This window comes from Theobroma cacao, chromosome 5, assembly GCF_053813885.1.
Source record: "Theobroma cacao isolate CCN51 chromosome 5, ASM5381388v1, whole genome shotgun sequence".
In the NCBI taxonomy this organism is placed as follows: Eukaryota; Viridiplantae; Streptophyta; class Magnoliopsida; order Malvales; family Malvaceae; genus Theobroma; species Theobroma cacao.
The window spans coordinates 31,119,784-31,263,962 of record NC_142643.1 but is presented as its reverse complement, the minus strand read 5'-3'; the positions used below and the strand labels follow the sequence as shown (position 1 = coordinate 31,263,962).

Below are 144,179 nucleotides of genomic sequence, written 5' to 3'. Positions count from 1 at the left end.
ATGCTGTGCAAGAGATCAGCGCAAAAGTACCCCTGTGGATAGATGTCCAGGAGCATTCCGAAGCAAGTACGCTTAACTGGATCATACTCCCCCCTCTGTTGGAGAGTCGTTGTGATGTAATGTAGCTACGGCCACTTACAGTGGGTGTTAATTACGACGTTGAACGCCCACTTCTCCCTCGACATGATCAGTAAACTGTCAAGATCCTCATACTGTCTACGTTGGATCTGTAAAACATGGCACACATGCACCAACGAGTTAAGCAGTCATGTGCAACAAGGTACACTGAAGACATAAATAAGGAATAAATGTTATGACACGCCATGCATAACAAGTAAAATGTTGTGACACGTCATGCATAACAAGTTAAACGTTATGACACGCCATGCATATCAAGTAAAATGCTGTCACAAGCCATGCATAACAAGTAAAATTCTGTGACACGCCATGCAGATCAAGTAAATGCTGTCACACGCCATGCATATCAAGTAAAATGCTGTCACACGCTGTGCATATCAAGTAAAATGCTGTCACACGCCAATAACTAACTATAATAACAATGGCATCACACGGTAAGCACCAAAAACCCCTAAAACCACTACGGCTTAACCACAACAACCATCAAACCAGTAAAAAAACACAGTCTAAACATTTGCAAAACAAAACAAAAAACCCGAACATATCAAACAAATCTAGGAAAAAATCAAAAAAATTAACAAACACAAGAATGTTGCGAATTTGAGACTCACTGACCTTTTCATTCATGGTCGACGTTTTTGCTAGTGCTATGGTTTCGTTCTGCTTGAAAAGAGCCTTCTCGAACACTCCAGTACTGACGGGAATGAGAAATGAATCACACAGATGTTACGAATTCTGAATAATAACTGTTTAAAATGAAAAATGGCCTTATAATATTCTTATTTATTCTAAAAAAGGGAAATTAATTTAGTGGAAGTCCAAACAATTACCATGTTAACTGCCCGTTTTTTTTTCCTCTCTCTATTTCAAACCATGTTGTGTCAGTTGCTCAAGTACTGCTGTGTCACACACTCTAAACCATGACCATGGCATGTCATCTTTTCAAGCAATGTCGTGTCACACACTCTAAACATGACCATGGTGTGTCACCAACTATGAACTCTAGCGTGTCACAGCTTCCCTCCATGGCATGTCACCAACTCTGAACTCTAGTGTGTCACAGATTCCCTCCATGGCGTCTCACCAACTTTGAACGTTGGCGTGTCACAGATTCCCTTCATGGCGTGTCACCAACTCTTAACTCTGGTGCCTCACAGATTCTCTCAATGGCGTCTCACCAACTCTAAGCGGTATCGTGGCACACATTCCCAATATGACGTTTCATAAACTCTAAACCCTGCCCTACGACAGCCATCTAACATATGGCCTGCTATAGCAGGACCATTTTTTGCTTTGGATTCACATCTTTCTCCTTTCAATTCACCACTATATCAAGGATTTCTGGTTTCACATCATTAGCCAAGCTTTCCATTCATGACGACCGGTTCCTCGTTCGATTTAATATCTCTCTTCTCCTATTATCTGAATGCCATGTCCTAAATCTCTGAAAACCCATCTCATGCAATATTATTTTATTTTGCACAACCAATCTTTGCATATTTATTTTTTTTCTCCAATTTTCCGCCTGTTTGAGAGTGCACGTTAACAAAGACAGCTCATTAAGGGTATTTTTGTCTTAAAATCTTTTCTGGTGGCTAAAAATAGTTAAAATTATCTCGAGAGTTGTTTACAAAAACACATTACTTATAAAAACTAAAAAAAAAATCTCCAAAATTTAAAACAGCATCCTCGTGTTAGTGGCAATCACTAATCTTTTATTCAAATTTATAATTATATATTAAAAGAAGCTTGAGGGACTCTTTGCTTGACCCTTGACATTTTATACATGGGACACAACATCTATGAGTTGAGGGCCTTTTTGGATGTGAATGTAGTTTGGGGGATAGTTTCGTCTCTTCCCCATCCCTACCTTCCATAAAAGTACTGCTACTTTTTTTCAATCGTTTTCTATTTCTTTTATTGTTTCTTTTCCCCTTCACCATTCTCAGTTTTTTTTCCTCGGCTTCCACCCGTATGCTGCCGGAAATATCTACTCTTCCTTTCGTGTCTCTTTCTTTTCTCGTCTTTTTCTCTCTCTTCTCGGTTTCTTTTTTCTCATGTTTGTTTTTGCTTTTTGTTTTCTACATGTTGCATTTATGCTTTCACGATCGACTATACATTATTTGGATTTTTTTCCGTTCTCATTTTTAGGGGTTTGGTTGTTTGATCATGCTTTCGCTTTGGTTTTTTTTCTTTGGTATTCTTCATGGCTTTTTTTTTTTTTTTTAATTTTGTTTTCGAGTGTTGTTGTGTTTATATCTTCATTCACTTTGCTGTTTGCTTTTGAAAAGTTGTTAACTAAGGTGCAGAGTAGTCTTTTAAGTTACAGTTTTTTCTTAAAAAAATGCTTAGTAAAAACAAGAAAAATAGAGATAGAATATTGAAGGATGAAGAACAACAACTTTCCATTAAGCTAGCCACTACATATGTACAGAATGTGGTAGTTTACAAAGAATTTAAATAACTATAAAAAAAAACTGCATATAAAGACACAGGGAAGTCACACCTCTAAGGTAGTTTGCTGTCCTTTAAACTAGCAACTGACCACTAAGCCACAACAGACCATACACTGATAACAAAAACATAGATGAAATAAACATAATAAAGAAGGAAGAGATTCACGATCAGCACTGAGTTTTCTCTTCCAAATTAAAATAACTTCATCAGATGCAAACTTTGTATTGAAAACTAAAACCTAAACTCTACACACCTCCTTAGGTTCGGCTTCCAATACTCCAAGCTTTGATCTTAGCATTTCAAACTTGTCCTTTCCCAGACTCTTTGTCAAAAAGTCGGTAACTTGAGCATTAGAGTTGCAGTGTTCAACAGCGATTTCACCATTTTTAATAGCCTTTCTTATAGCATGAAACTTTACTCGTATATGCTTCGTTCTACCATGTTGGACTGGGTTTTTCACTATGGCAATAGTAGACTGATTGTCAATCCATAAAGTCTTGATTGAACTTTAAATCAATAAGCATTTTCTAAGCAAAGAGCTTGGTTTGTTGCTGAAGCTACTGCAACATATTCGGCTTCAGTAGAGGATTGCGCCACGATGTCCTGTTTTCTTGAGTTCCATGTGAACATGGCGTTGCCAAATGAAAAACAAAGTCCACTGGTGCTTCGGGAATCATCAAAGCTTCTGGCCCAGTTACTATCACAGAACCCAAAGAGCTCATTCCCTTCGAATTTGTTGAACTTGAGACCATAATCCAATGTACCTTTTATATACCTCAAAATACGTTTAGTAGCAGTTAGATGATTTAAGACAGGTCTTTGCATAAACCTGGACATTAAACTTGCTGCGAACATAATGTCTAGTCTAGTAGCTGAGAGATATAAAAGACACCCAATCAAACTTCTATAATTTGTTTCATCAGTTTGATCACCTCCATCATCCTTGCTGTGTTTATTTCCAGTAGCCAAAGGCGTAGCAGTAGCCTTGCAAGACTCCATTCCAAACATCTTCAGTATGTCCTTTGCATATTTATTCTGATGCAAAACAATATAATCTGAGTTTTGTTGAACTTGAAGTCCTAGGAATTTAGACATTTCCCCAAGTCACTCATTTCAAATTCAGATTGCATCCTGTTTTTAAAATCATTTATGAAAGCACCACCCAGTCTAGTGATTAGAAGATCATTAATATAAAGTGAAACAATCAATTGAACTGTTCATTGAAGCTTTTAACATACAAAGTAGGTTCGTTCTCACTGTAATTGAACTTTTTGCTTCGCAAATAGCCATCAATCTTCTCATACCATACCCTTGGTGCTTGCTTGAGGCCATAAAGAGCCTTCACTAACCTGCAAACCTTGTTTTCATTTCCCTTTCCAACAAAACCTTCAGGCTGTTCTACATAAATGTCTTTTGTTATAATGCCATTTAGGAAGGCTAACTTTGTTAGTATAAGCCCTTCAAGCCAATCTGTGATTGTATGGGAACTGCAATTTTGAGATATTCATGTATGACATTTTGTTATTCATAATAATATTGAGGTAGTTCTTTATCCATAAGTTTGTAATTTAATTACTTTTTGTACTTATGTAGATAAAGCCCATGAAACTATATATGCATTGCAAAGGAATTGTATTGAGATACAATTATGAAATCCTTATGCATTAAAGCATTGTTCCTAAAAGTTCCTGATCATTGTATTATTGAGATAGGGTATTAATAATACTCAAAGATTGGCACATGTTATTTTCCTTACTTATGAAGTAAGCAATCGTTTTCATAGGTTGAAGTATAGAGATACTTGGAACTAGCATGTGGGTGCTTGCCATGGGATAGCGAGTTCACTGAACATGACCCACCATGAGAAGTGCATTTGGTATTTCACTCAAGTGTCTATGCAATACTTCTCATGTGTTAGTTGTGTAACTACTCCCTAAACTTGAGACATCAGGTTGTTTTGTATGTGGAGTACTATGCTTTGATTTCATCCTTATGGGTGCCTAATCAAGGATGCCAAAACAAGATGTTTTTTAGTACAGTATGAAACATTATGAAGGCAAATGAGTGGTCAAGATAGGAACCATCATCCCAAGTGATTTAAGGGGAAATATCTCATTAGTTCTTGGTTGATATTAGCTTAATCAAATCATTGGCCAAGGTGATTAGGAGATTATGAAATGAGTTTTATAAGTCTCCAAAAAGCTAATGATCTAACTGTAAGAACAAATATGGAGATCAATAAGAGTAGGCACTGTACCAAGCTCTTATCATCTTCGGGATATATGATGAGGGAATGAATTGCATTGAAAAACTGTACACTGAAAGGTTGTCAAAGAATCCTTTGACTCTCCTAACAATTGGGTGGCCATGATGCATTGCTAAATGCCAATCATGGTCTATGAAATTAAATTAGTTAATTTAAAATTGAATATGATTCATTTAAATTAATTAATTAATAATATTATAATTCAATTCCATTGCCAACATGTTAGAAACCTAAGGGATCACACGCAAAGGTTACAATTTGGATTAAATTGAGAGTGCGATTATTTAAGTTAGACTTAAATCAAATTCTAGATTTTAACTAGTAAGGACCTAATTAAAAGAGTTTAATTAGGTATTGGTTAAATATTATAATTATTATAATATTAAAGACTTATTTTGCAAATTTCAATAAGTTAAACCTAGATGTAAATATCACATTATAGCCACTCTTTTTTAAGGAAAAAAAAAAGGGATTTTCTCTTGAGTGTTGCCACTCTTGAGAAGTTTATTTTTCTTTTGAAAACTTCTCCCTTGATTCTTTGCTAGAAATCAAAGAAGAAAAGAGGACAAATCATTGTCCACTTGCCAGCACAAGCCCGTGGCATAAAGCTCTCTCCTTGAGAAGGATTTGTTGCAATCGTGTGTGCATCATTGGAGGCCAAGCGATTGAGTGGCTGAGATTTTTTCACACAAAAGGTGTTCAGGTTTTGTCACCAAAAGGAATCCATTTGATTACGATATCATTTGGAAAGGTAAAACTTTTTTTTTTATTTTATGTGGTGCTTAACTTTGCAATAAACAACCAAGGTGATCCAAAGGTAGGAGGCATGGTTTTTATTTTATTTCAATTTTTTTATTCCGCTGCATTGATGCTCTAATCATGCCGTTCGTAGCAGTGGTATCAGAGCCTCCCTTGGCTCGTTTTAATGCAAAGGTATGTCTTATTATTGTTTAATTTCAGTTCTGATTGGATGTGAGGTATTTGGAAGAGAGCAAGTAAGTGTTAAATTTCGATTATGTTTTAAAGTAGTTTATCACATATTCGAGTTTTGATTTTTAATACTTATTTGTTTTAGCAACTAATCTTATTTAAGTGTATCAATTTTTCAGAACAATATGTGCATGAGATGCACAAAAGAGTTTGGCAAGAAAAGGATTTGAATTTATGGGAAACAAGATGCAGTTTGGTGATAGAATTCGATTCTGTCTAGATTTGCATATGGTTTGATTTTTAGTTTTTAACAAGGTTTTAAAAGCCTCCAAAAATTCTGAAAAATTTTGGAAGTAATTTGCATTGAAATTGTTTCAATATGATTAATTACCAACTGAAAATGGTGAAGGAAAGGCTGTGAAATCATGGCTTAAACCATTACTGCCAGCAGTAGTTTTAGGTCATGATTTTGTTGAGAAAGTCATCTTCAAATAGTCCTAAAATTGTACAATTGTTGTACCTTTTTGGATAAATTATGAAGTTTGAATATGTTCAAAAGATGCCTAGAAAGATCACTTAAATTAAGGGATTTAATCCTTTGATTTATGCCATCATAATGCCACATATGCAACCCAAAAACTGCAGCTATGTACAAGATACATAGGCTGCTTTTTTTTTGGGGTTTTGATAAGATAAATCAAGTCCAAAAATTATGAAATTTTAATATGGAAAGTTCCATATGTTAGCTGACCATGGTTAAAATTTGGGAATTAAATTCCCTGATTTGATGCCGCATCAAGCCACAAAACTGTGACTGGTACACTGCTGCCAGAATTTTGAAAAGTCATGGTTTTCTGGATTTTAGTGTCCATATTTGCAGCCTAAAATGGTGCAATTAAAAACTCTGATTTACTAAACAATATCTTATGGAAAAGTTCCAGAAAGATAAATTTTGATATATTTAAATTAGGGAATTTGATTTCTTAAAATAAGGATATCAAGATTTAATTAATCACATCCATAAATTTAGGAATTTCATTCCTATAAATATTGGAGTGTGATAAATATGGATAAGATAAATATCATGAATTAATTTCCCTCTTTTAAGAAGTGAAATTCGAATAGGACACTTAAATATAATTAAAGATAATGTTGTCTTAAATATTATATTTAAATTATCTAATGAGATTAGATAATTGAAGACACATAATCTTTAATTTAAAAGGATTTGTAAAAGTTACTTAAAATGTTTAAAGATTACAAATTAAAAAGATTTTAATTTGTAATAATATTTTAATTCTAATCCTAATGAGATTAAGAATGGATAATATTACTAATACTGGTAAAGACTTTCCATATATGGAAAACTGTTTCCATACATGGAATTAAAAAATGAACTCGAAATTAGTTGTACACTAATTTCGAATGCCTCATATGATTAACAATTAGAATAAGACATAGTTTTAATTTTATGTTCATGTGGATGGATGAATGTGGATGATTATGGACTAGGCCCAATATGATTGTGAATGTATGGTTAAATTGTATCATGGTATTTATTTATTAAATAGGGTCTACGCACCCTTCCTTTCTCTTGATTTTCAGGGATTGTAAAATTCTTTCCTCACCTAACTCCCCTTGGATGTACCACGAGGTTTCTTTACTAAAATGTAATTAGTTACATATAAGTGCAGAATTATGATTAGTTTAGGAGTTATTTTACAATTCGAAGATGAAGACTTAAAGGCGCCATGAAAATACAAGGAAGAAGATTACAATATGTTGTACGTTATCCCTTAGATTTGACTAAGCTAATTTTCTTCGATGGCTCAAGAAAATTAGTATAGATAAAGTCCATAATCATCCAAAGTAGTATGCATGAGATAGATTTATTTATGCAATTAATAAATGCTATGCATGCAAATATGAGACCTTAACTAAGTTAAAAATAAGAAAATCCCTCAGTAAATATTGAGTCACATGCCATGCATGATTAAGTTGCCTTCCACCATATAACAAGATAACCTGACTACTCTTTTAATCGGAGACTTGTTGAGCACACTCAAGTTCACACTTTTACCCAAGTATGTTTGAGCTATTGGTGGGTCTTACTCAACTAGTTTCATAAAATTCGGATGCTTGGAAACTTGATTATTATGGAAACTAGAGGCAATGGCTAGGCGAAAAATATATGATATGTTTAGGCAATGTGTTGTCATCTAGTTGATCTAGGAGTTGTATAGAGATGCAATTGGTAAGCTCAGTTACCTACTTAATCCAGCTATCATGGCTTGTTGAGCACACTCAAGGTCATGATTAGAATGGATAAGGATCCTAGCCCACTAAGAGAATCCTTGTAGAGATCTCTTGAGGTGAGATGGAGGGTCATCATCTTGAAAAAAATAGTGGGAGTAATCAATTTAAGATTTACTATCTCATTTGAATTGATTATAATACATGATCACTCATAAACGTTCTTTAAATGTCTAAGTTGTTAGAATGTGAATACACATTACTTTGCGCGGCATACTTGATGTCACCATGAAATTCAGGCCAAAATATTTGGACTGGTATATCAAGTTGAGAAATGTTCTCAAATATCTATTTAGAATAGATGTCATTAAGGAAGATATCCTTGCCTTCTTGACAAGGTCAAAGAATGAGAAACTTGTAGAAGTTTCACCTTTGACTATGTATATGATTGAAGTAAATCTGTCTACTATTGATCCGTCATCATGGGTATTAGATACTGGATGTGGGTCACACTTATGTAATGACATAAAGGTGTTGGAAAAGAGTAAAAGATTAACGAAGGGAGAGGTGGTCCTAAGAGTAGAAAATAGAGCAAAGGTTGCTGCATCAACTGTGGGGACAGTTACCATACCTTTACCTTCTGGGTTGATCTTGGAATTAAGAGACTGCTACTATGTTCCTTCCATATCTCGAAATATCATATATGTGTCATACTTGGCATTATATGATGATATTGAATTTTGCATTAAAGGCAATTGTTGTTCTTTCTCGAATGGAGAGATGCATTATGGTGCAGGGACACATTCAACGGTCTCTATATTCTTGATCCCAAGAGACCCATACTCAATATAAAGGTCAAGAAAGCAAAGAAAGATGATCCAAAACTATCCTACATCTGGCATTGTAGGCTTGGACACATCAATGAGACTCGCTTAACCAAGTTACACAAATAAGGTTATATCGATCCATTTAATTATGAATCTTATGGAACATGTGAATGTTGTCTCCTTGGTAAGATGACCAAGTCACCTTTCACCAAGAAGGGTGAACGAGCTGAGGTGTTACTAGGACTTGTACATTTGGATGTATGTGGTCTTATGAATACTAGTGCTAGATGAGGATACTCCTACTTCATCACCTTCACAGATGACCATTCTTGCTATGGTTATGTATTTTTGATGAAATATAAATCTGAATCCTTTGACAAGTTCAAAGAATACACAGCAAAGGTTGAGAAACAAATTGGGAAGAGTATTCTCACTCTTAGATCTGATCGAGGAAGAGAATATCTTAGCCAAGAGTTTCAGGATTATTTGAAAGAGAATGGGATTCTCGCACAATGGACTCCTCTAGGGACTTCACAGCACAATGGGGTGTCTGAGAGAAGGAATCGAACATTATTAGACATGGTTCGATCCATGATGAGTCGTGTAAATCTTCCTATATCTTTCTGGGGATATGCCCTAGAAACTGCTGCTCGCATATTGAACCAGGTTTTTACCAAATCAGTTGATAAGACATCATATGAGATATGAGGTGGAAAAAGGCCTAACTTGTCTTATGCTAGGATTTGGGGATGTACTGCTTATGTGAAGCGTAGAATGTCTGATAAGCTAGAAGCAAGATCAAACAAATGTAAATTTGTGGGATATCCTAAAGAAACACACGGATATTATTTTTATAATCTCATTGAGCAAAAGGTGTTTGTCTCAAGGCATGCCACTTTCCTTGAGAAAGAGTTCTTAAATGAAAGGGTTAGTGGGAGTAAAGTTGTACTTGAAGAAGTTCGAGACCCACAAATTGACATTCCATTGGAACTTGAGCTTGAAATTGTGACATCTGATGTACAACCACAATCTCAAGAGGCACAACCACTCAAAAGGTCCAGTAGAATACATCAAGCTCCAAAAAAATATGGATTTCTCTTGGAAAGGACGCATTGCCCATAAATGATGAGCCTACAACCTATGAGGAGGCGATGTTGGACATCAATTCTGAGAAATGGTTGAAAGCCATGAAATCTGAAATGGATGCCATGGATACCAACCAAGTATGGACTTTGGTGGATCCACTTGAAGGAATAAAACCCATTGGGTGCAAGTGGGTCTTTAAGAGACAGACCAATGTAGATGGCAAGGTGAAAACCTTTAAAGCTAGACTGGTAGCAAAAGGTTATAAACAAAGACAAGGTATTAACTTTGAAGAAACCTTTTCACCAGTTGCTATGATTAAATCCATTAAGATTTTGCTTGCAATTGCTGCATACCATGATTATGAAATATGGAAAATGGATGTAAAAACTGCATTCCTTAATGGAAACTTGCGAGAGGAAGTGTACATGACACAACTTGAAGGTTTTATATCCAATGCTAATGCTAATAAGGTGTGCAAGCTTCAAAAGTCCATTTATGGACGTAAGCAAGCTTATCGGTGTTGGAACATCCATTTTGATGAAGCTGTAAATGGGTTTGACTTCATCAAAAATGAGGATGAACCATGTGTCTATAAAAAGGTTAGTGGGAGTGCCATAAACTTTCCTAGTGTTATATGTTGATGACATATTGCTCATAGGAAATGATATACCATTGCTGCAATTTACAAAGATTTGGCTGTCCAAACAATTATCCATGAAGGATTTGGGAGAAGCAACTTACATTCTAGGAATAAAGATCTATAGATATAGATCTAAAAGGTTACTAGGTCTTTCCCAATCCACATACATAGACAAGGTGCTAAAGAGTTTTAGCATAATGAAGTCCAAGAAGGGACACTTGCCTATGTCGCAATGTCAAGCCCTGCTCTATTATATACTTGTCATGTCATTCATGTACTTGATAGCATATCTACATACTGGGATGCCTCAAAGAATCGTTAAAAGTCGGTATTGTACCTAATGGTACAATTAAGTTGATTAAAACCTCGAACTAGGCCAAATAAAGATTTTACGATGTATTTGAGAGTTATTAAATCTTGGAATGTCTTAATATGGTGATTCGGAGTTCGAGGTTTAATTTGGAGTTAAATTAGGAATTTTCATAACATAGAGGTAAAATGGTCATTTTGCCACCCAAGGGCAAAATTGGAATGTTGGATGATATTTTGACTAAATTTGATTAATTAGAGCATTATTTGAATTTGAGAAGTGAAAAATTTCAATTTTGACATTTTTTCAAACATAGGGGAAAAACGGTCAATTTAAGTGTCCATGAGGGTGAAATTGGAAATTTTGGAATTTTACACCACCACGACACTTGTCAAAACCCTGAATTTCACCCATTATTTTTTTAAGTGAGAGATTATATGTGGTGGGAATGAAATGCTTAATCATTAAGTTTTTAAACATGGACCAATTAAAAGGTGACAAGTGTCAAGCTTTAATATTATTTTAATTGCCTATATAAACTCACTTAAAACCCTCACATTCACACTCTTATTGCCGGCCAAGCAAGGTAACAAAGAGAAAAAGAGAAGAAAAAACCCTAGGAAGGAAAAATCCAAGAGAAATTGTTGGATTTCAAGGAATCAACCAAGTAAAGGTAAGATTTTTTAATTTTAGCTTGTGATCTACCTTTCCCATGCATTTTTTTTTCATTCTCCATGGCTGAAATTCAAGTTTTCAAGAGGGAACCTTTGCTGGTGAAATCTAGAGAGAGAAGTTTTGGTGATGAATTTTGCTAGATTTCATGATATCTTAGTGTTTTTAGATGTTTGATAATGTTTGGCATGAAAAACAAGCAAGAAAATCACATGCCCTTCAATAACCCTCTTTGGCCGAATATATTAGGTGACATGTTGATGATGGATTTTGTTGTATTTCATGTTATTTAGCTCGTAATTGATGATTTATTGTATCGAATATCGAAATCAGAATGAATTTCGGTTACGGTGAATTAAGTCACAATTAAGCTCATTGAGGTACTTTGGTGTATTTGGAATATTGGAAGTGTAATGAAGATATTTAGAGTTGAATTGGATGTTTTGGCTAATTAAATAAGGCATAGTGCGAGTTAGGTTGAATGCCAATTCAGTCCGATCATAATTGAACCAACGTAGAACACCGTCTTTAAGTGATTATTCGAACAATTCTCATTCAATGTCATGCATTCATATAGAGCCTGAAATAGATTTATAATAGTTTAGCACAAATATATTGAATTACGTGTTGTGTATTATGTGTAGGTGATGAGCCCTCTGATAAGGGTAAAGATATTGTGCCCGAGGACCAAGAGTAGAGTACTCCCAACTCCTGCTATTGTGAGTAATCAGATGTTCATCTTAATTATCTAAAGTGGTTTATACTTGTTTTAAGATTTTAAAGAATAAGGCACTTAATTTGTAAATTATTATGTTTTACATTTTAAATGTTGGTTAAATGAATGAGATTTATAAATTATTCTAAAACTAAATGTTGATTTTCGAAATAAAGTAAGTAGAGACTATACATTCGTATTATATATATATACATGATTTGAATTGATGGCTTATGAAATTGTGGTTACATGAATGGCTGAAATTGTGGTTTTATGAATTATATAAATTATTTTGTCTTACATTGACATGTTGTATAGTACTATATTAGCCATGTTATGCTGCTAAAATTTTATTGATTTGGTGGGTTATGTATTTAGCTTACTGCAGTGGGCGGGTTTTCGTGGACCAGCCTATTAGAGGGGCACGGTAAACCTCGTTATATTTTACCTTAGTATGAGAGGCGCGAAAGGTATCTCTTAAGGTAAGTTTAGAGTTCACTTCACACCGAACCACCACGTGAGGATGAAACTCAGCCAACACCAAGGAATGACTATATTTTAAAAGTAAAAACATGTTTTATGGGTATATGTCGTTTTAACATCCTTGGCGAACTCGGTTGGATGCCCGGGCCAAGGTGTCACCGAGTATGAGTTTTGGCACAAGCCAAGTTTTTAAGAGAATCATAAGCTTTGTTGATTATTTTGATGAAATGTATTGTTTTATAGGAATTGAAATGAGTTTTGAATGTTATGAACTATATTATGATGGGATGATTTAACTGTCTCTATTTACTTGGTTTTAGATGTTATAGATGACTTTTGCTTACTCACTGGGTTTGTAAAAGCTCACCCGTTCTTTTTATCCATTTCAGGCTTAGGACAGTCTGTAGACAGCCGATTTTGTCGAGGATTGCTTTTGGATTTGCATATTTAGATATCGAATGCCTACAGTCTTGTATATTTACGGTTATTTTCGGGTCCACATGTCATTGTAGAATATTTTGTATATCTGGCTGCTTGTGCCACTGTATGTATGAATTTATTTTGCTTTTACGCTACAAAAATTATTTATGCAAAGTTCTATAAATATTGTTTTATAAAAAAATAAAATATTTTATTTAATATTTTTATTTAATTTGAATAGCTATAATTTTACTTTAAATTGATGAATTAGACAACAAAACTTATTTCTAGACATGAAATGGATGTTTATTACTCGTATATCATATTTTTACCAGGGTTTGAAAATTTTGGGTAAAATGACCAAAATACCCTTGTGTAGTAGAAATTACTTTATAATTGTTTTTTATTTGAAATTAGTCTATATTTCTTTAAAACATGGTATTTAATAGCTGTTGCTCACAGGAGAGAAGTAAAACTAATGCAAAAGCCTTGTGAGGTTTCGGTTGGCATTTCAGGTAATGAATGCCAATCGAGACATTGCGGCGGTTATCATGGGCTCGATGGAAATTTCGAGTCGTGACAATGAAGTTGGTATCAGAGCTTTTGATTTTAAAGTTATTTTAAAAAAGCTACAGTGTCAATGTGGCCCCAAGTTAGATTAGATTGAGTTGAATTCATAAAATTGCATATAAAACCTAAAGTTGTCTAAACTCGTTCTGTTTCTTTTTATAGATCATTATGCCTCCTCGACGTGGACGCCCACCTCTCTCTAGATCAGTCGGGAGGGGAAGAGGTCGATCTTAACATCGTTAGCCAGATCCTATAGAGGGGGAATCGACTACCCCTACTTTTCGGGCATTACCTACTGCTGAACAGACTGAGACTCCTCCACCTCCTCCACTATTTACTGGTATTCCTGGTATTCCCGCTATGCCTCTTGAGGTAGTTCAGGCATTGGCAGCTTTTCTCACTACTATTATTGGCCAGGCTCAAGTTGGTCAAGTTCCTCCTGTTGTTCCTCCGGCCACTCCTTCAGTGCCACCCCCACCCCCACCTCCTGTTCCACCACAAGTGTCTGATGTCTCCATTTCTAAGAAACTTAAGGATGCTAGGCAGCTAGGTTGCATTTCTTTTACGGGTGATCTGGACGTAACCGCAGCTAAGGACTAGATCATTCAGGTATCAGAGATACTTAACGATATGAGACTAGAGGATGATATGAAATTGATAGTGGCCATTAGATTGCTTGAGAAGAGGGCCTGTACTTGATGGAACTCAGTGAAGTCTCATTTTACTACTCCTTCAACCTGGTTAGATTTTTTACGAGAGTTCAACGGTCAGTATTATACTCATTTTCATCAAAAGGAAAAGAAAAGGGAATTCTTGAGTCTAAAACAAGGGAGTTTGACAATAGAGGAATATGAGGCTCGTTTTAACGAGCTAATGTCTTATGTGCCCGATCTGGTGAAGACTGAGAAGGATCAAGCTAATTACTTTGAGGAAGGGCTCCGAAATGAAATCAAAGACCGTATGACAGTAACAGGTAAGGGGTCGTATAAAGAGGTTGTGTAGATGGCTCTACGGGCTGAGAAGCTCGTGACTGAAAATATGAGGATTCAAGTCGAGTTTGTTAAAAGGAGAAATTTGAATATATCTTTCAGCCAGCCCCTGAAAAAGGGCAAGGATTCATCTATTTCAAGGAGTTCTACCACTGCCTCCGTAGCATCTACTTGACCCTCATCTCAACAGCAACAGCAAAAGTCTCCTAGATTCAGTAGATCAGTGACGAGTGCTCCTGGGAAGAGTTTTGGGAGTTTTGACAAATACCAAAATTGTGAGAGATTTCATACCGAGCCGTGTAGGGAGCCCATGCGGTGTTTTCAGTGTGGTCAGCAGGGCCACATGAGGAGTGCTTGCCCGCAGTTAGGACGAGCTACTGCAGCAGCTTTATCTCCCCAAGCTCGCACCGATATTCAAAAGAGAGATTCTTCTAGGTCACAATCGAGACAGGGTGTAGCGATACGGTCCGGTGTGGGGAGTAATACCCTGGCATATCCACCTTCCAGACAGCAAACTCATACTCCAACGAGAGTTTTTACTATGACAGAGGAAGAGGCACCAGTCTGACCTAGTGCAGTGATAGGTACTATGTTTGTATTTGGTAAAGATGCTTATGTCTTAATCGATTCTAGTTCAGATAGATCTTATGTAAGCACGACATTTGCATCCTTTTCTTATAGAAACCTGTCACCTTTAGAGGAGAAAATTGTAGTTCATACCCCTCTAGGAGAACAGTTGATTAGAAACACCTGTTATAGAGATTGTGGGGGTAAGGAAGAATTCAAAGTTGACTTAATTCCTTTAGAGATTCACGATTTTGATTTGATATTAGGTATGGACTGGTTGACTACACATTGGGAAAAAGTGGATTGTTTCAAGAAGAAAGTTGTACTTCAAAATTCTGAGGGAGTAAAGGTTGTATTTGTAGGGGAACGTCGAGTATTACCATCTTGTGTAATCTCAACTATCAAAGCTTTGAAGCTGGTGCAGAAAGGGTATCCGGCTTATCTAGCACATGTAATTGATACCTCAAAGGGGGAACCTAAGTTAGAGGATGTCCTAGTAGTAAATGAGTTCCCTAATGTGTTTTTAGATAAATTACCGGGACGACCTTTTGATCAAGAGTTTGAATTCACTATTGATTTACTTCCGGGTACTGCACCTATTTCCATTCCTCCGTATTGGATGGCTCTGGCGGAGTTAAAGGAGTTGAAAGTTCAGCTGCAAGAATTGGTAGATAAGGGTTTTATTCGCCCTAGTACTTCTCCCTGGGGTGCACCAGTCCTATTTGTAAAAAGAAAGATGGCACTCTTCAGCTATGTATTGATTACCGTCAATTAAACGGAGTGACCATCAAGAATAAATATCCTCTACCACGGATTGATTATCTTTTTGATCAGCTACAGAGTGCTACAGTGTTTTTCTAAGATTAATCTAAGGTCTGGCTATTATCAGTTAAAGATCAAGAAGCAGGATGTACCCAAGACTACTTTCAAGACTCGTTACAGGCATTACGAGTTTCTGGTTATGCCTTTTGGTCTGACTAATGTCTCGGCAGCTATTATGGAACTCATGAATAGGGTGTTCCACCCATACTTGGATAAGTTCGTGATAGTGTTCATAGATGATATTCTGGTGTATTCGAAGGATAATGATGAACATGCTGCCCATTTGCGCATTGTACTGCAAACTTTGCGCGAGAAACAACTCTATGCCAAGTTTTCAAAATGTGAGTTTTGGTTGAAAGAAGTGGTTTTCTTGGGACATGTTGTGTTTGGAGCTGGAATTTATATCGATCCCAAGAAGATAGAGGCCATCATACAGTGGGAGCAACCGAAAATGGTAACAGAAATTCAGAGTTTTCTTAGTTGAGTCGGTTACTATAGGAGGTTCGTTCAAGGGTTCTCATTGATAGCTGCTCCTCTAACTCGTCTAACTCGTAAAGGAGTCAAATTTGAGTGGACCGATGTCTGCGAGAGTCGATTTCAGAAGCTGAAGAACCGGTTGACCTCCGCTCCAGTTTTGACACTTCCTGTTAGTGGGAAAAAAATTTTGGTGTACAGTGATGCCTCTAAATTGGGATTAGGGTGGGTGTTAATGCAGGATGAGAAAGTAGTAGCTTATGCTTCTCGGTAGCTGAAAAAGCATGAGATAAATTACCCTACCCACGATTTGGAGTTGGCAGCAGTAGTCTTTGCATTGAAAATCTAGAGGCATTACTTATACGGTGAGCGTTGTCGGATTTTTACTGACCACAAAAGCTTGAAATATTTGCTCACCCAAAAAGAACTAAACCTGAGACAAAGATGCTGGTTAGAGTTGATTAAGGATTACGACTTAGTGATTGATTATCATCCAGGGAAGGCAAACGTTGTAGCAGATGCCTTGAGTTGTAAATCCTCATCTTCATTAGCATCACTTCAGAATTCTTATTTTTTGATACTACTTGAGATGAAATCTCTAGGGATCCAATTGAGTAATGACGAGGATGGAACCTTATTTGCTAGCTTTGTTATGAGACCTTCATTATTGAACCAAATTAGAGAATTACAGAAGTCTGATGATGAGTTGAAACGGGAAGTACAAAAGTTACGAGATGGAGAAACTAGTGAGTTCAGACTTGGTGATGATGGTATTTTGATGCTTGGGAATCTGGTTTGTGTCCCTAAAGATGATCAGTTGAGACAGGCTATTTTGGAGGAAGCTCATTCTTCCGCCTATGCTTTACATCCAGGAAGCACCAAAATGTACAGAACTATCAAGGAAAGTTACTGGTGGCAGGGTATGAAACGAGACATAGCAAAGTTTGTAGCAAAATGTTTCACATGCCAACAAATTAAGGTGGAACATCAGAAACCATCGAGTACTCTTCAACCTCTACCTATCCCTGAATGGAAGTGAGAGCACGTAACTATGGACTTTGTATTGGGTTTACCGCGAACACAAAGTGGGAAGGATGCTATTTGGGTGGTTGTGGATAGATTGACTAAGTCCACCCATTTCTTGGCTATACATAGCACGTTTTCCATTGAGAAACTGGCTAAACTTTATATAGATGAGATAGTGAGATTACATGGAGTCCCAGTTTCTATCATGTCAGATCAAGACTCCCGGTTCACTTATCAATTTTGGCAAAAATTCTAAAAGGCTCTCAGAACTAATTTGAGGTTTAACACTGCCTTTCATCCACAGACAGATGGTCAGTCTGAAAGGACCATTCAGAGTTTGGAGGATATGCTACAAGCTTGTGTCATTGACTTTACTGGGAGTTGGGATAGACACTTGTCGTTGGTGGAGTTCGCGTATAAAAATAGTTTTCAGTCTAGTATTGGGATGGCACCATACGAGACTCTATATGGGAGAAAGTGCCGAACTCCACTCTGTTGGGATGAAGTGGGTGAGAGAAAATTATTTAATGTAGAATTGATTGATTTGACTAATGACAAGATCAAGGTTATCCGAAAGCGATTAAAGATAGCTCAAGACAGGCAGAAAAGTTACTCGGATAGACGGAGAAAAGATTTGGAATTTGAAGTTGATGATAGAGTTTTTCTTAAGGTCTCTCCTTGGAAAGGTAATGATTTAAATACTTTGAGGTATTAAGTCTTATTTGATTATATTATTGTGATAAATTATGGTATCTTGTTGGATAATGAAAGGTGTGATCTGGTTCGCAAAGTGAAGAAAGCTCAATCTGAGATAGATTGGACCCTTTCATATTATTGAAAAGATTGGGCCAGTGGCATATAGACTAGAATTACCCTCGAAGTTGGATCAAATTCACAATGTCTTTCACATCTCGATGGTGAAGAAGTATGTACTTGATCCCTCCCATATCCTCGAGGCACCTTCGATTGAGTTGCAAGAAGATTTGAAGTTTGAGGTGCAACCTGTACGTAATTTAGACCGAAAGGATCGAGTGTTGAGGAATAAGAACATTCCAATGGTTAAGGTGTGGTGGAAAAATGCTCAGATGGAGGAGATGATGTGGGAAGTTGAGCACCAGATGAGAAACCAATACCTGTATCTTTTCTCCGAATCCGGTAAGTGAAATTTTAAGGTCAAAATTTTATTTTAAAGGGGGTAGTGCTGTCAAGCCCTCCTCTACTATATACTTGTCATGTGATTCATGTACTTGATAGCATATCTACATACTGAGATGCCTCGGAGAATCGTTAAAAGTCAGTATTGTACCTAGTGGTACAATTAAGTTGATTAAAGCCTCAAACTAGGCCAAATAAAGATTTTATGATGTATTTGAGAGTTATTGAATCTTAGAATGTCTTAATATGGTGATTTGGAGTTCGAGGATTAGTTTGGAGTCAAATTAGGAATTTTCATAACGTAAGGGCAAAATGGTCATTTTGCCACCCAAGGGTAAAATTGGAATGTTGGATGATATTTTGACTAAATTTGATTAATTAGAGCATTATTGGAATTTGAGAAGTGAAAAATTTCAATTTCGACATTTTTTCGAACATAGGGGAAAAACGGTCATTTTAAGTGTCCATGAGGGCGAAATTGGAAATTTTGAAATTTTACACCACCATGACACTTGTCAAACCCCTGAATTTCACTCATTATTTTTTTAAGTGAGAGATTATATGTGATGGGAATGAAATGCTTAATCATTAAGTTTTTAAACATGGACCAATTAAAAGGTGACAAGTGTCAAGCTTTAATATTATTTTAATTGCCTATATAAACTCACTTAACACCCTCATATTCACACTCTTATGGGCGGCCAAGCAAGGGAGCAAAGAGAAAAAGAGAAGAACAAACCCTAGGAAGGAAAAATCCAAGAGAAATTGTTGGATTTCAAGGAATCAAGCAAGTAAAGGTAAGATTTTTTAATTTTAACTTGTGATCTACCATTCCCATGCATTCTTTTTTATTCTCCATGGCTGAAATTTAAGTTTTTAAGAGGGAATCTTTGCTGGCGAAATCTAGATAGAGAAGTTTTGGTGATGAATTTTGCTAGATTTCATGATATCTTAGTGTTTTTAGATGTTTGATGATGTTTGGCATGAAAAACAAGCAAGAAAATCACATGCCCTTCAATAACCCTCTTTGGCGGAATTTATTAGGTGACATGTTGATGATGGATTTTGTTGTATTTCATGTTATTTAGCTCGTAATTGATGATTTATGGTATCGGATATCGAAATCGGAATGAATTTCGGTTACGGTGAATTAAGTCACAATTAAGCTCATCGAGGTACTTTGGTGTATTTGGAATATTGAAAGTGTAATGAAGATATTTGGAGTTGAATTGGATGTTTTGGCCAATTAAATAAGGCATAGTGCGAGTTAGGTCGAATGCCAATTCAATCCGATCATAATTGAACCCATGTAGAACACCGTCTTTAAGTGATTATTCGGACAATTCTCATTCAATGTCATGCATTCATATAGAGCCTGAAATAGTTTTATAACAGTTTGGCACAAATATATTGAATTACGTGTTGTGTATTATGTATAGGTGGTGAGCCCTCTGATAAGGGTAAAGATATTGTGCCCGAGGACAAAGAATAAGAGTACTCCAAACTCCTGCTATTGTGAGTAATCAGTTGTTGATCTTAATTATCTAAAGTGGTTTATACTTGTTTTAAGATTTTAAAGAATAAGGCACTTAATTTGCAAATTATTATGTTTTACATTTTAAATGTTGGTTAAATGAATGAGATTTATAAATTATTCTGAAACTAAATGTTGATTTTCGAAATAGAGTAAGTGGAGGCTATACATTCGTATTATATATATATACATTATTTGAATTGATGGCTTATGATATTGTGGTAGCATGAATGGCTGAAATTGTGGTAGCATGAATGGCTGAAATTGTTTTGTCTTACATTGACATGTTGGATAGTACTATATTAGCCATGTTATGCTGCTGAAATTTTATTGATTTGGTGGGTTATGTATTTAGCTTACTGCAGTGGGCGGGTTTTTGTGGACCAGCCTATTAGAGGGGCGCGGAGGGTATCTCCTAAGGTAAGTTTAGAGTTCACTTCACGCCGAACCACCACATGGGGATGAAACTCAGCCAACGTCAAGGAATGACTATATTTTAAAAGTAAAAACATGTTTTATGGGTATATGTCGTTTTAACATCCTTGGCGGACTCGCTTGGATGCTTGGGCCAAGGTGTCACCGAGTATGAGTTTTGGCACAAGCTATGTTTTTAAGAGAATCATAAGCCTTGTTGATTATTTTGATGAAATGTAATTGTTCTATAGGAATTGAAATGAGTTTTGAATGTTATGAACTATATTATGATGGGATGATTTAACTGTCTCCATTTACTCGGCTTTAGATGTTATAGATGAATTTTACTTACTCACTAGATTTGTAAAAACTCACCTCTTCTTTTTATCCATTTCAGGCTCAGGATAGTTTGTAGACAACCGATTTTGTCGATGATTGCTTTTGGATTTGCATCATTAGAAATCGAAGGTCTACAGTCTTGTATATTTGCAGTTATTTTGCGGTCCATATGTCATTGTAGAATATTTTGTATACCTGGCTGCGTGTGCCACTGTATGTATAAATTTATATTGCTTTTACGCTATAAAAATTATTTATGCAAAGTTCTATAAATGTTGTTTTATAAAAAAAATAGAATATTTTATTTAATATTTTTATTTAATTTGAATAGCTATAATTTCACTTTAAATTGATGAATTAGACAACGAAACTTATTTTTAGACATGAAATGGATGTTTACTCGTATATCATATTTTTACCAGGGTTCAAAAATTTTAGGTAAAATTACCAAAATACCCCTGTGTAGTAGAAATTACTTTTTGATTGTTTTTTATTTGAAATTAGTCTATATTTCTTTAAAACATGGTATTTAATAACTGTTGCTCACAGGGGAGAAGTAAAACTGTTGCGAAAGCCTTGCGAGGTTTCGGTTAGCATTTCGGGTAATGAATGTCAATCGAGACATCGCGGCTGTTGTCCTAGGCTTGATGGAAATTTCGGGTTGTGACACGCTAGGCATCTATCTCTCCAAGGACATGTGTCCAAAGAATCAAGAAGAGAGAGATCGCATGGCTAATATCCCTTATGCTTTAGCAATAGGATTTATCATGTATGCGATGCTTTGCACTAGACCAGATGTATCTTATGCTCTAAGTGTCACAAGTAGATACCAAGCTAATCCTGGTGAAAGTCATTGGATAGCTGTGAAAAACATCTTGAAGTAGTTACGAAGAACTAAGGATGTATTTCTAGTTTATGGAGGAAGTGAATTCGAAGTTAGGGGTTATACGGATGCAAGTTTTCAAACTGACAAAGATGATAGCAAGTCACAAAGTGGATATGTGTTCACACTCAATAGAGGTGCAGTGAATTGGAAGAGTTCCAAACAAGAGACGACTGTGAATTCTACAACTAAGGTCGAATACATCTCTGCGTCTAAGGCAGCGAAAGAGGCAGTTTGAATTAAGAAGTTCATTACTGAACAAGATGTGGTTCCTAACATTATTGATCTAATACCTTTGTATTGTGATAACAATGGAGCCATTGCACAAGTAAAGGAACCAATGTCTTATCAGAAATCCAAACATGTATTATGGCGTTACCATGTGATCAGGGAGATCATTGGAAGAGAAGACATTTGTATAGAGCGTATACCCACTGAGGATAATATTGTTGATTTTTTCACTAAAGCACTGTCCTAGTAGAAGCATAATTGTCATGTTGAGAACATTGGTATTGGATACATAGGCGATTAGCTTTAGGGCTAGTGGGAGATTATTAGTATAAGCTCTTCAAGCCAATCTGTGGTTGTATGGGAACTGCAATTTTGAGATATTCATGTACGACATTTTGTTATTCATAATAACATTGAGGTAGTTCTTTATCCATAAGTTTGTAATTTAATCATTTTTTGTACTTATGTAGATAAAGCCCATGGAACGATATATACCTTGCAAAGGAATTGTATTGGGATATAATTATGAGATCCTTATGCATTAAAACATTATTCCTAAAAGTTCCTGATCATTGTATTATTGAGATAGAGCATCAATAATGCTCAAAGATTTGTACATGTTATGTTCCTTACTTGTGAAGTAAGCAATCGTTTTCATAGGTTGAAGTATAGAGATACTTGGAACTAGCATGTGGGTGCTTGTAATGGGATAGCAAGTTCAGTGAACATGACCCGCCATGCGAAGTGCACTTGGTATTTCACTCAAGTGTCTATGCAATACTTCTCATGTGTCAGTTGTGTAGCTACACCCTAGACTTGAGACACCAGGTTGTTTTGTATATGGAGTACTATGCTTTGATTTTATCCTTATGGGTGCCTAGTTAAGGATGCCAAAACAGGATGTTTTTTAGTATAGTATGAAACATATGAAGGCAAATGAGTGGTCAAGATAGGAATCATCACCCCAAGTGATTCAAGGGAAAATATTTCATTAGTTCTTGGTTGATATTAGCTTAATCAAATCCTTGGCCAAGGTCATTAGGAGATTATGAAATGAGTTTTATAAGTCTCCAAAAAGCTAATGATCTAACTGTAAGAACAAATATGGAGATCAATAAGAGTAGGCATTGCACCAAGCTCTTATCATCTTCGGGATATATGATGAGGGAATGAATTGCACTGAAAAATTGTACACTAAAAGGTTGTCAAAGAATCCTTTGACTCTCCTAACAATTGAGTGGCCATGATGCATTGCTAGATGCCAATCATGGTCCATGGAATTGAATTAGTTAATTTAAAATTGAATATGATTTATTTAAATTAATTAATTAATAATATTATAATTCAATTCCATTGCCAACATGTTAGGAACCTAATGGGTCACCCACAAAGGTTGCAATTTGGATTAAATTGAGATTGTGATGATTTATGTTAAACTTAAATCAAATTCTAGGTTTTAACTAGTAAGGACCTAATTAAAAGAGTTTAATTAGGTATTGGTTAAATATTATAATTGTTATAATATTAAGGACTTATTTTGCAAATTTCAATAAGTTAAACCTAGATATAAATATCACATTATAGCCACTCTTTTTTAAAAAAAAAAAAAAAGATTTTCTCTTGAGTGCTGCCACTCTTGAAAAGTTTATTTTTCTTTTGAAAACTTCCCCTTTGATTCTTTGCTGGAAATCAAAGAAGAAAAAAGGACAAATCGTTGTCCATTTACTAGCACAAGCCCATGGCATAAAGCTCTCTCCGTGAAAAGGATCCGTTGCAATTGTGTGTGCATCATTGGAGGCCAAGCCATTGAGTGGCTGAGATTCTTTCACATAAAAGGTGTTCACGTTTTGTCATCAAAAGGAATCCATTTGATTACGATATCATTTGGAAAGGTAAAACTTTTTTTTGATTTTATGTGGTGCTTAACTTTGCATTAAACAACCAAGGTGATCCAAAGGTATGAGGCATGGTTTTTATTTTATTTTAATTTTTTTATTCTGCTGCGTTGATGCTCTAATCATGTCGTTCGTAGCAAACTTTACATCAAGATGCCATACTTTCCACCCTTCCTTGGCTGCTAAAGCTACCAGAATCCTTATAGTGTCCTGTCTTGCAACAGAAGCGAAGGTTTCAAAATTATCAACACCATGAACTTGTGAGAAACATTTCACTACAAGTCTTGCCTTTAACTTGTTCACTGTGCCATCAGAATTTAACTTTGTTCTGAACACCTATTTGGCTCCAATTACTTTATGATTTTTTAGTCTATCAATGAGAAGCCATGTTTCATTTTTTTTAACATGTTCATCTCTTCTTCCATAGCATGTTTCCTCCTTTCATCTGTTTCAGCCTTAGCAAAAGTATTTGGATCAATTATGGCAATGCAACATCTATCATATATATCTTGCAGTGTATGTGTCCCACGAACAGGAACATCATCAACCATTTCCTCAGGATTTAAACTTGATTCACTTTTTGGCACTTTCGAGTTGGCTATGACATTTTGATTTTCTAAAGTTTCAGCTTCTTATTTTTTCCAATTCTAGCACAAGTTTTCATCAAACTTTATGTTCGTGCTGATAATCGCCTTCTTGTTTTTGATATCATATAAACGATATTCTTTAGATGAGTCACTATAGCCAATATGGATCGTAATAGTGGACTTACCATCAAGCTTGGTTCTTTCTTCTTTTGGAACTTAGGCATAAGCAATACCATCATCATTGATGGTTTTTTATCAAACCAGGCTTCATGTGGTGTCTTTGAGTCTAAAGCTTTTGTCGGCACAATATTGAGCAACTGAATTGCAACATTTGTTGCCTCGACCCAAACAAACTTAGGTACATGATGCCCAAACAGAAGACACCGAGTCATCTCCATGAGAATGTGATTCTTTCTCTCACTTACCCCATTTTGTTGAGGGGTATATGACATAGTAAGCTGCTGTTCCATTCCATGGAGAGCTAAAAATCTCTTGAACTCCTTTGAGTTGTATTCCATTCCATTATCAGATCTCAAGGCCTTAATTTTATTCTCTAATTGATTCTACACATAAGCCATAAATCTCACAAAATAGTTAAACACATCATCTTTGCTTATAAAAAATATATCTAGCAGTAGTGACTAAAGTCATCAATAAAAAGGATATAAAACTTGCTCCCATTCATAGATGGAGTTTTTACTGGACCTCTAACATCAGCATGTACTAGTTGAAGGCATTTAACAGCTTTTGACAAACTTTGTTATGGGAAGGGTAGCTTGCTCTGTTTTCCATGGGGGTATGTCTCATATATCTCTTCAAATTCAGATGGCAAAGGAAGATCATTAACAAGTCCCATAGAGGCCATAAATTTCAAAGACTTATAGTTAACATGACCAAGTCTTTTGTGCCATAATTTGGCATCAGATAACACACAAGAAAAAGCTTGATTCTTGACATCTTTCCACCTCAAAGGAAAATACCTGTTTCTCATGCCTACTGTCAATAATTCTTTTCTAGAAGAATAAAAAATTGTGCAAGCCTTGTCTTTAAAGACTAAAATGTAACTTTCCTTAGTTAATTGGTCTATACTCAATAAATTTTGACTAATCTCAAGCATAAAATGAACATTAGGAATTGATTTGATACCTGATTCGATTTCAACTTCCACGGTACCCGAGCCTTAAATTTGAAGAAGATCTCCATTACTAATTTCAATAGTAAACTTGTAGCTTTTATTCAAGGAAATAAACTGGTTGTCATCTCTTGTCATATGGTTTGAGCAAGTGCTGTCAATGAGCCAAACTCCTTTTTTTGCTGAGCAATCGGGTTTTCTCATCATGAACAAGACTTCTTCAACAATTTCTTGTTCTTCCGCCACCACAGCTTTTTTCTCTCCTCTTGCACTTTTGTTCTTACACACTTTTTCCACATGTCCTTGTTGATGGCAGGACTTGCACCTCACATTCGGTCGATTCCAGTAAAATTTTTTTGTATGATTTCTCTTTTTGCGATATGAACAAAGAGGAAATTGAGTTTTCTGCTTCCTTTATCTTTTATCGACATACTTCTTCTCTTTTTCTTTGTTTTCACCATCAAACTTCTTTGAACTATTGTTGCTATTTCTTTTGTCTCTAGTTCGAGCCATCAAAGCTTCCTCGACATGGTCTTCATTTCTCAAAGCTATCTTCTACTTCTGAGCTTGTAATGCATTGACTAACTCAGTCAAAGACATTGTTGACATGTCCTTTAAGTCTTCCAAAGAAGAGATTTTTGCTTCAAACTTCTCTGGTAGACTCACAAGGACTTTGTTGACAATTCTTCTTTCAAGTAAATCTTCATCGAGGAGTCTCAGTTGATTTACAACCTTCAAGACCTTATTAGAATAACCGTTTACGGTTTCCTCATTATTCATTTTCAAAACTTCAAACTCTCTCAAGAGGTTTAGTACCTACATTTGTCGAGTTCTATCATTGCAATGGAACTTTTCTTTAAGCTTGACTCATGCTTCCTTAGTTGTCTCACAAGCCATTATATGGGTGAATATAGAATCTGAAATTGCCGAGTGTAGACAAGATAATGCCTTGTATTTTTTAACAACTTCTTCATTATGTTGCTTGATTAATGCAACAATGGGATCTCTCCTTAACTCTGGTGGCTCATTTCCGATATCTACAACCTTTCACAAATCCAAAGCTCTTAAGTAAGTTTTCATCTTAACACTCCATATGGGAAAGTTTTCTTCAGTGAAAATAGGTGGTGAAGGTGCATTAAAACTGGAAGAGCTCATCTAGTGTTTTTCTAGTTTTAGAAGTTTTTTAAGGCTAGAAGAAAAAACAAGAAAGTTTCACAGATCCTTTAAGATCTTCAAGTGCTTTGATACCATGAAAAGTTTTTAACTGAGGTGCAAAATAGTCTTTTAAGTTACAACTTTTCCTTAAAAAAATGCTTAGTTAAAGCAAGAAAAATAGAGATAGAATATTGAAGGAAGAAGGACAACAACTTTTTATTAAGCTAGCCACTATATATGTACAGAATGTGGCAGTGTACAAAGAAGTTAAATAACCATAAAAACAACTGCATATAAAGACATAGGAAAGTCACACCTTTAAGGTAGTTTGCTATCCCTTAAAGTAGCAATTGACCACTAAGCCACAACATGACAATACACTAATAACAGAAAAATAGATAAAATAAACATAATAAAGAAGGGGTGCTACGATGCTACCTAAGTGGCGCTCCAGTGCCGCACAACCAAAAATTTTATAAGGTAGGGCTTGTGGAGAGTTGTGGTGCCCCAAGGGTGGCATTACGGGCCCATTACCCTATATATTCCCTCTTTTCCCAATTTTACAACCATAGGCAGCATTTTTCACTCTTTCACTATCGCACTTGAAAATTTTCACTCCTTTTTTACTTACCCACCACAATATCACTTCAAAACACCAATTTCCTTGCATCAAACTTTGAGTTTTGAAAATAGATTTTAGAGCATTTTTACTTTCTTACAAGCATCTAAGTGTAGGAACCTGCGGTAAGTGCTCTACTTTCTTTCTCTAACTATTGTGATGATTTGTTTTTGTGTTTTGAATATGTGTTTTGCTTTAAATTGATGGGTATATACTAGATTTGATAGTATAATGTATGAATTTCATCAATTTTTAAGTTTTGTGCTTAGATTAGAATTTTTGAATAATGGGTATACTAAATAAATCTAATTTTCTACACTTAAAATTTAAATTGGATGTATGCAGAAATGAGTGTTACTTTTATTATTGTGGAGTTGAATAATTAGTTAGGATAAATTATTTTGTATATATGGATCATTTAATTGTAATGTATACTAACTAGTTACAGTCGAAAATGGGTTGCTTGTTGTGTGGGCATTCAGACAATCATCATGGCACCAAAGTAAAGGAAACGTGTTAGTGGAAGTGGAATAGCCTTAATTGCAGTAAATTTATTTCAACCAAAGCTAAGAAGCACCACACATAGTCCCTAATGCAAAAAGTTTTAATTCCAAAATGTAGTATCGATGTCCGAACAAGACTCTATCTTGGCATCTACAACATTATTGATGCAAGGCAATGAGAGAAATTTTGCACCCAACCAAAGGTAGCAATAATACTTGTTGTTCGGGAATTCTATGCCAACACAACTGAGCATGAAAATAAGAGAGCATTCGTTGAAAAACATCAGGTACCGTTTAATGCTCATACTATTAATCAATTTTACAATACACTTGACATTGAGAATGACGAATATGACCAATTCGTGAACGGTGACATCAATTTGGATGAAGTTCTAAGGTCCCTTAGCATTTTGGGTACTGAATGGCAAGTGCACAAGGGTGTTGTAATTTCATTCAAAGCTAATGCCATGGACAACGACTACAAGGTGTGGTATCATTTCGTGGCCATGAAGTTACTTCTTGTTAAATACTTGAGCGATGTAACCAAGGATCGAGCGATCCTCTTGTATGCAATTGTGACCAAAAAATTTATTGACATTGGGCAATTAATCTTCAAGAACATTATCATGTCAGCTCGTTCACCACCTAACGGATTGTGGTATCCATCCTTGATAACTGCCTTGTGTTGTCAAGCTAGAGTTGTTTGGTCACCCAATGAAGAGCTGCCACATCCGAAGATTCCATATGGTGGTGGAATCATCCATAGGTTTCACATGTGTGAGAAAACTGCTATTGGGGAAGTTCATTGGCTGCACCTCAACCACAGCGACATACCTAGAATCTCTCCATGTCTCAATGAATGGATTGGCTTGAGCGCCGCGTGGACCACCAAATTGGGTGTTTCAAAGCCACTGAAGACATGATGCAAGCATATGTCGAGCATGTCAGCATCGACATGGCTACTTTCACCACGCTGCCTAAAGATCCCACCTTGGATGGTAATAATGATGCTGCGAAGGAGAAGGATGATGATTGACTTCATCCGTAATTTTAGGGGAGTCTTTTTTTCTTTACTTTCAGTAACATTGAGGACAATGTTGACTTTAAGTTTGAGGGAGGGATTTAAACTTTTTATCTTTTTATGCTTTATTATTTTTAGTATCTAGCATATTTATTTTCTTCACATGTTAGGTTAGGAATGCATGAAAAATGAATGTAGAGTAAATGCACCATGAAATTAACTTGCCTATCCAATAATGAAACCTAGTTGTCTTGCTATTCTTGTCACTTTTAGTAAGCGTGAATAGAGTTGAAGTATTATGTTGAATTCTTATGTGTAACGAAATTTTAGGATGAAATTTACATAATTGAGTACTTCATCTCTTATATTGAGTTATTATGTGCATTTAGAGAATGATTATGTGAATGTGAATTCTTAAACTATGCTTAGAGTTTTATAATTTGTTTAATCCTTCCTTGACGTGAAATCTTAGGAGACACTTAACTAGGAAATAATTTAGGCTATCGTTGGATTGATTTGGCCTTTTGAGCTAACCCAATTAGATATTATCCCTAGTGTACCCCTTTGAGCTAAGAAATTTTTCAGTTTCTTTGTCAGCCATAAACAAGTAAGCTTAGCCTTTAAATAATTTTTCAATTATGCACCCCTTATTCCTAAGCATATACATTGTTTTAAGAAATATATATTCCATTTTTTTATGAAAAGGTAAAAAAAAAATATTTCAAAATTTGTGGTGAAGCATTCATCCCACTATTATTGAAAGAAACAAGTTTTGGGGTAGGAATTGAGAATAAAAAAAATATTGTTGATGAATGAAAAGTGAAATGAAAGGAGAAGGTGTACTTGGTAAAGAAAGAAAAATAAGGCTAAATATGTCCTAGAACAATTATGTGCTTATTGTGATTTGAGCTATAGAATATCCTATATCCTACCTTGACCCTAGTTGTACAATACAAGCCAAATAAAGTCCTAGGGATCCATGTTAAGTGTGAGCTTACATTAGTGGAGAGAGAGGTGAAAAGCAAACTTATGAAATTCTAAGTTTGTTTAAGGTTTGCATTAGCATACACTTATCTAAAGTGCATGATATTCATTACAAGAGATTACACACACACACACGAAATTTCATTTGAAAAATGAGCTTAAATTTGAATGAAATGTAAACTTAAACAATATTTATGCTTTGCTTGAGTTAGGAAAACAAGACAACTGATGAGGAAATTAAGGATGATCAGTGAATTGGTGTGATCTCTCAGTTGATGTTTTCAACCATACTATTTCATTTTCTTTATTTTACTTTTGCTCGAGGACTAGCAAAATGTTAAGTTTAGGGGTGTGATAACTTTATTATATAGAGTTATTTAGCTATATTTTGGAATGATAAACTAGCTAAGTCCTTGTGTTTTGAGTCAATTTTAGATAGTTTTTAGGTTTTTAGTTAATTAGCTCAAAGCATGTTGATTTACTTTAATTCTAGTAATTTTAGTTCAAATTCTTGTTGAAAGTCTCAATTTAAGTCAATGCTGATTTGGTCTTTAATATTGTAGGTTCACATATGCTTAAAGTTAAATGTTGGTGAACAAGGCAATGGAGACTAAGTACAGATTTCTGCTAAACATATTGCAGTGATTCAAACATAACCTGAGCTACAAAGATCCAATCAATATGATTCTTGGACCATTGAAAAGCTGAGAGATAGACCTACAACTTTCATGTCTACCATTTCACACAGATCAGCCTCGAGGCAGGAGAAAATCATGTTGAAAGATGAGGCACTGCAGCAGTTCTGCACCAAGGCAGCATAAGTGGCAACATCGCGGTCTTATAGATCTCAAGGCCACAATGCCAAGGGTGCATCATGGCAATCATACAAAAACCCAAGAGTTCAGCACCACAGCTCCTAATGAGGAGCGTCGTGGCACCAGTTGGAAAACATGCAAAAAAATATACAAGTCAAGAACACTGCGATGCCCTTGGAGCAAGGCTGCAGCACTCTGACATGGATTATTACTGTACAGCCAATCAGGAAATGAGTTTTTAAGGTTTTTTGGAGCCTATAAATAGGTATTTTCAACAGCTAAGAGAAGGGGGTTCAAGGAGGCATTGAACGACAATTTTTGAGAGAAAAGAAAAGGTTCCCCAACGAGAGAAACGAAAAGAATTCGAAGGAATCAAGGATCAAGAATCAAAATAGGCTTTGATATTTCTTTACTCTTCATTTCTTTCTTGTTATTTTGCTATAGAAATCACCTTTTCTCTTGATTTAATTATGGTTGTTGTAAAAACGATGATGAACTAATTTTGTTTCCTAGGGTTATGGTTATTTCAAGATGTAGTTTGAATAGTTGATTTTTCCTTGCTTGATAAGAATGGAAATTGCATGGTTTATTCAATTATGCACTTGTTGCCTTTCACTGCTTAATTACTAGTTGAAATGTATTGGCTCTCTAAATGAAACTCAACAGAGGGAGTTTAGAATAGACCATTATTTTGAATAACCATTGTTTGATTCACTTCGGAATTAGGTGATAGGTTCGTGTTTAGGATAGATATATACCTAAATACCTTAGGCAACCATATTAGAACATGAATGTAATAAACTTTTTCTAATTAATTTGCATAGACATATGGGATTAATTTGAAAAGTTATGTGTATTCCATAACATGGATTCTAAAATAGCCATGTATTCCATTAATCTAAGTTAAAGAGAATGATTTAATTCAGATGAAGTTTTGAAAAACATTGTAATCCTATGTTTTGGGTAAATATTTCTTTTAGTGAGATTTTGTTCTTCATTAATTATTTTTAGTTTAATTCATCACTTGAAATCGCGTACTTGGATAAGATTACCTTCTTATAGATTTAAGATTTAGTAAGAATAGGTACAAAAATCTCTATAGAAAACGGTACTCGATTTACCTTTATACTACTTGTACGGTCACGTGCACATGAGTGTATTAATCAACCAATAGCCATGAATTTAAAACCAATAAAGAAACCAGTAAACACATTCAACCGATTAATAAAAACATGAAATTAAAAAAATTGGAGAGTCCAGAGAGATGAGGACTATCTAATAAATAATAATAATGATAAAAATAATTATGGTTAAAAGTTGCCATTGAAAAAACTTAACGTAAAATTGTAAGAATTGACGTAAAAACTCATAAAAGTGGAATAAGCAAATTTAAAATCCAAACATAAATATGTGAGTTAATATAACATGTAAATTAAGTAAAAAAAATCTAATTTTTGTAGAAAACAAACATTTAAATTTATATTCTCGGGCTCGAAGTATTTAACGATTTATAAATTTTAATTTAAAAATAAATAATAATAAGGATAAAAATAATTATTGTTAAAAGTTGTTATTGAAAAGTCTTGACGTAAAGTTATAGAAATTGAAGTAAAAACTCATAAAGGTGAAACAAAGATATTTAAAATTTTAACATAAATGTGTGAGAATTAACGTAATAAGTTAATTAAGTCACAAAAATTTAATTTTAATAAAAAAATATTTAAATTTATATTCTTGGGGTAAAAATATTTAATGATTTACAAATTTTAATTTAAAAATAAATAATAATACGGATAAAAATAATTATAGTTAAAAACTGCTATTGAAAAGTCTTGATGTAAAGTTGTAAGAATTGATATAAAAACTCATAAAGGTGGAATAATCATATTTAAAATTTTAACGTAAATGTTTGAGAGTTAACGTATCATGTTAATTAAGTAAAAAAATTTTAATTTTAATGAAAAATAAACATTTAAATTTATATTCTTGGGCTAAAAGTATTTATCGATTTACAAATTTTAATTTTAAAATAAATACTAATAAAGATAAAATTAATTATAGTTAAAAGTTGCTATTGAAAAACCTTGACAGAAAACTATAAAATTTAACGTAAAATCTTATAACGATGGAATAAGCAAATTTAAAATGCTAACATAAATGTATGAGAGTTGATGTAATAGGTCAATTAAGTCACAAAACTCTAATTTTTGTGAAAACTAAACATTTAAATTGATATTCTTGGGTTAAAAGTATTTAACAATTACAAACTTTAATTTTAAAATAAATAATAACAAGAATAAAAATAATTATAATTAAAAATTACTATTAAAAAGCTTTAACATAAAATTGTAAGAATTGACGTAAAAACTTATAAAAGTAAAACAAATATATTTAAAATCTTAATGTAAATGTATGAGAGTTAACGTAATATGTCAAAAAAGTCTAATTTTAATGAAAAACCAATATTTAAATTTATATTCTTGAGCTAAAGGTATTTAACCTTTTATAAATTTTAATTTAAAAATAAATAATAATTATCGTTAAAAATTGTCATTAAAAAGCTTTGACATAAAACTGTAAAAATTGACATAAAAACTCATAAAGATGGAACAAGTATTATCAAAACATTGACATGAATGTGTGAGATTTAATATAATAAGTCCTAATAATAATTTTAATTGAATCAAATTAGTAAGATATAATGTTAATATTGCAAAAAAAAAAAATATTCTTATATTTTAAGGTAAAAAAATAAATAAAAATTAAAATTAAAAGCATTTAAAATAATATAAATAAAAATTACTTACCTTGTTAACATAAAATGATTAAATTTAAAAATTATTTATGTTTTTAACTTGTTAAATCTAATTTTTTAAAATTATATTAATTGATGTTGTAGCATTAGATTTATTTATTGTAGTGGTCACTGTTTCGTAAGTAGGCTTTCATGTCACTCCACTCTATAACTTACAGGAGGTTGAATCCTTCCTTTCCAGCCTTAAATTCTCATTTTAATCTGTAATCTTCAAGCTGCAAGCTTCATTTCATCTTAATGTTAATTCTCATTTTAGTAAATCACACCAACATTCCTTAAAAATTTTTAAAAGAAAAGAGGAAATTGGAATGAACGAACCCAGGAGACAAAAATCATACAAACATTAAACATTTTCTAATTAAAAACAACTGAAAAGAATGAACAATAGTTTTATCAGATCAGAACAGAAAATACAAGGTGCAAGACGGAGCATGGACAAAACAAAACAAAACAAGGACAACAACCGGCAATAATAAGTTAAATCAAAGCAAAACAACAGAAAACCCACGGGAAAAAACACGAAAGCACAAAAGTGGAGAACAACAAAAGCCAAAACGAAGGAGGCTACAGATAAAACCAATATGAAAATGACATAAAGAAACAAGGATAATTCTAGAAGCGTGGGCGGCGGAAAGACGGGAAACCCGCAAAGAAAAAATCTTAGAAAGGCCAAAACACCCTTGCATCATTCTTAAAAACCCAAAAAAGCCCTTATTGAAAAGCATAAACAAAAACCAGGAGACAAAAACGCCCTCACCATTTACTCAAATACCAAACATCTCCCCCATCAAAATTCCTAGCCGACCCAAAAAGACACATATACCCCTAATATTTAATAGAAAACCAAAAATGCCCCTGACACTGCTCTAACAGTCCTCATAACCACAATGAGAAACCATCCAAACCCCTTATAACTCTAGGAAATGCCAGTTACATCCGGAACAGGTGTCAATCAAAGGCCTACCTCGCACAGTTTTTACATGCGGTTGTAGATTGTTGATTACTAGAGTACTTCTCACTTGTTGCGCTGAGACACCGTTATTTTGTGGATATTATTCGAAATATTTTATGAAAGTTTATCATTATTTTGCATAGAAGTTTAATCATCCGTTTGATGTTATTAGAAGAATATAGTTAAACAAATTGTTAACTTATTAACTTTAATTATGGAGTTAATGTTATTAGAATAGCACAATTAACTAAACTATTAACATTAAAGTATATATCGATGATTAGGAAGAGTGTAATATTCAATCCGTATAGTAAATGATATAGCATGCTATCAATTATGGAGAAAAAAAAAAGAGGTAACGTATCCTCTATTGAAAAACTTGTGAGCATCATGAATAAAGCAACAGAACAATATCATGAAATAATTTGACAAAACAAAAATATAATGAACTATTTTTCACAATTGAAAAGTGTTAAATAAATCAAACAATATAAAAATAAGATAAAAGTATCAGAACAAACCCAATTTATATCCAATAAACAACTACAAAGACCAGTTTCAACTAGAAAACTTGCAAAAGAAAGAGAAATAGAAAAAAATAATTATTAATTTCAATAATGACACTCAAATATTAAATAACTTGAGAAGCACAAATTAAATATACCTTGAGAAGGACAAATCACTTAAAAATCAAATTAGTAAGATATAATGTTAATATTGCAAAAGAAAAAATATTCTTATATTTTAAGGTAAGAAAATAAATAAAATTAAAATTAAAAGCATTTAAAATAATATAAATAAAAATTACTTACCTTGTTAACATAAAATGATTAAATTTAAAAATTATTTATGTTTTTAACTTGTTAAATCTAAATTTTTATTATTTTTTTAAAATTATATTAATTGATGTTGTAGCATTAGATTTATTTATTGTAGTGGTCACTGTTTCGTAAGTAGGTGTCTTTCATGTCACTCCACTCTATAACTTGCATCATTCTTAAAAACCCAAAAAAGCCCTTTTTGAAAAGCATAAACAAAAACCAGGAGACAAAAACGCCCTCACCATTTACTCCAATTCCAAACATCTCCCCTCCATTAAAATTCCCAGCCTACTCAAAAAGACATATATACCCCTAATATTTAATAGAAAACCAAAAATGCCCCTGCCAATGCCCTGACAGTCCTTATAACCAAAATAAAAAAACCATCCAAAACCCCTTATAACTATGGGAAATGCCAATTACATCCGGAACAGGTGTCCATCAAAGACCTACCTCGTACAGTGTTTATATGTAGTTATAGATTGTAGATTGCTAGAGTACTTCTCACTCGTTGCGCTGAGATATCGTTATTTTGTGGATATTATTCGAAATATTTTATGAAAGTTTATCATTATTTGTAATAGAAGTTTAATCATCTGTTTGATGTTATTAGAAGAAATAATTAAACAAATTGTTAACTTATTAACTTTAATATGAAGTTGATGTTATTAGAATAGCACAATTAACTAAATTATTAACATTAAAGTATATATTGACGATTAGGAAGAGTGTAATATTCAATTGTGTATGGTAAATGATATAGTATGCTATCAACTATGAAAAAAAAAAAGGTAAAGTATGCTATATTGAAAAACTTGTGAGCATCATGAATAAAGCAACAGAACAATATCTTGAAGTAATTTGACAAAACCTAATATAATGAACTATTTTTCACAATTGAAAAGTGTTAAATAAATCAAACAATATAAAAATAAGATAAAAGTATCAGAACAAACCCAATTTATATCCAATAAACAACTACAAAGACCAATTTCAACTAGAAAACTTGCAAAAGAAAGAGAAATAGAAAAAAATAATTATTAATTTCAATAATGACACTCAAATATTAAATAACTTGAGAAGGACAAATCAATTAAAAATCTAACTTTTATCAAGAATAAATACCAAAAATTAAACACACTCCAACAAACCAAAACACGAACTAAGCAAGCCCTCCAAATATGAATAATGCAAAGCATCCCTTAAAAACCAACGCACAATAATGCCAATGACAAGAGCTAGGAAAGAAAAAACAAAGCAATAGAATAAATACAAAAAAATTAAACAAACTCTAGCAAACCCAAACATGAATAAAAGAGATAAAAGCACAAATACTCCAAGCAACACTAAGGAGCAAGAAAAGAAAAAAAAGAATTAAAAATGTACTCACCCAAAAAAATGAAGAAAAATAAGCACTATGCAACAACAATGTGCCAAAGTGAAATCTATAATATAGCTTAAAAAAACCAAATAAAAAGAGAAAACATGATTGAAAGCTACAGAAAAGCCAAAAGAAAGAGAGAGGAAAAGCAACGATTGGAAGAAAGAAAGAGAGAAAGACAAAAGAGGAAAAAAGAAAGGGAAAAAAAAGTTTGTGAACAGCCAAATTAAGAGAGAAAACAGGATCGAAAGGAAATGAGAAGTTTCTGGACAGCCAAATGAAGAGAGAAAACAGGATCGAAACCTGCAGAGAGAGAGAAAGGAAGAAGAAAAAATGAAAAGTAAACGAGAAGTTTCTAGACAGACAAATTAAGGGAAAAGACCACAAAGCCCTCGGTAGAATACAAAACTACAAAAAAGCCTTTCAACTTTTAACCCAGCTCCCTTCCTTCTCATTTGAGTGCCATGTGTCACTCAATTAAAGCTACCAGATGTCAACCAATTACTCACATTCGAATTGAGTTTTACTATATAGTATAGATGAGAATACGTTAACTACTTTCCATGTCGGCATCATCACTACAATATCTCCTTGAAAATCCATTTTTTTGCTTGGACTTGAGTCTGTTGAACCATTTTTATTAATAGACAAGGTTCATTTTTAAAATTTTTATTAAAACTATGAACTAGTTAAAACGTGTTAACAACATGTAATCATTTGTCAAACCAGAAATGTATATATAGAGTTTCCCTTTGTTTGGAGAATAATTTATTAAATAGTTTTTTATTTTGAAATATGACAAAATTGTTTTTGAATTAAGTTTTTATGTATAAAAATTTTTTTTTTTAATTTTATTTCAAATATGTAGCATTATCATCTTTTTTATATATTGACATATTTTGAGTTTAACTTAAAAAATATAGAGAAAATATAACTTTTTTTTTCTACTTTGAAGGAACTAAAACTTTTAAGAAAATATAAAAATTATACTTTTGTATAAATTTTACAATAATGAATATTTTTGATATATCTATATCTCTATATTAAAAAAAGTCCATACAGATCTCCCTGAGGCCGACAAGTGATGGCCTCTTTGTATGACACGTGGTGTTTCCAAGGAGTTTCTTGCCTTGGGTTTGGTTAGGTTTTGGCTTAAGGCCCACATAAGATTTCTTCCTTCCTAGCCTATTTGTTTGACATGTGGCGTTTTCAGCCTTAGGTTTGGTTGGATTTTGGCTTAAGGCACACATAAGGTTTTTTCCTTCTCACGTCATTCCTTTTTTTCTATCCGTGATTCTTTTATCCTTCCACAATGACACGAGAGTTTTTGGTTTATGGGGATTTGAGCTCAATGGTTCTGGTTTGTGCGGTCAGTAGGCGTGGCTTACCTGAATTCAATGTCGTGTTCTGATCCTTTTGGCCTTGTCTTCTCATGTCAATCATGGGTCTTCAGTTGTCCTTGTTGGTGGTGCTTTGGGTTTTAGAAGTTTATTTGGCAGTTTTCACTCTTTTGTTTTCTTCTTCCTTCTATTTGCATTTTTTTTCCTTTTTTATCTGTGCTTTAATGTGTTCCTGTGTTTAACTCTTCAATTTTGCCTTTTGGGTTCAACAGTGTTTGTCTCCTTTGGGTTGTTTCAGATTTCCTGCATTTCCTTTGTTTCTGACCTTGCTTTGTAATTAGTTATAGGTTTTATTTCTTTGTTCGTTTCTCTATTTATGCTTGCGAAAATTTACTATTTTTATTCTTTATTGTGTACCTGTTTGTTTTCTCATGTTCTTGAGGTTGTTCTTTATTAATTTTTTTGTTACTGTTTATGGTTTTAATTTCTAATTTGGCTTTGCCTAATCCTCTGTGGGGAAATTGGATTGCACACAAGTTCAAAGAATTTACATAAACATGTTTTAAGTTAGGTTTGTGCTACTTGTGATTCTTATGCTTTTTATGTACAAATTTTGGACTTGAATTTGCTGCTTGACTGTGTACAAGAAATGCCAATTTTTTTTATGTACTTAAAATTGCTGTGTCTGTTTTCTGATGTGAAAATATTATCCTCAAGTGAAAACTAAATATGCGATTGTTTATAAAAGGAGCTTATACATGTACTGATTGTCTTATGTCTGTTTCTTTTTTGTAGTACTTATCATAAATGATTTATTTGTTTCTATGATTTATGGGTTTCGATATTCATTTGTTTTTCATTCTTTTGTTTTGCTGGGGATTGTGCTTCAATTTGTGTGTTAGCGCTTATAACAATCATAAGTAATTTCTTTTATAGTTTTTTTTAACGTTATATATCATGAATGAGGAAATTGTGGTTTACATGTTTTAGGGATCTTTAGATTAAACTATATAGCTGTTGCAACTTATTTCTTATTTCCCTTACTTGAAATTATAATTTTGATTGAGGCTGTTATCACCTTTCAATGCTACATTGTTCTAATATTTTACTCAATTCCCTTCCTTTGGAAAACTGTGAGATTTTTTTTTGCTCTATGAAAAAACCGTGAGATTTAACATAAACCAATAAAAATCTACATCGATAGCTTTACACTTAGAATTTAATAAAGTATCCTATAGATATGTCCAGCTTAATGGTCAGTGAAATGTTGTGAAACCATGAGAATTCAGGTTTGTGGGACATCACTAGTGCCCATTGATGTTTGCTATTAAATTATGGAAGATTAGGCACACTATGATTCTTTTTTGGGTTTACTAATCTGAGTAGGAAGTAGGAACCAAGCCAAGATGTGAGCCCATTTGATGATCAGAACTGGTACAAGTCAATATCGTTTGGCTTAATAAGTGATAAGTGAGTCATCTAATTGAGACTTTTAGTCCTAAGAATACGGTTTGATGACTAAGTAAGGCCAAACATTGATAATTTTATCCTTGTCCCTTGTCTTTTTCGTTGACACTTAAAATTTATCTTTTCCTTCCGTCTCCAAAGGATATGTTTTATTCAGTTAATCTAAATTTTATAAGTAGAGGAAAAAAATCCGGAGAGAAAGAAAAAGTGAAGGAATGGGCAATTCACATAATATCCATCTCCACCCACCGTCCTCATTAATAAATAAATTTAAGTACTATATTGTAGCCAGCATCAGGGATTGCAATTTATTCTAATTATTGTTTGAAAAATACAATGTTTTATTTATTGCCATCTAATAATCCTTTTGAGTTGAGAAAGGGAAGTCAACACTTTTCGATGCTTTACCTAAAGAAGGGGTTGTGGCTTCTTGGAAAGAATCAAGTTACAACATAACTTTTTCATAAATTTATGACATGAATCCATTAAGAATGTGCTGTTTATTCTTGCCGATGGATAGGCAATTTGTGTTAATGTTCGAGCATGCACTGAGAAAGAATTTTGTTGATGCTTTAGTCTACAACTCTATACATGTCCTCTTTCTTTTAGATCCCCAAGTTTACACCTCTTACAGGGGATTTCGTTTTTCAATCCTTGATTTCTTTTGTTTGTTTGTTTATTGGGACCTGACTTTGTCTTTTGTTAGACCTTTGAGAATGCTAGGGTGATATATTTTGCTGTAAACAGTCAATGTACAGACCATCATTATAATGGTTACGTTATAGTGGTTCAGTCTCACTCCCATTAATAATGTTACTATCTCAATTTATTAGTAAATGCCTTTCCTTTAACAATACGCTACTGTACCATTTTTCTTTCTCTATTTTTTAAATAATACTAATATCAATCTCAACTTCATTCCTTTTCTCATGAACTATTTACTAAACCTAACTAAACATTTAATATTTTTTACATGCAAAGGATCTTCCAAGACAACCCACACATCAAAGAACGCCCTTCCTGAAAGTGTTTTTCTGGTGACCCTTGATGACGAGAAATTCTGGAATTTTACCCACAACGAGGACTTGCACGCCTTATATTTTGTCTCCAGGCAACTTAACAAATTAAACAATCTTATGTCAACTTTTGTACATGAACAATGATGGCCTAGGCTACTTATATTTTTTTGTCTACAGGCAATTTGACAATTTCAACCATCTGATGTTAACTTTTGTATATAACAATTGCCTCTACCATCACAGATATCTATCAAATGCATAACAACATATAGTCATCTTAATTTTGTTCAAGGATTGTATGGGATTATCAATATGTTTGAAATCAGCTTGCCAATTCCAATTATTTGATGTTAGCTTTTGTATATAACAATTGCCTTTACCATCACAGATATCTATAAATGCATACTAGCAAACAGTAATCTTAATTTTGTTCAAGAACTATATGGGATTATCAACATGTATGAAATACTCTATAACTTAATACTCAAACCATCAACAATATTTAGTAATATATTTTATTATAAGCATTTTGCTCAAAATATTTTATTGGACCCGAATGCAAAGCACGGGGTCAACTCTGTCTTAATAATAAAAATATACTCAAAGTATTTCAAAAAAAGATAATAATATACTCAAATAGCATTTGAAATGGCTTATTTTTTTACTTTTCAATATCACTTTTTTTTTAGATATTTTAACTCTTGGTAGCATTTGTTAATGATAATACACCCAAAAATTGCAAATTACAACTTTTCAAAATAATTCCTAACAACACTTTTCTCGAATCTAATTTTTTTTTTTTGAATGCAACAATATTGCCAATCAAAAATCAATGCATAATTAAAATCTATAATCCAACTCTTACCTTGTGAAAAAGAAAATGGCATGTTCATCTATAATTTTACATGCTCTTTAATGTTTTCTAATATTGTTTTACATAATTCTCAGTATTAATATTATATATTATCAGTATAGATTCTTACGTTTCATGTTCATCTATAATTTTACATGCTCTTTAATATTTTCCAATATTGTTTTGCATAATTCTCAGTATTAATATTATATATTATCAATATAGATTCTTACATTTTGTGCTGCAAATACTTTTGAGTATATATATATATATAAAGGACCTTTTTTTTAACTTTAAAAGATAAGGCGTTTTTTTTTTTGTTATAATTGAAGGAATGAGGATTTGAACCTTATTTTTTAGGCAAGGGGATCATGTACGAACTAATGAACCAAATGTTTGGGTGCAACTTTAAAAGATAAGGTGCTTTCAAAAATAACTTTTTTTTTAATTTTAACTGTTTTTAGTTGAAAGAAAAGATTTTTACACAAAATTACCCTTAATGAAACCTCCTCATATTCAAGTGCACATGTTAAAAAAAATATTATTACATTGCCATGTTGGGAAAAAAAAAGTTACACATAATTTTTTTTTATGATTATAGTAAATGTAACAAATAAATAACCCAAAAGGTACTTATCCAAGTTAGAGGATTTTGGATAATATCTTTTTATCCAAATCCATTTCATCACAACAGTAATCTTGACGTTGAATAAGTTTTCAATACATCTTCATTTCATTTCAAATTCTTTTTTGATTTTAAACTTTATCTCTATCATGAAGGTATTTAACTCTAAGAGTTTATGTCCTAGTGAAATACAAAGAGAGAGAACAAGTTGCACGCTATATTTAAAAAATGCTGTTATTATATGCCATGTTCAAAAAAATATTATTACAGTTGAGAAAAAGTTGCTACACATTTTAACTTCAAGAGTTTATATTGTAGTGAAATAAAAAGGAGTAAGTTACACGCCACGTTTAATAAATGTTGTTATTACACGCGATGATAAAAAAAAAATATTACACACTTTAGCAGAAGATGTTACAAATCAAAACTTCAATAACAAATATTACGCACCAAGGTCAAAGCTTTAGCACCAAATATTATATGCCAAGGCCAAAACTTTAACACCAAATGTTACACGCCAAAGCTAAAGCTTTAACACCAAATATTACACACCAAAGCTTCCTTCTTCCTATTGATGTTACAAGCCAAAACATGAATTACTTTATTACACGTCAAGGCATATTCTACCATACTTGAATCATTGAAAAACTCAACACCAATAAACCCAAGAACCTGTTGTTACCATGCCATACTTTTTGATTTGTAAATCGACGATGTTATGACAAGATGGTGAGAGATAAACAGAGAGAGGGTTTTGTGAATATAAATCAATAAATCGAAAAATATATTGTTACCTTCGGTCTATAAATCGATCACGATATGACGAGATGACAAGAGATAAATAAAAAAATATGGTGATGGTGGTAAAATTAAAAAGAGTTGGATGACAAAAGGGAAAAATGAAGTGCACAACAAGCGAATAGCAAGAGAAAAAATTGAGAACATTTAATTTGTCTGAAATAATTTTAAAAGTATTTTCGTCATCTCATGATTAAAATTTATAAAAACAATTAATTTTATGTTAAAAGTTATTTTTAAATTTACGAGGATGATCATTTCTCATAATTTTCATAATTTTCTTTATATATAAATTAGTGATTATAGTTTGTTATCTTGTTTTGGATTATGAATGCTACTTGAGCTATTATTAACATTCCTATTATATATTAGCACTTGAAATTCTAAGATCCATTACCTATCCGACTCCTGCAAACATCCAAATTCTCAAGGGTTAGAAGGAAGAAAGAAAATATGTTTTTTATTTTTACACATGAACTACCTTATATATATATATATATATATGAAAACATCCATCTTTTGGATCAAGAAACAATCGAAAAACTCAAAAACCCAAAATATAATTATATCTACTTTGGATTAGTACAAGTAGAAGCCAAACCGCTTAACAAAGATAGACTGGATACTTCCATTCTTATAGCCCTAAGAGATAAAAGGCACTTTCATTTTAATGATTCCTTGTTAGGAACAGTAGAAACGAGCCTCTGCCAAGGATTAGTACATTTTAATTGTTTTCTAAATTTTATGGTGTCATTAAAAGATAGGAATATCTTAAATTCCTTGACACTCCAAATTCAAACACATAATTATAAAATGACGCCAAGGTCCGAACCATTAACCTTGGTATATAGATTGTATTACAAAGCTATGTATTCTATTATCAATACTAAGGCTTTAATTCACAGCCCAAGAGGAGAAACTCTCTTAATCTAGACAGATATGTCACGACCTAGAACTCCCATCGAGCCTGTCACGACCCGAAACCTCTCTCGGGCCCATGACAACCGCCGCGATGTCCCGATTGACACTCATTACCCGGAATGCCAACCGAAACCCCGCAAGGCTTACATATCAGTTTCTTTCCTTTCCTGTGGGCAATCGTTGTTAAACATTCCATTTAAAACAATTACCGGTCGTTTCCGGCTCAAATAAATCCAAAGAAATTTTTTTAAAAGGATTTATAAACAAATATCACTATTCAAAATATTGATTAAAATATAACATTTTTATATAAAACAATATTTATAGAAACACGTGTAAGAAATCTTTTGTAATGTGTAAGTAAAATAAATTCATACATACAAAAATTTACTAAGTTATAATGTACAATAATGGTTACAATGACAAGTGGCTCAAAATACACCCAGTGCTGGTGCTAGAAACTTACTGTCTGTGTGGTAGAGATGTCAACTGGAATCCTCGACAAAATAGGGTATCTACAAGTTAGCACAGACCTGAAATGTTTGGAAATGAGGTGGGTGAGATTTTGCAATCTCAATGAGTAGACAGACATTATCATAAATATCTAAAGGCGAGTAAAATGGTGGCAAGTTTAAACAACAGATTACGAACCATTTCATAATGTTTTTAATTTATTTCTTAAACCATAAAATATTTGTAATTTACCAAAACAGTTGTTAAGGCTTATGTTTTTTATTAAAAACAAAGCTCAAGCCAAAACTAATCATCGGGGATACCTTGGCCGAGGCATCTAACTGAGTCTGCCAAGGTTGTTATAACATTTACATGTGAAACACATTTTTATTTTTAAAACAAGTCGTTCCTTGGCGTTGGACGAGTTACACATTTACGTGGGGGTTCGACGTGAAGTGAGCTCTAATACTACCCTTGGAGTTACCTTTCTCGTCTCTACAACCGGAGTAACTATATAACCGGGTTTACCGTGCCCCTTTAATAGGCAGTCCACGGAAACCCATCACTGCAGTGACTAACCCACCAATTTTAATTAAATTTCGACAGTATAACGTGACTTTTATTTATTTACCTAGCCTGCATAGTAAAAATAGCTTACATAAATTTCCCAATACACTTACAAAATATAGCCACATATACTCATATCTCATAAGCCATTCATAGGAAAATATATAATTTTCAAGACAGTTAACAACCTCCAATTACTCAATTTCATAATCAACCTAATATATCTTTATTTGTCACATTTATTTATAAAACATCAAAAATCTCGTTTTAATCTCGTTTTCATTTCATAAAATACATAAAGAGCATTTAAAAATAAACTCTAGATAATTTACAATAATGATAAGTTTACTCACCGTTTGTACAAACTAAAAGCTTTCTAGGTGCCCCGATAACTACTCGTCGGGTACGATTTCTTACCTTTACCGAAAGGCTCTCCTCCTAGACACATTGCAAAAATTTACTCAATTCCATCACATTAATGCTAAATCACTATATATTTGACTTAAATCCTATACTAATGCATGGTATGAAATGCAATAGCCAAAAATGGCTTAAACGTGGTATTAACCTATTTTTAGCACTTTACCCGATAAATTGCTAACGCGCTCCATTTTAGCTGTAAATTGTCCCATTTTCTCTCCAACATTTCTAACCATTAAATATCAGCCAATAACCTTTTAAAATCACCAAAATCAGCTCACTTTCCTCTTTGGAAAAGTCGGCCAAAAAATGGGACATTAACTTGGTAAAATTTCTACTTTGTTTTTCTATCACATTTAACCATTTTTCTTCATTTTCTCTTCATTTCCCATAGAATAAAAATCAATTCATCATCATTGTACATCATTGAACATTCAGCCAAGAGTGGGTATTGTGGAAATTTCATGCTTTCTTGCCCAATTTAATTTCTATACACATTTAACTAACTAAAACTACCAATTTAACTAAAAATCAAAACCTAAAAATTTCAAATTCCTCCCCCATGAATTTCGTCCAGCCCTTGATATCACTTTTTGATCTCTCTCCTCAAGCATGCTAAATGGAAACAAAGGCATAAGAAAGGTAGAAATCAAACCAAAGTCGAAAAATCTTACCATTAGACGCGTAAACGAACGAAATTCACGATTTCCCCTTTGAATTTTTCTAGTTTCCCTTTGTTTTCTCTCTTTTCTTCCTTTCCTCTCTATTTCCTCTCTTGTTCTCCCTTATAGCCGGCCATCACTTAAAATGGGGTTTAAATGGGCTGACTTTTCATTAAAATAATATTAAATCATTAAAAAAAATGCCATGTGTCACTTTCCCATTGGTCCGTTTTTAAAATTTCATCCATTTGTTTCCAAATTTTCACCATACACTTGTCCCACATATCCATAGCGTAGATAAAATTCTCAGACTTATCCAAAGTCTTGGTGGAATAATTTTTGAAATTTGCACTTTTGCCCCAATAAAAGTCAAAAATTACATTTTTGCCTTAAAAACTGAAAATTGCCCATAGACATATTTGTCATCCCTTATACTCATACCATTCTCCAATTTGTCAAATGTGATCTAAATTCTCTCAAAATCTCAAATTTTGTCCGCGGGTGGAAAAATTACGATTTTGCCCCTAAACATCAAAATTTTCAATTTTTCCCAAATGAACCCTCGAACTCTGAACAATCATTTTTAGTCATTCCTTGACTATAAAATGTTAAATTTGATCCTACGATTCCTATTTGAACTAGTTCGAGGTTAAATCAATTCAAGTGTACTGTTAGGTACAATACCGGGTTTCGTCTATTATTAGGGACTTTCCTAGCATAATAACATGCTACTCAGTGCATGTATGTTATGACATGTATTTATAAGGTCGGGTTTTACAGAGCCCGTGACAACCGCCGCGACATCCCAATAGACATTCATTACCCGAAATGTTAATTGAAACCTCGCAAGGCTTAACATCAATTTTTCTCGCTTACCCCGTGAGTATTAGTTGCTAAAATTATGTTTCGAGAGATTATAAACTATTCCCAATTCAAAACAATAGAAAAATAATTTTTTTCTCATAGGGGCATTTTGGTCATTGTTCCTCAAAAAACTCAAAATTCGCTAAAAATGTAGTAAGCAAGTACAAAACACATTATTCATAATCAAAAATGAGTTTTAAAGTCTAAAATTTTCATTTAAAATGAAATTGTGATTATTTGGATATAATAAGAAAATAAAAGAAATATTAAGTAAAATATTCTATTTTCTTATAAAACAATATTTATAGAGTTATACGTAAATAATTTTTGTAGTGTAAAAGCTAAATAAATTCATACATACTGTAACACAGTAAGTCAGAGTATTTAATTTAATTTACAATAACAAGTGGGCTCCCGAATAACCAAAAGTAAAGAGGACTGTGAACCTATAGTTTGAAGGAATGCAAATCCAAGGGTAGTCCTCGATGAACTCAGCTATCTACAGCCTAATCTGAACCTAAAATGGGTGGAAATGAGAGTGGTGAGATTTTATAATTCCAGTGAGTAAACAAACATCATATGAAATATCTAAAGTCGAGTAAAAGGAGACAATTAAAATATTTCATCTCAACATGTATTTCATAACATAAATATTCAATATGGCTTATGAGTATCTTAAAAGCTTGGCTCCTGCCAAAATCATTCTCAGGGATACCTTAGCCGAGGCATCTAACCGAGTCCACCAAGACAGTTAAAAAGTTCGTATACACGTAAACATATTTTTAATTTGAAAAACAAAGCCATTCCTTGGTGTTAGCGGAGTTCATCATCATGAGGTGGTTCGACGTGACGTGAACTCTGTCCATACCTCAGGAGATACCCTACGCGCCTCTCTAACCGAGGTACATATATATATATATATATATATCCAGATTTCGTGCCCTTCTAATGAGCTGGTCCAATCCACCTACTGTAGCAAGCTAAACCCACCATACAATAAAATTTTGACAACATGACAGGGCTAATATTTTATTACCCAGCTTGTAAGTGTAAAATAAAACAATTCATACAGTTCACAAAAATACAACCCAGCCAGTCATGCCAACACATTAACATAAGCCATCAATTCAAATCATAAATTTACAACATATCAGTGGTCTCCAATTACTTTATTTTCAAAATCGTTATTTCGTTTCAAGACAATTTATAAAATCTTTTAATTTAAACACATTTTCGTTTGCAAAACTTAAAATTAGCCATTTAACTCATTTTCATAAAATTTCACCAAAATTGAGTTAAAATATACTTTAGATAATTAAAATGATGATAAGGTTACTCACTATTTCGAGAGTCGAATTTCTAGAGTACTCTGACTACCAATCCTCAAGTACAATTTTCTTGCCTTTATCGGAGGATTCACCACCTAGACATAGTATAAAATCAAGAAACTTACTACATTGGTATTAAATCAAAATTAAACTAATTTAGACTACTAATGCATGATATGGAATGCAATGTCCGAATAGCCGTCTAAATACGGTATTCGACCTAATTCGCACTATTCTAGGTGTAATTGGCTAAAACCTCTAATTTAACTCCAAATCGATTTCTTTCACTTTTTACACTCCAATTATACTTAAAATACCTCAATGACTGTGAATATGATTCAATTTATCAGTCCGAACCATAAATCGAAAATGTCTATACATTAGGTAAAAATTTGAATTTTCACGCCAAAATTTCCCATTAAATTTCTAGCCTCACCAATCATTAAATGCCACCAAAATATCATGAAATATCATCAATTTCAGCCTCAATATCCTCCCTAGAAAATTTGGCCTCTTGTGGGTTTATGAAGAACAAAGTGATTTCTTACTAGATTTTCATACTTTCCATTACTAAACAACCAAAAACACTTAATTGACTTGAAATCTAGCAAAATCAATGCTCAAAACCTCTCCTCTCAAATTCGGCCAGCATGGGTTCATCATGAAAACTTGAGTTCTAAGCATGGAAAATGAAAAAGAAAGCATGGGTAGTGTAAATCACAAGATAAAATCACAAAATTTTACCTTTATTAGCTTAATCCCTTGAAATCCCACACTTTTTCTTCAATTTTCCCACCTAGGTTTTGTTCTTTCTTTGTTCTTCTTCACTTCATGCTTTGGCCGGCCATAATGAAGAAAATAGGCTGATTTTAAAGCTAAAAAAATAAATGGATATTAACTTGACACATGTTACCATCCCATTGGTCCATTTTTTAAACTTAACAATTAAGCAATCTCTCTCCACCACTTAAATTTCCTTCAATTATCCATGATAATATTGGATAAAATCCAGGTGCTGGACAAGTGTCGGGTGTGTAAAATTACAATTTTTCCCCTAGGTGGTAAAATTATAATTTTTCCCCTAGGTGGCAAAATTATCATTTTACCCCTATGTTTCGAAAAATATCGGGATTACAATTTTTTTTCACTTCTCAATCTAAAATCATACTCCAATACTCAAATCATACTCCAATAAGTCAAATGGGGCCAAAACAATCTTTTCTAAAAATTTTCATTTTGTCCCCGAGTGACAAATGATCATTTTGCCCCTAGAGAGTGAAAATTTCGGTTTGACTCTAAATTGATCCTCAAACTCTGAATTACCATTTTGAGTCATCCTTGGACTGTGAAGCTCTTAATTTCACCTTAAAATTCCTATTTGATCTAGTTCGAAGCTTAGTTCAACTTAGTTATACTATTAAGTACACTACCGGCTTTTAACGATTTTCAGAGCTTTCCTAGCATGCAAACATGCTATCATCATATGTATGTTATGACAAGTATTTTATAAGGTCAGACTTTACAGATATGTTTAGATTCCAAATAATTATACCTAGAAGCATCCAATGGCATGAAGTACAACTTCCAAATAGATGGAAACTCGAAGGAACCATGAGTTTCTCTTAGATTAGAAGGTCTCATTCTTAATGGAGTAGTCCTTATTCTTGTATTTTTATGTGAATATTGAACTTCTGCTAAAGGAGGGTGCTAAGATTTAATTTCCTTTCTGGTTGTTTACCATTTGGTTATATTTTTTGTGGTATTTACTGATTTTAAATAGTATTCTTCAAACCATTCGAAGAATTTTATTAAATTTTATGTTTGCTCATAAAATTTTAATATTCTTGCAAAATTTCTTCCTTTCCATTTTTGTAAATGTTGAAACAATTTTCTCTTTTTTGCTTGTTTTTGTTGGAATAGAAATGTTTTCTACACCATTCTTTATTAATTATAAATTTGTTTTCGAATGCAAATATTTCAAAATTTTCTATTTCATTTGTATTTATATTTGGGTTGTTAGTCATTGAATATGTTGGGGACATATTAGGAGAGTTGGTTGGACTAATTTATTGCTTATTGTATATGAGTTGAGTATGTTTGAGGAATTATCCATTCCCTATAAGTTTGTCCTAATGGTAGAAGGTATTGAAGAAACAGAAGCTATAGCAGTTTTAAAGTCTGTTCCATGAGTGAACAAGTTTTCTCCTTAAATGTTTAAGCTTTTTATAGAGGCTGTGCTATGTCCTAAATTAAAAAACTATCTTGGGGGCATTCTTGGTGGTCTGTTAAAGACAAGTTCTACAGATCCATCTCTATATTCTGCTACATGATTTATTTTAGTAATTTGGATGGTAACAAGAGTCGTGGCTCTTTTGAGTTTCCATCTATTTGGTATCAGAGACAAGTGACCTTGGTATAAAAGCCAAGTGACCGAAAAAAATGTATTGGTCCTCGGGTGACTTTGGTATCAGAGCCAGTTGGAGAAAAAGTACTTCTTTACAAACATTGCGTCATTTTATAACACTGATATTTATTTTTTAAGTTTTGGTTTTAATTGTTTTATTTGTACTATATCAATTTCTGTTGAGACTTAAAAGATAAGAGTCTAAGTGCATGTTTGGCCTAGCTTTTTTTCAGTTTATCTATCTCTTAAAAGCAAAAGTCAAGCCAAACATAATCTTTTGAGAAGTTCTTAAAAAAAAAAGTAGCTTTTTCTTTTAAGAACAAAATTTTTAAAAAAAGAGCTTAAAAAAAAGCTCCAATAAGGAGTTTTTTTTTTCTCTTCTTTTAAAAATACAAGAAAATCTTTATTTTTATTCCAAAAATATCCTCATTTGTTAAAAATAATTACAATATTACCTTCTCAAAAAAATAAATACCTTCTATGATAATTTTAACAAAAATTATAACTTATAAAAAAGAACTTATAAAAAAAAATTTACCAAACAACTTTAGCTTAATTTTAAAAGCTATTATTTTTTATAAGAGCTTTATAATAGCTTTTAAGTTAAAAAAAGCCAAGCCAAACAGGCTCTAAGCCATGGGTTAGGCATTAAAGACAACTCTCTTTTTTTTAGGCAGAAAAAGATATTATCTCAAAAGTAGTAGAAACCTTTTTTGGTAAGAAAATAATTTCATAGTTATAAAATGCTCCACTTTTTAAGAACTACCTCTTGTTCCAGCTCAGAATCTAACTAAGCCCAATCTGCTAATGAAGAAAATGTTCATTATGAAAATATTATTCAAGAAATTGATAACTAAAAAATCCCTAGAGTTTCTCAAAATCAAATATATAAATCCTCAACTTTTTCATGCTTAACATCAAATTCTTTCTGTGGATATCTGATCAAAACTAAAGAAAAAGGGATACCCATCCAAAACCAATATGAAAACATCCATATTTTGGATTAAGAAACAATTGAAAAACTCAAAAACAAAAAATATAATTATATCCACTTTGGATTAGTACAAGTAGGAGCCAAACTGCTTACCAAAGAAAACTGGATACTTCCATTCTCATAACCCTAAGAGATAAAAGACACCTTCATTTTAATAATTCCTTGTTAGGAACAGTAGAACGAGCCTCTGACGATAAGGGTGAGCAAATATCAATCGACCCGAATAACCAAACCGAATTGAAATGAGTTTGATTTTTTTGGTTCGGCTAGTTTGATTTTTTGATTAGTTCGGTAAGGATAGTTCGGTTAGTACAATTATTTCGTTTCGATTTCAATTAGAAAAATTTCTAACCGAACTAATCGAACTCAAATAAGGGTATTTTGGAGATTTTTCTTAAAAAATTCCTAAACCTAAATACCCAATCTCAGTTCCCCTTTGGCCCTCTTTGGTTTCTACCGATTGCTGTCCCATGATTCCCATCTCCACTCTAGCCCTTTTTGATTTTTGCTTCTGCAGACTGTCGTCCCATCTCCACTCTCGCTATTTCTAGTTTCTGTCAACTGTCGTCCCGTCTCCACTCTCGCCTTTTGTGGTTTCTGTCGACTGTTGTCTCGTCTTCCCTCTCCACTCTCCACCCTCTTCTCTTCCTCTTCTCTCATCTTTAGCAAGTCCAAGTTGCTTTGCTGCCACCCTTGATCCTTCACCTTTTTGGGCCTTCCCACATCAAGTAATTGGTAAGTTTTTTTGGGTTTCTACGAATATTGTTCACTTAATTTAAGCTAGATATGGGCTTCGATTATCTTCTACTTTCGATTTTAAAAGCCACTTGTATTGGAAAATGTTTAGGTTCTAGAATTACTGTATCTGTAAGTAAAATCACAACAATCTTATGATTCCTTATTGATATTTAGGTCACAAATACAACACCTTTTTATTTTTTATTTTTTTCAACTTTTAATTTTCTTTGTATATTTTTCTGTGTTGTGTTTCATTTAGTTTCTCTATTTGTTTTGTTTGCTGTGATTGTTTTAATTGAATTTAATTTCATTTGGTTGAGTTTCGGAAATGTTTTCAAATATATTAATTTTGAAAAGCAGAAGACAAGCATGAAGCGTTTCTTGTATCAAAGATATTGATGACACAATGTCAAACATGGATCCTTGTAAACTATCATAATTCCTTACCTTTTCAAAAAGCCTTGCATTTTCAGCAACTAGGACTTTCGCCTGAGTTTTGGCCAAAAACTAAGACAGTTATCAGCAATCAGGTAGTCGCTCTTTGAAAGGCAAAGAAGAATCAGTTTCATTAGTTTATTTCTTCCATGGCCCCATCAAATAAGCTTTTCCTTTTTTGACATTGCAATTCTTTATGTATAGTTTTGACACTTATCTTTTTGTTAGAAGCTCTTGGAATCAATAATCAGCATGAAAATCTCTAACTATGTTGAGGTTTGAATATATTATTGAAAATGCTCAAGGCTTACCTTTTCCTTTAATTGCTCTATCTGTTCCTTGAAAACTTGTGCTTGAAAAGTAGACAAGGATTAAGCATGTTAGATTTTCATTCTATAATATGTCGAGAAAACTCAGATATAAATTGTTTCCATAGTTAACCTTTCTTGCTTTGATGCTGCTTACGCTCCTTTCCAACTGTTGTTCAATCTGCCGTAGTGTCTAATGTCAATTTGGCAAAAGTCCCTAGATCAGAACTAAAGAAAACGAAAGAAAAGTAAAGCAGAGTTGATATTTTACAATTTGGGATTGAGATATAGTTGTTAATTGGACAAGGTTGTGACATTCATTTGTTTAAAATTTTTGTGACATTTAGAAGAGAAGATGGCGGTGCTGTTGGAGCATATATTGGTGTTTTGGATCTTGTCAACAAAAAAAACGAATTGGGCCTACTGTTTTTACTTCTGAAATGAGTGCTTCTGGTGTTAATGTCAATAATGTGCCTGTTGCTGAAAATCCAACCCAAGCACCTGCCATTACACTTCCCTTTGTTGCACCACCCTTGTCTCTTGCATCTTTCCTTCCATCTGAACCCCCCTCTACTTCACAGTCTCTAGCTGGTTTAGTGTCTCTCACCTTTATTTCTGCTAGTATGTACTTTCTAGGGCCTGGTTTAAGAGTACAACTTATTTGTTGAAGACTATTTATTGTTGTTTTTATCTAGTTAAATATTATTAATGATTTGTTGTTATTTACTCAAGACTATTTATTGTAGTTTTTCTCTATGTTTGTAATTATTTATTGTTGTTTATATCATATAAATTATATGAGTATTCATTTTATTTATTATAATTTTTTAGGGTCATTTTTAATATATTTGTAATATTGATTTATTTTAAAAAAATACAACATAATGCAAACCAAAAAAAAATTTATTAAGTTCGGTTTTTGGAAACCGAATCGAACTAACCAAATTAGTGCGGTTTCGGTTAATTTGGTTAGTTATATTGTTCGGTTCGATTTCTGTTATTTTTATATAAGAGTTTGGTTAGTTCGGTTATTGGATATCTAATAATCAAACTAACCATTTGCACAGCCCTATCTGGCGAGGACCAATACATTTTAATTGTTTTTCAAATTTTATGGTGTCATTAAAAGATAGGAATATTTTAAATTCCTTGACACTCCAAATTCAAACACATAATTATAAAATGATGCTAGGGTCCGAACCATTAACTTTAGTATATAGATTGTATTATAAAGCTATGTATTCTGTTATCAATACTAAGGCTTTAATTCGCAGCCCAAGAGGAGAAACTCTCCTAATCCAGACAAATATGTCTAGATCCCATACAACCATGCCCAAAACCATCCAATGGCATGAAGTACAACTTCCAAATAGATGAAAACTCGAAGGAGCCATGAGTTTCTCCTAGATCTGAAGGTCTCATTCTTAATGGAGTAGCCCTTATTCTCATATTTTTATGTGAATATTGAACTTCTGCTAAAGGAGGGTGTTGAGATTCAATTTCCTTCTGGTTATTTGTCATTTGGTTATATTTTTTTGTGGTATTTATTGATTTTTGTGAATATTGCTAGGGTTTTTGTAAATCCCATGGTTTAAAATGTCACCCTTTAAAGGCTTTTCTTATTGAAATATTGAGAGATTTTTCATAAAATCCTTTTTCTATTAGCAAGATATTTTCAATAGACTTTACAAAAATCCCAGCAATATTCACAAAAATCAATAAATATCACAAAAAATATAACCAAATGACAAACAACCAGAGGGAAAATTGAATCTCAGCACCCTCCTTCAGTAGAAGTTCAATATGCACATAAAAATATGAGAATAAGGGCTACTCCATTAAGAATGAGACCTTCAGATCTAGGAGAAACTCGTGGCTTCTTTGAGTTTCCATTTATTTGGAAGTTGTACTTCATGCCCTTGGATGGTTCTAAGTATGGTTGTATGGGATCTAGACATATTTGTCTGGATTAGGAGAGTTTCTTCTCTTGGGATGTGAATTAAAGTCTTAGTATTGAATAACAGAATACATAGCTTTGTAATATAATCTATATACCAAGATTAATGGTTTGGACCTTGGCATCATTTTATAATTATGTGTTTGAATTTGGAGTGTCAAGGAATTTAAAATATTCCTATCTTTTAATGATATCATAAAATTTGAAAAACAATTAAAATGTACTGGTCCTCGGCAGAGGCTCGTTTCTATTGTTCTTAAGAAGGAATCATTAAAATGAAGGTGTCTTTTATCTCTTAGGGCTATGAGAATGGAAGTATCCTGTCCTTCTTTTGTAAGCGGTTTGGCTCCTACTTGTACTAATCCACAGTGGATATAATTATATTTTTTGTTTGTGAGTTTTTCAATTGTTTTTTGATCCAAAAGATAGATGTTTTCATATTGATTTTAGATGGGATCTCTTTTTCTTTAATTTTGATCAGATATCCACAAAAAGAATTTAGATGTAAAGCATGAAAAGTTGAGAATTTATATATTTGATTTTGAGGAACTCTTGGAATTTCCCAGTTATCAATTTTTTGAATAATATTTTCATAATAAATATTTTCTTCATTAACAGATTGGGCTTGGTTAGATACCGAGCTGGAACAAGAGGTAGTTCTTAAAAAGGGAGAATTTTATAACTATGAAATTATTTTACTACCAAAAACTGTTTCTACTACTTTTGAGACAATATATTTTTCTGCCTGTAGGAAGGAGAGTTGTTTTTAATGCCTAAGCCATGGCTTAGACTGTTATCCTTTAGGTCTCAGCAGAAATTGATATAGTACAAATGAAGCAATTAAAACCAAAACTAAGAAAATAAATATCAGTATTATAAAACGATGCAATGTTTGTAAAGTACCTTTTCTCTAACTGACTCTGATACCAAAGTCACCCGAGGATCACCGAAAAAAATAAAAAAATAATGGAAGAGAGATGTTGAAAATCTTTTCAACTTTTTATTGATACCGGAGATAATTTTACAAGAGAGAATTCTGCTGATTCCTAACTCTGCCGTATCCATCACATTTTAAGCCTTTTATAGGCAGCCTATTACATTGCATTTTCATTTGCATTTCATTTACATGCTCATTTCATTTAAATTTCATTGCTCGGATTCCATTTGCAGAGGATGTCTCACATTTTTCTTCTTTTTTTTGCATTATTGGAAGACTGATTAGTACCATCTTGTCTTCTTTTCTTCTGATTTTTGAGTCATCATGCAGATTTCTTTTATATATATATATATATATATATATATATAGAACGTCAGGAACAAGCTATGGAATTCATGCACAGCTAGCATACCCCGGTAAAAAGTAGTCACATCCTCGTGCATTTGGACTCTATGGAAATTGCTATCTCAAAAGTAATGGGGCGTTAGGACAGCTATTTTCCAATTGTCGCATCCTAAAACTGCTTTGCTGACAGAATAATAACTATGATTTGAAGCACAATAACCACTTGAAAAACTGAAGATATGCGCATACGAAATTTGAACTGGATGAGAAATGGCTGCAAGTAGCAAGCCATGACCGTTTTATAATTGTTTCCCACCAAATAAATGTTGACAAGATTTTGAAAACTAAACTAACCTGAATTTACAACTTTAAAACACAGTTTAACTATACAACTGCTATATCACTGGGGGCTGAATGCTTTTGCGTGGAGAGGCAAGGGCTCAAAACCAAACATTGATAATCTACCTTTGATTACCAAGGTTTGTCCCTCCTCACCCTGACCTCCCGCAGGTATCAAAGCATCCATAATACCCTCAACACATCCCCTTTTGGTTGATATGTACAGGGTGGGGCTGCAATAATGCTCTCAGTGAACATACAATTAAATCTTTATCTTATGCTGACTGCAACGTCACCTGCTCTGCAGCTGTACTCTGATAATCTGCACAAGCCTCAGGGGTATCTTCTTCACTAGGTGGAACCAGCTGCCAGAACAGTGGTAAGTACTTGTCCCACTCCTTCAGAATCTTAGAGCCTTTGGTGCTCCCAGTTTTTTCCTTTACCATAAAGATTCACCAAGTAAAAACATTGTTTGAGAAATTAAATAAAGTGAATGCAGTTGTTAAGGTGATTTGAGATTCTGGAATTATTAGACATCAGAGATTTAGAATTCAGGGAACTTTTGAAAGAGTTAAAACCACAATGTATCAGTAAGAAATAGTAAAGGCAAGATTAATGAAACTAGAGTTTTAAAGTTAATCACAATCTTCACTCCATGAGAGACTATTGATTATAATTCTAACCAACATTATTAGACATTAACATCTTAAAATTGATTCACTTAGACAAAATAAATAATATCAAATGGGATTTTCATCTTACAGCAGTGGCAGGGGATTGACATACAATTTACAAAATTATAAAAAAAGACAAAGGCATGTTATTGATTTACATCCTAGCTTTTTTAGGACTATATTTTAGTTTGTGGAGAACATTGAGGAAAATAAAATTTGAAAGGAACTTTGAAACATAATGTTCTTTTGTGTCTAAGTTCCTTTTAAATTTTATTTTCCTTAATATTTTCCACGAACTAATATAAAGTCTTCCAAAAGCTAGGAAGTACATTGATAACAAGAATGCACACACACAAGCACATGCACACGTGCACACACACACACACACACACACAAGCACGCACGCATATAGAGACCCAACCACTTCATCCTTTTTTATTCACACTTACTTTGATTTACACAGAGATCATGGAAAAAGTTTCAACTTTTTTGTATTTTAATAATTTTACATTTTTTTTATAATATAGACTGTTTAATGCCTAAATGTAAAAAAGAAAAGAAAAAGAAAAACAATCATGAAAAAATAAATTTCAAATAAAGAAATAGCACAGGTTTTAGGTGTTCAGAAATGAAAAGAGAAAAGTATATTTAGACATCCCAAAAAAGAAAAGATATATGAAAAAAATATGCATTGGAAGAAGTATGTAAATATATATACATAATACATATATATAAATCACCAAAATCATGTAAAAGTAAATGTAGTTTATAAAAAGGCATTAAAATAACTTGCTTGTTAACTATTACATAACAAATAAAGATTAACATAAGATATTATTAAAAAACTATAATTTAGAGAGACTCAGCATGGTTTCATTATTTTATTCATTTTGGGAGAGTATAAACACTTCATTAAATAAAAAAGGTTCCTAAATTTTTAACATCATTTTATACTAAAGGATTAAATTTCTGAGGGAGCCAGATTGCTTCATATAAATTTTGGAGAGCCTAAACTAAATAGATATACGAGAAAACTAAAAATTAGGTGGGCCATGGTTTTAATGTGGCTCTGCCACTGGTTTGCAAGTAGTAGCTCTTAAGCTGAGAAAAATGTGAGAAGTCATGTATTTATGTGCTGTGTTCATTCATGGTGATTGTTGGATAATGCTAGGTGAACTTACAACATGGGCCTCAATAAGGCTCATAAGCTGCATCTGTCCCACAGGGGCAGTTAATCTTTGGATCTTCACAATTTCCTTATTTACCTGATCAAACATTTACAAATTTGTAAGCATGTGGATTTGAAGAAATATTGATGATGATAAGAGAGAAGAAGCAATAGAAGCAGCAACAACAACTGATGTCATAAAATTATAAACAAAAATGGCTAAATAATTATGGAAAATTAATATTGAAGCTTTAGATGCAACATGAATTTGTAAAGGAGAAAAGGGGGAATGGGTTGCAAAAGCATGAATGCAATAAATGTAATCATGTACGAAAAATCCTCTTAAACAAAGAGAACAAAGGAGAGAGAGAGGGGGAAACAAAAAAGGAAAAATTCAAAGTTTTTTTTTTTTTTAAACCCTAATGTAGAGTACCAACACTTAAAGGTGTTGGAAGCCAAATGGTAATAGTGTTATATATTTTGGATAAATAACAAAAAAACACCTAGTGGTTTGAGGCAAAATAAATTTGTCCTTGAAATTTAAAATCTAACAATTAACTACATACTTTTCAAAAAAGAAAAAACAATAAACTACACTGTGTATTTTTTTTTGTTAGAATTTTCTTGACGTTTAGAATAAAATAACTAGAATATCCCTTATTCCATTAAATTAAAATTAATTAATAATAAATTAAATATTAAAAAACTTGAAAATTGTTGAAAATAAAGTTATAGATATTAAGTAAAAATAACCAAAAAAATACAGGAATTTTCTGTAATTTTAAACTTCATGGATAAATTTATTCTATCTCCAACCACAGGCAATTTTCTGTAATTTTCCCATATAATTTTCACATAGGTAGTGAACCCAGCAGAAGAACCAGAACAAAAGTATTAATATCCATTGACATGCATCTTATACCACTTAAGTGCTTGGCTTGCATACAAATGAAGCAAGTTAGCAGCAAAAATGCTGTGATAAGTGCATGCAAGAATTTCATAAGCAGATTGGAAATGTAAAACAGGCCTTCATAGCAAAACCTGTGCATCTAGTGCTTTGGCTAAGGATTGCAAGCCTCAAAATTAGGGGCAGAAATTAATGTTTGAAAAGTTTTTTTTTTTTTTTTATTGTCTTTTGGCCAGAGGAAGGTTGGGATAAGAAATTGGATAGTATTACAAAGCTTAGCATCAAAGAAAAAAAAAATACAAAAGTAATAATAAGGTGAACTGAAGCAGAGAGGGGATTAAAATCCAATGAGAAGCATTAAAATATTATGTCATTAAACACAAAATTTGGCGTATGTTTTATATGGCAAAATTCTGTCTGAGGGCCAGATCAAGAAAATAAGGCACACAACTGATGACATGAATTTGTTAAAAATCATTTCCTATAGCAGCAGAAAGGCCTCATCACAAATTTAAGCACATAGCATTTCCAGAAATTATGTTCAAGGATGCAAGACCATTAAACAAGACATTTTCAATTGTATAATACAAATAAGAAGCCATGAATAAGAGGAAGATAGGCCTGTTGCTGCACAAACCTTGGGGATGAGAGTATCATCCTCATCAAGTATGTATGCTAAGCCTCCAGTCATTCCAGCAGCAACATTTCTACCCACTCTGTCAAAAAAAATACCAATATTCAAATGAAGTTGCTTCATGATAACCAAAACAAAAATTTAAATAAATATCCAGTACTCACTTTCCAAGTACCACTACACAACCACCAGTCATGTATTCACAGCAATGGTCACCAGTGCCTTCAACCACTGCTTGAGCAAGTGAGTTTCTCACAGCAAAGCGCTCTCCAGCCTTCCCTCTAACAAAGATTTGACCACCTGTTGCCCCATACAAACATGTATTTCCCACTATAGTTGCATCTTCAGGGCAAAACCCGGTATTCTCAACGGGAGTTACTACCAACTCACCTCCAGCCATACCCTTGTAACATTTATAGAGCTCAGTCAGATTCTATGATGAAATAATGAGGAGTTCAATCATTGCTTGAAGGCTCAGCTTAAATATATATTTTTTTTAAATTTCAACTTAACTTGAAAGTGGGCCAACAATGTTAAAAAATCACTTTAGTTAAATAAAAATGACTCCATAGGATAGTTTTGAAAATTCATATTTGGAAAAGGAAACTTATTGGTGCTCAGTTTATGTGTTCAGATTGTTTCATAAATAGTTCAGACCATAGTGGCCTACTGCAGAGTCAATAAAAAGATCAACTGAATCACAACAATGCAAAATTTTGCACTAACCAACTTCAAAATTTTGGATAATAAAAGCAGCTTTTACAAAGCCTTAAAATGATCGAACAGAGCATGCAGATAACAGTTCAGTCAAAATACCTTTCCCACATAATCATTAGCTTCTCCAATAACCCGAATATTCATTCCGGGAGTCAGGAAGCAAGCAAACGATTGCCCAGCACTACCAGTGAATCTATGGACAATAAAAAAGACCTTTTAGCTTGCATGAATAAAGAGATGTGCCTAAAGAACCAACATCAACTGTTAAGAAGTCAGATCTCACGTTATATTAAGCTGCCCTGCAAAGCCAGTGTCACCATATTTCTTTGCAATCACACCTGCTATACGACCACAAACAGAACGGTCCACATTGTATATCTTTATAGTTTTATGCACCTCTTTCTCATTTTCAATTGCATCTGGTATCTGGAAAGAATTAAAGAAATCCTCTTAATTGCTGGCTATTAGTAGCAACTCATACTATAGATATTGCAGAATAAATTTAATTCAATTAACAGTTTTATTAACCTAATTTAAAGATTAAACCTACCTATTTTCTTTGTTACCTTATTTTGTAGTTTTGTGTTTCTATCAACCAATCTAGTCCCTCTAAAGAATCCAATCTAAAACAATTGGCAATAGGTGGAGAGGCCCCAACATGAATATAAACCAACATCGGATAATAGCACTTAACACTCCCCATTACATGTAGGCCAGCACTTGGACAAACAAATAAGGGGCAGGAAACAACAAGAACAATAAGCAACAACAAACTTGGCTCTAATACCATGTTAGCTCCAATATAAAACTAATTAGCACTAGGTGGAGAGGCCCAACTCAAATATATAGCCAAAGCAAACCAAAACTTAACCGATGTGGGAAAATACCACTTAATATATGCTACTGGGTAAATTCAATCAAAAGATTATCTTTTTCCAAGTTAAAACTGAAAGCCCTTTCTAAACTCCTAACCTTTTTAATGAAAGATGGGAGATGTTGATATTCTACCATCTATACATCTTATGTCAACTTGTACCTGGACTTGGTAGTTTTTCTTATTCAGATATATTAACAGAAACAGCCACAAAGTCCTTGACAGTAGAAATTTTCTACAGTACCTAAGATAAAGTAGCACTCAAATTTCCAACATCATGATCAAATCTATAGTTGACAGATTTTGTGTATCAAACTTTGTGACTGTAACTCCGAACTTAATGACATACTTCACTTGAAAATTCTCCTGGAGTCTTGAAAATTCTCCTGGAGTCTTGAAGTTCCGAATTTTCTAGTTGCCTAGGAAGCACAAACATGGACATGGGATACAGGTACAAGTACGACACAATATGGACATGGTGACAAGAAAGTTTCTAAAAGATTAGGATATAGACACACAGGACACGACAATAAAAAAACAATCTAAATATATAAAAATACATTGTAATTAATTTTAGTTAAGCACACAGTAAAAGGTCTTAGAATAAATAAAATCAATATACATATGTATATTATTTGTCCTAACAAGTTATTAAGGTAAATTTATGTTCTTGAAAAATATCTTTGCAAATAGGCTTAATAGTCTTCAAGTTTGGGCTTTAAAGCTGTTAAAAAGGAATGCTATGAGCCAATAAGCTTAGAAATCATTAGGCCAATCTGAGCTATATGCAGTATGAAGATTAACGAGTTACTTTTTATTGGTTACTCAAGTACCACTGTTCTCTTGCTAAGCCACTGACTTATCCAGTTGCCCTTCTCTTTTCCAACCCTTCCTCTATCCCACTCCCCTCCCTATCTCTCTCAACCCATTCACCGGAGTATGTTGGGCCGGAATGCCTCCATTCCAATCCCATCCTTTATGATCTCTGGGCCTTCCCGCTATGAGATATTCCCAGTGCAGAAGCATATTCATGCAGAATACTCTTCCACTTTTTTACCCTCACCAGTCGCTGCTTGATTGGCATGGAGGAGAATCTCAAAGTATGGGGCAAATAATCAAGCGCTTGAACTTTGTCTCCCGGGATCCACCACAGATTAGGTTTGAGAGCAGTGTGATGGGTTTGTTGGTGAATGGAAGCCCCCCCTATCAAGAAAGAAAGAAACGGCTCTTCCCACAGCAGAGTTTCTTTCTCTTGTTTATACCAAGTCATGAATCTTGTATTCTTTTTTCTTTACAGTTTTACAGTGAAAGAAGTTGGAAAGAGGTTGTTAATAATAAATTCCCAAGAGAAATAGCTAAAAGCTACCAGCCACTATCAGTTTCCTCTCTCTTTTCTTCTCTGATAAGGCTCAAAACAAAATCATCTTTAGAGAAAAGAGGCATGGACATTAAGACACCCAAGCCAACCTTACTTATTTTCTACTATTTCCCTTTGTAATCTCAATTTTTCTTACACCTTTTTTGTCAAGGTAGTGCCACCTCCATTGTTGCTTCATTGGAGGTGGTGTTATCAAACCCCCCCCCCCCCCCCCCCCCCCACCCCGGCCGTTTTTGCTTTTTTTTTTTTTTCCTGTATTGAATTCTGGTATCAATCAGTGTCTGAATAACAATTTATTAATTTTCAAAACATTTTCCATATCCAGCCATGTTGGATAAGTATCATGGTGTATTGGAAGCTTGACAGCATCCAACACAGACAGTGACACAAACATGCAGACCGGGGGGGGGGGGGGGGGGGGGGGTGGAAATGAGGTCTATCCATGCTTCATAGCCAACAAGTTGAAACAACTGGAGAAGCAAAACTTTCAAAATCAAGTTAAAAGGGTTTTAAGATCATTTGAAATAGAAGGATTTTAAGTCAATCTGAATACTCATAATGATGAACCTCTAAGTAATATATACTACTCAGCATAATTCATTTTTAATTAGTCATGCAATTGTTACCTCAGGATCAGCAAGTAAAATATCATCCAGAACAGGACCATTTGAGTGAACCTCCTGATTCCTGATTGCAGTACTGCTCCATTTTGGTAATTCAACACTCTAGGAAACAAAGACAGTACTCATGTTGAGTGCAAATTAAAAAATAGCATGTTCACCACAAAAACACTTATGTGAGGGAAGAAAGGTAATGATTCAATACATACCGACAAGATATAATCCATATCAAGATGCTGAGTTTTCACTAGTGAGATATCTCGTGGTTTTAATAAATCTGTTCGTCCAATTATATCATCCAACTTTTCATAACCCATTTGTGCTAACATGCCACGCACCTAACCGGAATAAAATTTGTTCTATTAGAGAGGGAAGAAGTCTAATAGAAGAATGCAGTGAAGCAAAAGTGAACATGATATTCCAATATGAAGTCTATAATGGGAAAAAATGCAAAGCCAAACTGGATGGATTATGGATTACCTCCTCTGCAACATATAAAAAGAAATTGACAAGGTCACCAGGCACACCAGGAAACCGTGCACGAAGTTCTTCTCGCTAAAATTAAATTAAAAAAATATATTATAACAAAAGGTATGGAATAATATATTACAGAAGAGAACAGGCAATCATAGCATCACATAAGGAAAAGGGTTTCCTAGGACCTGACTGGCAACACCAACTGGGCAATTATTTGTGTGGCAAATGCGAGCCATAACACATCCAGTGGCAATCATTGCCAAAGAACCAAATCCATACTCATCAGCACCCATTGCTGCAGCCATTAGAACATCAACTCCACTTTTTAAACCACCATCAACCCTAAGAATTACCCTTTCTCTTAGTCCATTTTCAATGAGAGTCTGTAAAAGATCAGCAATTTGAAATTTATCAGATAGCATCTACAATGTCTTATCAAATGAAAAATGCATGAACTATTTTGGTAGGATAAATAAATACCTGGTGGGTCTCTGTGAGTCCAAGCTCCCAAGGACCACCAGCATGTTTAATGGAACTTATGGGGCTGGCTCCAGTACCACCATCATGCCCAGATATCTGCAAAAGCATATCAGAGTTGTTATTTGACTTCTGATGAATTCCTAAGAGCTATATCCAAAAACAGCTCTTTTAGATTTTGCTTTCCCCTTATTATGTTTATGCATAAACTCAATGATATAAGATCTGTAAATTCATAGTTAAAAGGAGTACCTCAAGAAAATAGTAGCATTAGAACATCTAAGATACAAAAAATCTAGACAATGAACAGATATCCAAACACTCTATATCATGATTACACAAAGCAGATACAAGCCTTGCAAGGGTTCCTAGCCTCACTGGTTTCACTCCTTAAGAAGGTTAACAGTCCATTGCTGCAAGATTTCTCTCATTTGGTCATAAAGGAAATATTTGAGAACCATGATCAACTTAAATAACTGTTATCTAGATGTAATCAATTTCATGGGTCCCACTTTGTGACAGAATAGATATTTCAGCAGTTTAATCTTCTCCAGCATGCAGATTTTTCTTCTTTTTTTTTTTTTTTTTTTTCATAATTGGGGGAAGGGGGATTCAAACCCTGCTATTTAGGCAGGGAGATCGTGCACCAACCAATGAGCCAAATGCTTAGGTGCTTTTAAGAAAACCAGATGATGACTAGGAGACCATTAGACCAACCAGTTTGTGACTCTTGAAATTTAAATTTCTTTTAAGAGTCTATTAAACTCTATTCTGACTATGAAAGCAGCAAGTGTCAATTAATGAGCTTGTAAGATTGAGATTTAAAAGGGATATGAATGAAACCTACGATTGTGATCACAGGTACTAAGCTTTGTATAGACTGTGAATATCATCAGTTTCATCTAGAACTTTCAAAATTGAAGTTTTTTAAACATTGCTGTTTCCTTTTAATCACTATTTCAAGTTCTAAACTTTAAGCGTGATACAAAAATGCCAAAATCATACCTAAATCATAGAGCTTACGTTATAAAATTCAGTCTTTTTAAGTGCTTCCAAAAGTTAGATTATTTGTTAGATTTAATTCTAGTTATTAGATTTGCATTTAGTTTCTATTTTCTTGTTGTTTTAGGCACACTTACAGTGTTTTCATTTGATCATCTAAATCTGCATAATTCATTTTAAATCCTTTTCAGACGTTTATGCAATATATGATCTATTTTGACAAAATCTAACATTTTGAATGAACTTGAGATCCAAGCATGAGATTTTGAAATGCTATGAGCTCTTTCTTCAACTATTGTCACTTATTTGAATTTAAGAAAACAATATATGACTTTTAACCTCTTCCATACACCAGTTAACCCTATTTATCATGTCTGTTTAAACTTTAACAGATAGAAATTTGAATTGATCTGACTTTCAGTAGGCATTAGACTTGTTCAATCATTCAGCAGGAGGTTGAGCCCCTCTTGCTCACTGATGTGAGAAGATATATGGACCTAAACTAGTTGGCAGAGCCCCATTGTGGCAGGTTTGCCTATTTTTCACAAGAGTCTAAACTTCATTGAAGTGATTCAAGGGGGAATTACAATTGCAGGACTATTATATAACATGTCTGAGGATTTAAATAGCATGAGAATAATATTTCAAATTGCTCATTCAGGTTACATGAATGCAAAATGCCCTGTTCTCTATGTTGAACATGTCTCGAAGTGAATCTACAAAATTTACATTTGTTACCAAGCATTTTTAATATCTGAGGCATCAATTTAATAGTTATCCTTAAATATTTTAATATCATCTTTAATAGACCTTTTCTCTACACTTACTCTTGTCAGTCAAAAAAAACCCCAATTTTGCCTCTCGTTCTTTCTTTTGTCCATATTGTTAACTAGGATTAGATCACTCACGAAGTATTGCACCTTATTAAGAGGATAGTTGGCATGCTCTATGGAGGTTTTTGTGGAGTTGTTTTCTGGAAGATTTTATAGATCCAAGCTTGGCATTCTGAAATTGTTCTTGGATATTTGAGTAGATCCTCATCTAAAAAACTTAGTTTTGTTCTAAACCAGTCTAAAGAAAATGTAGTTTTGTGCACCTAACTAGGCTATACTGGTTGGACAATATATCTTTCACTTGGGTTTGTTTAGCACAAGTTATGATTTTCTTTCTTTGAAACAAATTTGAGTTCCTCTATCACTATACAGCCTTATAGTTATACTGATTCTAAATTTTGAGTCTCAGAAATGATTGGAACATTTTACCTAAATTTGGTCATTTTATAACTTATGAATCTTAGATAGTTAAGTACAATGTTCATGAGCAAAGATATGGCTTTAATATTCTTTTGGGGCATGATATTACACTAAAGGTAGTATTATTTGTTCCTACTACACACAGAGGACTCCAACAACTGTCCATTGCACTCTGGTATCATTACCCATGGCTTTTTGGAAATGAAAATAAAGGCAGCAAATATGCTGCTTGTGATTTTTTATACCATTTGCCTAGTGTCAAAGCTAACAATCTTAGATCAACCAATGTCTAGCACTTCAAGAAACTTTTCATCCAAGCTTCTTCATTGAACAGTCCATGACAAACAGCTTTAGCACCATACATCTACTTTTACCTTTTTTGAAAAACATATGAAAGTTGAAACTAACCACAAAATTAAATGAAATTTTTAGTCTATTAAAAAAGCATGTTAGAGATTTTAATATTTATTGGACATATGATCTCTGGTTTTTCCTTGGATTTTATTGGAGATGTAATCTTTCGGTTAAAGGTTTGGCTTCATTATTAACGCCTTTTATGATTCCTACTACATCCTTGGCAATCTTAGAGGCTTTGTTGACTGGTATAACCATGAATGAAACAAAACTATCTTCCCACAATTGTCCTGGTGATGAAATAATCTTTTAGATCAACCAATATGAAACACCTTTAGAACCTTTTCTACTCAATCCTCTTCCCTAAACAGCCCATTGGCCAACAGCTTTAGCACCATATATTTACTTTTACCTTTTTGGGAATGCATATGAAAGTAGAAACTAACCACAAAATTAAATGTAAGTTTTTTTTTCTATTAAAAGGCATGTTGGAGATGTAATTTTTATTTGACAAGTAATCTTCAGGTTTTCCCTCGATTTTTATTATAGATGTAATCCTTGGTTAAAGGTTCAGCTTTATTACTTACGTGTTTTATGTTTCCCACTACATTTTTCGCAATCTTAGATGGTTAGTTGGCTGGTCTTACCATAAAAGAAACAAAACTAACTTCCCACAATTGTCTTGGGGAGGAAATAATCTTTTAGCTCCTAGATCGAGACCTAAAAGGCAACAACCATATAAAAGTTAGAATGTATGAGGAATTCTAAACAAAACACAGTTCATTCCAACAATAGGGGCCATGGTGATCCTAAGGACAGACACATGTTTGCCTTTCCATATATCCATAACACTAGAAACAGATACTTGTAATCTTCATATAGAGGTGCTGAGTTAGCAGATTGCAATTCATGATAGTTCAAACTTCAAAGCTCAGTAAGGTGGTTAAATCCATACATCTCAAGCAACATAGTTTTTGATGATGAATAGGTGAGCCAATATACTCTAATAATAGAAGAATGCATAACTGTTCTGAGCACAATTGTCAAGGCACAACCATTGTTGGTAAATAGTCTTCAGAAAAAGGTTTATTAAGAGCGTTATGCAATTGAACAAATCAGGAAAAACATAATAACAATAACATTCAAGGGAAGACAAGGATATAAAACATAAGTAACATGACACAGCTAAGAGCTCAAGATGCTGGCAATAAATTGTGATCATTTACCTGTATGATATCAGCATTACCCTTTGCAACCCCAGAAGCAACTGTTCCAATTCCAGCTTCTGCCACTAGCTTTACAGACACCTTAGCCTTAGGGTTGACCTATATTAGGTAGATATAAGATACCATTCTTATCAGTACTCTGTGGATACTGCTTTTTGCAAGACTATAAACAGATTACAATGATAATTTGGCAGCTGAACTAAGAAAATGTGTAATTAGTTCCCTGAAATTTTAAAATGTTTAGCAGTTTAGTCCAATCATTAACCTAACCTGCCTATGTTGCATTAAATTTGGTTTTCAACATTTCATAATTGGTTTCTGAGGAAACTGAAACTTGAAAACTTCTGCAAACTTAAAATCAGTTTTGGTAAACCATTGGTTTTCAAGCTCATTATTTATAAATGTTGAATGAGCTTGAAGACCGATTATTGATTTATCAAAACCAGTTGAGTTTCTAGAAGCTTTCCTCAAGTTTCAATTGCTCGGAAAACCAAACATAAGATGTTCTAAACCTATTTTGATGCCACACAAGCAGGTTGGTGTAACAGTGTTAATGGTTAAACTTGATACATGTTTTGAAAGTTCAGGGGTTTAATTACACATTTTTTTTAGTTCGGGTACCAAATTGTACAATTTGGTATAGTTCAAGGACTGTATGTGTAATTATCTTTGGATTAAATATGAAGCAATTGATTACCTGATGCAGGTCAAAGATCAATTGAGCAAGATCCTCAATAGAATAAATGTCATGGTGTGGAGGTGGAGATATAAGTGGAACACCTGGTTTAGAATTTCTTAACCTTGCAATGTATGCACTAACTTTTTTCCCAGGCAACTGACCTCCTTCACCAGGCTTTGCACCTTGTGCAATTTTGATTTCCAGCTGATCAGCATTGGCCAAGAATGTTGGAGTAACACCAAAACGACCAGAAGCAACCTGAAGAAGAAGTAATGCATGAGAAGTAAAGAAACAATCTGCATGACCTTGATACATACCAAAAGCACAGACTACTCCAGGCAGATCAGAAAACTGTCAGGTTTATCTATAAACTTCCCATCTAATCAAAATATTTAAGGGCCATCATGCACTATCCTACATGCTTATGCAGTCTTGACTTTAGCAGTTGGTGCCTTAGTGACAGATTGCCCCAAAATTGTGTTCATTTCCTTTTCTTAAATTTTCATTGAGAAATATATAAATTTACCAAGAATGTGACCAAAAGTAAAAGAGATTCATGTATTGAAGTCATTGTATTGTTTCTTTTAAAAAAAGATATTGTACTTTTTAGGCTATAAATTTGTAAAAGCAATTCTTATTTGTATCGATTGTGACAATAACAAAGTCTTCCACAGAGTACATAATGTTGCATTTGAAACCACAAGGTAGCTAAGTGAAATTGCAGTTATGTGGCTAATGCATAATTATCCAGATATATCATTAACATTTGGCATAAATAGCAACAGGTGTATTGTTTCGTTATCAGTGCCTTAAAGAAAACCACATGAGGCTTAAATGACAAATTACAGAATCATATGAAAATGTTAATAAGCAAAGTTCTGTTCGATGACCTGTTTAATAGCACTTGTAGCAGTATCACCATTTTGAAGACCTTTAAGATGTGGCAGTGTGGGAGAATACCCGTCATCAACATCTGTAAGTGGGCTCCAGCGAATCGGATCCTTGGAGAAAATAAAAAAAACAAATATTAGTTTCTTCTCTTTTTTACAAATGTTTGGTGGGTTAATGGAGGGGAGGAAACAGTCAATCTCCTAAGGATAAGAAGACCTGAACCAAACCTATCACTGCTTTCTACCACTTCAGCGAAGCCACAAGAGACATTTTGAAATTATTGTGCAAAATGATAAGTTTCAAGATTATTCTGGTCTATAATTTGCTTGCAAAATGAGTACCTAATAAACAGTAAGTAGAACTTAGCACTTCTTACATAATAGAATTATGCCTTTGGCCATTAGCTCATGAAGCACTTGCTATTTCAGAAGAAAAGGTTGGTGCCATGTGTAATTGCATGGGAAGTCAGAAACAGTATGATATATATGCGGTCCTGGATTACCTCACCACCTTCTCCTGAATTAGACTTTCCACCTAATCTGTTCATAGCAATGGCTATTGCTTCATGAGTTTCCCTTGAAATAGCTCCAAGTGACATTCCACCAGTGCAAAATCTTTGAACAATGGATAAGGCAGGTTCAACTTTTCCAACAGGAATTGGTGCACGATCACTTTTGAATTCAAGAAGATCGCGAATAACCTGCAGTTAAAATAATAGGACCAAAAATATCTCATCTAATTCTATGATGCTACTTGTTGTATTGAAACAACAAAAAAGAAATAACATATGTATTGACTAACATTGACAGGACGGTTGGCCAAGTGCTGCTGATAAATTGAATATGCACTTTCACTCTTCTGGCGAACAGCTTTATGAAGTAGTTTTGACATCTCAGGGTTGTTTCCATGATACTCCCCTTTTAACAATTAAAATAATAATAATAATGAAAATGTAGAAGTTACAAAAAAATGAAATAGAATACAGTCAATAAACCATCGAGATTGAGAATATTGTTAAAATCAAGGAATAACTAGCAGAAATTCAGACTAAGATGATATTACCTCCTTTAGGCTAATTTGCATGAATTACAACTAAATCCAGCACATTGTTCACTTATTTCCACAGAAAGTTCTTAGCACCACAATAGAAAGAGATACTAAATTAACCACACGAATACAATCATGTATGTCTCATGAGTGCCCATTAATATATATATATATATATATATATATAAGTGATACCTCCAGGTCTGAATTGTATAAATCCAAAATTTTCCAATCTTTTTGCTGTATCTTCAGAGAAAGCCTTCACCCAGAAAGACAAAGTCTCCCTTGCCAACTGTAAACAATAGGATTTGCCAAAAATGACATCAATGGAGACAGCAGTAAACGGCATAATAACACCTTAACCAACAAAATGAGATTAAAATGGCTGAAGAATGCAAGAACTTAAACAAATTAAGTATGCCACCTGATGTAGAGATAGAGGGAAACAAAATGAAAAAAATCACAAGAAACTCAAATGATTTGAAGAGAATTTTCAAAACCAAGGGAATTCAAAATCTCAATGCCTCAATATTTTCAATCAAAAGTTACCTAGAACGGGAAGAACCTAGGTACTTGTACAGTTCCCCATAAACCCTACAGCTTGGTAAATAAGCAATCATAATAAAAATAGCAGAAAATGCCATTAACTATATAAGAATTGCGTGTGAGCCCATAAAATATAACAAAATTAATCTCAAAATAATTTAATCATTTAATCTGCATCATCCTTCTAAGCATCAATGTCAAAGTACAATAGTGACTGGTTTTCTTATTTGACAAATGAAAAGCCAAGCAATAAAGGGCACCAATGGGGTGCCAACTTCTCTTCAGACTGGTAATAGTTAAGAGCATTGATATTGACCAACAGATTTGGTAACTTACTAAATGATATGGCTAGAAGTTACAATTAAGTTAGTCCAGTGTAATCTCATAGCTAAACCTTGGCTGCATCCTTATGCTTTTAAGTTTTCAGTGCAAGAAAAAGCTACAAACCACTTTCTTAAATCAGCAGTTCTTTTTGAAATAAGATACACCTCAAACCTATCACTATCCATAAAAGTTCACGACAAGCCATGAAACTTTTAGTTGAACGAAGAAAGGACCCATTTAAAATCAATTTCCATGAAAAGTTGACAACAAGTGCAGAAAAGACACCAAATGTTCTAATCCAATCACTGAATCCATCAATTTAGTTTAATCTGCATTGAGCTGAATCCTGTAGTAAGAAGTCTCACCACTAAAACTAGTTCAACTATTAGTAGGAAACAGTAATGTGAGATCTTTCTGGTGACTGTCATCCACCTGGCTGTCAGTCTTCCGAAGGCTACAGGCAAGTCTTCCAAAGTCAAGCAGGTATCCAATGATGAATACGTATCTCTGTGATATTGTTCAGAAATTAATGACAAGGGTCATTACAATTAGTCTAAAAGCCTCTGAAGTTCACTATAAAACCAGTTTTTGTGCAATGTAATCTCAGGTTTATCAGACCCAAAACATGTATTAAGTTCTGATGCTGATGCATTTTCAATAACTTTTGTGCTTGAAGAAAAAAAAGAGCTCGTTTTTCTGTAAAAAAAAAAATTCCTATTTAAATAAAAAAAATCATGGATGACTACATGACTTGGAGATACCTCTGCTTTACAGATGTTGAGGTCCTAAGTTCGTGTCTGGGCATTAGGGTGGGATGGGAAAGGAATGTGAAGCCTTATCCAGCTATATTACTTTATGATATATTGGAAGATTAAAATGCACTCTCTCTACTCAGAATTTATTGGGGTTTCTTGAAGTTGCCATATTGTGCCTGCGAGTAAGCAATTTATAGTGACGCACAGAAGCAATTTACTTAAGTATAATCCAATATTGGATGCAAGGGCCCTGACTTTCTTGCAGGGAATCAATAATGAGATTTTTTCCAACAATCATCCTTGATCCCAAACACAAGAATTCTTGGCAGATTTTACAGCAAGAGTTTGAAAGTGATATGAAGGTAGTAATCTCCAGAAGAGAGTTTGATGAAGTTGTAAAATTTCAAATCAGTGGAAGAATATTTTTTCTTTCAAAACTTCTTCAAGTCAATCAAATGAGAATTTATAGTTAAAGTACTGCAAATAAGCAGATTATTTGAAAATCCATGCTTATCTTAGTAGAAAAGTCTGATCATATAGTTGTAATTGAGAAGAACAAAAGCCTCAACAAGGTATCCCTTGAACAATAGGTGACCTCCTTGAAATCTTATGAACAAAGAACATTGAGCATATTGTTGAACTGCGGGTCAGCGTTTTGCAAACAAAACTGACAGGAAGTTTTCTCAGATTTTTTAGGAGAAACTATTCAAATATCAAATGAATGGTGCACCATTAAAAGGAAAGATAAGGACTGCAATTCAAAGCAAAACAAAGTTGAATGAATTATGGTTTCTGACTCTAATTCTTCAAAAAAAAAAAAAACAAAATAAATAAATAAAGCATAAAATATTCCATGAAAATCACAATTTTGGAATTATAAGAAAGTTAAAAATTTTAAGAAATCCCAATTAAAAAAAGACAACAAACAATCTAGTGATGGAGAAATTTTGCCTAATTACCAACAATGAATGATCTGTTATTACTTATTAGCTTAATTTTTCATATAATAAAATTCAATATAAACAGCATTAGAATCATAAATAATTTTGGACATCAAGCTGATCTTGAACATACAATGATGAAGAAGCTACGATGAAAACCCTTTATGCTTGTTTGTTGAAAAAGAGAAGTGTTATATAGTGTTTTGGCGAGCAGACGAAGTAGTTATTTGACCGGAAATTGCAACCTGTTTGTGATGTCGAACAATTATGCCTGTACAGAGTACCTTTGAAAAAAGTGAAGGGAAAAGAAGTCATCATTTTTGATGTATACAAAAGCATATTTACTCATGCATCTGTTAATGTTCCTAACCTAATCAAAAACTTTCTTAATGTTGGACAGCTGATGAACAGAGGCTATTCCTTGAGTTTTTGCAAACAAACCCCATTAGGACAGGAAGAATGTTGTCATAGAATAAAAAATGGCAATTTCTATGCAACTCCATAAATCACAGAAAATGCTAGAAACCTCAACTTGTAAAGAAAGATCAGCATATCTCTGAGTCCAAACCCAAGAGGTTAACAAAGCAATCTGTTTCAAGAAAAGACAATAAAACTAATGTCTATGTATACTACAGAATAGCAAATTTGATCTGCATCTTGCAAAGAAAAGTTCCAGTGTCCTGGTGATGTGTCTAACTCATTTTCAAAAGTGATAGTGACTGGTGAAGAAGTCTGTTAGGTAGTATGGAAACTTGTTTGTGGCATGTAAGCTAAGGTTCAAAGACCCAAAATATTTATTGAGATAGTGAAGCAAAATGCAGCAACTTTTGTCTTTTGACGCGTAATCTACCACTTCAAATTCCAGTGAACAATCTTTGATAGCAATAATATCAAGAATCCTCTTTCCACAAAAGAACTCTTGCATCTCAAATGACAAAGTCACATCCATAGTTTTATTAAAATCGTATGATACATAATATGTATCGTATGATTCAATTGATGTATCGTATGATTCAATTGATTCTATAACTAAATGAATTGAATCATTGTAAAATTCATATATGAAGGTGAATTGTTCGATTCACTATCCAATTGATGTGAATTGCCCAATTCATCTGATTCAGTGCAATTCACTTTTGCTGGTCTGTTCCAGATTGAAGCGGGCTTTTGTATTACCCCATTTATATTTTGAAAATTTTCTTTTGAGTTGAACAGTTGTCATGATCTTCCCCCTTTCCTTCTTTTACAGAATCTATTCTTCTTATTTTATTTGTTCTGAAACCCAAAGGAGAAGAAATTCAGCAGGTTTCTATAAAACCCATGTTGCTGAATAAAACTAGAGAACTCCAATTCAATCCTCCATGTTTCTGGCCAGAAAAAGAATTCAGTCTTCGACATGGGTGTTTGCATAATTGCCCTTGACGCTCTATTTCATGTTTTGATTTTTTAAGTTTTAAAGTTGAGTTTCTTTTTTTTATCTAAAATAATGTATACAGCTCTGTCAATTTATATACAATTATAAATGCAGCCCTATACTTGTACAATACAATACAGTATAGATTATATAATCCGTTTACAATTTATGCCACTTAATCACTAAATACTATTAATAGATATAACATTTTTTTGTATTTTGTTTATTTTGCGCGTGTAAATGTTCATTATATTAACCTTAAAATTTTTACCGCATTTTACAATATCATTCTATTCTCAATCTCAAATCTACAACATAAGATAATGATTCATAATAGGAATCTTGATTTGACAATCCATTATTTCTACCACACTGCACTAGTTGAATTTTTCTGACACAATCACCTCCAACCAAGGTATTTTCCTGTAAGGCCTAATTGCATTACACATGAGAAACACAATTATCAATATAAAACCACAACATTGACAGTGTCATCTTAGCATTGTCTTGAATGAGTTCTAAGGAAAAATAACAAAAGACATTGTAGAATCACAAATTTTCTGATCACAGGAACTATTCAATTTAAAGAGCAAGTTGTCTTTCTAACCTCATCAAAAGTTAATCCACCAATCTTTGAAACACTCCCACAAAATGCAAAATCAACTATTTCCTTCCCCAGTCCATAAATCTCAAATATCTGTGCACCACAATAACTAAACAGAGAATAATGACAGTTAGTCAATTGTCCAAATAAATAAAACAAATAACAAGGTATTCAAAATCCATATTATTAACTTTTTCCCATTCAAAACTCATACCTTGAAAGCAACGAGATGCCCATCTTAGAAAGAATTTTGAGAAGACCAGCTTTAATTGCCTAGATCATGACAAATAATGAGCATATATACAAAATGTAAGACAAACTGTGATGTAAAAGCAACATAAAACTCTCTCTCACTCAATACACACACAAAAACACAAAGAAAAGGTCAGTGCTATGGTTTTTCACATTAAAAACAAGGAAGAGAACATTATGGCAGCAGTTTAAGGTCCCTTCAGAATTTGAAATAAATTAAGCTTAGCCAAGCCTAAAACAAGATTTAATTGTAGATTATGTAAAATTGACAACTAAGGTCAATAGCAACTCAAAGATTGGATCATGAAAAACTTAACAGCAACAAAAAATTTTCAAAAACTAAACCCAGAAAAACAAATTCCAAAATTTGACCTATGTTTTACATTGAAGTTATATTTCTGGCTAAATACTAGAAAAAATGTTTCTCTGTCTGTCTTCTCCTGCTGTTTCACATCATGTTATTGGAGAAGAATCATATCCGTATATCCATACTGTATTATATCCCTATTTTATACTAGTGCATAGATAGTAGCTGTTTTTCTTACCAATATCACCCATTTGCTATTTTGTGACATGCAAATATAAGAAAATTAGTAGTGAGAATATAAAACATAGCAAGATGTAGATGCCAAAATTCCTGTAGGACAAGACAACAAAATAAGATCCCAAAAATTTTTGTACCATTGGATATATACTGACCTTGCAAAAGTTGGTCTGAGCCTGCTCAATTGTCACAGTTGGCATCTTTCCATTCCGCATCAAATTTACTGTTTTAGCACTCAAACGCCACTGCCGACAAGTCTCCAATGCCAAGTATGGACACACAGCACTGCAAAAAAAATATTAAGGAAAAAAGTGATGCACTTTCAGGATAATAAAGACAAAAAAGGTTTCAATCCAGTACAACTTAGCATTTTTGATAAGGCAAGCATCATGAACCAAAAAACAGAACCCAAGAAATAAAACAAAACAAAACAAATTTGATCAAGATGGATATGAAACCTCCTGAGATAAGTCTATATCAACCATGCTAAACAATGAGAAAAATTGAAACAGAGAGAGGTAGCCTCCAAAAAATATAAAAGCTCCTAAATAAATAATGATTTTGCAACAGAGTGTACCAATGTGTAAATGTTCTTTTCTCATTAATAATTATTGCAAAAAACTATCAAAGGCAAAAATGAAGATTGTGGATGAAAGAGAAAAGGAAATACTTCATTATTCTTCACTCTATTTCATCTCAAATTTTAAACAAATCATAGTACATAGAGGCCAGTAAGCCAAAAGGTCAAGCTCAAGCCAACACCTCAAATAAATGGTGATTGGTTACACATAATCAAGGAAACATCCCAAGATCATTCCCCTATATTTCTCTAAAAAAAGTTCACTTTTTTTTTCTTTTTCCAGGAACAAATCAATAAATAAATGCTAAAAGGTTTAAAACCTATGTACAACATGAGAAGTTAAAAAGAGAGCACCTTTCGAAAAAGATGAAACCAAAAAAGGCTAAAATCTAAACATTATATTTAATTTAAAAAAAAACAAAAACTAATAGAGCTCTCAGAAAGGGAGACCAACAATAAGAATCCCAATTCAAGATTCAAAGTCCACGACAGAGTGTTCCATTCATCAACAAACAAAACCAGTAAACGTCCACCGTTTTCCAAGTAATAATGTTTAAGCCATCAAAAAGTAGATAACTGCGACTCTCTGCAAACCCAATTACAGTTTTAGGCATCATCCAGTAAAGAATAGAGTTAGAAAACCATTCATTATATTTCTGCAGCAACAGAACAAAAAACAATGTTGTTGGTCTTCTCATCTTTCCCACTTATATAAAACCAACTAAATGACTGCTAGTCTTTGTTTAATCAAGTTTTCAGTAGCATAAATGCAACACCCCAATCAAAACAAATGAAGAAAATAAGTAAAGACCTTCCAGATCACCATGGGAATTTCTGTACCATAACACCACAAGCACAAAGAAACTTATAAAAGAGTTGAGCACAAACTAGTTATTGTTCACATCTCCAATAAATGGTATCAGCACCTTATCACCACACCTCAAATCATAAAACTTCTTACTAAGTGAACATTGACAAGAACGAAGCTTCAACTAAAAAATTGAAATGAACAGTTTATAAATTAGGCACCTATCTTGAAGCAAGTAAAACAGACGAAAGTTACAGGAAAATTGTGAATTATATTTTTCACCATGTAGTTAGGCTTAGGCCTACTCTTATTTTACCATGCAATGGTTTATGTGATGAATATTACACTATGGAACTTCATATTGTTATTCTTTCCATGAAACTTATGCATTTGCCTCAAACATCAACTGTAAATTGATCAAATGACACAAACCTTTGTTCAAAACATGTGCAAGCAAATGCACCTAAATAGAAGTATATGCTTCTCGTGGTGGCATACTCTAATTGACTACAACCTTTTCTTGAAAACTTTCCTTTCCTATTATTCTAAATATTTGTATGTCCCTTTGGATCAGGAAACAATTTGCTATAACTAAAAGAGACATAAGTGTTATCTTAAAATCCTAGGGATGCAAAAATATTGCATGATGTAAACTATCAGGGAAATTTCATGAAAAAAGAAACAAATAAAATTGTAACCAAAGTTTAATATCTAGCATCATCTCTTACAAGAAAAATAAAAGAAAACCAATGAAATCATTGACAAGGGTTCACAGTCCATCCATCTCTTCTGCATAAACTGCAGGTACAAAAACATCTTACATCTTTCCTAGGCTCTCATTCATGAGAATCTGCCCCTGTGATACTGTCAGTTCAAGAAAAGCAACTACAGCAGGAACTTTTAAGTAAGTTTTTTCAATGAAATAGCATTTCTCTTTTACCAAGCAAGTTTTATAAAAGAGCTTGACATCAGGACCTAGGCTCCTACACTGCTACAAAACCATCTAGTACTCGCATATACTACAATCTTGAGGACCATTCAGCACAGTTAAAGTACGTCCACCATATCTAGCTAATTACGATATCTAGCTAAGTGACAAGTCAGTGAAGTATCCACTTCCATCACCCACCTCTGGGACTATACTTTATGCTTTTCACTAAAACCAAAAAAAAAAAAAGTAAATTATTACTTAAGAGGCTTCAAATAAAGAAAGAGAACAGACCTTGCCCCATATCCAATTAAACAAGCAAATTGGTGTGTGCTGAAGCACTGAGCAGTATCTGCAACTATGGAAGCTGACATCCGCAGACCATTTTGAATAAGATGTTGATGAACAGCAGCAACAGCTAGAAGTATTGGAATTGCAGGCCGAGTTGCTTCCTGGAGAGGTAGGGGAAAAGGAAAAAGACATCCAGAATAAAGTTCTGTCAGAGGTCTATAAGATCAAAGGAAAGGGAAGAAGCCAATTTTGAAAAGAGATTACAACAACACCAGTAAGTTACAAGGTACATATATCCAGAACTCTTATAATACACAAAATATAAAGACAAAAACAACAGAGATGCAATAACCAAGTATAAAAAGAACTCACAAATAACAATTAATGCATATGTTTACACAGCCACATTAAATGACAAAATGAAGATGTAGATTCTTAGCCTCCCCTATTATGTAACAAAGCATGCCCTCTTACCAAATCCTAGACGGCACAGAACTTCACATATTTAATGAAGCTGAGCTGGACGGTTGAATAAAATTCAGGTGACAACTACATCAGCAGTAATGTTTGTCCCATATACTAACAACAGAAAGGAATCCCAAAATGCACTTGATAACACAACAATCAAGAAATAGAAAATTCTATTATAATCAGTTGTTGAAAGTATATGGAATCAGTAGCCTTTAATAATTACATACCTAGATGAGAGCTAAACTATTTCTCACAGCACAAGATGTTATGTTGATTCATAAGGTTTCATATGAGTATATAATCGGGTATACCAGCTCATTAGCACGATCAGACAGCACAAGCAGTTGGGAACCAGTACGAACAGCTTCATCAGCAGCTTCACAGAGTTTGTAAAGTGTCTTTTCCAATGAACCTTCAACCCCTTTACGAATATCAAAAAATGTTGCCAAGACTTTGGCCTTTAGTTGGGGATCCTTTAACAATGACTCGAGTTCCCCTTCATTTAGTACTGGACTAGACATAGTGACCTGCTTCAGGACAACAACTAATTATGCTAGTTGGAAAATAATTAAAATTTAAATGATCTAAAATTTGAAGTAATCATTTGATGACATCAAATATGAATATGGGAAATGTACAAACCTGAGAAGCATTCTCAGGTCCAACCTCCAATATATTTCCTCGTTTCCCAATATTGACTTCAAGAGACATAACTAGTCCTTCTCGAAGAGGGTCAATGGCTGGATTTGTGACCTGCACATAAACAGTACCAAAAATTAGGAAAAGCAATTGAAGTCAAAACATTGGATACATAAAATAAACTTTACTACGACATGGAATGCCAAATTATTTATCAGATTAAATTTGAAAGCAAAGGTGCTGTGCTAGTTTTGATGTTCCATGAAACAGAATGTCATGCAATAAAGGTTTGGATAAATAATATCAATGAAAGTCTTCAATCTATGGCCCTTAGTTGAGGCCCCTACCACCCCCAAAAAGAAAAAAAGAACTAAATAGTAATCCTCTAGAAATGTGACAAAGTATATGCTTTTAGTGTCAATTTCCAATATCCTTGCAGAGTTTCTTAAAAATTTATGTTCCTTTTCATTTTTGTACTTTTTTCTTCTCCTCCCTCCAATAGGCAAGATGAAGAAGAAAGGAGAAAATAACATTCAAGACAACAAGATTTTTCATTTTTCTGTTGGGACAATTTGGAGGGAGGGGCAGGTTGCTTATGAACCCACAAACAGTAATGTCTGCATCATTTTCGGGCCTCTGTCGAGCAATTTTGTTCCTTACCTCAGTGCAAAGCACTCAATTATCTTGCATGCAAAATCTTGAGCTTAAACAATGGTCTAGAGTTTCTCATCAGTAAGTGCATAATCTCCCAACATTGGTCTTATATGTTTAATCAAATTCAATGTCAAGCATGTAATGCAAATATTCCTTTTGCATCTTCAACAAAAATTATGCATAAAGACTGACAGAAGAAAGACCAAGGTTTGTCCAAAAAATATGGAAAAAGAAAGACTAAGGGGAATGCTAGCTTCGAAAAGGAAATATAAAGGTAAAATTGAACACTTAAAAAACCATATAATTGTAGGACTTATAAGTCTAATAATTAAAGTATAATGAAACTAAACACCAATGAAGGAATGCAATGACATAATGAACAAAGGTCGCAAATTTATAAGTTCATTAACTTGTTTAAAATTCTAACAAACCTGTGCAAACCGCTGCTTAAAATAATCATAAAGCATATGTGGCTTTTGAGACAATATTGCCAATGGAATATCATCACCCATGCAAAATGTAGGTTCCTTCGCTTGTGCAGCCATAGTCTCAATAATCATCTGAACATCCTCACTAGAATAACCAAATGCCCTGAGACATCACATATAAATGTAATGAGAATAGTTCAAGTCATCAATATTGCATATTTGATAATAATGACTAAGTTATGGTCATTAAAAACCACGATACTTCAATAAAGCTCAATCAAACTCAACATACCAGGAACTAACAAGATGATTTTTACATTACATTCAGAGCATCTACAACCGTGCGTTTAAACCACGCTCATATAAAAATACCATATAAGTACACAGGCATAAACTTGTTAAGCACGCTAGCTGTAATTTGTTTAACCACCCTACGGCTCTTTCAAAATGCCCTGCCACGTGATAAATAGAAATATGCAAAAATGCCAAAATATAAATGCATGAAGCTTGAATCAAGATGTTGTTCCATGCAAAACATGTTTTTATCGTTCAAACATCTAATTCTGAGCACTGATCTCTTTTTTCGTTTTCTCCATTGTTTTTGAACCTTTTAAACCTCTAAATGACCAGGGTAAAAAATGTAAATGCCATGTGTCTATTGCAATAGCAATACCACTCAGACAAAAATGTTAATCCTTATAAAACTATTTCCCCCTTATCATTTCAATTTTATAAGAGAGTGAGTATTACCTTACACCAACTTTCTCCTCACCCATTATAAAGCATTCTTCAATTCACCACACTGTCCCAACACTCCATTGATCATAATTCTCTCTTCAATTTATAAAATAGAAAAAAATAAAACAAAAAAAAACTCATAAAGCAGACTCTAAATTCAATAAACCTTCCCTACATTTCTTAATTATACTTAAATACCGCCACATTATTTACCTTTCATTTTATGATTACAAACAGCCATTTAGAAAGGAAAGCAATGGTGATAATTCATCTCATATACCATAATAATCTTAGGTTACTGTTATAGAATAGGAAATGTGTAAATATTCTTTATTAATAAACGTGATTATAGGAATTAGAAATCACCATAATTATAGGAATTGGGAATCATCATAATTATAGGAATTTTATTTATAGGAATTTTATTTTCTTTATTCTTTTCCTATTTTAGTTATGTTTAGGCTGTACATATAGATAATGTATTATGAATGAAAGATGCTGAGTTTTCTCTTCCTAAATAACATGGTATCAGAGCTGCTTTGGCAGATCTGTTTCCTTTGAAACAGAGTTCTTAGTTTCTGGTTCTGTTCCACACGCCGGCCATCTATCGGAGGTTCACTCCGGTCTTCTCTTCTGGTCTTCACACCGGAAGGTTTCAATAAGATAGTTTGGTATTCTTGTTGGGTTTTGTTACTGGGTTTTCAAGATGGCAGAGTCTGTGCCAAAGAAAAAATCAATGGTAGTGGCTGATGTGATTCCTGTGATGACAAAGATCACAGAGCATAAACTTAATGGTTCCAATTATTTGGATTGGAGCAAGACAATTCGGGTCTATTTAAGAAGCATTGATAAGGATGATCATATTACTAATGATCCTCCTACTGATAATACAAGGCAAACCTGGATGAGGGAAGACGCACGGCTGTTCCTCCAGATTTGAAATTCCATTAATAGTGAGATCATTAGCCTGATTAATCATTGTGAGTTCGTTAAAGAGTTGATGGATTATTTAGATTTTTTATATTCTGGTAAAGGGAATATCTCTCGTATTTATGAGGTATGTAAAGCTTTTTATCGTGCAAAGAAACAAGATAGGTCTCTCACAACCTATTTTATGGATTTTAAAAGAATTTATGAGGAGCTTAACGTTTTGTTGCCTTTTAGTCCTGATGTGAAGGTTCAGCAGGCTCAACGGGAGCAAATGGTGGTTATCAGTTTTCTTGCGGGTCTCCCTCTAGAGCTTGAGATTGTCAAATCTCAGATTCTTTCTGGTTCCGAGATCTCCTCTTTGCATGACACCTTTACCAGAGTATTTTGTACAGAAAGCTCTAGTTTCACATTGGCTCAAACTAATAACAGTGCTCTTGTTAGTCGTCAGAATAATATAAGTGGAAACAAAGGAAGAGGAACGGGCAATCGTAATCGAGATGTTGATAGTCGTAGTCGAGAGTCAAGAGGAATTGTGTGCTATTACTATCATAAGTAGGGCCATACAAAGCGTTTTTGTAGGAAACTCCAAAATAAGTCTCATCAAGGTCAATCAGCAAATGTTGCAGCTTCTAATACTTCATCTTCTGATAAGACTATTCTAGTTTCTGCAAATGAATTTGCTCAATTCTCTCAGTACCAAGAATCATTAAAATCCACTACTATCACAGCTATTGTTGAGTCAGGTAACTCCACTACATGTCTTATTTCCTCATCATCCAAATGGGTCATTGATTCTGGTGCCCTAGATCATATGATAGGTAATTCAAATCTTTTTTTCACTTTCCAATCACATACAACCTCCTCTAATGTTACTTTAGCCGATGGATCAACCTCTTGTGTTCTTGGTTCTAAAACTATTAATCCAACTCCATCAATTTCATTGTCCAATGTCTTAAATCCACCTAAGTTTTCTTTTAATCTAATCTCTGTTAGTAAACTCACTCGTGCCTTGAATTGTTGCATCTCATTTTTTCCCAATTTTTGTCTATTTCAGGATCTTGCGACGAAGCAGATTATTGGTAAAGGTTGTGAGTCTGGAGGTCTCTACTACCTTGACACACAGGTGCCGAGATCCATTGCTTGTTCAAGTGTATTGACCCCTTTTGAGGTGCATTGTCGGTTGGGACATCCTTCTCTATCTTCCTTAAAAAAATTATATCCTCAATTTCAAAATGTATTTTCGTTGGATTGTGAGTCATGTCCGTTTGCCAAACATCATCGTCTCCCTTCAGTGTCTAGAGTCAATAAACGGGCTGTGTCCACTTTTGAGTTAGTCCATTCTGATGTTTGGGGTCCTTGTCCTATTGTGTCTAAATCTAGTTTTAAATACTTTGCTACTTTTGTTGATGACTATTCTCATGTCACTTGGCGATATTTAATGAAAAATCGTTCTAAGTTATTCTTTATTTTTTGTGTCTTTTGTGCTGAAATAAAAACACAATTTAATGTTTCTGTGCGCAAACTGCGAATTGATAATGCCAAAGAATATTTTTTCGATAAATTTCAGTCCTATATGATTCAGAATGGCATTCTCCATCAATCTTCTTATATTGATACACCCTCTCAAAATAGAGTTGCCGAGAGAAAAATAAACATCTCCTTGAGGTAGCTCGAGCACTTCTTTTTCAGATGAAAGTTCCAAACAGTTTTGGGCTGATGCTGTCTCCACAGCTTGTTTTCTGATTAATCGAATGCCTTCCTCTGTCCTTCATGGTAATATTCCCTATACTGTGCTCTTTCCTTCCAAGTCTTTGTTTCCTATTGAACTTAGGATATTTGGTAGTACATGTTTTGTTCGTGATGTTTGTCCCCAGGTCACCAAATTAGATCCAAAATCTCTCAAGTGTGCTTTCCTTGGGTATTCCCGCCTTCAGAAAGGTTACAGATGTTATTCTCCTACTCTTAACTGATATCTTGTCTCTGCAAATGTCAATTTCCTTGAAAATACTCCTTTCTTTTCCTCATTTTCTAGTTATGATAGTCAGGGGGAGGAAGATGATCTACTAGTTTATACTATAACCCATTCTGTCAATACCACAGATATTCTTGCAACTGCTCCTGCACCTGCTCAGCCACCTATTGTCCATGTCTATTCCAAACGACCAGAGGCTCAAACCACATGCCCTTTACCAGTCCCTTCACCGTCAAATCTAGTCTCCAATGATCATGAGCCTAGTCTTCATCTCCCTATTGCTCTTCGCAAAGGTAAATGTCAGTGTACTTATCTTATTTCATCATTTGTTTCTTATGATCACTTGTCTTTTTCTTCTAGTTCATTTGTTGCATCTTTGGATTCTATTTCAATTCCTAAAACTGTTCATGAAGCCTTGTCCCATCCTGGCTGGCGTGCTGCTATGGTAGAGGAGATGGTGGCTCTAGATGGTAACTGTACTTGGGATTCGGTAGATTTGCCTGCTGGGAAGAAAGCTATTGGGTGTAAATGGGTGCTTGCTGTAAAGGTAGATCCTAATGGATCAGTGGCTAGTCTTGTAGCTAAAGGGTATGCCCAGACTTATAGTATTGATTATTTTGTTACTTTCTCTCCAGTAGCTAAACTTACCTCTGTTCGTTTATTCATCTCTATGGTGGCTACTTATGATTGGCCTTTACATCAATTAGATATCAAGAATGCTTTTTTACATGGTGACCTCCAAGACGAAGTGTATATGGAGCAACCACTTGGGTTTGTTGCTCAGGGGGAGTATGGGAAAGTCTGTCATCTTCAAAACTGCTTGTATGGCCTGAAACAAAGCCCTCATGCTTGGTTTGGCAAATTCAGTGAGGCAGTTCAGGAGTTTGGGATGAAAAAGAGCAAGTGTGATCACTCAGTGTTTTATAAACAGTCCGAGGCAGGCATAATCTTACTAGTAGTGTATGTTGATGATATTGTCATTACTGGGAGTGACTGCAGGTATTTTATCTCTCAAATCCTTTCTTCATACCTAATTTCAGACAAAAGATTTGGGGTTGTGAAGTATTTTTTGGGTGTTGAGGTGACAAGGAGTAAGAAAGGTATATTCTTGTCTCAAAGAAAATATGTTCTTAACTTGTTGACTGAGATAGGAAAATAGGGTGCTAAGCTGTGTAATGCACCAATGACTCCTAATTTGCAACTTACAAAAGATGGTGAATTGTTTGAAGACCCTGAAAAGTATAGAGGGCTGGTTGGAAAATTGAATTATCTTACAGTGACTCGTCCTAATATTGTATACTCTGTTAGTGTTGTCAATCAGTTCATGTCTGATCCAACAATTAACCATTGGACAGATTTGAAACAAATCCTATGTTATTTGAAAGGGGCTCCAGGATGTGGTTTATTTTATGGAAATCATGGACACACTAATATTGAATGTTTTTCAGATGCAGATTGGGCAAGTTCCAAGAGTGATAGGAGATCCACTACGAGATATTGTGTTTTTATTGGAGGAAATCTAGTCTTATGGAAAAGCAAGAAGCAGAATGTAGTATCTCGGTCTAGTGCAAAATCAGAATACAGAGCTATGGCACAAACAGTGTGTGAGGCAGTATTCATGTATCAGCTATTAAGTGAAGTTGGTCTTAAGTCTTTTTTGCCGGCAAAGCTGTGGTGTGATGATCAAGCTGCTCTCCATATTGCCTCCAATCCCATGTTTCATGAACGAAATAAGCATATTGAAATTGACTGTCATTTTGTTCGTGAAAAGATTCAGCATAAGTTCATCTCTACAAGATATGTTAAAACTGAAGACCAACTAGGAGATATCTTCACAAATGCGTTGAATGGACCTCAAGTTGATTATATTCATAGCAAGCTGGGCATGATTAACATCTATGCTCCCGCTTGAGGGGGTGTGTTATAGAATAGGAAATGTGTAAATATTCTTTTATTAATAAACGTGATTATAGGAATTAGAAATCACCATAATTATAGGGATTGGGAATCATCATAATTATAGGGATTTTATTTTCTTTATTCTTTTCCTATTTTATAGATGTTTAGGCTGTATATATAGATGATGTATTATGAATGAAAGATGCTGAGTTTTCTCTTCCTAAATAACAGTTATCTAAGACTAAAGTCAGCAAGAGTTTTGAGAATTTCTGTTTAATGAGAGGGAAGAAGCACATCTTTGCATGTTACTAACCCTTAACCAAATATGAAAGGGGTAACAAAATTAGATGTAGTATCCCCATATCCTGCACTATTTCATTCTCCATTTTTGAGCTTTATTAAGTCACCTTGAAGAATCTGATTATACCTATGCCCATACAGGAATGTGATAATAAATATTTTAAGTTTTCTCAGCAAAGAAATGTAAAAAACAAAATTAGATGTAGTATTCCCATATCCTGCACTATTTCATTCTCCATTTTTGAGCTTTATTAAGTCACCTTGAAGAATCTGATTATACCTATGCCTATACAGGAATATGATAATAAATATTTTAAGTTTTCTCGGCAAAGAAATGTAAAATTACTAAACCTTGCAAATGTAAAATCTAAGATAGTTTTTCTTTTCTACATATCAGTATAAACTGAGGAACCACTTTGCTAATGATGGAGGAAGAAGATATCCTAGTTGAGAGATTCAATTATTTAGGACTTTATTTTATATTTTATAGGTTTAATTGTATCTTTCCAAAATATTTAGAATATTTTAGAATAATAAGGTTATTTTATATTAATTAGTATTTACTTCTTTCACAAGTGTTAGGGTTTTAGGGTTATCTTTGGTATTTTGCACTTTATAGGGTTTTGGGTTTAGCTATAAACACCTATGTTATTTTAGTTTTAATTAGGTTTTGATTATTGAATATTGAGATTTTTTTATATTGGTTATTGGGATTTTCCACCTCTATTGCTTGTCTCAGTTTCCTCTGTTCCTCCCTATTTGCTTCTGTCTAAAAATCTGATTTTCCTATAAATTTCTATTTTCTATCTCTTTCCCCTACTTGTTCCACATCAGCTATTCGATTCATATGATTTTCCTGACAATGTGGCTCTAAGCAGATCCATGAGCTGCCAAACCTCTTGGCCATGGTAAAAGGGCTGATCAAGAAGCACATTTTACTAAATAGACACCATAGTTTCTCCATATGGCAATCAAATCCATGACAACTAAATTAGTTTTTGATGGATACCTTTAGAAATTTTACATCTCACTAAGAAAATACTGTGGAATGTGATTCTCAAGTTCATAGCCAACCTTCAATAAGCCGGTAAAACCTCTGCTAGAATGACGAAGCTTTCCTTAGATATGGTCTTGCTCTTAGTTGACAAAGGATGTAACTTGTTTCAAGCATGCAGAATTACAGAAGCAATGATCCAAATCAAAGATATCACCACTTGAGACACATCAGTCAAGAATAAAATTAAATAAAAGCTCTCATAAGAGATCAGTAGCTATGAGTGTGTAAGAGGCTAAGAGAACCAAAGGAATTAAAATCAATCTCATTTGCATTCAGCACAAGACCACCACAAAATACTAGGACATCTCAAAGTATCCAATGGAATTAGAATGCTTACTGTTGGCGTCTTAAGATAGTTTCATTGTCCAAAATTGTTGCAGAGAGAAAATTTGCTGGCTTCAAGGATCGCATGTTTTCACTAAGCCATTTTCCATATGGATTTGATGCAGCCACTCGCCTTTTAACCTCTGTATTCTCATACACCTAAAAATTAAAGTACTTAAGATGTAAAAGAGTATCTTGAAGCATAATGGTTAAATTGCTCAGTATTTGAGCATTTACAGATCCTTAGGAAGCAAAATTAAAAAATTAAAAAAAAAAACAATTACAGAAGAAAAAACATATCATAAACCCCAATATCACATAGGTCGATTTTAATGACATAAAAATAATTTACCAAAAGAAACCCAAAAAGAAAGAAAAAAAAAAAAGAGAGAGAGCGTTGATATAAATGAACAGACAATGATCACAAATAATCATTATGAACAATTTCAGGGAAAAAGTTGGACAGGCACCATATCAAACCACAATAAATTGATATACAAACCTGACCATTTAATAGATCAACAGATATCATCATGCCAGGACCTAAACGACCCTTCATGGTAACTTTTGAATCATCCACTGGTAAAACACCAACCTAATAAGAACAAAAGTAGGGTCATCGTTATTATATAGTGATCCAGAACCTGAAGCAAATCACATAAACACCAACAAGAGATATGAAATCTAACAAATATTTGCCATTTTATATGCACATAGCAATATTCTAAATATCATTTCTATGTGCAACAAGACAAAAAAGTACAGAAGTTTAGGTCATTTGACATCTAAAATGACTTAAAGTTAGACAGAAAATCTGAAAGGTTCGCTCATATGCCTCTTTAAGCAGAGTCACTTCTTTTCAACACAGAAATCATCAAAGCATGTTACTTCACAGAAAATTGAAATCTCATCATATTACCTTAATATCAATCAATATTTACTCTTCTAACTCCATTTATTATGTACATAATAATGATCTCATCATATTGCCTTAATATCATTCAATATTTACTCTTCTAACTCCATTTATTATGTATACTATTTTGCTTGCTTATATTGAGACAGAAAATTTCATCCTTTGATACTATCTAAAGTGCAACAACCGTTTATTTGTAGTGTGAACTAAGACAGCTTATTTTAATGAAAATAGATTTCATTTTGATTCCCCAGGACATTGCAGTCACCAACACCAGATTAAGTTTCCCAGTCAAAAGTAATGTTTTAACTTCTATGTTTCTGAAAGCCAATTTCTAAACTGCTATTGGACAGAGTTGGATTCTGACTACTATCAATCATAGGAACTGAAAGCATTAAAGGATCAAAACACACCTCAGATGCAACATATACAACATTGTCAATTGTCCGCCAATATCTAGCAGGGCGAAGTCCATTCCGATCAAGACATGCCCCAACAGTTTTTCCATCACTGAGCCACACAAAATAAAGTAGCAACTTTAAAAAATAGAACAAAAACTGTGGAAAATGGAGAGAGGAAAGTGCAACTAAGCAACAGAATCATTTACAAGGATTTGTCTGCCAAAAGTTTAGTTATAACTAAATTATGCTACTCATACAGCTGATGTTAACAACCTGATGTTTATAGCAAAGGCAATTCATATACACTTTTCTCTTTTGAAACCACCCATTAGAAACTTTAGTTCCTTTACCATTCTGTGATTGTACTGGGTAGCCACAAACCAAAAAAAGAGAGAGTATTACCTATCAATGTCCACAGCAAATCTACTCAACATGCTCGATTGTAATATCAGAAGCATTACCATCCTTAAAGTATCAGTTACATTGACTGATCTTTAAATTTAAAGCCTGAGGTACTCCTTTTCCAATTAAAATAGAAATGAAATCTATAGTTATCACTAGAAAAGCATATCCAAAAAATATCATTCCATCCAAGGACTACGCTGTTCCTAATGCACCAGCTATCTTGTGGAATCAATCAAAATGCAAGCTACTGAATGCTAACAGCTGCAACAGTATAAATGCACACACGCATGCATACACACGCATATGTATGTATTTGTGGCTGTTCCACCAAAATCATGCATTTCACAGAAATATGCAAGTAATACGAGGCAGACTGTTCTAGTTGTTTCAGTTAATTTAAAAGATTAGTAGACACTATGCATTCAAGGAGACATTGATAACAAAATTACAAGTCCTCTAAATGGGTAGATCAGTTGCTGAAAGTATTACCTAAATAAGAGTAAGGCAGGTCCATCCCAAGCTTCCATCTGACCCTTGTAATAGTCATAAAAGTCTACAACCTAACAAGAAACAATTAACTTAGTATTGTCCACATGAAATATAATTAAAATCACATAAAATTTGCTAAAAACAAGAAGTAGGATAACCATAGATACATGTTAAACACTAGATAAAACATGCTATCAAAAACTTTGGCTCATGCTGGAAGGCATTACAAAGAAAGAGTGCATGACACAGTGCTGAATGTGGTTGAGGCCCAATTAAGAATCGTAAATCATTAGCAATCATCCAACTGACCAAACAAATGGGTATAGGCTTGATTATTTATCTGATTTAATTTAGCTAAACAAAATAACTTAGAATTTAAAATAATATCAGTAAAACTCAGAGAAATAATCATACCTAACTTAAGAGAAGAAAATTTGTTTAATGAAAAAAACCCCATTTTTTTCCCATAGCAGAACACATACCTCAGGATATTTAATTGACAATGTTGGATGATTCTTGTATGCCTCTGGGACAAGAATCATGAGAGCCTCATCAGGAGTACGGCCACTTCGTATAAGTAACTGGACAAAATAAAGAGAACAAAGTAAAATTCGCTGACAGCTCATGCATTAAAGTGAACACAAGTACGTGGGAAACAAAATCTGTCAAGGAATCCTCATGAGAACCATACTCTTGACATGACACTGAAGAGGCTAAAAGATAGTATAATCTAATATGTATCATTTGCAGCTTGAAAGCATGCGAAATTTCAGGAAGATAATAATTACTGGAGAAAAAGGGATGCAATGCAATAGATTCTCTTTTGCAACCATGAGCACATCAAAAGACAACATATTATAACGGTGTTACTCATTGCAGGAAGCACTAGTCGAATGTTTCACCAAATTGAGACATGGAACAATATTGAATTACAGTGCTTGACTCTTATTCTTTACCCCTCTACCTCCAACTAGAGAAGAGTTTTATCACATTCCATTGCTGACTTTGTTTCAATTGAAGAACATCTATTGTAATAGTGAAATTTCTGAATTTGTGAAGATGCATCCTGAATGGTTTGTTTGCTTCATAATTTTTGCTTTTTAATGCCAACTATAGTACAACCAACTCTACAATATCTTGTATTCAAAAAAATTAATAATTCACAATGATTTTCAAACAAGCAAGAACTTTGCTTCAACAAAAAGTTGCTCTGAGCGAATTATTTCTAGCTTTTTAACATTAACGCACCAGAACCCACTCCTTCCTCAAGGATGCATAATTTCTGTTGTCCTAAATCTTACATGATATTCCAGACCACATACAAGGAAATAACAACACATTCTATCACTACATATTTAACTGATGGCAAATTTTTATGCCCCTTATTTCCTATCCATAAATGTCACCCACACAAAAAAACAATTTTACTTGTGACAGAAGTCAAATAAATAATCAAATTACACAAACTAAAACTAGTAAGTTTAAACAAAGCCAATTCAATTGATTATTTGCACTGACTCAGGCCCTTAGCAATTTGCATCCTCTAGGAAATAAAGGTTTTCTTTCCTTTATATGATATTAAATCCACAAACTACATTTACATTTAGCGCCAAGGACTATACACGATACTCGTTCCACCCTCAAATGCTCATCATAGTCAATACTAAGATAAAGAACCAGATCCTTGCACCTAGAATCTGGTCAAACACTTAATTGGCCCATAAATAATAGAAAGCTCAATAACCATTCACTGATATTTTATCATCCCAATAGTATACTATAATTCTAATAAAGTTATAGCTCATACCTCAGCTGCACTATCAAGATTTGCCGAGTCAGATGCCTTTGGGTTACCAAAAGGGCGAATTTCATTTTCCCGACCACGCCAAACAGGAGACTTCAACGAGGTTTCTCGAGACTGCATCCAATTCAAGTTCCCCTGAAAATTTCATTTAAAAAATCAGGACTAGTACGCAGAGAACAAATTCAGGTCATAAATCACAAATGCAATACTGGAAATAATATTTTTAGACAAGCTCGAAATTTAAAGGAAATTAACCTGTATGGTATTGATCTCTCCATTATGACCAAGGAACCTCATTGGTTGAGCAAGAGGCCACCTGGGACTAGTATTTGTGCTATACCTTCGGTGATAAATGGCAAATGGAGACTTATAAAGATCATCCTGAAGGTCAGCATAAAATAATCCAAGAACTTCTGAACGAAGCATGCCCTTGTAAACAATAGTTTGATTGGACAAAGAACAGAAATAAAGCTCACTTCCCCAACTCTCTGAGGCTGCAGCTCTTTCAATCAATTTTCGGCAGATGTATAGTTCTCTTTCAATGTCATCAACATTCTCTTCCTTAATAATTCTAACAAATACCTGCTGTATATTGGGCATGGCTTCTTTTGCATAAAAACCAACCACAGATGTATTTACAGGAACAGGCCTCCATCCAAGCACCTCAAGACCCTCTTGTCTAAAAGTATTTACAATTACTACAGTAGCAATTAGAACTAACAGTTAAACACCAGAATACACATGTAAAAGACAGATTCGATAACAATGAAACAGAAACAGAAAATATATTGTACACAGTTGAGCAAAATTATTTCCACAGGATTAACACTCCGTCCCTGTGACCAGAAATTTACAAAAGCTATAATACAAGTGCTAATTAATAAATAAACAGATAAGAGCCTCAAATAAGCTATAGGCTGATTAAACTGCATTTTGGGAAAGTCCCTTCAAAGATATTCAATCAATTTGGAACTGAATCCTGATATATCTAATTCAAATGATTAAGAACTCCAGTTCATCTGCCTAAAGCAAATAGCAGTAGCTAATTGAATAATACTATTAGGTACACAAGTTGCTCATAAGAAGAAAGGTGAAAGAGAAGCAAAATTATGATTTTTTTCTCCCTTAAATATTGGGATAGCAAACTTAATGGAACTGTATTCATTTCATCGATGTCAAACTTTAGTCAGGTATCAATTCCTCATCTTAATTCCAAAATAAATTCAATAATAAAAAGCAAAATTATATTTACAAAATTTAGACCAGAACTGAAACAATTCAGTTTATTAAATTTTCACATGAACTCTCAAAGAAATTCTTTATTTGACTTATACACATTAACAGTACATCAATAGTTCGATTAGATAAATCCTCTTTGGAAACTAAGGGGTAAAGTCAAAGGCTCATCAAAAAAAGAGTTCATTTGGTCCAAGGGAAAGTTTCCTTGGTTGTTAATTGGTCATTAGGGCATTAACTTTTTCCTTTCAGTTGAGTAATTGTTCAGGGGTGCTTTAGTAGCTTTTGGTTCTTCTGGTACAGGCCTCAATCATGGTTCGTTAAGTCTTATATTGGCTAGTAAAGTACCTAAGTTAGACTTAATTCTTAAATCTAATCCATTTAAGAATCCTTGTACAATTAGGATAATATAGTATTTCTTGATTTCAATCTGTGTGTATTTCCAGAATGAGTAGAATTAAAATTAATAAAAATTTGGGTTACCAAAGAGTTAGTTGTACTTGAGTAATTTAGGGTTATTGCTCAGATCACAGCAACCACAGTCGACTATCTTCCTCTTCTGCATATTAAACCTTTAAAACTTTTAGACAAATCCCCACCAATTAAACCTTTTGAATGCAACTGAACCCTAATACCATTTGGCTCAGAATTTTCATTCCATGATCAAATCTTAACTAAATCAAACCATAATTGATGCTTTAACCTAATTCTAAATCCCACCTAATTCTAAATCCCACAGCCTCCTAATCCCTGTTTTTCCAATCCCAACCACCACAAACACTACGACCAAAACGTACTTGTATCTTTCCTACATCATATATTCCTTCTTTTAAAAATCTTTGCAAGTCAAGGCCATAAAGAAAATATGTTTTTGGCCAAGGGATAGCTATTTTTTTATGTAAAGCTTATTGTAAAAAATTTTAAATCCTTGTCTACAGAATATCCTTGATTTAAACTCAACACTGCCCACAAGAAAGGTAAAAGATAGAAAATTTTCCAAAAGTTCTTAAGTACTGTTAACAAAGAGACACAGCTGTCCAAAAAGTCATGAACATAAAAAGGAAAACCAATTTTGTCCAAACCAAAAACAAAATAAAGAAAAATACCAGCATAAAACTTCTAGATAACAAAATTAAGGGCAAGAAGATGGTTTAAAGGTTTTTGTAATAATGCAGCAGCTGACAACAATATGACCAATTAAGTCAAGTGAACTAGATCATAGACAAAGCTGCATCTCTAATTTATCAGTGCTGCAACAATTATTCTTTTAAGTCTTCACTATCCAAGACACTAAGCATTTTCCAATGCATCTAGAATAATCTCAAGAAAGTCCAAGACGATAAAGCAGAGGAGCTCTGTGTTTCAACCAAAATGAAAACTATAAGTTTCAGAAGACAACCAAGCGAATGAACAGATAAACTACTAGCTCATCAAAAATATTGCTTTAAAAGGATTGAAAACAACACCACATTTGGAATTTAACACAAAATACCTTTTAGATGAGAAGAAGGATATCATCTGACCTATGTTACTCAGACTCAGGGGGTGAGCATCAGATCTGGGTATGTGTCGGATACTGATATGGTCAAATTTTTCTAAGGTTTTCCAAATATTGGAAGGTTGCAGTCCATTGGAGAAGTGTTCAAAACGGGTAATTCAAGGAAAATGAGGAGTCAAAGCACATAGTGTGTGACTATAGCATCTCTTTTTACTTATAATTCAAGAAACTAGAGATCTTGATAAGACTAACCATTGTACAAGAAAGTTAGGATGGCTTGGTAAAAAACTCTAATATATTTCAGCATTAAGTTAAAGAGGAAAAAGCGAAAGAAAGAGGAGAGATGAAAAGAAGAATACTTATCAAATTAAGAAGTCTAACTAAAAACAAATCTAGATAAATGCAAGGGTCCCTTCATTAGATTGGACCACCAGAAGTTGCAGGAATTGTCCTTGGCTTCCTGCACTCCTCATTTAAAACCCTAACGGACTCTGTCATATTCCATCAACAATTTTGCCACTGCAAAATGTAATTTTCAGAATTCCAAAAGCCAATATGCTATTGCACATAGCAAGGACTAATTTCTGCTCAAATGATTAAACTATGAAACTGTGAGGAATCTTCAGCTACATCAGTTCAATATATGGTTTTTATCTCTGAACTTAAATCCCTATTCCAATTATAACAACTTCTAGCCAAATGCCAATCAGGATGTTTTACATCTACACAAAAGAACAAAAGCTTCATGCATACTTGAATAATATGCAAAAATAAGGCAGCAAATACAATCCAATCATAATGCCCAAATTTTAGGAACAGAGAAAAGCAAAAGAGTTAAATCAAATTAAAGGAAACAATAACCTTTTTTCGCTTTTTCCATAAGGTTATCATCTTTGGGAAGAAAAATCATCCCTACACCAGTGTGCAACTTATCAAAGGATGCTATCCCTTGCTCTTCAGCCCAGTTGTCAAATAGATCCCAAGGGATTGAAGTCATCACTCCTGAACCATCACCAGAATCATTATCTGCTCCACAACCCCCACGATGCTCCATGCAACCAAGAGCTGTAAGTGCATCTTCAACAATTCCATGTGATGCTTTATTATCCAAATTGGTAATGAATCCAACTCCACAAGCTCCTCTTTCTGATATTATATCCTCCAAATTTGCAACCTATATATGATTCAGATCATAAGGAGAGAAAAGAAAACACATGAAATGACACAGCTTATTGATGAGCATACAAGTAAAGAAAATGTAAAGAAATGCAACGTTGGCTGCAATTTTAAATAAAAAAGATCCATGTTGATGTACTAGAATATTGAGTGTATTCCTATTTCTGTTGTTTCCTCTGAGTCCTAGAAAACAAAAGGTTTGTCATACCATCATGAAGAAAAACTAAAAGCAAAGATAAAGAAAATCAATACTAAGAAAAAGAGATTCAAAACAAATAAAGTTTCAAATCACAGGGATTGTGCATTTCGTCTTGAACCCAAGAAGGGAGAAGAACCACTCTATGACAGTATGACCCTCATTTCTCGTGAGGCAATAAAGGGGGAAGATGCAGCATCACTCCTTTGACCCTCATACCTTAATTATAAATATTATACGGTGCACCAAACTTAAACATCTCCCTAGGTACTCAAGAAGCCAGGTCATTTCACCCTAAGACACATAAACCTATGGGTTACACCAACATAAGCCATAAATAGTGGTTAAGGATCCCAAAGAACCTCTTAGCTTCTAGGAAGCTTTCTCAATGTTCAACCAATTAACACTTGGAAATTACATTGAACATTGAAAGATGAAGAAAGGTTAGATTGGGCATGACATGAATGCTTATTGTTTTGTTATATCTCCAGCTGAGGCACAGCCATATTATATAGAATGCCCACAGAAATAAACCTTGCAAATTTAAAACAAAAATACAGAGGAATTTGGAGACAAAAAATAAGTAAGACCAAAGTTTAGAAATAAAAATATTTGATGATAATACAACTTTGTAATTCCACACACTTGAAACACAGAACTTAAGGCATACTAATAGGCCTCCATGCTTAGCAAACCTTTCACTACCTAATTCATTCACCAAGTCACAATCACTTCTAACACTAAACTTAACAAAACCTTGTGAATTCTTGCTTTGACCAAAAGCAAAGAAGAAAGAAACAAAGAAAAGCCAAGAACCATGACCTTCTAGCTACTACGAAAAGTAGCATATGTTTGTGTTACGCATAATACCAACAGGTCACAAAAAATGCCGTCTTCACTAAATTCTGAACAGCAAGAATGTGACCAAGAACTTGGTTTCTCAAAAAGGAAGTGCTACTGGAAGGAATCCTGGCACACAGTGCACCTTAAGTTCTAATGAATGGCAGACTATGCCACCCATGTCACTAGCACGAAAGCTGAGTTGCAAAAGAAGTTGAGACAACAAGGTATTACACTATTACTTAATTTTAATTCACAAATGAGTTCAAGCTTAGCTTAATCAGTGTTAAGAGTTTGTACTTACAATTCAAGCACAACATTTATCATGAATTCTAAAGTAGCAGCGAGCACTCCCTGCAGACTTTTTTTTTTTTTTTTTGTTTTAGGTGTACATTGCTGCTCATGTAGATTTGTGATTTGTCAACCCATACATGACCCTAGTTTGCTAACCAGCAATTTTTATTGCCACAATTCCATTTTTAAAGATAAGACCTTTCAAAGAAGTATTCAAATAATTACTTTCTCATAACGTCAGCCATTAGTCTAACATCAAAAAGCAAGATACATTGGCAATTAATGGACGCCCCTGACAAATTCAAACAGCATATAAAATCTTCTGACTAGAACAAGGGAAAGCAAGAAGCAGCGCAAAAGCAAGATCAACAAGAAAAGGGCATGCAAATGTGACCATTCATAGCACACTTTCTGACAGTAACTTGGAATATGCTCCCAAAATTCCAAACACTAAAATATCATATAAAAGATTCTAGAGCATATTTCATTTTAACACAGTATTGGACTCCAACTTCTGAGTCAGAGGCAAGCGAGGTGGCCTACTTCTAAATAACATGGATGGCCTCATCACTCTTATCATTAATCATTACATACAAAAAGAATTAGTGCCCAAACTTCAATTTATATATACTTTGGCCATTGACGCTACTGAAAGTTGAGTCTTGAAAAATGAATTCAAATTTCAAACATTGAGTAAGCATCATTTGGTTCTTACGCCAAAACATGTGTTGCTTATTCTGTGAAAGCTAAAAATTACATGGATTCATTTTAGACATCAAAAAGATAGGATTAAAAGAGAAACTAAATACGCAGTATTTTTTAAACAAATTTCTGGCTTCCAAAAGCCACATTTGATTTAATTCGAACCTTTCAAAAGTAAGAGAAGTAGTTCCAAACGCTACCCACACAGTAGAATTCTCACAAACAAAATAGTACGAGTTTTAGTCGTTACTATTAATTTCACATTTCTTTTTAAATTGTTGCAAAGCAGAATCATCTACTCCATTCTTATGAAAGTACAAACATGCATTTTCTTTTTCTATTCCGAAGAGTACAAGTTTTAAATTTCAATGATTGAAAAGAATAAAAATGAAGGGCGCGTTCGCTTCATACGTATGCAAACAGTAGTCGCTTCTTGTATTGTTGTATACATAAACAATTGAGTCATTCGATTGCAAAAAGTCAAAACCGAAGGTGGCCCCTCGTCGCCATTATTTTGTATTAAGTAGTAGAAAATATGATTGAGAGTGGAAACTCCACCTTGGGTTGAGGAGTGGATGATCGATGATCGGACGAGGAAGTAGTAGTGATACTAGCTGGAAGATGAAGAACGGCTCTAACAGAATTGTTGGTGGCGGCAGTTGAGAAGCAGCGCTTACTCCGAATATCGGCGGAGAGGCCAATTCTCCGCCTGGTGGTAGCCTTGGACTTGCAATACAAACCGACGAAGTCGACGACCAGCAATCCATTGTCAGAGGAGAAGAGTACCGAGGTGGGCTTGGAAGAGAGGTAAGGAATAGGAGATAGAGATTGCAGAGCCATGACGAGAGAGAGAGAATTTTTTTTGTGGGCGAGGACTGAGGAGAAAAGAAATGTGGATTTGGAGAAGATAAAATGGGAGAGAGCACCGGAGCCACCCGCCTCTCCTCTGCTGTCTGCTTCTTCGCTTTGTTTGCCTTTCCATTTTCTTTTGTTTTGTATTTTGATTTGTTTGGATTATATGCTTACGTCATTCCATTCTGACTTTGGGTTTCAATCTCCTACGGCCCAACTCAGAGTTACATCCTCCGTAATGCAAATGTGTGTACCGTAAGACGCTAAGACTTTAGTCTTGGCATTTCCATCAAGGTAGGAGAATCTTACTTTGGTTTAGTAGAACCTAGTTACTGTTTTATTAGAAATAGCAACGTCATATATCAACAGAATTTGTTGATATTTTAATTAGTTTTTTAAAAAAAAATTCAAAAAATATAATATTTTTAATTAAATTTAAATATATTTGTTATAAATATGAATTATATATAATTAAAATGTTAATTATCTTTCAATTATAATTATTTTTAATTAATGATTCAATTACTAAATATAAAACATATGACAATCTATACCACTATATTAAAAGAGGCTCCAAAAGAGCTTTCACGTTAAACTACGTCTATGGCTCCATATTTGCATGCCACGTGGCCTTGCTGGCATGTGGCTGCATTTGGAGACTTAAAACATGACTTCATTTGTTTGGATTATACGCTTACATCATTCGACTCTAACGTCGGGTTTTAATCCCCTACGGCCCAAGCATAGCGTTACATCCTTTACAAACGCTTCGTTGGTGATGCTAATGTGTGTATTGTAAGACTGCAGGACTCTTCAGGTTGGCATCTCCATCAAGGTAGGAGAATCTTGCTTCGGTTTAATAAAGCCTAGTTACTATTCTATTGGAAATAGCATTTGTTGACATTTTAATTAGTTTTTTTATAAAAAAATAATATCAAAAAGTTCAAAAAAATAACATTTTTAATTAAATTTAAATATATTTATTATAAATATGAATTATACATAATTGAAATGTTAATTATCTTTCAATTATAATTATTTTTAATTAATGATTTAATTATTAAATATAAAACATGTGACCATTGATACTATTATATTAAAAAAAGCTCCAAAGGAGCTCTCACGTTAGGCCACGTCTATGGCTCCATGTTCGCATGCCACTTCACCTTGTTGGTATGTGGCCTGGTTTGGGGTTGCGCTTGGAGACTTAAAACGTGGCTTCATTGTGCGTTCTGGGAGGCCAGATTGAAGGCTTAAAAGGTTGGCAATTGAGTGCATTTTGTATGTGTCTCTTCAGTGTTCAAAGTAGTCTTCAGTCTAAGTATCCATTGGTTAAATGTTGGCAATTGAGTGCATTCTGTAAGTGTCTCTTTAGTATCCAAAGCAATCTTCAGTCCAAGTATCCATTGGCTATTCTAATGATTCCTTGACTAGCTCTCCAGGCTTTCAGCAACCGTTTATGGATCCAGTGGTTATTTGAAGAATGCTTTCACCGTTTTCTGGGTTTAAGCAATGAGAAAACACTATGCGATTTTACATGGGTTTTTCATTAGTGATTTTTGTGATTTTTTAACAGCTATATTATGCTTGATTGTTTGTCTATTGGGAAGTGAAGCCTTACATGTGTGGCTTAAAATCAATTGTCTATTTTTTTTTTTTTTTTTTTTGTGCTCGATGCCTTATTTTCTTTTGCATGTCTTTCTTCCATTTATTTCCTTGGTGTTATCAACTCGGGTTGGATTGTATATTTTCTCCATAAGTTTCTGGCTCCATATTTTGCTTGCAGTGTTTCACTTTTGCTTCTTCTTTCCTTTCTTCCTATTTGGCATGGTTTTATGGTGGATTGTATTTTGTTTTGATCATTTTGGATTTAGGGTTTTTTATTTTTTTTTTACTTGTTTCAGATTATCTGTTGGTTTTTTTATTTAGTTTTTGTTATTTCGTTTTCCTATTTAGTTTTGGTTTTGAGTGGTTTATATTTTTCTTTTGATTTATTTTGTATTAGGGTTTTGATTTTCTATTTGGGTTTGGATTTAAGTTGGCTATTTTAGTTTTTCTCTCAGTTTAATTTATTTGTTTTAGATGTTTTGATTATAGACTTATATTTGATTTTTTTTTTTTACGCTTTATTGTAATGCAAATTCCCTATTGTTTTCTGGGTTTTTTTTTTATTGTGTTTTCTTATTTGATTTTTAGATTTTTCCTTTATTTTTGCAATGCAAGTGAATTGTTGGATATTATTTACTCTTTTTGTTTTCATTTTAAGTTTGATTTAGGCTTTTAAAATGAGCTATTAGTAAATTTGTATGATTGTGTTTAAAAGTTTATTTATTAGATTCAAATGGAGGAAGTTTTTAAGGTTTGTGGTGAGATTTTATGATCTGTTAAAAATTAGGTATTTGTTATTTGAGATTCATAGACTGCTTATTGCATTTGTTGAAATGATTTTATTAATTTTACCAATTTAGTTTCATTGTAATTAAAACATTATTAGATATTATTTTGGGTAGCTTTTCCTTTGAAGATTGTCCTTTGCTCTGTCTTGAAGGTGATTTTCTACTCTATTTTTTACTTACATTCTGTTATCTCCTAACTTGGAGCAACGTTGCTAAAGATTTATGGAATGACATTTACAAATGCATGTATATCTTAAATTGATTTTATTTTGTTTTGGTAATTTATTTTGACTTGATTGTTTTATAATGTAGTTTTGTATGCAGTTTTATCATTTCTTCTAAATGTTAGCACAGTCTATTTGAATATTATATATAGTCAATCTGTCTTCTTTCTTTTTTATTAAACATTTATATGCATGTGTGTGTATATGTAAATATATATACTACTTTTTTATGTTTTGGGAACTTCGTTACTCTATTTTCATGTCCTAATTTTTCTATCTTTGGTAGCTTTATGTATTAGTATCAATGTTTGTTATCTAGTGCCTATGTCTAAATTATTTTTATGTGTTCTTTTCTTGATGTTTTCTATAGGCATATTTTACAGATTATTTTGGAATAGAATCTGTTGTCTTTTAATCAACAGAAAAAGAGAGAATCATTAGTCACTGTAAAGTTTCATAACTTGGTTTTGTTATTGATTCTTATATGTTTATCAATTTCAGTTTTATACATTTTATTTAAAAATGTTAGTATTTATGATTTGTTTTTGCAGATCTAGTATTCATTTGTAATTGTAACGTATCATAACTTACTTGACTTTAATTTTATATTTTTCCCTATGGTTTTGCAATTATGTTTAAAAGCTATATATGTTCTTGTGAAATAAAAAGTGTTCATTTATCACATTTAATTATTTTGTTGGCTTAGAGTAGCAATATTTTGTATTATTATTGACGGTCCAATTTCGACAAAAACAAAATCCTTCTCACTATTAACGAAAGGATTGATCGTTAAACAAAATCAGCAAGCTGCAGTATGACCTCTTCTCCCTTTAGCAATGAGAAGGATGTTTTTTTCCAGCAAAAATTTGAACCAATCAATGCCAGTACAATCATTTTTAACTCAATACAATCAGATGAATATCTTTCCAGTTATTTTGTTAGTTTTTGTGTTGTTGTTATTTCATCCTTAATATATATGCTTACTATTTTTTAAAAAAATTTTGGTATTTTTTTCATAATATTTTGTAAAGCACTAGGTTTTTAGTATGCTTATTGTTTTTGTTCTATGTAATTTCTGACAATTTTATGCTATTATATGTACTAATATTTTTTTGTCAAAGTTTTGTAAGCCATATGTTTGTTTATTTTGTTTCAAGAAAATCTTTCTCATTGTTAAAGGAAGAATTTGGTAGTCGAACAATATTAATGTGCTCAAGTACGACCTTATCTTCCTTTAGTTATGAGAAGGATGTTTACTCTTCACAAAATTTGACCATCCCATGACGATGCAAACATTGTTAACTCCATACAATCAGGTAAGTGAATGCATTTATAAATGCATTTATAAGTGTAAGCTATTAAAATTCTTAAAAACCTTAATCCCATCTTTATTAATCTATTGTTTGTTTTATTGTTATTTAACCTTTATTGTTATTGTCTAATTTGTTCAACATATTATAAATATGTTTAAAATTAAACTTCTAAAAATTAATATCGATTTTTTTTATTTTCTCTTAAAAACATTATTGGCTGACATTGCTTTTGGTTAATTGCTTGATAAGATCTTCTTTACAAGTCGATTTGGAGCTCAATCTGTAAAGGTTGAATCAACAAGGAAACTAGACTGCAATCGCTTGCTGTAACGTGTTCCAACGTATTTATCTAATTTATTGTAGTATATTTATTTAGTTGAATTTTCTTTTGGTTTATTGTGGTTTTATTAGTTGGGTATTGTGTTAAAGTTTGTTTGGGGTTTGGTTTGATCAAAGAGCTTTTCCTTCTGTTCATTGTTATGCTTGTAGACTGTATGGTTTGTTTGTTTTCTTTAGAAGTTTTTTACAGTGCGTCTTACTTTTAGTATTTTTATCTTTGCTTCTATTTTCCTTTTTTCCTGTTTGTTTAGGATTTTTTTTGTCAGTTGTATTTTGTTTGGTTGATGTAGTATTATCTATTTATATATTAATATTATCATGAAATTAACAGGTAAGCTATACTGTCAATAATACCAAAAATATTAAGACTTTTTTTTTAAGTTTGTTTTGTAATTTTTTTATGCTCATGTTGTTCTTAAAATTATGTAAGAAGATTGTTATTCCTTCAATTTGTTTGAATTATATATAAAAATTGTTGTTCCTTCAATTTGTTTTAGGGTAATGCTGTTAAATATGGTTTGCAATTTATTATCAATTAGATATGTCTTCAATTATATACGAATTGTTCAATCAAACCTAAATTTTTTGTTGTGATTGTCTAGATTGGAATATAATTTGTTATAATCTTATTAAAGACAGTTATCTATATATAATTTATCATTTTTATTTTAAATTATGATATATATGTCTGATTCTCTTTTAGGTTTACTGTATTGGCTATATTAGTAGCCTTATCTATTCATGAGTTTTGAGTTTTGTTTACTTTATGTTAATGTTTGTAAACAGTGTACTATTTAAACTAAACTGCAAAAGAAAACCTATTTTTTGGCTCTGATTTTTTATTATTTTGACTACAGAGAGACACCATTCATTAAAATTGACTAATTTCATTACTAATATGCTTATGTCACGACCCGAAACTCCCTCGAGCCCGTGACAACCGTTGCAGTGCCCCGATAAGCACTCATTTCTCGGAATACCAACCGAAACCCCGCAAAACTTAATATCAGTTTCTCATTTCCTTCGGTGAGTAACCGTTGCCAAATATTATGTTTTAAAAGATTTTGAGCTATTTTCAACTTAAAACTGATAAAATAAAAAATTTTATCTCACGGGGGCATTTGAGTCATTTTTCACTGAAAATTTCGAAACCAGTTAAAAATGCAGTAAACAAGTACCAATCGCATAATTCACAATTAAAAGTAAGTTTAGGCATCTTAAATCTTTATTTAAAAATGAAATTATAATTATTTGAATATAATAAGAAGATAAAACAAGATATTCAATAAAATATTTTATTTTCTTATAAACAGTAATTTTGGAGTTATGCGAAGATACTTTTTGTAACGTAAAAACAAAATAAATTCATCATATTGTAGCACAATAAACTATTAAATTTACAATAATCAAGTGGGCCCACAATAACTAGAATTAAAGAAGCTGTGAACTTACAGTTTAGAAGACGCAATCCAATGGAAATCCCCGATGGAACCAACTATCTACAGCCTACTCTAAGCCTGAAATAGGTGGAAAGGAGGGTGGTGAGATTATAAAATCTCAGTGAGTAAACAAACATCATTTAAATTAGCTAAAGTTGAGTAAAAAGAGACAATTAAAATATCCCATCATTTTAAGTATTTCATAATTTGAAAATTCATTCCAACCCATGCAAACGGTTGTATTTCATTTAATTTCTCATTAAGGCTTATGACTTTCATAAACATTTGGCTCATGCCATCAAATAGTACTCGATGACACATTGATCAGAGGCGTACACTTGAGGCTGCCAAGGCTGTTAAAATTTCGTATACTCATAAAACATATTTTTAGTTTGAAAAACACAGTCATTCCTTGGCGTTAGCGGAGTTCATCATCAAGAGGTGGTTCGGCGTGACATGAACTCTGTCCATACCTCAAGAGATACCCTACACGCCTCTCCGACCGAGGTACATACATATATCTGAATTCGGTGCCCCTCTAATAGGCTAGTCCATAGAATCTGCCAACTGCAGCAAGCTAAACCCACCATACAATAAAATTCAATAACATGATACGGCAATTATTGTAATTCACAGCCTTTCAAGGCTAAATACATATTTCATACATTTCAATACCAATATCAATTTAGCCATTCATGCAAATATTGTCATAAGCCATTTGATTTCAAATCATAAATTTACGACATAACAAGTGGTCTCTAATTACTCTATTTTTCAAAATCATCATTCAATTTTAAAACAATTTATAAAATATTTTCATGTAGACACATTTTATTTGTAAAACTCAAGAATTACCATTTAAACTCATTTTCATAGAATTTCACCAAATCCAATTAAAAACATACTTTAGATAATAAAAATGATGGTAAGGTTACTCATAGTACTAGGAGTTTGATATACTCCTATTCCCGGTCTTCGGGCAGAATCTCTCTACCCTTATTAGAGGGCTCACCACCTATACATCATACGTGACACGAATTTCAATAAATTGTGTCAATTTATCATAAACTATTTCAGGCTCTCTAAATCTAAATGAATGCATGCGATGGGATGTAAAACATCTGATTAATCACTTAAATGTGATATTCGACCTAAGTCACACTATACTCCCTAATCGGCTAAAATCTCCAATTTAACTCCCAATCAATTCTTCTCACTTTCTACACTCCAATTATACCTAAATTACCTCAGTGACTGTGAATGAGATTCAATGTACCAGTCTTGGGTCAATAATTATACATGTCTATACATTAAGTAAAAATTTAGATTTTCACACCAAAATTTTCTATTTAATTTCTAGCCTCACCAAACATCAAATATCACCCAAATATCATGAAATATCATCAATTTCAGCCACAATATCCTCCCTAGAAAATTTGGCCAATAATGGTGATGGGGGAAAATGAATTCTTTTCTTGTTTTTTTGTTTCTAAATATACTAAACTAACTAAAAATACTAACATAACTTAAAATCAAATCAATCTAACTTCATTCTCTCTCCATATGTCAAACCCTGCTTTGTAAAATAATTATTACGTCATTTACATGCTCGATAGAATTTTTGTATATTTAGGAAGTTCGAGAAATTGTTAAAAGACGATATTGCCCTTAATGGTACCATTGAGTCGATTAAGCCTCGAACTAGTTCAAATAGGAATTTTAAGGTGAAATTAAGAGTTTCACAGTTCAGGGATGACTCAAAATGGTAATTCAGAGTTTGAGGATCAATTTGGAGTCAAACCAGAATTTTCACTATCTAGGGGCAAAATCGTAATTTTTCCACTCACGGATAAATTTTGAGATTTTGAGAGAATTTAGATCACATTTGACAAATTGGAGAATGGTATGAGTATAAGGGATGAAAAATATGTCTATGGGCATTTTTTTAGTTTTTGGGGCAAAAATGTAATTTTTCACTTTACGGGGGTAAAAGTGTAATTTTTAAAAATTTACCCCACCAAAACTTTGGAAAAGTCTAGAAATTTCATGGAAGACATGGATAAGTGAAGAGGATTGAGTGGTAGAAAAATAAAGTCAAAAAGATGACTAGAAAAAAATAAAATAATAAAATATTCAAAAGGTAAATAAAATAATAATATTTTATTAAGCCTATTAAAAGGCTTGAAAATTCCAGAATTATTCATTGGGAGGGTCAGCCAAAACCAGCAGGAGAGAGAGAGAAATAAGAACAAACCCTAGAGTGAGAAAATTCAAAGAAAAAGTGTGATTTTTCAAGGAATCAAGTGTTTAAAGGTATGATTTTTCAAGCTTAGCTTAAGATTTATCATTTCCATGCATTTCTCCTTATTTTCTATGGTTAAATTATGTGTTTTGATGATGGATTCAAATCTGATCATATGGGTTTAGAGAGAGAAAGTTGTTAGATTAATTTGATTTTGAACTATGTTAGTGTTTAGTGTTAGTTTAGCATGTTTATGAGTAAAACAACAAGAAAAATATTCATTTTCTCCATGAATTTCTCTAGGCTGAATCTAGCCAATGGTGTGTGAGGATGAGGTTGACTTTATTTTAAGAGAATTAGATGGAAAAATGATGAATTATGAGGTTGGAAATTAAATGGGAATTTTTGGTGCAAAAAAATTGAAATTTCTACCCACTAGGGGTAAAAGCGTAATTTGTGATCCGAACTGATAAATTGGACCACATTCATAGTCATTGAGGTATTGTGGATATAATTGGATAATTGAAATTGAAATGGATGGAATTGGAGTTGAATTGGAGATTTTAGAAATTTACACCGTATATAGGCAAGTTAGGTCGGACACTGTGATTAAGCAAATGTCCAAACATTTCACACCCTATCTAGTGCATACGCATGGATAAGAGCCTGAAATAATATATATTGATTTGACACAAATTATTGAATTTTTTGTGTCATGTATTGTGGATAGGTGGTGAGCTATTTGATACGGGTAAAAGACTACACCCGAGGACCGAGAATAGGAGTATATCTACTCCTAGTACAGTGAGTAAACTTACTATCGTCTTAATTATCTAGAGTAGATTTATTTAATTGTGTGATTTTATGAAAAAATGGTTTAATTGGAAAATTATTGTGTTTTATGGTAAAATGGGATTTTATAAAATAATTTTATAATATTTTTGAAAATTTAATAATGATTTCAAAAGTAGAGTAATTGGAGACCTATACTATGATTGTGTTGTTTATCCATGATTTTACATTAATGGCTTATGATAAATGTGGGTATGACTGGTTATTTTTATGATTTTAAGAATATGTGAACTGCTTTATTTGCCTTGAATGTGTTAAGTGAGCCATGTCATACTATTGTGATTTTATTGGTTGGTGGATTATAAAGTGGGCACTGCAGTGACGGGGGTTCCGTGGGCCAGCCTAATTAGAGGGGCACGGTTCCCAATTATTGAGCTTACCTCGATTGGAGAGGCGCGTAGGATAACTCCCGAGGTAGGATTTGAGTACACTTCACGCAGGCCACCACGTGAAAGTGGGACTCAGCCAACGCCAAGGAACGGCTGTGTTGTCAGAGGTGAAATGTGTTTGTGTGTGTGACAATAAACAGCCTTGGCGGTCTCGGTAAGATGCTTTCGCGAGGTATCCCCGAGAATGGATTTTTGGCAAGAGCCAAGTTTTTGAAAAGTGCATAAGCCATGTTGAGTAATTAGATGAAATCCAATTATTTATATGGGTTGAGATGAATTATTTTAATTGTCTCCTATTACTCGGCTTTAGATTATTTTGATGATGTTTGTCTACTCACTGGGATTTTATAATCTCACCCCTTCTTCCTATACATTTTTCAGGCTCAGAATAGGCAGTAGACTGTCAATTACATCGAGAAGTAAATTTCGGAGTTGCATCCTAGAAAGCAAGGTTATAGACTTAAACCTTCTCAGTTATTTGGGGGCTCACGTGTCATTGTAATTTAAAGTGCATACTCTAGTTTTCTATATTATAGTATGTATAAATTTATTTTGTTTTTATGTGCAGAAAATTAATTTTTTGATGTTTCAAAAATAAACATATATATATATTGTTTTACATTAAAATAGATTATTTTAATTAATATTTTTAGTTTATTTTATTATTCAAAAAAAAAAAAAAAGGAAAAAAAGAGAGAGGAATGGAAAAACTGGTACAAAAGCCTTGCGAGGTCTCGAGAGGCGTTCGGGGGAAGAATGTCTATCGAGGCTTCGCGGCGGTTGTCACGGGCTCGATGGGAGTTCCGGGTCGTGACACCATACCCATTTGGGCAGCCATGAATTCACCATGAAAACATGAAATTTAACCATGAAAAATAAGGAGAAATGCATGGGAAAGGTAGATCACAAGTTAAAATCAAGAAATTTTACCTTTGATTGCTTGATCCTTTGAAATCCCACACTTTTTCTTCAATTTTCCCTCATAGGTTTTGTGTTGTTTTCCTTTCCTCTCTTGTTCTTACTATAGCCGGCCACATGAAGAGAAAATGGGATAAATATGGGCTGATTTTAATGGAAAATAATAAAATATTCTTGCTTGACACGTGGCATGTTTTCATTGATCCATTTTTAAAACTTTAAAAATTTTAAACCTTTTTATCTCCACCACATGATTAGTCAATGGTCAAAATGAGGATACGGGAAGACCATGTGCTGGACAAATATCCTGGTGGTGGAAAATTACTATTTTGTCCCTAGGGTGGCAAAATTACCATTTTACCCCTATGCTCCGAAAAATACCAAGAATAAATTTTTTTTCTTCTTAACCTCAAATCATACTCCAATAAGTCAGATGGGGCCAAAAACTCTTTTCTAAAAATTTCCATTTTGTCCCCAGATGGCAAATGACCATTTTGCCCCTAAATAGTAAAAATTTCGGTTTGACTCCAAATTGATCCTCGAACTCCAAATCACCATATTAAACCATTCTAGGACTTTAATATTCTTAATTTCATCTTAAATTCTCTATTTGATCTAGTTTGAGGCTTAAATCAACTTTGTTATACCTATAGGTACAATATTGAGTTTTGTCGATTTTTCGGGACTCTCCAAGCATGCAAACATGCTATCCATCACATGTATGTTATGACAAGTATTTTTATAGAGTCAGCTTGACATCTTCTCCCCTACTTGGGTCAACCATATGATCTTTCTTCATGACTGATTTCGACATCCAGCTAAATATTAATATTTTAATATTATTTCATTAATAAAATATTATTTTATTCTAAAATTTTATCTTATTTCTTTGGTTCCCAAAGTTCCTTATTATGTCTCAATTCGCATCCGACCAACTTTATTTATCACCATATCAAAGTATGGGGCATTTCAGCTTATGAATCTTGATTTAAGCTTTCAAAATGAGCTATTAATAACTTTGTATAATTGCGTTTAAAAGTTTATTTATTAAGTTTAGATGGAGGAAGTTTTTAAGATTTGCGGTGAGATTTTCTGATCGGTTGGCATTTTGACTGGTTATTGCATTTGTTGCAATGATTTTTTTAATTTTACCAATTTAGCTTCATTACAATTTAACATTATTAGATATTATTTTGATAAGTTTTTATTTTGAGGATTACCCTTTATTTTGTCTTGAAGGTGGTCTTTTAATATGTTTTTTTCCTAACTTTCTGTTATCTCCTAACTTGAAGCAATATTACTAGAGATTTATGAAAGGACATTTGCAAAATGTACATATATCTTCAATTGATTTTATTATGCTTTCATAATTTACTTACACTTGATTGTTTTATAATATAATCCTGCATGCAATTATATCATTTCTTCTACATGTTAGCACAATCTATTTGAATATTATAGATAGTCAATTGTCTTAGCTCTTTTTCACTAAACATTTATGTGCATGTATATGTGAATATATATATATATATATATATATATATATATATATATATATATACTGCTTTTTTTTTATGTTTTGGGACATTCATTACTCTATATTTTCAGTCTTAATTTTTCTAACTTTGGTAGCTTTGTGTACTATTACACATGTTTGTTATTTAGTGCCTGTCTCTGAATTATTTTCATGTACTCTTTTCTTGATGTTTGCCATATGTATTTTTTGCATACTATTTTGGAATAGGGTCTATTGTTTGTCAATCAACAAAAAAGAAGAGACTCATTAGTCAACGTAAACTTTCATAAGTTGGTTTTGTTATTGATTCTTATATGTCTATCAATTTCAGTTTTATACATTTTATTTAGAAAAGTTGGTATTTATGAATTGTTTTTGCAAATCAAGCATTCATTTATAATTGCAATGTATCATATCTTGCTTGACTTCAATTTTATGTTTTCCTTATTTTTTTTATTTTGTTTAAAAGTTATTTATGTTCTTATGAAATGAAAAGTGTTCTTTCATGTATCACATTTTATTATTCTGTTGGCTTAAAGCAGCAATGTTTTGTATTGTTGTTAATGGTCCAATTTCAACTAGAACAAAATCTTTCTCACTATTAAAGGAAGGATTGGTCATCAAACAAGATCGGCAAGCTTAATTACGACTTACTCTTCCTTTAGTAATGAGAAGAGTGTTTCTTCAGCCGAAATTTGGACCATCCAATGACAGTGCAATTATTGTTAATTCAATACATCCAGATAAATGTCTACCCAATTATTTTACCACACTTTGTGTTGTTATTTTATCAATGTATAATTACTTTGTTTTTTAAATCTTGACATTTTTTTGTCATGATGTTTTGTAATGCATTAGGGTTTTAGTATGTATACTGTTTCTATTTGTTTTTAATTTCTTACAATTTTATGCTATTATATGTATTGGTATTTTTTAAAAAAAATCACATTTTTGGCCATAAAATTTTGTAAGCCACATGTTTCTTTTGCTTAATTGTTTCATGATATCTTTTTTGTAGATTGTTTTGGAGCTCATTTTGTATATGTTGAATCAACAAGAAACTAGACTGCAATCGTTTATTATAATGTTTTCTAACTTACTTCTGTAATTTATTGCAGTATATTTATTTACTTTTATTCCCGTATTGCTTGGCACTTTGATTTAAATTAGCTTTTACTTTCTTCTTAAAATTTTTACTTCAAATATTCTGATAGGTCAACATAATCAATGGAAACAAAATAGGCTTAATAGAATGCAAAAATTGAATGCTAAAAGATCCAAACTTCTAAAAAAATCTTATAACTCCCATGTAATATAGTAAATAAAAGTGCCAAACAAATTCTCATAAGTAGACGTAAGAACAGATGAAACAGCAAAAACATAATAAATGTTATGGATGTGCCAATTGGAGGTCAAGTCATTGTAGATTCCATTGTAAATCTTCACGGGAAAATACGAACAACTTTCATAGAACACACAACAAATTTCTCCATGTTTGGTTTAACAAACAATACCTATAAAAAAAAGAAATTTCGATTTTGCATATTGCTTCTCAGCCAGTTGCAGTGAAAGTTTTGGAAATAATAGTTGTAGAATTTTCACACAAGTGCACGCTATCGCAAACAAGTAATATAGTAGAAGTAGAGTATCATTTCCACAAGGATTTGTTTCTAAATTTTCAGTAAATAATAAAATTTTATAACAAATTAATCTTATTTAAGAAAGCCAAAAATTAAAGAAAAAACTATTTAAAATGAAATTAAAATAAACATTAAATTAATCAACAAAAATTAAATATACTTGAGAAAGGCAATAAATTAAAGACTTAGGATTATGGGTTCATTCAACACTTTATCTGATATTAGCTTCTCTTATTATTTATCTTTCCTGGGTGATTTTACTAACCTAAAATCTAAAGTTATTTACAAGTATCCATTGAGATGCTTGCATTAATACCTAACTTAATTAGTTCACTATACGTTTATAGGAATCAATTAAATTAAGTTCATTAAGCGAGTGTTCTAATTTGGTTATGTATGGCAATTGATGTATGTCTACTCGAATTGCGAATTAGATCACTTAAATGACGTGAACATACACTATTTAAATCTTAATCCAATAAAAAATCACTCTGTTGAGTTTCAATTAGATTCACAAATCAATTAGTTATTATTAGGTAATTAAAGGCATTAAGAACATATTTGAGTAAGTAAAACTATACCTATCCATGATGTCAAACCCTGTTCTATAAAATAATTACGACGTCATTTACATGCTCAATAGAATATTTGCATATTTAGAAAGTTCGAGGAGTCGTTAAAAGATGATATTGCCTCTAATGGTACTATTGAGTCGATTAAGTCTCGAACTAGTTCAAATAGGAATTTTAACATGAAATTAAGGGTTTCATAGTCTAGAAATGATTTAAATGGCGATTTGGAGTTCGAAGATCAATTTGGAGTCAAACCGAAATTTTCACTATCTAGGGGTAAAATGGTCATTTGCCACTTGGGGACAAAATGAAAATTTTTAGAAAAGATTTTTTTGGCCCTATTTAACTTATTGGAGTATAATTTGAGTATTGGAGTATAATTTGAGGGTTTGGCAGTGAAAAAGTTTAATTTAGGTGATTTTTGGAGTGTAAGGGTAAAATCGTAATTTTTCCACCCGCTGACAAAATTTGAGATTTTGAGAGAATTTAGATCACATTTGACAAATTGGAGAATGGTATGAGTATAAGGGATGTAAAATATGTCTATGGGCAATTTTTTAGTTTTTGGGGCAAAAATGTAATTTTTGACTTTTACGGGGGTAAAAGTGTAAATTTCAAAAATTACTCCACCAAGACTTTCGATAAGTCTGAGAATTTTATTTAAGCTATGGATATGTGGGACAAGTGTATGGTGAAAATTTGGAAACAAATGGATGGCTAGAATTTAAGAAATTAATAAAACAAAAAAATGAATAAAATAATATTATATTATTTTAGCCTTTAAAAAGGTCAAAATTTCCAGAATTCTCATCTTCTTCAAGCTGTCCAAACCAGGAGAGAAAAGGGGGAAAAGAAATAAGAACCCTAGCTGAAAAATTTGGGGAAAATCAAGAGAAATCAAGAAATCAAGCATTAAAAAGGTAAATTTCATTGATTTTCCTTGTGATTTTCACTACCCATGCATTTTTTTCTCATTTTCATGCAAAATTAGAAAGTGGGTATGGACACCCATGCTGGCCAAATCTCCATGGATGAGTTTTGAGCTTGAGTTTTGGTTGATTTTAATTGAATTAAGTGATTTTAGTTAGGTTATATTGAAATATAGCAAAAATAAGCTAGAGAAATAATTTTCTCCCATTGAAACCCATTATGCCGAATTTTCTAGGGGAATATTGGCTGCTGATCTTGATATTTATTTGAAGAATTATGATGAATAATGATGAATTATGAGCCGAGAAAAATAATGAGAATTTTCAGAGCAAAAATACAAATTTTTACCCATTAGGGGTATTTTCGTAATTTACTATCGAGACTGATAATTTGCACCACACTGAGAGAAATTAAGTCAATTTGGGTGCAATTGAGGTATAGAAACTGAAAAAAATTAATTTGGAGTTTAAACGGACGTGTATATCGATTTATCGGGTAAAAGACTAAAATAGGCTAATATCATATTTAGGCAAAATTTAGACATTTTGCATATCATATCATGCATATACATTGAGCCTGAAAATAGCTTATGACTGTTAGACATAATTTAATTGGAATATGCGTCATGGATTATGGCTAAGTGGTGAGCCATTGGATACGGGTAAAGGATTGTACCTGCGAACTGAAAATAAGAGTATTTCTACTCCTAATACAGTGAGTGGACAACTTATCGTCTTAAATATTTAGAGTTATTATACTTGTTTGATACTTTTATTGAATGGTGAGCTTAAATTATAAAATGTTATGTTTTCTAATTAAAATGTGTTTTAATAAAAATGAGATTTATACTAGTTTTGAAATCAAATATTGTTTTGGGAAAATTGAGTATAGGGAGACTGTGTTGAAATTTATGATTTTATATGTTATTGAAATTGTGGCTTATGACACTATGGTAGCATGATGGCTAAATTTTTGGGGTTGGCATGAAATATATGAATAGTTTTGGATTGGTCTCGGTAGACTGGATTACATTTTATTCGTCATATTATGCTACTGGAATTTTTATGGGTCTGGTGGTATATTAAACGGTCACTACAGTGGTGGGGGTTTCCGTGGACTGCCTATGAGAGGGGCACGGTAACTCAATTATATACTTACCTCCGGGGGAAGATGTTGGGTGAAGTATCTCCTGAGGTATGATTTGAGTGCACCTCATGTTCGGGCCACCACGTGAGAGTGAGATCCAGCCAACTCCAAGGAACGGCTGTGTGTCAGATGTGAAAACATGTTTATGGGTATGGGTCATTGAACAGCCTTGGCGATCTCAGTGGGATACCTTGACTAAGGTACCCGCGAGAATGATTTTGACAGGGGCCAAGTTTAAGAAACTCATAAGTCAGGGAAATTTTGATGAAAAGAAATTGTTTGGTATAGATTGAAATGAATTTTATGTTATGAACATTATTGAGATATAACGTTTTTATATTATTTCCATCTACTCGGCTTTAGATGCTTTTGATGGTAATTGTTTACTCACTGGGATTATGTAATCATAATCTCACCCTTCTTCATATCCATTTTTCAAGCTCAGGATAGTTTGTTGATAGTTGATTAAGGCGAGAATTAATCTCGGAGTTGCATCTTAGAAAGTAAGGGTTAGTAGCCCTACATCTTCTTAGTCAGTTGAAGGCACACGTGTCATTGTAAAAGTAATTTTATACTTTAGTTATTTGATTTAAAGTATGTATGAATATATTTAGCTTTTACACCATATTTTTGGTGAGTTTCAGTATTTTCGAAGAAAAATAATGAAAATGCCCCTGTGAGCTAGAAAGTAATATTTTATTATTTTGATTTGGAAATGACTTATAATTTATTGAAATGTGAGATTTAATAACTGTCGCTCACCGGGGAGATGCGAAAGCTGATGCTAAGCCTTGCGGGGTTTTGATTAGCATTCGGGGTAATGAGTGCCTATCGAGACGTCGCGGCGGTTGTCATGAGCTCGATGGGAGTTCCGAGTCGTGACACATGATAAATAAAAGAGAAACAAATATTCAAACTACATGTTAAATTCCACCATAATCCTAAACAAGAAAATTAGTTTATGATATCTAAATAAAACAATATCTAAAGAAATTCAACTATGAATTCAAAACAAGAAAATAAGTATAATACAAAAGAGAGAAATAAACTATTATTGAAGCCTGGTTGATCTTGAATCTCTCTCAATTGCTCTTGATGTCTTGCTTGATTTTAGCTCTAATTCTCTAGAAAAGCTACTTTCATTCTCTCCTTGAATGCTCTGAAAAAGTCCCTTAAATATGTGCAAGGTGCCCTAATTTCCAAATTTCCTTCACAAATTTTATTTTTGGAAATCGAGATGGCATCGTGACCATGACTCCTTGGAGTTGTCACACCGTGACAATCATTGGTGGCGCCATGGTGATACTTCTTCCATGTCATGGCACTTTGGCCTTGGGCCAAACTATGATGCACCTCACCAGTCCAGTGTCGCAGCCACGATCTTCCCAATGCTGTGGCTCTAGCTCCCTCAATGTTGCGGCCATGAGTAACTCAATGCCGTGGCCTTCAGTCACCATGCTGCCTTGTGCAGAACTACATCTGTCCATCATTTTCGACATGATGTTCATCTTGATCTGATCTGAACTGGGTAAAGTGTAAACATGAAAGTTGTAGCCCGTTCTCTCAGCTTTCCAATGGATCATAATCATATCAATTGGACGTCTATAGCTGAAGTTATATTTTGAATTACTGCAGTATATACGAATAAAACCTTTACTATACTTGTGCTATTTTGATTCCAATGCACCTTTCTTATCAAATATCCTTCACAAAACCATAAGAGAAATCAACAATAACTCTTATTGAAGAAAATAAAGAAGAATAAAGTAAAATTAAACTAAAATAACTTAAATTAACTATTCAACATATAATCTAACTTAAACTCGAAAAACATCTAAAATGGTAAAATTCGAATATAAAATCCCAAAAATCTAAGTACTTAAGCCCCCAAAATGTGTCAAAATAACTCTATATAATAGAGTTATCAATAATGTTCCAAACATGGACCATGATTTGAGTTCACACCATTAGCAGTCAAATATTCCTAATAATGGTTTATCACAAAAAGAAGGAACTACTCAAACAACTACCTTCGTGCATTTACGTAAGTTAAATTATCAACACTAATATAAAAACCTTAAATCATTTTAATCTATTCTATTAATATTATTATTAACACACCTATATTTTTGTTTTTGATTCATTTAATTGGAAAGTGTTATATAGCTTTTTCCTTTAAAGGACCAACTTATGTTTGTCTCTTTTGTTGTGCTTACATGTGGTATAAAAAAAGAACTAATATATCAAAATGAAGTAAGAACCTAACTTTTAGTCTTTGTTGCCAAGAAAGTATAGTCAAAATACCACCCTTTAGGTCAACACCTATATTTCTAGATGATTTGCTAAATAACAATATAAATTATAGAGGACTCAGATTTAGGGATCACATAAGACTTTATAACAGTATGTTTCAATTTATGTCATTAGGTTGTAAAATCGATAATATAATAAATAATAGAGCAGGACTATACGTTTTTAAAATTAATGGGCAAAATCATTATAAGATAGGTTCCCTTCTTCCCATAGTTGTGTTTTTAATAGTTGGAAATATACCAAAATTTGCACAACTATTGCATATGAAACTGAAAATGAAATTTCAAATAGGTTAGAAAATTTCTCTTTAAACACAATGAATAGCACTAACAAATGGATGGTAAAAGGTTTAATGAAAATGCTTGATGAAAATAACCAAATAGTTAAAATATTTAGGTTAGCTAGGGATAGATATACAATGTCAAATTATACACCTTTTCGATTAAAAATAATAGCAACACGTCATAATGATAAACCAAACTATAACCTCCCAACTTCTTCTGAAATTGTAGCCTTAATAGCAGATTATATGATGATCATATGATGGTGATTTATGAGAGAATATGATGGTCATCGAGATATGATAGTAGATCATATTACTGAAGGGCTTAAATGAATAAGTGAACTCCATCCTTCTTTCATGGCCATGCAATACCCTCTTTTTTTCCCTTATGGTGGAGATGGTTACATTCCTAATATGAATTATGTTGATTAACCAATAAGAAAAAAAACCAAAAAGTCAAAATGTCAAATTGCGAGAATATTATGCTTATATAATTTAACGATGAACAATAGTTAAAAACACATTACTAAGAGAAGGTAGACTTTTTCAACAATTTATAGTAGATGCATTTGCAACTATAGAAGAAGAAAGATTGTTATACATATGAAATAATAAAAAAAACTTGAGGGCTGAATTATATAAAGGTTTAAAAGAGGCATTTGCAAGAGATGATTACAGTGCAAAAATTATAGGTAAATGTGATTACTTACAAGTTTTACTAGTTGTCGTAGATACTTACTGCAAAATTACCAAGATTCTATGGGCATCTAAAGATATTACGGTTGTGCAAACTTATTCAATACATTTACATGCAATGCACAATGGAAAGAAATTGAAAGAGCACTAAGTTTGATCCCACATCAAAGACCAGAAGATAGACTAGATATAACTTTAAGAGTTTTTAAAATAAAACTCTAGTGTTTGATAGATGATATGATGAAAAACAATCATTTCTATCCTACCAAAGTTGGTAAGTTGATTAAATAAATCAAATATTTTAGATTTTATCGACAATAGAATACTTTTTAGAATCAAGGAATTAATGTTATGTAAATATTAACACACTTTTTTTAAACTCTTTGATATTTAGTGACTTATACCATTGAATTTCAAAAACTAGGGTTGCCACATGTCCATATACTTCTATGGTTACACCATGACCATAAATGCTTATCTTCTGAAGATATAGATAGAATCATATCAGCTGAATTGCCAGCCAACCATGTGGATCTAATAAGATACAAAGTTGTAGCTGAGTTTATGCTTCATGGACCAAGTGGTTTATCACGACCAAAATCTCCATGTATGAGCAAAATATTCTGTTCTAAATATTTTCCAAAAGATTTTCAAAATACAACCACAATTAGTACAGATAGATTCCTAATATATTGTAGAAGAAATATCCTAGAAAATAAAGTAGTAAAAAATGGTATTGAATTAGGGCAAATTCTACAGTAAGGTCATTATTTTTGACCTTACTGTAAGGTCAATTAATACACACCGTTTAATTTATGAGATTAAATTGTGACTATTGATTTAAAACTAATAAAGAAACCTGTAAACTAATTCAATAGGTTAATAAAAAACAAAATTAAAAAAAATTAAAAAGTCAAGAGAGATGAGAACTCTCTCTAATAGAGGAGTCAGGGGAGATGAGGACTCTCTTCAACAGACTGTGTTATCTCTTAATGGAATAATATTTTTTGAATTATTTTATTGTGAGTTTCTTGGTCAAGTTTATTTTCCTTCATTCTTAATTAGTGGGCAATTTTGTTGCAGCAAGTTTACAATAGCAAGCCATCCTCGGTCTGAAAATTTCCAAGACAAGAGAGTATATGTCAATATAAGGTTTTGCTGATAGTTTGTGATTTCTAATAGTAGCTGTCGAACTCCTATCTCTTGATTAATTTTCAAATATTCTGTGGAAAGACTAAACCAGCAAACTTTCTTTTGCTATGACGTTAATGTGCAGAAATAAGTTTTTGCTTGTTTATTTGAATGTTTCTAAGCCTTTTATGTAGTTTGGTCGGGGGAACTCACTTCCAATTTAATACTAGTAACATTTTTGTGGCATTATATATGTTTCTCTCAAGTTGGCCGTAATATTTTGTTTTCATTTCAGTTTCTGCACTACTCTATTACATTCAGATATCAACTCATGATGGTATCCCTTTTCTTAATTCTGCCTTAAACCAGTATATTATGGACTGATATGCTATAGTATTTTAACCTTCCAAGTTTGTCGATGAGACCCTTCACCACTTTAGTGTTTGAGTTGGAAAGAAAAACTCAAAACTATATGTAAGAGGTTTAATGTAAAAGCATGCTGTGTGGAAATATGACATGCCAACTTGGTGGCTTGATGGTGGTGCCTTTAATCATGAGGTTTTATGGATTTAACTTCTTCAGATTTTGTCATCAAGAGGTAAGGATATTGATTGAGCAAAATAAAGATTTCTGTTTCCATAGATATTTGCAAAGGCAAAGTACTTCCCTCTTGTACTTTAGAAAGAACACAAATTGAATCAATTAATAGCAAAATTTTGTATTGAAAAGCTTCCCTCTTGTACTCTAGTTTGAAGCACTTTAAGCAAGTGATGAAGATTCTCAAGTGGTCGAGTGGCAGCTGCATCTTTAATGAATGATATATGGCCTGCATTTGGTTCACTAAATGTTTAAATACCCAAGTTCAACATACCCAGGAATATTTGAAAGAAAAGAAAAGTTGAATCGTTGTTACTTTCCTATGTTTGAACTCACTCCTTTGAATGTCATTCATATTAATAACTAGCTTATGGAAATTGATTTAAAATTTTATGGGAATAGTTTGCATCTGAGCTATTTTTTTCCTTTTTTATTAGAATTTTTTAAAAATAATATGGTTTATAAGTTAACAAAAATCTGGTTGTGTTTGAACATCATTATTGTATAACTTTTTAATTTATGCTTTGGTATTTGTTATTGATGTTTGTCATAACAATTATTCAATTCATAATCCTGTTTAAGGCTATTTATATTTACTTTGTAATGCAGTTTTACAGATACGGCTGTTAGAAAATGTGTGACAACAATAATGAGAGATATTGAGACTATGACAAAAACTTCTTGCATGGATTTCGTTTTGGAAGAAGGTGAAAACCATGAAAACATAGATGCAACAAAGGCCAAGTCATTAACAAATCTTGTCGTCCAAAGCGACCTAAGAATACCTTTGTTTTTTACTAGTAAGTGTGTACATATGTTACTTTTTTTTATTTGACATAATTGTAAGTATTATTGTTCACTACATTGTGAAATTTATTATATATTGATATTTATGTTGACGATTAAATTTAGTTTATAATAATTAATTTTTTCTTGACAGTGAATCCATCTGTGGTGAAAACGAAAAGGATAAAAAGATGAAATTGACAAATAAGGTGTATAAATATGCCTTTTTGAAATGTATAATTTTAATATAGTTTGAAATTTGAATTAATAATTGTGAATAATTCTTTTATCTTAATTATCTTTTAATAGGTTAAGGGAGATATTGCAAAAACTTTTGCATCTCTTCTTGATGAGAGGAAGTTAGTTTTTAAAAATTTAGCAAGCGCAGACCGTTTTTGATATTTGGAGGAAAAAAAAGAATTCAATGCAAAGGTTAATAAGGTAAGTGTTATGTTGATTATTTTATTAGAATTTTAATATTAGAATAATATACATTTGAAGTGATATATATTTTTAATAATTTATTTAATTTATAGGTATCTCTAAACAAAGTTATTGTTTTCTTCTCAATTTTTTGAATGAATTCATTTTTACTTGATTGTTTAATTTTTATCAATTTTATTAAAGATTTATAATTATAAAATTAATAATGTTGGTCAAAAAGGTAAATGGTGAATGCTACAATACTTTTTGTTTATTCATGACACTGATACTATTATATTATAATTTTTAATGTAATGTAGGATTACTGGGATACATGTTGTAGTCCTTTTCGGTTTTACAAGTTATTACAAAATATTGGTTCTGAATATAATGATTCAATTTGTGCTATTGGACTTGGAGGCTTGATTCATCTACAAGAGTATAAACTAAACAGGGATCTTTGTTTGTGGTTGATTGAAATGGTTGACTTAAACAAGTGGTGTTTGAAATTATATGATTATGAGATTCCATTGAAATCTAAGACAGTGAAATTTTATAACTTTAATTTGCATTGTTATAATTGTCATTTACTATAGTTAAAATTTTATATTTCATTTTTGTAGGATATATGTAAATGTGTTGATAACAAAGAGGAATTAAAGAGTGAAATTAAGGGTTTGAAGTATGAAATTGAAAAGTTGAAAGGATTGTTGGAGTATGATAAAAATAATCAAAAGTTGAAAGAAAAAGAGAAGCAACAAGAGTATGAGAGTTTGAAGTATGAAATTGAAAAGTTGAAGGAACTATTAGAGTATGATAAAAATAGTCAAAGCTTGAAAGAAAAAGAGAAACAACGGGTATGAGAGTTTGAAGTGTGATGTTAAAAAGTTGAAAGAATTGTTGGAATATGATAAAAATAATCAAAAGCTGAAAGAAAAAGAGAAGCAACAAGAGTATGAGAGTTTGAAGTGTGAAATTGAAAAGTTGAAGGAATTAGTGGAGTATGAAAAAAATAATCAAAAGTTGAAAGAAAAAGAGAAGTAACGGGAGTACAAGGTTTTTGTTAGCTTAAAAAATGATATAGCGACAATACAGGCTGATATTGAAGCTATTCGATTTAAAGAGTTCTGTGTCTCCAAATTTGTTTGCACTACATCACATGGTGGTAATCCTACAAGAGATGAACATGCAAGAGAAGAATCTTTATGTAAGGAAAATGGTTCAAATTATGGTCAATCCAATGCACCAACAACCAATAAAAGAGGGTCTAATATTGTTTTATCTTGTGATAACTTGGGAAACTATAATAATATCCAAGATTTTCCCAATGAATCACCGAAAGAGTTCCTAAAGGAATTGACTTTATATCATCCGTCAGTGGTAAATGATAAATGTTTTTCATCTCCATGCCCTACTTTGAAGGAATATATGTCATCTCCAACCGCTCCTATGAAAGACAAAGTAAAGAGATACATAGCTAGAAAGGAAAATATAAAGGTATGAATATAAATTACTAATTATTTATTTCGGTTGAATGATATGCATGAATTATTTGCTAACTAAGTGTTTTGCAAAAAATATTTGTTTTTAAATAGTTTATTCAAAATTCGTGACACCGTGCTAATAATTCTTATAGGCCTTAGAGAACGTTGAAATAGTTTCGATTCATTCTAGTGAAGGTGATAAAGAGTATTTACTGGATGCGGCATCTTTTGCTCCTACATTGGTGAATAAAGAACATTTGCCATATCAAATCCCTAATGTTAAGGAGAAAGTGCAAAAAAATACAATTAAGAAGTCTATGTCAAAGGTATTGAGATAATAACATTTTTTCTCTTTTGTTGAATTTTTTTGTATTCTAACGCTGTAAGGAAATTTATATTATTATAAAGGTTTGTCCACGTAGTCCAAGTGTTTCATCACCTTATAAACTACTTGATGATTTAAACGATATATGCAACTATGTGTGGAAAAAACATTCAAACAGGTAGTTTTAATAGTTTTTGCATATTTTGTTTTTTTTTAATAAAAACTATTGATTAATTATTTCTTAATGTAGTGAGGAGAAAATTGTTGATTTCATTGATACATATGCAATCAGGACTGACATGATGACATTGGCACCAAGGAAGTGGCTTGATGATATAGTAAGTTGAATTGTTCAGCATGGTTTAATTATATATATATATATATATATATATATATATATATATATATATATATATGGGTATGTTTGCAGTTTTTCTCAATTTTTTGACCCAAAAAAATTGGTTGAAGGTAATTAATATGGTGGGCTATGTGTGCATGCTAAACGCCAATAAAGAATCAAACCCTTGGACAAGATGGTATATGCCATGTTTTGTTTCGGTAAGATATCAATTTCATTAATATTTTTATCAAATATATTATAATTTTTTAATTATTTTGATTACGTAATTTAATGAATTATGTATGCTAGCAATATGTATGATGGTTTTTGTATTGCAATAGGATTGTATCCTACGCAATCCAGCAACTGACTTTAAAGATCTAAACGAACGAGGTCTCTAGCCATACATGAGTTCCATACAAAATTGTGAAATGGTAATATAAATTCGTTCAACATTTATTTTTATGTTTTGTAGTGGCCTGGTCCAATATAGGTTTTTATAATATTGCACTTGGGTATCATTACGCTGGCTAATATTATTGATCAAAATGAATTATATATACATAAGTTTATTGTAGCATAATGATAAATATTTAATAAAAATAGTTTTAATTCATGTAATTATTTTTAATTATTTTGAATTTTATATTGTGTATTTTTTAGATCTTTGTGCCGATGAATGATAGTAATATGCATTGGTATTTATGTGTATTTGTGAGACCTTGACCTTTATAGACTCGTAAAGGGAAGTATACGTTATATCCCAGATCAGGGATAATTTTGTCATTTCCTTAGTAAGCTCATAAAAGTAAGATTTTTAACAATATTATGGCCTAAGTAGGCCTAAGGTATAAATGGATGGTGAAATAAGGGGTAAAATGGAAAGGAAACCAAAATTTTGATGATTTTTACGGTAGGGGCAAAATGGTCATTTTTTACCTCGGGTTAGAATTTTAAGTTGTCATGAACCTGAGCATGTTTAGACCATTATGGACCTTGTCCCAATGTCAAAAGAGCAAAAAGATTTCATAAAGGGTTGGAGGAGAGTAAGTTTGTTGGTGGATGGGCATTTTCGTAATTTTAAAGGAATGGATAAGTTTGGCCTATAAATATCCTTCTTCTAGCAGCTTCTTCTCCCATTTTCCAGCAACTTGTCTTCTTCTTCTTCTTCTCTTTCATGTTGCTTCCAACCTCCATGGAAGCTTGATATGGAGCTTGCATAATTTTCTCTCTCTAGCTCTAGTTTTCATACCTTTGAGCCATTTTGACTATAACTCTTGTATTCTTTCACTCTCTCACTTCAAAACCCTTGATAAATCTTATTTCCATGCTTTCTCTCACTATTTGGGCATTCTAGAGAGAGAAAAAGAGAATTATCCCATTGATTTTGAAGCTATTAGAAGAGAATTTGACTACAAAGGAGTCCAAGGGTGAGTAATGAACCAAGCTTGATTTTTAGCTGTGAATAATGGCTAGTAATTTAGATTAAGAGCTGTTTTATTGTTGAGTATGTTCATTACTTTTTTAGTAATTAAGTGTCACAACTTGGTACTCCCCTCGAGCCCGTGACAACCGCCGCGGTGTCTCGGTAGACACTTATTGCCCGGAATGTCAACCCGAAACCCCGCAAGGCTTTACTATCAGTTTCTCTATTCCCTTGTGAGTAACCATTGTCAAATATCGTGTTCTAAAAGATTTTAAGCTGTTTCCAACTTTAAACAAATAAAATATTAATTTTTCATCTCACAGGGGTATTTTGGTCATTTTTCTCAAAAATTTCGAAATTGGCTAAAACGTAATATACAAGTACAAAACACATAATTCATATTCAAAATGAGTTTAAAAGTCTAAAATCTTCATTTAAAACGAAATTATGGTTATGTGAATATAATAAGAAAATAAAAGAAATATTAAGTAAAATATTCTATTTTCTTATAAAACTGTCATGACCCGAAACTCCCCATCGAGCCCCTGACAACCGCCACGAGGCCTCGACAGACATTCTTCATCCCGAATGCCTATCGAAACCCCGTAAGGCTTAGCATCAACTTTCGCATCTCCCCGGTGAGCAACAATTATAAAATCTCGCATTTAAAAAAATCATAAGTCATTTTCAAATAAGAACAATAAAATATTATTTTCTGGCTCATAGGGGCATTTTCGTAATTTTTCGTCAAAAATCTCAAAACTTGCTAAAAATGTAATAGGTAAGCAGAAAATATATATTTAATGATTTAAAAACAAAATAAGTATCTAAAACGTTCATTTGAAAGCAAATTGTTAACAACTAGTACTATTCAAAAATAATTAATAAAATATTCTATTTTCTTATAAAATAAATTTTTATAGAAATATTCGTAAATAATTTTTCACACATGAAAGTAAAGTAAAAATTGTATGAATAGAAATACAGATAACCAAAATATAAGTTTTGATCTGCAATGACACGTGGGCTCCAATTGACCAAGAGGATGTAAGACTGTGAACTCTTACTTTCTATAATGCAGTTCCGAGCTTAGTTCTCGTCCTACTCGACTATCTACAAACTGTCCTGAGCCTGAAAAATGTATAGGAAGAAGGGGTGAGATTTTATAATCCCAGTGAGTAAACAGATACCATCTAAAGTATCTAAAGCCGAGTAAATGGAGACAATTAAAATAAGTCATCATACCGTAATTTCATTACCTTTCAGTTCATTTCAACCAAATAAAATCAATCCATATAAATCGAGTAATCAACTTGGCTTATGAATTTCTTAAAACTTTGGCTCGTGCCAAAACTCATACTCGGTGATACCTTGCGCAGGGCATCTAACCGAGTCCGCCAAGGCTATTAAAATTTTGTATACACTTAAAATATATTTTAGTTTGAGAAAAATACAGCCGTTCCTTGGCGTTGGCTGAGTTCCCCTTCACGTGGTGGTTTGGCGTGAAGCGAACCCTAAGCTTTACCCCAGGAGATACCCTACGCGCCTCTCCGTTCGAGGTAATAATATAATGGAGTTTACCGTGCCCCTCTAATAGGCTGGTCCACGGAACCCCCTCTGCAGTAAATAATTAATATATACTCCACCAATTTAATAAAATTCATTCTAGCATGACATGACAATTTATCGCAATCTAGCCTCTCAAGGCTGAATACACAATACAAATAATTCTGACACCAAAATCAATTTAGCCATTCATGCTCATATATTGTCATAAGCCATTCAATTTAAAACCATAAATTTACAACACAAGCAGACAGTCTCCAATTACTCTGTTTTCAAAACCAGTATTCGATTTTTCAGCAAATTTATAAAATCATTTTATAAAATCACAATTTCTCCTAAAACATAGCAATTTACCATTTAAACTCATTTTCCATAAAATCACACAGTTGTATAAAACTACTATAGATAATTAAGACGATAATAAGTTTACTCACTATGTCTAGAATGCAGACTTTCGAAGCACTCTGTCTACTGGTCCTCGGATGCAATTTCCTTGCCTTTACTGGAGGACTCACCACCTTGACACAGTACAAAATCGAGAATTTCACTAAGTTGGTACTAAATCAAAATTAAACTAATTTGGACTACCAATGCATGATATGGAATGCAAAAATGCACTGGTAACTATCTAAATCCGATATTAGCCTAATTCGTCTTATCACCCGATTAAATTCCTAACGGGTTCGTTTAAACTCCAATTTAATTCTTTTCAGTTTCTATACCTCAATTGCACCCAAATTAACTTAATGTCCCTCAGTGTGATGCAAATTATCAGTCCCAACAAAAAAATTACGAAAATACCCCTAGTGGGTAAATATTCGTATTTTTGCTCCGAAAATTCCCATTATTTTTCTAGGCTCATAATTCATTATTCCTTAACCAATTCTCCTAGAATAAAATCAAACTCATCCTCACTCACTACATGGTAAATTCAGCCATTAATGGTTGGGGTAGAAAATAAATTCTTTTCTTGTTGTTTTGTTTCTAAATATGCTAAACTAACTAAAAACACTAACATAAATTAAAATCAAATAAATCCAACAACTTTCTCTCTCCTAACCCATTTTTTCAGAATTGAATTCATCATGAAAACATGTAATTTAATCATGGAAAATAAAGAGAAATGCTTGGGAATAAGAAAACTCAAGCTTAATAGAAAAAATCTCACATTTTTCACTTAATTTCCTTGAAAATTCACACTTTTTCTTCGATTTTCTCTCTCTAGGGTTTTGTTTTCTCCTTTCTCTCTCTTGTTTCTTGCTTGGCCGAATGTTGAAGAAGAAGAATGGGTGGGCTGATTTTTTTTATGCCTTTTTATTGTTTAATGAAATAATATTATTTTATTCATATTTTAAATATTTTATTAATTCATTTTTTTTTTCTAGCCATCCACTTGTCCTATTTTTTTCACCATGCATTCCCTTTGACTTATCCAAGTCTTAAGTGAAATTTTCAGATTTTTCCAAAGTTTTGGTGGAGCAAATTTTTCAAAATTACACTTTTGCCCCCGAACTTTTCAAAAATTATATTTTTACCCCAAAAATTGAAAATTTTCCATAATGCATAATTTTCACTCCTCATACTCATTTCACACTCCAAATAATTAAATTTGATCAAAATCCTTTCAAAAAATTAAATTTTCGATTTCGAATGGTAAAATTACCATTTTACCCTTTTACTCCAAATTATACCGAAATTAAAATTTTTCACTTCTAAACCTCAAATCTTACTCCAATAAGTCAAATGGGGCCAAAAATCTTTTCTAAAAATTTCCATTTTGTCCCCAGGTGGCAAATGACCATTTTGCCCTTAGATAGCGAAAATTCCAATTTGACTCCAAATTGATCCTCGAACTCCGAATCACCATATTAACCCATTCTGGGACTTTAAAATTCTTAATTTCATTGTAAATTCTCTATTTGATCTAGTTCGAGGCTTAAATCAACTTTATTGTACCTCTAGGTACAATACCGACTTTTGTAAATTTTTCAAAACTCTCTTAGCATGTAAACATGCTATCCACCACATGTATGTCATCACAAATATTTCTGTAGAGTCGGGCTTGTCATCTTCTCCCCCACTTGGATCAACCATATGATCCTCCTTCTTGATTGACTTCGACATCCGGCTAAATATTAATATTTTAATATTATTTTATTAATAAAATATTATTTTATTCTAAAAATTTTATCTTGTCTCCTTGGTACCAAAAATACCTTATTATGCCTCACTTGACTTCCAAATCACCTTTTATCTCACAAATTCTCCTCCGATAAAATTATTATTATTTTATTATTATTTTCTCACTTGCGAAACATTTTATCCTAAACTACTCCTTTCGTCTTTTATCACTTCTAAACATTTTAATTGACCTCAATTTGCATTCGATCAACTTTATTTATCACCATATCAAAGTATGAGGTATTTCAAAAACAATATTTATAGAGTTATACGTGAATAATTTTTATAGCGTAAAAGCTAAATAAATTTATACATACTTAAATACAGTAAGCTAAAATATTTAATTTAATTTACAATAACAAGAGTGCCCTCGAATAAACGAAAGTAAAGAGGATTGTGAACCTACGGTTTGGAAAATGCAGATCCCACTGTAGTCCTCGATGAGATCAGCTATCTACAGTCTATACTGAACCTGAAATGGGTGGAAAGGAGGGTGGTGAGATTATAAAATCCCAATGAGTAAACAGACATCATCATAAACATTTAGAGTTGAGTACATGGAGACAATAAAGTAAATCATCATAAACTGGGTTATACAATTAGAACACATCTCATTCAAAATACGTAAAGAGGCTTATGAATCTCATAAAAATCTAAGCTTGTGCCATAAATCCATTCTCGGGGACACCTTGGCCGAGGCATCCTACCGAGACCGCCAAGGATATTAAAATTCACATTTCACATAAATCATGTTTTTGTTTTGAAAACATAGCCGTTCCTTGGCGTTGGCTGAGTTCCCCCTCACGTGGTGGTTTAGCGTGAAGTGAACCCTAAACTTTACCTTAGGAGATACCCTACGAGCCTCTCCGTTCGAGGTAAGAATATAATGGGGTTTACCGTGCCACTCTAAAAGGCTGGTCCACAAAAACCCCTACTGTAGTGATTAATTAATATATAATCCACCATATAATAAAACTCAATAACATGATATGGCAATTTTGTAATTCGCAGTTTTTCAAGGCAACCAAACAATTCGCATTTCAATACAATTGCCAACTAGCCAATCATGCTCGATTTATCATAAGCCAATCAATTTAAACAATCAAATTGTCACAATTAACAGTCTCCGTGTACTCTACTTTTCAAAATCATTATTAATTCCAAAATAATTTATAAATTAATTTCATTGAAACTCATTTATTCATAAAACATGAAAATTTACCTTTTTAAATTCCTTTTTCCATAAAATTCATGAAAGCATCTAAAAACCACCCTAGATAATTAAAATGACAGTAAGTTTACTCACAATGTCTAGAATGCAAACTTTCGAAGCACTTTGTCTACTGATCGTCGGATGCAATTTTCTTACATTTATCGGAGGACTCACCACCTTGACATAGTACAAAATCGAGAATTTCACCAAGTTGGTACTAAATCAAAATTAAACTAATTTCGACTACCAATGCATGATATGGAATGCAAAAATGCACTGGTAACTATCTAAACTCAGTATTGGCCTAATTCGTCTTATCACCCGATTAAATTCCTAACGCGTCCGTTTAAACTCCAATTTAATTCTTTTCAGTTTCTATACCTCAATTGCACCCAAATTAACTTAATGTCCCTCAGTGTGGTGCAAATTATCAGTCTCGATAGTAAATTACGAAAATACCCCTAGTGGGTAAAAATTCATATTTTTGCTCCGAAAATTCCCATTATTTTTCTAGGCTCATAATTCATCATTCCTTAACCAATTCTCCTAGAATAAAAATCAAACTCATCCTCACTCACTACATGGTAAATTCAGCCATTAATGGTTGGGGGAGAAAATAAATTCTTTTCTTGTTGTTTTGTTTCTAAATATGCTAAACTAACTAAAAACACTAACATAAATTAAAATCAAATAAATCCAACAACTTTCTCTCTCCTAACCCATTTTTTCAGAATTGAATTCATCATGAAAACATGTAATTTAATCATGAAAAATAAAGAGAAATGCTTGGGAATAAGAAAACTCAAGCTTAATAGAAAAAATCTCACCTTTTTCACTTAATTTCCTTGAAAATTCACACTTTTTCTTTGATTTTCTCTCTCTAGGGTTTTGTTTTTGTTTTCTCTCTCTTCTTGCTGGTTTGGCCGGCCATGGGGTGGAAGATGAGCTGATATTTGTACATTTAAAAAAAAAAAATAAATTAATAAAGGCATGACACGTGGCATCATGTCATTGGTCCGTTTTTAAAATTTAAAACATTTAAACATTTTATCTCCACCACATGATTAGTCAAGGGTCAAAGATGAAGATAAATGAAGACCATGTGCTGGAAAAATATCCTGGTGGTGGAAAATTACAATTTTGCCCATGAGGTGGCAAAATTATCATTTTACCCTTTTACTCCAAATTATACTGAAATTAAAATTTTTCACTTCTAAACCTCAAATCATACTTCAATAGGTCAAATTATACTCCAATAAGTCAAATGGGGTCAAAAAATCTTTTCTAAAATTCCCATTTTGTCCCCAGGTGGCAAATGACCATTTTACCCCTAGTTAGTGAAAATTCCAATTTGACTCCAAATTGATCTTCAAACTCCAAATTACCATTTTAAGTAATCCATGGACTGTGAAACTCTTAATCTCACCTTAAAATTCCTATTTAATCTAGTTCGAGGATTAAATAAACTTTGTTGTACCTCTAGGTACAATACTGACTTTTGTAAATTTTTCGGGACTCTCTTAGCATGCAATTATGCTATCATCACATGTATGTCATGAATAGTATTTTATAAAGTCGGGCTTTACAGCACTACCCCTCTTAAAATAAAATTTTGATCTCAAAATTTCACTTACTTGATTCGAAGAAAAGATGTGGATATTGGTTTCTCATCTGGCTCTCGACTTCCCACGTCATCTCCTCCATTCGAGCATTCTTCCACAATACTTTCACCATTGGAATGCTCTTGTTCCTTAGCACTCGATCCTTTCGATCTAGAATACGTACAGGCTGCACCTCGAACTTCAAATCCTCATGGAACTCAATGGGAGGTGTCTCTAAAGTGTGAGAGGGATCGGGAACATACTTTTTCAACATTGAGACATGGAAGACATTATGAATCCGATCTAACTCTGGGGGTAATTCAAGTCTGTAAGCCATTGGCCCAATCATTTCAATGATACGAAAGGGTCCAATGTATCTTGGATTGAGCTTTCCCCTCTTCGCGAATCGAATCACACCTTTCATCATCCAATAAATACCACAAATTATCACAATAGTATAATCAAATAAGATTTAATACTCGAAATTTTTAAATTATTACCTTTCCAAGGACAAACCTTAAGAAAAACTTTATCGTCAACTTCAAACTTCAAATCTTTCCTTCATTTATCCGAATAATTCTTCTGCCTATCTTGAGCTGTCTTTAATCGCTCTCGGATAACTTTGACCTTATCGTTTGTCAAATCAATCAATTCCACATTCACCAATTTCCTCTCACCTACTTCATCCCAACAGAGCGGAGTTCGGCATTTCCTTCCATACAAAGCCTCGTATGGTGCCATCCTAATACTAGACTGAAAACTGTTATTATAAGCAAACTCCACAAATGGCAAGTGTCTGTCCCAACTCCCGATAAAGTCAATGACACAAGCCTGTAACATATCCTCTAATGTCTGAATAGTTCTCTCAGATTGACCATCTGTCTGTGGATGAAAGGCAGTACTAAATCTCAATTTAGTTCTAAGAGCTTCCTGAAATTTCGGCCAAAATCTATAAGTAAATCGAGGGTCTCGATCTGACACAATAGAAACTGGAACTCCATGTAATCTCACAACTTCATCTATATAAAGTCTTGCTAGTTTCTCAATAGAATACGTGCTATGGATAGCCAAAAAATGAGCGGACTTAGTTAGTCTATCCACAATCACCCAAATAGCATCCTTCCCACTTTGTGTCCGCGGCAAACCCAATACAAAGTCCATAGTCACGTGTTCCCACTTCCATTCAGGAATCGGTAAAGGTTGAAGAGTACCTGACGAACTCGGCTATGTCTCGTTTCATACCTGACCACCAATAACTTTCTTTAATAGTCCGATACATCTTGGTGCTTCCAGGATGTAAAGCGTAGGCGGAAGAATGAGCTTCCTCCAAAATAGCTCATCTCAACTGATCATCATTAGGGACACAAATTCGGTCTCTAAGCATCAAAGTACCATCATTGCTAAGTCTAAACTCACTAGCTTCTCCATCTTGTAGCTTTTGAACTTCCTGTTTCAACCAATCATCAAATTTATGCAATTCTCTGATCTGATTCAACAATGAAGGTCTCACGACGAAACTAGCAAGTAGGGTTCCATCCTCACCATTATTCAACTGGATCCTTAGAGATTTCATCTCAAGTAACATCGAAAAGTAAGAACTCCGAAGTGTTGCTAACGACGATGAGGATTTACGACTTAAGGCATCCGCTACAACATTTGCTTTTCCTAGATGATAATCGATCACTAAGTCATAATCCGTAATCAACTCCAACTATCGTCTCTGTCTCAAGTTAAGCTCTTTCTGGGTGAGCAAATACTTCAAACTTTTATGGTCAGAAAAAATCCGAAAACGCTCACCATATAAATAATATCTCCAAATCTTCAATGCGAATACTACTGCTACTAACTCCAAGTCATGAGTAGGGTAATTTGTCTCGTGCTTCTTCAACTATCGGGAAGCATAAGCTATTACTTTCTCGTCCTGCATCAACACACACCCTAATCCTAACTTAGATGCATCGCTGTATACCACAAATTCTTTTCCACTAATAGGAAGTGTTAAAACGGGAGCAGAGGTTAACCAGTTCTTTAGCTCCTGAAATCAATTCTCACAAACATCATCCCACTCAAACTTAACTCCTTTACGAGTCAAACGAGTCAGAGGAGCTGCTATCAAAGAAAATCCCTGAATAAATCTCCGATAATAACCGGCTAAGCCAAGGAAACTACGAATCTCTATAACCGTTCTTGGTTGCTCCCATTGTAAGATTGCCTCTATTTTCTTGGGATCGACATAAATTTCAGCTTCGGACACCACATGTCCTAAGAAAACTACTTCCTTCAACCAGAATTCACATTTAGAGAACTTGGCATAGAGTTGTCTCTCACGCAAAGTTTGCAACACAATGCGCAAATGGGCAGCATGTTCATCATCATTCTTCGAATAAACTAGGATGTCATCGATGAATACTATCACAGACTTATCCAAGTATGGATGGAACACCCTGTTCATAAGATCCATAAAAACTGCCGGGGCATTAGTCAAACCAAATGGCATCACCAGAAACTCATAATGCCCATAACGCGTCCTGAAGGCAGTCTTGGGTACATCCTGCTCCTTAATCCTCAACTGATAGTACCCAGATCTCAAATCAATCTTAGAGAATACCATAACACCTCGTAATTGATCAAAAAGATCATCTATCCGGGGTAAAGGGTATTTATTCTTGATGGTCACTCGGTTCAGCTGACGATAATCGATACATAATCGAAGAGTGCCATCCTTCTTCTTTACAAATAGGACTGGTGCTCCCCAAGGAGAAATGCTAGGGCGAATGAAACCTTTATCCACCAAATCTTGCAACTGGACTTTCAGTTCCTTCAACTCTGCTGGAGCCATTCTATATGGAGGAATAGAAATAGGTGAGGTACCCGGAAGTAAATCAATAGGGAACTCAAGCTCTCGATCAGGAGGTAGTCCCGGTAAATCATCATGAAATACATTAAGAAACTCATTTACTATTGGGACATCCTCTAACTTAGGTTCCCCCTTTGAAGTATCGATCACGTATGCCAAATAAGTCAGATACCCTTTTTGCACTAATTTCGAAGCTTTGATGGCTGAGATTACACAAGATGGTAATACTCGACGTTTCCCTACAAACACAATCTCTGCTCCCTCCGAATTCCGAAGAACAACTTATTTTCGAAAACAATCCACGTTTGCCCGATGTACAGTTAACCAGTCCATACCCAATATTAAATCAAAATCCAAGATCTCTAGAGGAATTAAGTCACCCATAAATTCTTCCTCACCTACCCTTACTACACAGTCTCTATAACAAGTATTTCTAATCAACTGTTCTCCTAGAGGGGTATGCACTACAATTTCTCCCTCTAATGGTGACAGGTTTTTATCAGCAATTGATGCAAATGTCGTACTCACATAAGATCTATCTGAGCCAGAATCTATCAAAACATAAGCATTTTTATCAAATAAAGACATAGTACCTGTCACTGCTCTAAGTCAGACCCGTGCCTCATCTTCTGTCACAGCAAAAACTCTTGTCGCTGTACGAGTCGGTGGTCTCGAAGGTGGATGTGTCGGGGTATTACTCTCCACACCGGAGCATATGGCTACTCCCTGTCTCGGTGGTAACTCAGAAGAATCTCTCCTATGCATATCAGTGCGAGCTGGTGGAGATGATGCAGCTACAGTGGCTAGTCCTAACCGTGGGCAATTACTCCTAATATGACCTGTCTGTCCACATTGGAAACATCTTGTTCGCCCTCTACATAGCCCACTATGATAATTCCCACAATTTTTGCATCTGTCAGAACTTCCGAAACTCTTCCCAGAACCAGTCATAGCATATCTGCTAAACCTCGAAGGTCTCTGCTGTGATGGTGAAAATGGAGGTCGAGGAGATGTCACGAAAACAGAAGTAGTGCTCCCTGAAGTCGCTGAGTCCTTGCCTCTTTTTACTGGCTGACTAGAAGACATACCAAGATTCCTCCTTTTTGCAAACTCAGTCCGAATCTTCTTATTCTCAGTCGCCAGCTTCTCAGCTCGTAAAGCCATCTGTACCACCTCCTTATGTGGCTCCTTACCAGTCACTGTCATTCGCTTTCTAATCTCATTACGGAGCCTTTCCTTGAAATAGCTGGCCTAATCTTACTCAGATTTCACCATATCCGGCACATATAACATCAACTCGTTAAAACGAGTCTCGTACTCCTCTGCAGTTAGATTTCCCTATTTCAAACTCAAAAATTCTCTCTTCTTTTCTTTCCGATAGAAATAAGTGAAATACTGACCATCGAATTCTCTGAGAAAATAGGACAATGTCTGAGGAGTAGCAGAACGGGACTTCCCTGAATTCTACCAAGTACGAGCCCTCTTCTCTAATAATCTCGTAGCCACCATCAGCTTCATGTCATCATCTAATCCCATATCAGAGAGAGTCTCTGAAACCTGATTAATCTAGTCCTTTGCCATGGTGGCATCCAACTCACCTGTGAAAGATACACAACCCAATTGCCTAGCCTCCTTCAGCTTGTTGGAAATGGATACATCCTGTACTGGTGGTGGAACTAAAGGAGTAGCTGGAGGCACTACAGGTGGAACTTGACCAGTCTGAGCTTGACCAACCATTGCGGCAAAGAAAGCTGCCAATACTTGTGCTGCCTCAGTAGGCATGGCGGGAATACCCGTAGGTGGCTGAGGAGATGAAGGATGTGGAGGACTATCGGCCTGCTCAGCAGCAGGTGTTGCACGAATGGTAGATGCAGCTGATTCCTCCTCTATTGTATCTGGCTGATGACGTTGGGAATGACCTCTTCCCCTCCCAACCGATCTAGTGAGAGGTGGGCGTCCGTATCGAGGAGGCATTGTAATCTATGAAAAAAATACGAGCAAGTTTAGGTAACCTTAGGCTCTATATGCAGATGCATGCATTCTATTCAACTTAACCTAACTTAACTTAATCCGGGGCCACACTGATATTGTAAATTTTTAAAACAACTTTAAAACTAAAAACTTTGATCTTTAAAACCAAAATCTTTGATACCAATTGAATTGTCACGACCCGGTACTCCCTTCGAGCCCGTGACAACCGTCGCGGTGTCCCGGTAGACACTTATTGCCCGAAATGTCAACCCGAAACCCCGCAAGGCTTTACTATCAGTTTCTCTGTTCCCTTGTGAGCAACCATTGTCAAATATCGTGTTCTAAAAGATTTTAAGCTGTTTCCAACTTTAAACAAATAAAATATTAATTTTTCATCTCACAGGGGTATTTTGGTCATTTTTCTCAAAAATTTTGAAACTGGCTAAAACGTAATATACAAGTACAAAACACGTAATTCATATTCAAAATGAGTTTAAAAGTCTAAAATCTTCATTTAAAACGAAATTATGGTTATTTGAATATAATAAGAAAATAAAAGAAATATTAAGTAAAATATTCTATTTTCTTATAAAACAATATTTATAGAGTTATACGTGAATAATTTTTATAGCGTAAAAGCTAAATAAATTTATACATACTTAAATACAGTAAGCCAAAATATTTAATTTAATTTACAATAACAAGAGTGCCCTCGAATAAACAAAAGTAAAGAGGATTGTGAACCTACGGTTTGGAAAATGCAGATCCCACTGTAGTCCTCGATGAGATTAGCTATCTACAGTCTATACTGAACCTGAAATGGGTGGAAAGGAGGGTGGTGAGATTATAAAATCCCAATGAGTAAACATACATCATCATAAACATTTAGAGTTGAGTACATGGAGACAATAAAGTAAATCATCATAAACTGGGTTATACAATTAGAACACATCTCGTTCGAAATACGTAAAGAGGCTTATGAATCTCATAAAAATCTAGGCTTGTGCCATAAATCCATTCTCGGGGACACCTTGGCCGAGGCATCCTACCGAGACCGCCAAGGCTATTAAAATTCACATTTCACATAAATCATGTTTTTGTTTTGAAAACATAGCCGTTCCTTGGCGTTGGCTGAGTTCCCCCTCACGTGGTGGTTTAGCGTGAAGTGAACCCTAAACTTTACCCTAGGAGATACCTTACGCGCCTCTCCGTTCGAGGTAAGAATATAATGGGGTTTACCGTGCCCCTCTAAAAGGTTGGTCCACAGAAACCCCCTACTGCAGTGATTAATTAATATATAATCCACCATATAATAAAACTCAATAACATGATATGGCAATTTTGTAATTCGCAGTTTTTCAAGGCAACCAAACAATTCGCATTTCAATACAATTGCCAACTAGCCAATCATGCTCGATTTATCATAAGCGAGACAATTTAAACAATCAAATTGTCACAATTAACAGTCTCCGTGTATTCTATTTTTCAAAATCATTATTAATTCCAAAACAATTTATAAATTAATTTCATTGAAACTCATTTATTCATAAAACATGAAAATTTACCTTTTTAAATACCTTTCTCCATAGAATTCATGAAAGCATCTAAAAACCACCCTGGATAATTAAAATGACAGTAAGTTTACTCACAATGTCTAGAATGCAAACTTTCGAAGCACTCTGTCTACTGGTCCTCGGATGCAATTTCCTTGCCTTTATCGGAGGACTCACCACCTTGACACAGTACAAAATCGAGAATTTCACCAAGTTGGTTCTAAATCAAAATTAAACTAATTTCGACTACCAATGCATGATATGGAATGCAAAAATGCACTAGTAACTATCTAAACTCAGTATTGGCCTAATTCATCTTATCACCCGATTAAATTCCTAACGCATCCGTTTAAACTCCAATTTAATTCTTTTCAGTTTCTATACCTCAATTGCATCCAAATTAACTTAATGTCCCTCAGTGTGATGCAAATTATCAGTCTCGATAGTAAATTACGAAAATACCCCTAGTGGGTAAAAATTCGTATTTTTGCTCCGAAAATTCCCATTATTTTTCTAGGCTCATAATTCATCATTCCTTAACCAATTCTCCTAGAATAAAAATCAAACTCATCCTCACTCACTACATGGTAAATTCAGCCATTAATGGTTGGGGGAGAAAATAAATTCTTTTCTTGTTGTTTTGTTTCTAAATATTCTAAACTAACTAAAAACACTAACATAAATTAAAATCAAATAAATCCAACAACTTTCTCTCTCCTAACGCATTTCTTCAGAATTGAATTCATCATGAAAACATGTAATTTAATCATGAAAAATAAAGAGAAATGCTTGGGAATAAGAAAACTCAAGCTTAATAGAAAAAATCTCACATTTTTCACTTAATTTCCTTGAAAATTCACACTTTTTCTTTGATTTTCTCTCTCTAGGGTTTTGTTTTTGTTTTCTCTCTCTTCTTGCTGGTTTGGCCGGCCATAGGGTGGAAGATGAGCTGATTTTTGTGCCTTTTAAAAAGAAAAATAATAAATTAATAAAGGCATGACACGTGGCATCATGTCATTGGTCCGTTTTTAAAATTTAAAAAATTTAAACATTTTATCTTCACTACATGATTAGTCAAGGGTCAAAGATGAAGATAAAGGAAGACCATGTGCTGGAAAAATATCTTGGTGGTGGAAAATTACAATTTTGCCCTTGAGGTGGCAAAATTACCATTTTACCCTTTTACTCTAAATTATACCGAAATTAAAATTTTTCACTTCTAAACATCAAATCATACTCTAACAGGTCAAATTATACTCCAATAAGTCAAATGGGGTCAAAAAATCTTTTCTAAAATTCCCATTTTGTCCCCAGGTGGCAAATGACCATTTTACCCTTGGTTAGTGAAAATTTCGATTTAACTTGAAATTGATCCTCAAACTCCAAATTACCATTTTAAGTCATCCATGAACTGTGAAACTCTTAATCTCACCTTAAAATTCCTATTTGATCTAGTTCGAGGATTAAATAAACTTTATTGTACCTCTAGGTACAATACCGACTTTTGTAAATTTTTCGAGACTCTCCTAGCATGCAATTATGCTATCATCACATGTATGTCATGAATAGTATTTTATAAGATCGGGCTTTACATTAAGATAGTGAACATAGATAGCCATTTAATGTGGCAATTGAAAGGTAGCTAAGAGATAGCTTTTAGGGTTCATAGTGTGTGAATTGACCTATTGCTTATGCTAATGTGATCCTAGGTTTTAATGAAGTCCCATCCTTCCAATTTGATCATTAAGGGAATTAGAGTTAACTAAAGGCTCAACAATAAATCGGTGAGTGGACTGCCTATCAAAACTATTTTGGGAATGTGACTGTTTTGTACAAAGTGTTTGAATGATTTTATACAACTTTTCTTAAAAATGACTACCTTGGGAATAAGCTATTGAGAAGTGGTTTATGTTGTGACATGTGACTATTATTGATACATGCACTACCATATTGTGTTGATATATATATATGAATATATTATTGTGTAATGACATTGACTCGGCTATGTGTGAGTAGGGAGTGCGCATAAGCCGAGGATGACCCGGTTATGTACGAGTAGGGAGTGCGCATATGTCACGACCCGAAACTATCCTTGAGTCCGTGACAACAGCCGCGATGCCCCGATAGGCACTCATCCCCCGAATATCATATCGAGACCTCGCAAGGCTTTCGTATCAGTTTCTTATCTCCCCTGTGGTTAATCGTTGCCAAATGTCATATTTTAGAGGCTTTTAAGCCTTTTTCCGATTTAAAATAGTGTAAAAATAAATTTCACTTCACAAGGGCATTTTGGTCATTTTTCGTCAAAAATTTAAAATTTGACCAAAATGTAGTACTTTAGCGAGAAATGCATATTTCGAAATCAAAATTAAATTTGAATGTTTAAAATGTGATTTAAAATGGAATTATAACCATTTAAATAAAATAAAAATATTCGACAAAATATTTTATTTTCTTATAAATTAATATTTATAGAGTATTCTGAAAATGATTTTTAGTAGCGTAAAAGTTAAATATATTTATACAAACTATAATACGAAAAACCAAAGTATGAATTTAGTTTACAGTGCTACGTGGGCCCACAAATAAACAAAAGTAGTAAAGACAGTAAACCTACAGTTTTTGAAGTAGTATGGGTAACTATAGTTCTCGACAATGTTTGCTAATCTACAAGCTAACCCGACCTGAAATGATGGGATAAAAAAAGGGTGAAATTATAAAATTTCAATGAGTAAACAAACACCATCTAAATAATCTAAAGGCGAGTAAAGGGAGACAATTAAAAATAATTCATTTTAGCAAATTTTTTCACGACACGAATATTCATTTCAACCAAATAATCAATATGGCTCGTAAATTTCTCAAAACTTGGCTCATGCCAAATCCTGTACTCGGGGACACCTGGACCAGGGGTATTCAACCGAGTCCGCCAAGGCTATGAAAAATTTTATATAATCATAAAACTTGTTTTTATTTTGACAACATAGTCGTTCCTTGGCGTTGGCTGAGTCTCACTCTCACGAGGTGGTCCATGTGAAGTGCACTCAAAAAGCCCATCTCAGGAGATACCTTATGCGCTTCTACGACCGAGGTGAGAATATAAAGGAGTTTACTGTGCCTCTCTAATAGGCTGGTCCACAGAACCCCCCACCACTGCAGTAGCTAATCTTTTATCTACCACCTGATTTATAAAATCTTTTTTTCTGCATAACATGGCAATTTATCGCAACCTAGCCTTTCAAGGCTGAATACACAGTACAAATAATTCTAACACCAAAATCAGTTTAGCCATTCATGCTCATTTATTGTCATAAGCCATTCAATTTAAAACCATAAATTTACAACACAAGCAGACAATCTCCAATTACTCTATTTTCAAAACCAGTATTCGATTTTCCAGAAAATTTATAAAATCATTTTATAATCTCACAATTTCTCTTAAAACATAGCAATTTACCATTTAAACCCATTTTCCATAAAATTACACAATTGTATAAAACTACTCTAGATAATTAACACGATAATAAGTTTACTCACAATTTTCGAAAACTAAATTCGGGTACTCCAACTATTACTCCTCGGGTGCGATTTCTTTGCCCTTGCCAGAGGATTCTCCACCTTAACAAATTGCACAATTAAGAGGTTTACTACTTTGGTACTAAATCAAAATAAACTAATTTATACTACTAATGCATGATATGAAGTGCAAAATGTCTAAATTTTGCCTAAACGCGATGTTAGCCTATTTCGATCTTTTACCCGATAAATCGATATACGCATCCGTTTAAACTCCAAATTAATTTTTTTCAGTTTCTATACCTCAATTGCACCCAAATTGACTTAATGTTCCTCAGTGTGGTGTAAATTATCAGTCCCGATAGCAAATTATGAAAATACTCTTAATGGGTAAAAATTCGTATTTTTGCTCCGAAAATTCCCATTATTTTTCTAGGCTCATAATTCATCATTATTCATCATAATTCCTCAAATAAACATCAAGATCAGCAGCCAATATTCTCCTAGAAAATTCGGCCAATAATGGTAATGGAGGAAAATGAATTCTTTTCTTGTTGTTTTGTTTCTAAATATGCTAAACTAACTAAAAACACTAACATAACTTAAAATCAAATTAATCTAACTTCATTCTCTCTCCATACCAATTTGGGCAGCCATGAATTCACCATGAAAATATGAAATCTAACCATGAAAAATAAGGAGAAATGCATGGGAAAGGTAGATCACAAGTCAAAATCAAGAAATTTTACCTTTGATTGCTTGATTCCTTGAAATCCACCAATTTTCCTTTAATTTTCCCACCTAGGTTTCTTGTTTTTTCCTTTCCTCCTTTTGTTCTTCCTTGTTCTTTGTTTGGCCGGCCATTTGAAAGAAAATTGGCTGATTTTATGTTTATTTTAAAGTTAAATAATTAATGAATATAAACTTGACACATGTCACCTTATTATTGGTCCATGTGTCATTTCTTAACTATTAAGCTTTCTCTCTCCATCACACATTATTCAAGGGTCAAAAATGATGATGGGTGAAGACCTTGTGCTGGAAAAATGCTCTGGGGGTGCAAAATTACCATTTTGCCCCCAATATGGCAAAATTACCATTTCGCTCCTGTATTCCAATTTATACCGAAATTAAATTTTTTTTTCACTTCTAAATCTCAAATTATACTCCAATAAATCAAATGGGGCCAAAAAATCTTTTCTCAAAATTCTCATTTTGTCCCCAAGTGGCAAATGACCATTTTGCCCCTAAATAGTGAAAATTTCGGTTTGACTCCAAATTGATCCTCGAACTCTGAATTACCATTTTGAGTCATCCCTGAACTGTGTAACTCTTAATTTCACCTTAAAATTCCTATTTGAACTAGTTCGAGGCTTAATCGACTTAATGATACCATTAGAGGCAATATCGTCTTTTAACGATTCCTCGAACTTCCTAAACATGCAAACATTCTATTGAGCATGTAAATGACGTCGTAATTATTTTATAGAATAGGGTTTGATAGCATAACCCGGTGATGACCCAGCCATGTGCGAGTAGGGAGTGTGCATGAGCTAGTGATGATGATGATGATGATGGGATGGTGTGCATGATGATGATGGGTATACGTATACATATATACATATGTAAATATGTGTGATATAGGAAATTAATGAGTAATGGTATATGGTTATAGTGCATGTGAAACTTGACATGTTAAACTGTGAAAAATTGTTATGCGTTTCATGTTGGTTTGGACATTTCAGCAAGATGGTATTTCTTTGGGAAGAAGGTAAATTTTTCATTGGTGCCTTGTTTCTCGCTGTAGAGAAAATCATTTTCACTGTAGCGAGAAACTCTCGGGTTTGGTGGGGTAGACTGGTCGAAAACTCACTGCAGGGAGAATGACACTGTAGCTTCTCACTGCAGCGAAATTCATTCTCACTGTAGCGAGAAACTTTCTATTTCTCGGTTGCAATTTCATTGCAGCGAGATTGAATCTCGTTGCAGCGAGAAACTTTTTGTTTTTGGATTACAATTTTGCTGCAGTGAAAAACTTTCTGTTTTGTCTCCTACCTTGTCTAATTGCTGCCATATTTTTCACTTATTTGCTACCATATCTGAGCATGGACTTCCAACATTAAGGACTAAAGGAGTTAAGTTTAAAATGAGGAGGTTTAGTGAGAAACCCTCGACCAGTTGAGAAACCCTCGTTCGGCTAATAACTAAATCCCAACGTCGCTACAAAGAAAATTCACTCTCGTTGCATCGTAGTTGTAGCGAGAATGCCTTTTCGCTGCAGCGAAGATTTGCTGTCGTATTTGACTTGCTTGCGTATCATTGAAGCTTTCATTCTGCAAATGGTTCGTTATGTATGGGTTTATGATTTTCAAATGATTAATCATTTAAGGGCTTGATGAGGGGTTTTTAATATGAATGGAACTAAATTGCATTATTTTGAAACAAGTGCATCATGATTTTAAATTCTCCCTTGTTATTGCTTGTTCCCTTCCTTATTCACTCATTGGGTTTACACTCACCATTTTCAACTTCATGTTTTCAGATCACGAGGCAACCGGTAACTAGGATGAGGTGTCCTTGTAGACTTGTATCTATCTTTTGGTAGGTGTCTCGGTATTCAGTAGCTGTACATTTGTCCGAGTCCCTCCGCAGGAAGTCGAGTATTATTTTGTTGTGTATAGACGAACATAGTGTTAATTATTAAGATACATGTTGTAGACAATGTATATACACTTGTTTAGTATGCCAGTATGAGATTAC

At 33.3% G+C, this 144,179-nt stretch overlaps 1 protein-coding gene, 3 long non-coding RNA genes and 1 pseudogene across 4 annotated transcripts; 1 reads left to right on the top strand and 4 right to left on the bottom strand.

Annotated features, from left to right (window-relative positions):
- Nucleotides 1–3,108: 3,108 nt before the first annotated feature.
- LOC148762563 (secreted RxLR effector protein 161 pseudogene) lies at nt 3,109–3,690 on the bottom strand (annotated as a pseudogene).
- A 49,478-nt stretch (nt 3,691–53,168) lies between these two features.
- LOC148762562 (uncharacterized) lies at nt 53,169–56,217 on the bottom strand. Its single transcript, XR_016026178.1, has 2 exons — nt 55,938–56,217; nt 53,169–53,270 (listed from the first exon to the last, which is right to left on the bottom strand). It is a non-coding gene; the product is annotated as an uncharacterized LOC148762562 (long non-coding RNA).
- A 359-nt stretch (nt 56,218–56,576) lies between these two features.
- GLU2 (glutamate synthase 2) lies at nt 56,577–99,356 on the bottom strand. The gene is made up of 33 exons (XM_018121143.2): nt 98,948–99,356; nt 96,043–96,355; nt 92,703–93,145; nt 92,451–92,582; nt 91,126–91,224; nt 90,644–90,714; nt 89,762–89,858; nt 88,935–89,027; nt 88,446–88,591; nt 81,216–81,375; nt 80,134–80,244; nt 79,803–80,018; nt 79,024–79,181; nt 76,569–76,698; nt 75,832–75,890; nt 75,621–75,726; nt 71,229–71,325; nt 70,788–70,903; nt 70,489–70,686; nt 69,986–70,096; nt 69,114–69,353; nt 68,417–68,515; nt 64,585–64,680; nt 64,290–64,487; nt 64,108–64,182; nt 63,837–63,965; nt 63,634–63,732; nt 61,039–61,181; nt 60,855–60,948; nt 60,203–60,441; nt 60,042–60,120; nt 58,511–58,594; nt 56,577–57,092 (listed from the first exon to the last, which is right to left on the bottom strand). The coding sequence occupies exons 1-33, from the start codon at nt 99,227–99,229 to the stop codon at nt 56,931–56,933; spliced, it is 4,875 nt and encodes a 1,624-aa protein (XP_017976632.2). The 5' UTR covers nt 99,230–99,356; the 3' UTR covers nt 56,577–56,930.
- A 7,807-nt stretch (nt 99,357–107,163) lies between these two features.
- On the top strand, nt 107,164–108,900 carry LOC148762561 (uncharacterized). Its single transcript, XR_016026561.1, has 3 exons — nt 107,164–107,265; nt 107,925–107,998; nt 108,817–108,900. It is a non-coding gene; the product is annotated as an uncharacterized LOC148762561 (long non-coding RNA).
- Nucleotides 108,901–125,935: 17,035 nt separating this feature from the next.
- LOC148762560 (uncharacterized) lies at nt 125,936–130,827 on the bottom strand. Its single transcript, XR_016026527.1, has 3 exons — nt 130,749–130,827; nt 126,962–127,045; nt 125,936–126,092 (listed from the first exon to the last, which is right to left on the bottom strand). It is a non-coding gene; the product is annotated as an uncharacterized LOC148762560 (long non-coding RNA).
- Between the last annotated feature and the right edge of the window lie 13,352 nt (nt 130,828–144,179).

What these genes read in the sequence shown, in the direction of transcription:
- GLU2 (XM_018121143.2), bottom strand. Translation starts at nt 99,229, where the DNA reads ATGGCTCTGCAATCTCTATCTCCTATTCCTTACCTCTCTTCCAAGCCC. An exon ending in TGTCAATTAAATATCCTGAG is followed by an intron (nt 90,715 to 91,125) that starts GTATGTGTTCTG and finishes GTTTCTTGTTAG; the next exon opens with GTTGTAGACTTTTATGACTA. An exon ending in TTAAGCAGCGGTTTGCACAG is followed by an intron (nt 80,245 to 81,215) that starts GTTTGTTAGAAT and finishes GTTTATGTGCAG; the next exon opens with GTCACAAATCCAGCCATTGA.